The 143,632-nt window shown below is 42.9% G+C and overlaps 5 protein-coding genes across 14 annotated transcripts in view; 3 read left to right on the top strand and 2 right to left on the bottom strand.

The window, feature by feature from the left end:
• Window positions 1-7,148: 7,148 nt before the first annotated feature.
• HHATL (hedgehog acyltransferase like) lies at window positions 7,149-26,449 on the top strand. The gene is made up of 12 exons (XM_026720322.2): window positions 7,149-7,573; window positions 10,571-10,722; window positions 11,372-11,439; window positions 12,079-12,192; window positions 13,509-13,703; window positions 16,476-16,685; window positions 17,540-17,711; window positions 19,949-20,093; window positions 21,122-21,157; window positions 21,311-21,512; window positions 24,960-25,101; window positions 26,197-26,449. The coding sequence occupies exons 2-12, from the start codon at window positions 10,617-10,619 to the stop codon at window positions 26,316-26,318; spliced, it is 1,512 nt and encodes a 503-aa protein (XP_026576107.1). The 5' UTR covers window positions 7,149-7,573; window positions 10,571-10,616; the 3' UTR covers window positions 26,319-26,449.
• A 6,602-nt stretch (window positions 26,450-33,051) lies between these two features.
• Window positions 33,052-42,747, top strand: KLHL40 (kelch like family member 40). The gene is made up of 6 exons (XM_026720318.2): window positions 33,052-34,407; window positions 36,759-36,919; window positions 38,168-38,275; window positions 39,271-39,456; window positions 40,636-40,782; window positions 42,503-42,747. The coding sequence occupies exons 1-6, from the start codon at window positions 33,268-33,270 to the stop codon at window positions 42,612-42,614; spliced, it is 1,854 nt and encodes a 617-aa protein (XP_026576103.1). The 5' UTR covers window positions 33,052-33,267; the 3' UTR covers window positions 42,615-42,747.
• A 2,728-nt stretch (window positions 42,748-45,475) lies between these two features.
• Window positions 45,476-70,332, bottom strand: ZBTB47 (zinc finger and BTB domain containing 47). The gene is given in 7 exon segments (XM_026720313.2): window positions 45,476-48,214; window positions 49,457-49,601; window positions 51,907-52,022; window positions 54,088-54,235; window positions 58,406-58,734; window positions 58,737-59,868; window positions 70,207-70,332. Coding segments are annotated over 7 exon segments (2,292 nt in total). The 5' UTR covers window positions 70,210-70,332; the 3' UTR covers window positions 45,476-47,795.
• A 2,276-nt stretch (window positions 70,333-72,608) lies between these two features.
• NKTR (natural killer cell triggering receptor) lies at window positions 72,609-117,516 on the bottom strand. 9 transcript variants are annotated; one of them, XM_087917823.1, is made up of 19 exons: window positions 117,373-117,516; window positions 115,372-115,465; window positions 112,950-113,024; window positions 110,175-110,282; window positions 105,669-105,713; window positions 105,340-105,367; window positions 103,486-103,573; window positions 98,130-98,157; window positions 94,619-94,648; window positions 92,643-92,788; window positions 91,308-91,548; window positions 88,537-88,734; window positions 85,891-85,975; window positions 84,770-84,915; window positions 80,576-83,440; window positions 79,962-80,057; window positions 78,814-78,873; window positions 77,447-77,551; window positions 72,609-74,048 (listed from the first exon to the last, which is right to left on the bottom strand). In XM_087917823.1, exons 12-19 carry the CDS (start codon window positions 88,641-88,643, stop codon window positions 73,970-73,972), a joined length of 3,543 nt encoding a protein of 1,180 aa, XP_087773949.1. In that variant the 5' UTR covers window positions 88,644-88,734; window positions 91,308-91,548; window positions 92,643-92,788; window positions 94,619-94,648; window positions 98,130-98,157; window positions 103,486-103,573; window positions 105,340-105,367; window positions 105,669-105,713; window positions 110,175-110,282; window positions 112,950-113,024; window positions 115,372-115,465; window positions 117,373-117,516; the 3' UTR covers window positions 72,609-73,969. The 9 variants fall into 9 exon arrangements, with proteins under 9 accessions (XP_087773949.1, XP_087773948.1, XP_087773944.1 ...); XM_087917822.1 differs by lacking the exon at window positions 105,340-105,367; XM_087917818.1 differs by lacking the exons at window positions 98,130-98,157; window positions 105,340-105,367 and having other exon boundaries at window positions 91,338-91,548.
• An 8,833-nt stretch (window positions 117,517-126,349) lies between these two features.
• Window positions 126,350-143,632, top strand: part of SEC22C (SEC22 homolog C, vesicle trafficking protein) — a 19,173-nt gene continuing 1,890 nt past the window's right edge. Inside the window, exons 1-6 of one of the 2 annotated variants that reach the window (XM_026720326.2) lie at window positions 126,350-126,435; window positions 134,899-135,108; window positions 137,182-137,345; window positions 139,333-139,512; window positions 141,364-141,482; window positions 142,750-142,815. In XM_026720326.2, coding sequence (XP_026576111.1) covers window positions 134,927-135,108; window positions 137,182-137,345; window positions 139,333-139,512; window positions 141,364-141,482; window positions 142,750-142,815 — 711 coding nt within the window. In that variant the 5' untranslated portion in view covers window positions 126,350-126,435; window positions 134,899-134,926. Of the gene's footprint in view, window positions 126,436-127,327; window positions 127,453-134,898; window positions 135,109-137,181; window positions 137,346-139,332; window positions 139,513-141,363; window positions 141,483-142,749; window positions 142,816-143,632 lie in introns of those variants that run through there. The other variant, XM_026720327.2, reaches the window with a different exon arrangement.

Below are 143,632 nucleotides of genomic sequence, written 5' to 3' on the forward strand. Positions count from 1 at the left end.
ACTTTGGGCCAAACACTGGGTGATAATGAATTCTAGTTCCACCTTAGGCATGACAGCGGACTAGGTGACTTTAAGCCAATCACCATGAGCTAGTGAGTGCTAGTCCTGCCTTAGGCATGAAAGCTGTCTGGGTGACTTTGGGCCATATGGGACATTGAATTCTAGTTCATTTGGGACAATGAATTCTAGTTTTGCTTTAGACATGAAAGACTGAGTAATCTTGAGCCAATCATTGGGAAACTGAGAGTTCTAGTTCCACCTTAGGCATGACAGCAGACTAGGTGACTTCACCAAGAGATAATGAATTCTAGTCCTGCCTTAGGCATGAAAGCTGTCTGGGTGACTTTGGGCCAAACACTGGGTGATAATGAATTCTAGTTCCACCTTAGGCATGACAGCAGACTAGGTGACTTTAAGCCAACCACCAAGAGATAATGAATTCTAGTCCTGCCTTTGTTACGAAAGCTTGGGTGACTTTGGGCCTATTACCAGGAAATGGAGAGTTCTAATCCCACCTTATCTGGGTGACATTGTGCTACTCCTCCCTCTCAGCCCAACCCACCTCACAGGGTAGTTGTTGTGCAAGAAATAGGAGGAGGAAAGAAAACTAGGTATGTTATCACCTTGAGATGTTTGTAAAACAAATAACAACGGTGGGATTAAAAATAAATAAAACACTCTTCCAAACTCAAATTATGGAAGAGTAGTTTAAGAAAGTAGACCAAAAATTTGGAATGACAAGTAATACATGCATAAATATGCACTGGGTAATTCTAAGATTGAAAGTCCACTTTGAAGATTCAAAGGGAAGTGTGAAATAGCTCAGTATTTTCCACAGATCAACACACACAAAATATTTTACTAATCCAGATGTAGATTACCAGATGACCTTATTAGATATCAACTAGCGTAGCTAATCATTAGGTCAATAAATATTCCAATTCCTTTTTATTTTCAATGCTGAGTAGGAAGCCAAACCAGAAAACTTTTTCAAGTTCCCTTTAAAATAGTTTTGATTTGATACTCTTTTTAAAATTACCAAGGCTAAGAGATTCAGGGAGTTGAAGTCCATGCATCTTATAGAAATCAAAGTTAAACGCTTTACTAAAATGAAGTTAGCAATATACAAAAACATTGCCAAGGCTGGGGGATTCTGGGAGTTGAAATCCAGAAATCTAAAATTTGGCGAGGTTAAGAAACTTACTTTAGCTTAAATTTTATCTAGCCCTGTATGCATTTTTTCGCAAACTGGAAAGAAATGGGAATTTCTGAGCCAAAAAAATCATTTTACTGCTGGAAATGTCAAATTCTTTTGCAGGATTTCTGTGTGGCCTCCACTCCGTCTGCCTGTTTTTCCTTAGGCACCCCAATCCCTGAATCCGGTTCTTTCTTTCGCAAAAACAGATGGGAAATTACATACTGGGTCACTTCAAAATTCTTAAGAGTTTAGTAAGTAAAGATGCCCTTTAGTTAACCCCAAAGAACGGAAGATTTAATTTCATAAATAATTGCAAAATGGGTCACTTTATAGATGCTGAGACAATCTTACCTTATGCTGAACCAAAAATAAAATAAAATAAAGAAATCCCAGAAGAATACGGTTTCATAAGGCTGTCAACATGGATCTCATCTGCAGAAACGAATTTTGATAACGTTTCCGCATCACTTAAATTAGAGTGGCTTTATTTATTTATGAACTCGCCATCACATTAAGTGCAGAGATGGAATACTTCCCATTCATGCAATTATTTGTTGGAATCCCATCTTTATTATTTTTTATGAATAATTTAAGGTGGCAAACGTACGTAATGTTCCTTTCCCCTCCTATTTTCCCCACAACAACAATCCTATAAGGTAGGCGTAACTGAGAAACAGGAGCTGCTCCGAAGTCTCCCAGCTAGCTTTCACATCTAAGGAAGGACTAGAACTCTCTGTCTCCTGGTGATTGGCCCAAAGTCATCTAGATTAGGGGTTTCCAGCCTTGGCAACTTGTGGAGTCCAAGTCTTAAACCCCTGAGCTAGATAGCTTTCATGCCTAAGCAGAATTCGAACTCACCGTTGCCTGGTAATTGACCTAAAGTCACACAGATAGCTTTCATTCTTTAGACTAGAACTCATCGGCACCAAGTGATTGGCCCAAGGTTACACAGTTGACTTTCAGGCTTAAGGTGGAAATTAGAATTCACTCCCAAAACGGCTCTCTCTCTCTATTGAATTATAAACTTAATTAATAAAAATCATAAGCAATAAAATAAGCAATGCTGCTTTTCCAAATTAAACCTGATTCAGCAAATATCCACCAATATCTACAAAAACTGATGGTTCCCAAAAAAACCAGAGGGTGGCTAATTTTATGATGTGAAGCAAAAACAGTACAGTTAGTTCTCAACTTATAACCGCAAAACATACCAGAAAATATGTTTGCTAAGCAAGGCGGTCTTTAAGTGAGTCACTCCCATTTTTATGATTTTTGTTGTCATGGGGTGTTAAGCGAATCACTGCAGTTGTTAAGTGAGTCAAGGGGTTGTTAGGGGAATCTGATTCTTCCAACTATAGACCCTCTTCATAAGAAAGGAGTCCCAAACTTGGCAACTTTGTGGACTTCAAGATCCAGAATTCCTCAGCCAGCTATGGCTGCCTAGAATCGTACACTCATAGGGCTAGAAGGGACCTTGGAGATTTTATAATCCAATCCACGCCCAAAACAGGAGTCCTTATCCTTGGGATTCTACAGGTTCAGACCAGTTTGGGAGAACCAGATGTTGAAGTTACATCCGGTTCGCTGAACCGGTATTTCAACTGAGCGGCTGGCCCCGCCCATCCCTCCCCTCCCAGAAATCTCCACGCGGATGCAAATAAATGCAGGGTCTGCGTGGAGGCTCTGGGAGGGGGAAAAAAACGGGCCTTCCGGAAGTCCAAAGGGCCTCCGGAGCCCAGGGGAGGCCATTTTCACGCTCCCAGAGGTCCGGGGAAGGCCTCCAGACCCTTGGGAGTGGAAAATGGTCGCCCCCAGGTTCTGGAGGCCCACCGGAAGCTGGAAATAGGAAGTTCCGGTAGGCCATGCCCACCTAGCAATCGGGCCGCGAACTGGTTGCTGGGATTTTTGAATGCCACCCCTGGTCCTTATGCCATCTTGCTGTTTACGAATTGTAAGTTGGCTAATTCTTACTTCTCGAACCATGGGACTTTAGCGATCATCCAGTCCCACCCTACAGTCGCAAGAATTTGGGTGTACCACCTCCTTGGTAGATAGCCTTCAAGCTTTGGTTTCACACTGCCAGCATTTGCCCACATTGCACAATTACGCAAGTGATTCTCTGATTGAGTCATTTCGCCATCAGCAAAACCTTCATGATGTCCAGTCAAGGTTTAATCCTTCTCATGATGTCAACCCATTCTCTCTTGCCTTGGCTTCTGAGATGACACCAAACATCATCCATGCAACAGGCCTTCAAATCCTTGAAGACAATGACTCTATTTCCTGCTTGCTGTCTTCCCCGGGTTAAAGAAACTCAATACTTTGAACTGCTACCTCCTACAGGTTTCCTCCGAGGACCCTTAACACGTTGACTCCTCTCTCCTGGAAATGTTCCCACTTCTCCACGTCCTTGCAAGTCACCTTCTGCTGTTCTTCCCGGTCAGCAGCCAAGACAGCCTTGCCATAGAGCAAGAGGCTAAAATAAGGAGGCACGCACCACACAATATAATATTCACGCAGCTTCCCACCAGGCCTGCATTCTCACCTTGATCTGAACGGACAAGACACACGAAAAAAAGCAAATGCCCGAGTTATAGAATAGGTCAGTGGGGGCCAACTTTTCATGCCAGCACCCAGAAGGCAAGGTGTGCAGCCCCCGCCCCAAAGCCCCCTGTGCATGAGCACACGACCCCTCCCCACATGCCAGGGGTGGGATTCAAAAAGTTTTACCACCAGTTCGGTGGGCGTGGCTTGGCGGTCATGCTTTGCGTGCATGCACACATTTTGCATGCGTGCGTGTGCCAAACGCGCACTTTGCACAGGCACACAGGCGTTCCAGCTCACCTCCTGCAAGCCTGCACTCTCCTGGTCGCTTCAGCAGCTGCCGTGCAGCCAGCGGTGGGATTCAAATTTTTTAACAACCGGTTCTGTGGGTGTGGCTTAGTTGGTAGGTGTGGCTTGGTGGTCATGTGACTGGCTGGGCATGGCCAACTCAACATCACTCCCATCAAGGCACGCATCTCCTCACCTGGCCTCTCGTGACTGTGGGGATGCTGCAACAGTCGTTAAGTGTGAAAAACGGTCATAAGTCACTTTCCCACCAAGATTGTTAATCAATTAATCATTAATTAATTTATTATTAATAATAATAATTAATAATTAATTAATTAATAATTAATCATGTTAATCAAGGTTAACCGCACCAATCTTGATTGCAGGAAATACAACTTCAGCAACAGAGTGGTCAATGTCTGGAATACTCTACCTGACTCTGTGGTCTCTTCCCCAAACCCCAAAAACTTTAACCTTAGATTGTCTACTTTTGACCTCACCCCTTTCCTAAGAGGCCTGTAGGGGGCGTGCATAAGCGCACCAACCTGCCTACCGTCCCTGTCCTATTGTTTCTTTTATTTTTCTTATATGTACCCATTTCATATATTCATAACTATGTTTATACTTATACCTATTATCTTGTAAGCAATTGACATAAATAAATAAATAAATGAAATGTAATAAGTGTTAACGGAGAGGCAGTTTCTATAAGCAACACCAGAATGTTTCCTTCCTGCCTTGCTTACAGGATTAGCCCAGTAATTTCTTCTAACAACCGGTTCTTTGAACTGTTTAGAATGTTAACAACCGGTTCTAGCGAACTGGTAGAATCCCACCCCTGCGTGCAGCACTCTGTTATGCTCAGGGAGATCTATGGCTGAGTTGACTCCATCATCTGAGCTGATCTTTCATTTGGCCGTCTCCTCTGCTGTGCCGCGCAAAGCAGCTGAGCTTCAAAAGCAGAGGATAAAGGTGAGTATGGGAGCCTGGACAGGCAGGTGGGCCCAACAGCAGAATGGCGGAGAGAAGCGATTCCATCACAGCGGCTCATGCCGCTACTGGCTTGGCAAAACTGGGCCAAACCAGTAGAACCAGGGGTGGGATTCTACCAGTTTGTACCTATTCGCTAGAACCGATTGTTAACATTCTAAGCAGTTCGGAGAACCAATTGTTAGAAGAAATTACTGGCCTAATCCTGTAAGGAAGGCAGGAAGGAAACATTCTGGTGTTGCTTACAGAAACTGCCTCTCTGTTAACCCTTATTACATTCTTGGCAGGACTGGACTTCCTGTCTCAGGAACGTCTCTGCAGTTTTCCCCCCTCCTTTGCTTGTGTGGAGTGACCATTCAAAGTTACAATGGCACTGAAAAAATTGACTTATGACCATTTTTCACACCTACGACTGTTGCAGCATCCCCACAGTCATGACTGGCAGGCGAGGATATGCGTGCCTTGATGTGAGTGATGTTGAGTTGGCCACGCTCGGCCAGTCACATGACCATCAAGCCATGACCACCCAGTCACATGACCACCGAGCCACCACCACCACCTAAGCCACGCCCATAGAACCAGTTGTTAAAATTTTTGAATCCCACCCCTGAGTAGAACACCACCACGGCCGCATGCCCCGCATGTCTCTGCTCATGCGTGTGCATCTCCTGTGCACCCCGCCCACTGTGCATGTGTGCCAGATACCCAACAGCATGGGCGATGTGCACGCATGAGCAGTGGGGCTCTTCCAGGTGACCTCTTGTGTGCCAGTAGAAGTGGCATCCAGAGCCAACACCCGTGCCACAGGTTCACCATCATGGGAATATGTGATACCTGGCTCAATAGCAGTAACTCTGAGAAGGATCTTGGAGCCCTAGTGGACAATCATTTAAACATGAGCCAGCCATGTGCTGCAGCCGCCAAAAGAACCAATGTGCAGTCCTGGGCTGCATAAATAGAGGGATAGAATCAAGATCACGTGAAGTATTATTAATACCACTTATAATGCCTTGATAAGATCGCACTTGGAATGCCACATCCAGTTTTGGTTGCCATGATGTAAAAAAAAAAAATGTTATAAAACAATCATAGAACAAATTGGACCACTGATGTTGGAAGTATTTAATGAGGTACTCTTAGCAGCTAGGATGCTGGACTCGTGGAGGAGAGCCTTAATTTTGCTGGTCCCGAAGGAGGATCTAGACCATAGATTCATTAATAATTACAGACCGATTTCACTCCTGAATGCAGATTACAAACTATTCTCTTCTATTATAGCTAATAGATTAAAACAGGTTTTAAACACACATATCCATGAAGACCAAAATGGATTTCTCCCACTTTGACAAATCAAGAATAATTTAAGAACGGTGATAGACATTTCAGAATTCTATGAAGCCCATCCGGAAAAACAATTTGCATTTATGTTTTTGGACACTGAAAAAGCATTCAATAATTTAAATTGGCATTTCTTAATACAAAAAAATATACAATATGAACCTGGGCACTAGATTCGAAAACAATCATAACTACAATTTAGGAAAGAGTGCAGAGTAGAACAACAAAAAGGATTTAGGAGACTGGAGGCTAAAACGCATGCATGTTGCAGGAATTGTACATCTAATCTAATGAAAAGAAGGACTGGGGGCAGGGTGACGTCATAGCAGTCTTCCAATACTTGAGGGGCTGCCCCAAAGAAGAGGGAGTCAAGCTATCCCCCAAAGCACCTGCAGGCATGACAAGAATCCATGGGTGGAAACTAATCAAGGAGAGAACTAAGGAGACAGTGAGAACAATTACTGAGTGAAACGACTTTGCCCCCAGAAGCTGTGCATGCTCCAACACCGGAAGTTTTTAAGAAGAGATTGGACAGCCAACTGTCTGAAATGGTATAGGGTATCCTGCTTGAGCAGGGGTTAGACTAGATGACCTCCAAGGTCCCTTCCAACTCTATTATTCTGTTCAGATAGTGGTGTGTGTCCTGCTCCATTGTTGGATGTTCTTCCATTGACACTACTGAAACATGGCGCAGAAATAGTCTGGTTCTCTTAAGGATCCGGACTACCCCAAGAGATCCTTCCAGGTGCGTGTTTGGACCATAATTTTGGGAAGGAGGCGTGCTCTTCCCCGTTGCACGTTACGGTCTTTGTGCCAAGGAGCCTTCCATGTTCTGAACTGACCCTTCCTCTCGAAAAAGTGACCGTCTCAGGTGTCCCGCCAGCCATTTAATACAACTGACCCAGAAACAGCAGCCAGAAACTGCAGCAATGGTGTGATGGAAGGGATCACCTGGTGATCAACTATCTCCTTTTCCCCCTCCCTGGGCTAACTTTTGCCAAGTAGATTCCTGTTCTGGGTTGTCCTCAGCTGCTACTCTGATGGACAGCTACAGGAACAACCCTCCCTTCTGCAGTTCTGCTCCAAAATAAAAATATCTCCAGCCAGATACCTTCCACCCTCATTCCAACCAGGGAACTCCAACAGCCCAGCAAAACTCCTCTTAGGACCTTCCAGCAAGACTTTAATGGCTTCCTAAACTTCAACTTGAAAGAGGTGAGCCCCCTACCCCACCCCCACAAACCTGCTCCCTTCTGTACCCCCAACTCTGCCCACCCACCCACCTACCTCCTGATGCCTTAGGTTGCAACTTTCTCAAGGTCAGTGAACGGGGGCAGCGGGGGGGGGGGACGGTGTGGGGGGGTGTCGGAGACTTGGTGCAATAAATGCTTTAGTGGGAACAGAAGAGGGTGTTCATGGTTTGCTGGCCAGGGAGGGCTTAAACGGGCGGGGGAGATGGGAATTTATGGGAAGGGGGGTTGCTGAAAGGAGTGAGCAAGTTGCAATTTATAGTAAAGGGCTTTGTAGCCTGCGTGAGCTGGGATAATAAACAGAGTTGGAAGGAACCTTGTAGGTCTTCTAGTCCAACGTAGTTGTCCAATTCTTAAAAAAACTCCGGGGTTGTTTTTTTTTAACTGTTTAAAAACTCCATTTTTTTAAAAAAAATAATAATGTCTTTAAACACTTAAAAACCTCCAGGTTCTTAAAGCAGAGGTGTATTCTGCATTTTTGTGTGTGATGCCAAACAGCAATGCCCCAGCAATGCAGCAAAACCAATGCCAAAATAGGCACTTCACCGACCAAGAGAGAAGTACAAGAAATAACTTTTGCCAAAAAAAACCAACAACAACACACAAAAAACAACAATTTGGCATGTTTCTCCTTGTGGATGGCTCTCTCCAGCCGGTGTCTCTGCAAGATACGAGCTGAAAAGCAACGCAGCCCGTTTTGATATCACGTTGTCGCAGCACAGCAGGCTGCAGATAAGGTGGTCCGGGAAGCTAAAATAAGAAACTGAGGCTAGGCTGGTTGTGGGTGGTCTGTCTTGTGAAGTTTGCATCCTCTTGGATCATTTGGACTGAAAACAGTTAACCTGCTGCAAAAAAAGGAGGAAGGGAATTGAATGGAGGGGTTGGGGGAAATCACACACACACGCACACACATACACAAACACACACCGAAGCACAAAGAGACAATTCTTTCCTCTGGGCTGCTCTTCAATGGCTTCTGTTTATTAGTCCCGGAGTTGAAACGAACCACTCGGATGCCAAAATGGGGACAAGCGATTATTCCAGAGCGTTTCTGGCATCTTTAGGCTCGGAATCTTTTTTTGGAGGTCCAGAATAATGCTGGAGGCATTTTTTGGCGGGTGAGATGGGGGAGGGGAGGGGGGGTTAAGTGAGGTATGTCAGGGAGCAAGATTGCAAAGAATCGGGCTCCAATACGGAATGGAAGATTCTGAATTCTAGTCTAGTTTAGTTCTACTGCTGTCTGAGGCATGGAAGCCAGCTGAGTGACTTTGGGGCAGTTACCAGGAGACGGGGAGTTCTAGATTCATTTTAGGTATGGAAGATGGCTGGGAGACTTTGGGCCAGTCACCAGGAGACGGGAACTCCAGTCTCATTTTAGATACGAAAGATGGCTGAGTGACTTTGGGGCAGTTACCAGGAGATGGTGAGTTCCAGTCACACTTTAGGTATGGAAGATGGCTGGGTGACTTTGGGCCAATCGCTAGGAGACAGGGAGTTCTAGTTTCATTTTAGGTATGAAAGACAGCTAGGTGATTTTGGGCCAAATGCCAGGAGACAGGGAGTTCTAGCTTCATTTTAGGTATGAAAGACAGCTAGGTGATTTGGGGCCAATTGCCAGGAGACAGGGAGTTCTAGTTTCATTTTAGGTATGAAAGACAGCTGGGTGATTTGGGGCCAATTGCCAGGAGACAGGGAGTTCTAGCTTCATTTTAGGTATGAAAGACAGCTAGGTGATTTGGGGCCAATTGCCAGGAGACAGGGAGTTCTAGTTTCATTTTAGGTATGAAAGACAGCTAGTTGATTTGGGGCCAATTGCCAGGAGACAGGGAGTTCTAGCTTCATTTTAGGTATGAAAGACAGCTAGTTGATTTGGGGCCAATTGCCAGGAGACAGGGAGTTCTAGCTTCATTTTAGGTACGAAAGACAGCTGGGTGATTTGGGGCCAATTGCCAGGAGACAGGGAGTTCTAGCTTCATTTTAGGTATGAAAGACAGCTAGGTGATTTGGGGCCAATCGCTAGGAGACAGGGAGTTCTAGTTTCATTTTAGGTAAAAAAGGTGGCTGGGTGACTTTCGGTGAACCATCAGGAAAAAAAGAGCGTTAGTCCCACCTTAGGCATCAGATATCTGGGTGCTTTGCCCCAATCACTAGTGGTCTCCAAGTTCTAGTATGGAACTAGAAGAGAATATTTCTGGGTCAGGGTTCAACTGGGGAATCCTTGTTGCACTCTAAGCTTGATTTTTCTCTAGCAAATGTTTCATTACCCAGCTAGGTAACGTCATCAGTGCTAGAAGGGAGGGAGGTTTAGTCTCTATTTGTATATAAGTTATTAGTAAACAACAACCTAATCAAGGAACCACCAAGAGTGACATGATAAACTATTGGTCTATGAAGAGAGGAAGCCCCACTCCCTTCCAGCACTGATGATGGATCGTGAAACATCTGCAAGAAAGCAACTAAGATCAGAGAGCACCATGGACCCCCAATCCTTTTCCTCCTCCTCCTCCTCTTCCTCTCCACAACCCACTGCCCCAATCCCCTCCTAGCACTGATGATGTTATCTAGTTGAGTCAGGAAATGTCTGCGAGAAACCCACCAAGCTCAGAGAGTACCGGGGACTCCACAATTGTTATTGTTGTTGTTCTCCTCCTTCCCCTCTTCCTCCTCTCCTCCTCCTCCTCCTCCTTCTGTCACTGATGATGTTACCTAGTCTGTCTGCAAGAAACCAACCAAGCTCAAACGGTGCCAAGGCTCCCAGGGCCGTCATCTCCTTCTTTGGATGTCTTCGTGCACCGAATGGGGTCCTCTAATTTCAAATTGAATTGGCCTTCTGCACCGAGCATGGGAGAGGTCTAGGTGTCCTCAAAGGTCCCCGCTGATTCCAGAATTCGGTGATTCAGTGACCCTCTTCCATCAGTTTCTCACCTCTACCTCTCTCTCTCTTTCTCTTTCTCCTCCACAGGTCTGGAAGACTCTCAGGGCGTGGCCTTCAAGGGCTTCTGTCCAAGATGGGAATTAAGGCGGCATTGCCCACCTATGAGTTGGGCCTTTATGCCCTGATTGTGTCCTGTGCCATCGCTTACAGTGGCCAGGAGATTTTTGAGACCTCCCGAGGTAATCCTTGAAAAAACCCCTCAGAGGTAGCGGGGAGAATCACCTCTTTATTTGTCAACCTACTGCCTTATTATTCATTTATGCGTGACTGCAGAAAATACGACTTCAGCCACAGAGTGGTCAATGTTCGGAATACTCTACCTGACTCTGTGGTTTCTTCCCCAAACCCCAAAAACTTTAACCTTATAGACTGTCTATTGTTGACCTCACCCCTTTCCTAAGAGGTCTTGTAAGGGGCGTGCATAAGCGCCCCAACGTTCCTACCGTCCCTGTCCTATTGATTCTTTTATTTTTCTTATATGTATCCATGTACTCCTAACTATGTTTTTACTTATGCTTATTATCTTGTAAGCAATTGACAAATCAAATAAATACTAAATACTAAAATACTTATTCAGCTGCTCACTTATTTTTTTATTCATTTTATATCCTGCCTTTATGATTTCCACAAGGAAGTCCAGGTTGCAAATGTATCCAACACCCTTTCCTTTTTCTATTTTATCCACAACAACCACCCTGCGAGGTGGCTGGACTGAGGGCCCAAAGTTACCCCATCTGACTTAGGCAGAATTAGAACTCCCCGTCTTCTGGGAAGCCTTCCCCACTTATTCTTTCTCTCTCCCTCTCTCCCTTTTTTTGCTTCTTTCAGATAGCATGAATCGAAAAGCCTTCCGAGAAAACATAAAACCAGGATGGCATTATTTTGGCAGGAAAATGGTAAGTGCAGGACTTTGAGAAGGAAGACAAAAAAGATTTGTGTTTAACTCCCTTCCTTCCTTCCTTCCTTCCTTCCTTCCTTCCTTCCTTCCTTCCTTCCTTCCTTCCTTCCTTCCTTCCTTCCTTCCTTCCTTCCTTCCTTCCTTTTCTTGATCCCTCCCTCCTTTCCTCTTTTTCTTTATTCTTCCTTCCTTCTCCCCCTTTTCTCTTTCTCCCTTCCTCCCTCCATTTTCTTGATTCCTCCTCCTTTCCTCTTGTTCTTTTCTTTCTTCCTTCTCTCTCCCTCTTTTCTTCCTCCCTCCCTTAATCCATTCTCTTGATTCTTCCCTCCTTTCCTCTTATTCTTTTCTTCCTTTCTTCTGCCTCCCCTCTTTTCCTGCCTTCCTTTCTCCCCGTTTTTCCCTTCTTCCTCCCTCCCTCCCTCCCTTCTTCCTCCTTTCTTCCTCCCTCCCTCTGTCCTTCTATCCTCCCTTCTTCCATCCTCCCTACTTTCATTCCCCCTCTCCCTCCTCCCTGTATTTTAAGTTCAAGCAGCCTCCAAGAAGTTCTGGATTTGCTCCATAAAGTCCAGGTTGCAGAAGTCAAGTCCACTCAAACTACACATAAACCAAGAACTAGCTGTCTGCTTCTCTGTTCCAGGATGTGGCCGACTTTGAGTGGGCCATGTGGTTCACCTCCTTCAGGAATATGATCCTCTTCGCTCTTTCGGGCCATGTCCTGTTTGCCAAAATCTGCTCCTTGGCAGCCCCTCAGGTAGGTCCATGCTCACCCCTTGCTTTCACCCAACGCCTGCCCCAGAGGTGGGATTCAAATAACTTAACAACCGGTTCTCTGCCCTAATGATTTCCTCCAATAACTGGTTCACCAAACGGCTCAGGACGTTAACAACCGGTTCACCTGAAGTGGTGCAAACTGGCTGAATTCCACCCCTGGCCTGCCCCCGCTGGTTCTTCTTGGAACTACACAACATTAGCAACCAACCTCAGTGATTCCCCTACAGGCAGTCCTCGGCATAACGACTGTGACTGAGCCCAATGTTTCTCTTGCTAAACGAGACGGTTGCTAAGTGAGTTTCGCCCTATTCCACCCACCTTCCTTGCCACCGTTGTTAAGCAAATCCCTGCAGCAAAAAGTGGACCTGCTTCTCCATAGTCAGAAGGTCACAAAATCATTTGAACCTGGGACACCGTGACCGTTATAAATATGAGTCAGTTGCCTAGCATCTAAATTTTGATCACGTGACCGTGGGGATGCCTCAACAGTCATCTTTTTTCAGTGCCGTTGTGATTACAAACAATCACATGGAATGGAAGGAAGGGAAGGGAAGGGAAGATACTGAAAATAGAATAGAATAGAAATAGGATAGAACAAAATTAATAGAACAGAATAGAGAATGTACTACAAAATAGAGAATAGAATAAAACAAAATTAATAGAATAAAATAGAACAGAGTCGAATAAAGAATAGAATAAAATAGAATACATACTACAAAATAAATATAATAGAATAAATGTACTGCAAAATAGAGAATAGAATAGAACCATATAAAATAGAAAAAAATAGAGAATAGAATAAAATTAGAATAGAATAGAATGGAGAATAGAATAGAATATATACTACAAAATAAATAGAGAATAGAGAATGTATTGCAAAATAGAGACTAGAATAGAACAAAATTAATAGAATAAAATAGAACAGAATAGAATAAAATAAAATTAGAATAGAATAAAATAGAATAGAATAGAGAATGTACTACAAAATAGAGAATAGAATAGAATAGAATAGGATAGGATAGAATAGAATAGAATAGATAACTTTATTTGGCCAAGTGTGGTTAGACACACAAGCAATTTGTGGTTACACTATGCAAATTAATATATATTAATTTGGGAGTCGGAAGGCGGAGAATTGATGGGGGCGGGGCCAGTCAGAGGCGGCATTTGCCAGTTCTCCGAACTCCTCAAAATTTCCAGTACCAGTTCTCCAGAACCGGTCAGAACTGGCTGAATACCCACCTCTGCTTGAGACCAGAGGAACAAACTTTTTTTTTTCCATTCATTTCCTTGCAGCACAGATCTGTCATGTACATGGTTTACGGCATTCTGACTGTGCTGGGTACCATGGGAATCAATTACCTGATGGTTGTTCTATGCCACTGCTTGGTGCTCTACACGGTGGGCCTGGCTAAGCAGAAATGGCTGTGTTTCATTGCTGGCCTCTGCAGCCTAGCTTCGTTCAAGTTCGAACCCTTCAACTCCTGGCAGGTGAGTTAGTCTTCCAGGTCCTGTTCCTGGCTTGCCACAAACCTGGTTAATGTCAGCGTTCCAGCAACCCTCCATTCCAATCAATAACTCCGAGGCAGACATCTGTCAAAGGTACCTTTATTTGGATAGCAACTGGTACATCTGTGGAATCCTGAATCTGAAAGGGCTTCCTTGCAAAAGTCAAAACTACAAATCCATCCCCCGCTTGGCCATCACCAGATAACAGATAATCAGAGTTGGAAGGGACCTTGTAGGTCATCTAGTCCAACCCCCCCACCCAAACGGGAGACCCTACACCATTTCTGACCAATGGCAGTCCAATCTCTTCTTGAAAGCCTCCAGTGATGGCGCTCCCACAACTTCCGAGGGCAACTTCTGTTCCATGGGTTGATTGTCAGAAAATTCCTCCTTATTTCCAGGTTGAATCTCTCCTTGTTCAGTTCCCATCCATTATTCCTTGTCTGGCCTTTGGGGGCTTTGGAAAATACCGTAGCTTGAGCCCTTCCCCCTCCCTGTGGCAGCCCCTCAAATATTGGAAGATGCTCTCCTGTCTCCCCTGGTCCTTCTCTTTACTAGACTAGCCAAGTCCAGTTCCTGTAACCGTTCTTCATATGTTTTAGTCTCCAGTCCCCTGTCTTCCAGTCCCCGCATCACATGGTCCAATCACCATCTGTCCTAAAGTAAGATTCCCATTTCATTATGCGCCACACTCAGTGACCTTGAATCAGAAAAAGGATTTTATTACGTCTAACTAGATATACTCCAATGAATTCCCCCCCCTCCCACTTTCCCAGGCTCAATTGTGGCAGCGTGGGAGCATCGAATCTCGACATGACTTCCAAAGCTGACAGTTAATATAGCTAAGAAAGAAATATTTCAATAGAAGCGGATATATGTAGCTCAGGGATAAACTGGGAGGGGGCCTTGTGGGGTTGTCTCTGAGCTTGGTGGTTTTCTTGAAGATGTTTCATTGTTCAACTAGGTAATGTCGTCAGTGCTATTGTTGTGTGGAATTTGCTCCCAGTTTATATACAGGAGCCTGGTGGGATATGACTTTCTCCTTAGTAATTCCTTGACCGAAGTTCTCTTCTCTGCTTGTTTGTCTGGGATTAATTCACGCTTATCTGGGTTTCTCTTTCTGTAGAGTCCTTGGTGGTCTCTGAGCTTGGGTGTTTGTGGGCAGATGTTTCATTACTAATCCTGGTGATGTTATCTATGCTAGAAGGGAGTGGGGTCTGCAGAAAGGAGGAGGAGGAGGAGGAGGAGGAGGAGGAGGAGGAGGAGGAGGAGGAGGAGGAGGAGGAGGAGGAAGGAGGACGAGGAGGAGGAAGAAGAAGAAGAAGACGAGGAGGAGGAGGAGGAGGAGGAGGAGGAGGAGGAGGAGGAGGAGGAGGAGGAGGAGGAGGAGGAGGAGAAGAAGGAGAAGGAGAAGGAGAAGGAGAAGGAGAAAGAGAACTGTAGGATGGTTGGTGCTACCTGAGCTTGATGGTTTTCTTACAGGCATTTCATGACCCAACTAGGGAACATCATCAGTGCTAGAGGGAATAGGGATTTACAGTGTTGTGAATTACGATGCTAATGCTCCCAACTTGGGTAATGAACCATTTGCAAGCAAACGATCAACCTCAGACAGCACCGAGGACTCCGCAGAAAGAGAGATCCAGATCAGCACGGATTAACCCCAGACAAACAATCAAGCGGAAAACAATACCCTAATCAAGAAACTACCAAAGGGGGTGGAAATCCCTATATACTCACCAACATTGCCAGGGTCAAGTAACTGTTAAAAAAAAAAAAGAGCAAACCCTGCTCTCTCTCACACACACTGATGATGTAACCTAACTGGGTCATGAAACGTCTGCAACAAATCCATTAAGCTTAGAGGGTCAGCAAGGACTCCAAACTACATATTCACTCTAATGATGGAACTCATCTATAAAAGAACAGGAGACTTAGCAGAAAAAATTTATCCCCTACAAGGATGGGAGGATTGAATGAAGGGTTGAGCAAAAAGTATTGCCTCTTCTTCCAGGACATCAGATGTAAATGAGGACATTTTAATATATGAGAGAGAAAAATAATCCTTGAATTGACCTGCCAATAGACCCGCCTGATCTCCAGCTCTCTGTGGATTCTTTGGAATTTTATTCACCCGTTAAGTCCAAGAAGGATCTCTAAAAACACCCAGCTTAGTTGTACTGATCCAAGAGGGAATCCTGGGCTTCAGGAGGACTGGAGGGGTGTTATTTCTTGAGGATCAAGGAAAAATTGTGTGGAAAGGGAGGGAGGGAGGAAGGAAGGAAGGGGAAGGGAAGGAAGGGAGAGAGAGAGGAAGAAAAGAAAGAAAGAAAATGGAAAGAAAGGAAGGAAGGAAAGAGAAGGGAGGGAGGGGGGAAGATGGATGGAAGAAATGGAGGAGGGAAGGAAGAGAAAGGGAGGGAGGAGGGAGGAAGAAAGGGAAGGAAGGAAGGAAGGAGAAGGGAAGGAAGGAGAGAGAGAGGAAGAAAAGAAAGAAAGAAAATGGAAGGAAGGAAGGAAGGAAAGAGAGGAGGGAGGGAGGGAAGATGGATGGAAGAAAGGGAGGAGGAAGGAAGAGAAAGGGAGGGAGGGAGGGAGGGAAGGGGGAGAGAGGGAGGAGAGATAGATCCGGTGGAAGGAAGGAAAAGGTGGGAGAAGAGGTAAATGGTTTGGCTCACCTTGGGATTGGGTTTTGTTTTTTTTTGCAAAGTTCTCTTTTCTTTAGTCCATGTATGATCACTTTTCTTTGTCCAGAACGGCTTTGTCCCGGGAACCTTTGACCTCCAAGATATTCTCTTTTACGGTGGAACCGGATTCAGTATCATGCGCTGCATGAGTTTCGCCCTGGAGAACTGTGAGAGGAAAGAGGGAAATTATTCCATCTTTGCCCTGATGAAATACAATTTCTACCTCCCTTTCTTCTTCTTCGGACCCATCATGACCTTTGACCAATTTCATGTCCAGGTAAGAATTACCCACCATCCACGCCATTCTTTAGCCAATCAAGGAGCAGAAGCAAAGGAGGAGGTGGAAGCAACGTGTATGTTACTAACGGTGAACCTTTGGGTGTCAAAAATTTAGAAAATGCCTAGTTAGCCTTTTCTGGTACGTCACCCCAAACGTTATGGTTTGACACATGTGTCCTAGGTTCACCATCGTGCGGGTAAGCCCCACCTGTTTTTGCTTGCTGAACTGTATATCTGACCCATGAATGATTCGAATACTTTGCTGTTGTAAAGGAAGGTAGACAAGAAGTAAGGAAGTAAGGAAGGGAGGGAGGAAAATAAGAATGTGAATCCTTCCACTCTCTTTCTCTCCCTCCCCCTCTCTTTCCTCCTTCCCTCCCTCCCATCTCCTTTCTCTCCCTCCCTCCCTTCCTCCCTCTCTCCTTCCTTTCTTCCTTTCCTTCCTTCTTTCTTTCCTTCCTTCCTTTCATCCATCTATCCATCCATGTTCCCTCCTAATCTTCTCTCCCTCCCTTATTTTCTTCTTCCTTTCCATCATCCCTTTCTCCTTCCTTCCTTCCTTCCTTCCTTCCTTCCTTCCTTCCTTCCTTCCTTCCTTCCTTCCATCTATCCATCCATGTTCCCTCCTAACATTCTCTCCCTCCCTTATTTTTTTCTTCCTTTCCATCATCCCTTTCTCCTTCCTTCCTTCCTTCCTTCCTTCCTTCCTTTCCTTCCTTCCTTCCTTCCTTCCTTCCTTCCTTCCTTCCTTCCTTCCTCCCTCTCCCTCCCTCCCTCCCTTTTCCGTCTGCATTCTACAAGGCCAGATGTTTTGGGAACTGCTTTTAGTTCCTTATTTTCCCTCGGCCACAGGCACACAACAGCCAGCTGCGGCGTAAAGATCGCGAGATGAGGCAAATCATCATCCATGCTGTCGTCCAACTCACGGCCATTGTTGCTGTGGATGTTTTCTTCCACTTTTTCTACATCCTGACCATTCCTTCAGACCTGAAGTTTGTGAACCGTCTCTCCGACTGGGCGCTGGGTAAATATAGTATGCACACTTGGTTGGAGAGTTCTGGGCGTTGAAGTCCACGCCTGATAGACTGGATGGAGAATTCTGGGCGTTGAAATCCACACGTCTTTAAAAGGTTGGGGGGACGTTGAGTAGAGCTAGCTAAAAAGATTGTATTGGAAACTCGAGTGAAGCCACACTACCCCGTCATTTGCCTTCTCTGAATGAAAGGATGCAGTGTTCCTTGTTTCTATGGAAGTTTAAACTTCTCCCCATTTTTCCAGGGCTTCAGTAGCTCCTTTGCCCTATGTATCCTGGCTTTGATGCTGAGCAATTGTTGGTTGCTGACATAACTAAATATCTCTGGCTGAGAACCATAACCCTCAATTCTATGTAGAACAAATGTTATATTTGTTCTGAAATTATATTCAACTGCTAGCTAGTCTGGCTTCTCTGCCTGACATGACTGAGGAAACATCTCCTGATCTGCTGAGTGTCCCATCTATGAATTGCAAAAACCTCAAGCAATTCTACCACCTTAACACATCCAGGGGTGAATTCTGGTTCTCTTGGATTGAATGGTGAACTCCAGGGAATGCTATCCATGATGTACCAAATTTGGAGCACAAAAGTCTTGACGACCGATAAGTTGAAATAAAATGACTTATGACTGTTTTCCCACACTTAGGACCATTGCAGCATCCCTTTGGTCACATAATCAAAATCCAGATGCTTGGCAACTGGTTCAAACTTATGACAGTTGCAGTGGCCACGTGATCCCCTTTTGCGACCTTCTGGCAAACAAGGTCAATGGGGAAGCCCAGATTCACATAACAATCGTGTGACACTGCAGTGATTCAGTTAACAACGGCGGCAAGAAAGATAATAAATTGGGCCAAAATTCACTTAACAACTGTCTTGCTTAGCAACATAAATGTTGGGCTTGATTCCGGTTGCAAGTCGAGGACTACCTGTACAAACTAAGTCTGATAGCATAGAAACAAGATTCCCTTGAATCAAATATTCGGAAACTGGGAAGAGAGATAGATATATTAAGAAGGCACCTAGGTTTGGTTTTCCCCTTCAGGTGGTCCTCAACTTACAATCCTCATTTAGCTACTTTTCTAATGGCACTGTAAAAAGCCACCTCTGAGTGGTCCTTGCACTTATGACAGCTACAGCATCCCAGGAGTCATGAGATCAACATTTGTGAGCTTGTAACCAGCATTACAATAGTTGCAGTGTCCCAAGTTCACATGATGGCCATTTCTGATCTCCCCAGTTGGCTCCCAACCAGCAAAGTCAATGGGAAGAACCAGATTTGCTTAATGACTGTGAGATTTGCATAATGACTCTGGCAAAAGTTCCCTTAATGGCTGTCTCACCTAGTGATGGATGTTCCGGTCCAAACTGTCATAAGTCGAGGACTTAGCCTAATCTTCCTGTGGAAGCGTGTTTCCTAGTCTGGTCTACCATGTAGAGCTGACAGATGGCTACACTGCACATTACTCTTCACAGAATCACAGGCTTAATGGCAGTAATTGTGAGAGGGATCTTGGACAACTAGCTAAATATGAGCCAGCAGTATGCAGCGGTAGCAGCAGCCAAAAAAGCCATTGCAATCCTAAATTGCATTAACAGAGGGATACAATTGAGATCAAGTGGGGTACTAATACCACTCTATAAAGCCTTAGTAAGACCACACTGCATCCAGTTTTGTTCATGACACTACAAAAAAGATGTTGAGACTCTAGAAAAAGTGCAGAGAAGAGCAACTAGGATGATGAGGGGCCTGGAGGTTCAAACATACGATGAACGGTTGGTTGCAGGAACTGGGCCTGGCTAGTCTAGGGAAGAGAAGGACCAGGGGAGACAGGATAGCATCTTCCAATATTTCTGGGGCTGCCACAGAGAGGAGGTGGGGGTCAAGCTATTCTCCAAAGCACCCAAAGGCCAGACAAGGAATAATGGATGGAAACTGGACAAGGAGAGATTCAACCTGCAAATAAGGAGAAACTTTCTGACAGTGAGAACAATCAACCCATGGAACAGAAGTTGCCCTCGGAAGTTGTAGGAGCTTCATTACTGGAGGCTTTCAAGAAGAAGCTGGACTGCAATTGGTCAGAAATGGTGCAGGGTCTCCTGCTTGGGCCAGGGGTTGGACTAGATGACCTACAAGGTCCTTTCCAACTCTGTGAATCTGTTACAAAAAGTATCTCGCTATTCTCCTGTCCTTCTCTTTCTCCTCCTTCCATTCTGCTCCACAGCTGGCCTGGCCTACTCCAACTTGGTGTACGACTGGGTGAAAGCCGCCGTGATGTTTGGGGTCATCAACACCATCGCCAGGTTGGATCACCTGGACCCACCTCAACCCCCCAAGTGCATCACGATGCTCTATGTCTTTGCGGAAACGTGAGTTGCTTCAGGTTGCTGTGTGAGCAAAGCTTTCCTCCCTTGCTGAACTGCAGGAAGGGAACTTCCCATCACGGAGAAATGTTGGGATAGCAACATACAACTTTGGAGACCAGGCTGGTACAATATTTTGACCACCTCTATTGATTGAGTTATCTAGCCGCCTCCCAAAGTAAAAATCTACTTTTGCTTATTGCCAGCAGCCTGTAATTTGACATTTCAAATCCCACCAGGCTCCAGGTGGACTCAGCCTTCCATCCTTCTGAGGTGGGTAAAAGGACAACCCAAATTGCTGGGGGCAAGAGGCTGACTTTGTAAACCGCTTAGAGAGGGAGCACTGTAAAGCGGTATATACTGCAGGAGTCAAAAAGAGGGCTGTGAAAATATCTACAGACCCCTCACACCCTGGACATAAACTGTTTCAACTCCTTCCCTCAAAACGACACTATAGAGCCCTGCACACCAGAACAACTAGACACGAGGAGAGTTTTTTCCCAAACGCCATCACTCTGCTAAACAAATACTTCCCTCAACACTATCAACTATTTACAAAGTCTGCAATATTATTGCTATTAACCTTCTCATCCCTTCTTATCACCCAGCCCCTCCCACTTGTGATTGTATGATTGTAACTTTGTCGCTTGTATCCTTACGATTTATATGGACTGTTTCCTAGTATGATTTGATTGCTTATTGTACCCTATGACTATCATTAAGTGTGCTACCTGATGATTCTTGACGAATGTATCCTTTCTTTCTATGCACACTGAGAGCATTTGCATCAAGACAAATTCCTTGTGTGTCTAATCACACTTGGCCAATAAAGAATTCTATTCCACAGTATTCTATATAAGTCTAAGCATGATTGCTATTTAGGCAAGAAAAAGCAAACGAACAGGTACAGACTATTTGGCACCTGGCTCAAAAATAGTAATTGGGAAACTGGCCACATAGGTGGGTGAATTTATGTCACATAATAAGGACAATTAATAAACTAATTTTTTTAAATTGTTTGCATCTGTTTCTAGGCATTTTGACAGAGGGATTAACGATTGGCTGTGCAAGTAAGTGGTTTTGGGTCGCAATTCATTATATGGTGCTTCACAAGTATGGGAGATGTTGTGGTCTCGCAACATATGTGGGATGGATCCTTCACTGACAAGAGAACCGATCCACCAGCCAGTCTCCTGAACCTCACCTGTTGTGTTAATTTCCAGATACGTCTATGATTACATTGGGAAGGATCACGACAACATCTTGAAGGAGCTCATGGCCACCATCTCCACATTTCTCATTACCACCCTCTGGCTGGGGCCTTGTGAAATTGTCTACATATGGTCCATTTGCAACTGCTTCGGCCTCAATTTTGAGTTGTGGGTGCAACAATTCTTCCAGCTGAAGCCGTTTGCAGATAAAGAGGTGCTAAGTTCATCCCTCCTGCATTTGTTAAGATCTTCCAAACCAGAAGTCAAATATTAGAAGAAATCTCCAAACTAGCTACCAGAATTGTGACCTCTTCTTTCACAATATTTTCAAGAAATGAATAATTTTGGACCGTGGTGTAGAGGGATGGCTGGCTACTCATGAACAAATGGGCGATTCCTAGACCCGTGATGGCAAACCTATGGCACGTGTGCCACAGGTGGCACGCACAGCCATTTGTGCCGGCACACAAACTGCAGGCAAACTTATCTCACTGTGCATATGCATGCTTCACAGCTGATTTTCGGTGGGTTTGAGGCCTTTTTCGGCCTCCCAGAGGTTTCAGGAAGGCTTCTGCAGGCTTTGCAGGCCGAAAACTAGCCCGTTTCATCACTTCCTGTTTTTCCAGAAATACCGGAAGTGATGAAACAGGCCTAGTTTTTGGCCTGCAAAGCCTGCAGAAGCCTTCCTGAAGCCTCTGGGAGACCAAAAAACACCTCAAACTGCGCAAAAATCAGCTGTGAGGCACAGTGCAGGTAAGGGGGCAGTGAGGGGTGGGGGTGGGGGATTGTGCGTGCATGCGTGGGGACATGGGGGCACGCACATTGCCTTCTGGGTCTGGCACGCGAGTGCAAGCGTGCAAGCACACAAGCGCACACACAATTTTTGGCACAGAAGCCCAAAAGTTTAGACATCCAGATGTCTGAATATCTGTTTCATTGATATTTTAGTGAGTTGCATCTACAGGTAGCTCTCAACTTACAATCATTCATTTAATCACTGTTCACAGCACTGAAAAAGTGACTTATAACTGTTTTTCACAGTTTGGACCGTTGCAGCATTCCCATGGCCACGTGATCAAAATTTGGGCACTTGGCAACTAGTTCATATTTATTTTATTTTATTTTTTTGTAAATTTTATTTGAGTTTTCACAAAGAGAAAAAAAAATACAAATAAAACATCTTTTTTGAAAGTAGCGTAATCCTGGGTTACATTTCTTCATACAGACACAAGTTCAGGTTCATGCTCATTTTTATATTCTATTCCATATTTTATTACTATTTTACATTTTCTGCATAGCTTCTCCCCTCTTTTAATTTTCTCAATTTTATTTTAATTATCTCATCTCAGTTCAAATCATTGTCTTTATATTTTTTTGTCTGTCCTGTTTCAATTATCTATTATCTTTTCTCATTAAACAAAATTTCTCCTGTAGTTACTGATTGTAATATGACGCCTTTATATCTTTTCCCTAAAGTTGTAACATTCAATATAATACATAACTTCCATTCGGATTCTGCTTGGTACATTCTTAAAATACACACTGTACTCTTAAAAAAAATAAATTATAAATGTATATAATCAAAACAACATTCCATTCCAATTCAATTCTATCATTAATATTAATATTCATTAAAGTCTTAACATCTTTAACATTACTTTTCAATTAAATATCATACTTCTATGGGAACAATTATAAGCTTTCCATAGTTAATTCCCCCCCCGTCTTCAAAATACTAGAAGTATTTTATAAAACATTAACTAATTAAAATGTTCCTGTTCCTTCCTAATTCAATTTTCTCATTTATTTTATTTCACTTATTTTATTAACAAACATTTCACTAAATTACACTATTTTATCCCTCATTTTAATCCTATGTTGTTTCCAATTTTCTAAAGCTATTTCTATTACTAATATAACAAGACAATCTTATGTACTTTTACAGAATCCCTTTTTCAGTTAGTTTTTCACCCATTATCTCTAAATAGGTCCTGTTTCTCTATATCTTGCTCCGGTCCTTTGTAATTTCTTTTCCTTTCCTTCTTCCCTCTCTTCTTCTCTCTCCCTTTTTACCCCTTGTCTCTCTACCTCTATTTCTCTCTTCTGTATTCCCCTCTTCTGTTGCTTTCCAGTATTATACTTATTTTTCAATTATTTTTCTTTTCTTTGGTTGTTTTTTAAGTCTTAAATTCTCCATTCTCTTTCCCCACTTTCCTTTTTCTTCACCGCATAAAATTGCTTGTTCATTAAAGATGGCTTCTTCTTTGTCCCAGTCTTCTTGTTTTGTAGTCGTTTCTTGTTGTTTCTCATAGTTCCAAATCTCCATTTCTAAGAATTGAAAAACGAAGCCAAAAGAACTTCTCCCTTCTTGTGCATCTTCTTTGTACTTTTAAGTTCCATTTTCAATTCATCCAGAAGTGGTGCCATTGTATAAATTTTTAAACAACTACCCGATTGATTTTAGTCATTCAAATATAATAACCAAGAATCCAAAGATCACCAAATAATCCAAATACATGCAAGCTGTTTCTTTTTTGCTCTTTTTTTTCACTTTCTCTTCCTGGGGTTACTATTTAGTTGCAAAGTTTCAGTTAAAATGTATCTTTTAGAAGTCTTGTTGAAGTTTTACTGTAGATTCTTTTTAATTCCAGGCAGTCTCCTCTTTCTTTCCAGATCCTGCCCTTTTATTCTTTTCCTCTCCTTTCCTCCTTATGAAAAATTTTTTAGTGTCCAGAAATCTTTATTATCCCTTTGACATTTTGTTTTATTTTCAGCTTAATTGCCTGTTGATGTCAAAGCGGATTTTTCCAATTTCTTATTTAAGTCTCTTAGTTGTCAGTATAGGGAAGGAGAGAGAAGAAGAAAAAAGCCAAACCTTTCCCTTTTCACTTTCCTTCGCTGCTTCAGACTCTTCTTTGGGAACGATGTTATTTTTTGGTAAGTTTAAATTCCAGGGTACCTTAGTTGTTGCTTTTGCAATTTAACCAAGTCAGCCAAAACTTTCACTTCTTATCTTCCTCCTGCACATTCTTTTCCAGTTCTTCTTTGAGGTGGCCATTTCTGACCACCACTGCAACCGCCTTCGGGAAAGGGAGTAATGGCCAGCTGAGGAGGAGAGATGCGGCTCTCCTCAACCCAGCTGGCGGTCTCCCCGCTCTTCACCACCTCTACGGGGTGGCTTAGCCCCGAAACCAGCTGGCTCGAGGCGCTCCAGTGGCGAGCCCAGACCGAAACCGTGCACAATCGCGGATTTCTGTCTGTCACCGAAGGAACTCAAACCGGAAGTTCCAGACCGGCAACTAGTTCATATTAATGATGATCACAAATGTCCTGTGGTCAAGTGATCCCCCTCTGTGACCTTTTGACAAGCAAAGTCAATGGAGAATCCAGATTCACTTAATGACCATGTCACTAACTTAACCACTGCAGTGATTCACTTAACATCTCTGGCAAGAAAAGTCATAAAATCGGATAAAACTCACTTCACATCATTTAGCAACAGAAATGTTGGGATCAATTGTGGTTGTAAATTGAGGAGTACCTATATTTTGAAGAGGTCTTATTTCCACATGCTGCACACCAGGATTAAATATGGGCAGGAAAACAAGGTGAGAAATATTCCCATCCTCCTTGTCTCACTGATGTCTCTTCTTCTTGGCAGGCCAACATGTCCGAGGCAACTTCTCGGCGAATCAGAAGCATTTTTGGGGCAGCCAATTTCTGGGCAATTGTCTTCTACAACATCCTTGCCCTCAATAGTCTGGAGTTTGCCCTTCTTGTGGCCAAGAGGATCTTCCTAACTGGTATAGTAATCTTCTTCTGGCTCAAAAGGTCTAACGTAATCAGTTTCACTATCTTCTGTGTCAATTTCGCTATGTTTAGTCAATTTCACTCTGCAACTGTCAATTTCACTCTCCACCTGTCAATTTCACTTTCTACCTTTCAATTTCACTTTCTACCTTTCAATTTCAATCTCCACCTCTCAATTTCACTCCTCAGCTGTCAGTTTCACTCTCAACCTGTTAATTTCTCTCTGATGAAATTGACAGATCACATCTAGGAATTACTAGGAACATGCCTCTTAAGGCTGGGCCAACTTTTTGAGGACACCTCTATGCTTAGGGTGGAAAAGGACTCATCCCCTGATCCAGGAGAAGAGAGTCTGCTATACTTCTGATTAATTGCTACGCAACTCCTGAAGTTTCCCCAGAAGTTCAGGGATGCCGTTTCTACTCAAAACATCCCTCATTAGTTTCTCTCATAGAACCCAAATTCCCCCTCAGTTGAAATTCTTACAAAATGGGTTTGATTTTCTCCAGTGTGATATGAATAACATCCATCTTCCATCCAGCTTTGTGTTGTTCAAGAGATATGACAACTCAGCCCAACTAACTCCGTGTTAATGGCCTCTCTCTCCTTCTGTCACCCTTTCCCTCCATCTCTCTCCCTCCCTTCCTCTTTCCCTCTCACCCTTCCTCTCCCTCTTTTTCCCACCCAACCTCTTCTTCTCTCTCCCACTCTGTGCCTCTTTCCCTCCTTCCCTCTCCCCTTCCTTTCTCCCCCTCTTACCTTCCCTTCTTTTCCTTTTTCCTACTCTCCCTCCTTCTGTTCTCTCTCCCAATCTCTCTTTTCCTTTTTGCCTTTCTCTCCCTCCCCTCTCTTGTCCCCTCCCTCTTTCCTCTCCTCCCCCTCTTTCTCCCTTTGTCCTCCTCCTTCCAACTCCCTTCCTTAACCTCTCTCTCCTTCCCTCCCTTTCCTCCTTTTTCTTTCCCTGCTTCCATCATTCCCTCTCCCTCAATTAATCTCTCCCTCCATCTTCTTCTCTCTCTCTTTCTTCCTCTCTCTTCCTTTCCCTTCCGTCCCTCAACCTCTTTTCCCCTCATTCTCTCCCATTTCAGGTTTTCCTCTTAGCACCTTCTCCATCTGGTTCATCACATACTGCGGCGTGCAGCTGATCAAAGAAAGGGAGCGGATCCTGGCTATCAGAGATGAGGAGAAAGACAAGGAAAAAGCAGAATAATGGAGAAAGGGAAAAACAAGATGCAACTCATCTGAGCTTTGTTTAATCCGGGTGCCTCAAAGCTGCAGAAGAGCCACGAAGCTCTCCTGCAATTGCTCAGTTTTCCAAATAAAGAATTTATTTATGCAAAATTGGGAAAAAATTCTTTCTTCCCCCACTTCCTTCCTTCCTTCTTTCCTTCTTTCTCTCTCCTTCTCCCTCTTTCTTTCTTTTCATCCATCCTTTCTTTCTCCTTCCTTTCTTTTTCTTTCCTCTTTCTTTCCCCCTCTTTCCTTTTCATCAATTCTCTTTCTCCTTCCTTCCTTCCTTTTTCTTTTTTCTTCTCTTTTTCCCTCTCTCCTTTTCATCCCTTCATTTTTTCCTCCTTCCTTCTTCCTTCTTTCACTTCCTCCATCCTTCCGTATCGCCCTCTCTTATTCCCCTTCTCCCTCTCCTCCCTCCCTCCCTCCTTCTCCATTCTTCCTTTCAATTTCCTCCCTCCCTCCCCCCTAGCTTGAGTGTCCGTGTGGACATGAAGATTTCTCCAAAGAGCTGGGGAAGTATCCAGCATGCAGTCCAAAAAGTTGAAATGGCAGCCATGCCCGTAACCAATGTCTTTATGGCCCTTGTGCAGGGAACCTTCCTAGCCGCCATTTTAACTCCTTTGACCCAGAAGCAGAATTCATCTATAATGATATCTCCTGGAAAGTCCTGAAGTGAAGTCCACCAACAACAAAACTCAAGATTAAGGTGAAGGTTGGTTCTCCGAGCTTGTGGGTTTGGTTTCCAAATGTTTTCATGACTAGGCATGGTCAACATCTTCAGGGAAATTTAGAGGATTCGAGTCACAAGAACTGTCAAAACACTCTCACCGGACACACCTACGGAACAATACTGACACTGACATCCCTTAAACTTCACTGAAAATGTAACCTAGCCCAGTAATAAAATGTTTGGAAACCAACCAGAGGTGGTATTCAGCCGGTTTGGACTGGTTGTGGTGTACCGGTAGCAAAAATTTTGAGTAGCGCTCTATGCAATAGAACCGGTAGGAAAAAAATGTGGAATCCCACCACTGAAACCAACCCACAAGCTCAAAGAACCAACTTCCCCTCTCCTCCTACATTTTTTATTTTATTTATTTGTCATGCAAGTGTTAAATAACAGGCATAAGTTTAACACGGTTATGAATACATGAAATGGATATGAATAAAAAGAAACATTGAGAGAGGGATGATAGGCACATTAGTGCACTTATGCACGCCCCTTACAAGACCTCTTAGGAAAGGGGTGAGGTCAATAGGAGACAAAGGTTAAAGTTTTTGGGGTTTGGGGAAGAAACCACAGAGTCAGGTAGAGTATTCCAGACATTGACCACTCTGTTGCTGAAGTTGTGTTTCCTGCAATCAAGTTTGGTGTGGTTTACCTTGAGTTTATATGTATTGTGTGCTCTTGGGTTGTTACGGTTGAAGCTGAAATATTCATTGACAGGTAGGACATTGCAATGTATGATTTTATATACTATATTTAGATCGGACCGAAGGCGGCATAGTTCTAGGCTGTCTAGGTCTAAAATTTCAAGTCTGGAGGCATAAGGTATTCTGCAACGAGTAGAGGAGTGGAGAACTCTTCTTGTGAAATATTTCTGGACTTTCTCGACTGTATTAATATCAGATACGTAAAGACTGATGAGCTGTATTCAAGTATTAGTCTAGCAAATGTTTTGTATGCTCTAGTTAGTAGTGTGATATTACCAGAGAAAAAGCGATGCAGGATTAGGTTAACAACTCTTAATGCCTTTTTGGCTATTGTGTTGTCCCAGCCAGTCTACGGGAATTGGATAGTTACTTAGGAATTATGAGCTGTCCCATAACCCTAAATGTAGTTATCCTGGGAAATGTAGTTCATGTCACGTGACCACATCTGTAATCCTGATTGGTCACTGGATTGACCCTCGGTGGGTTGGGGGAGGTTTTCCTCATTTTTTGTCTGAACTCTCTTACTCATGGCACCTTCTTTCCATCACTACGAGATGGGATAGGAGATAATCATCTTTTACTACAAGGCAGATATACAAAGGGATTGGTCATTAAAGAAGAACTTCATCACAAATGTGATGTTATGAGGATACCCGATGAACCAAAAAATGTTCTTTGTTATGGACGTCTTGTTGAGTTATCTACCTGCATCTGTACAGTTTATGGATCCACCTCTGTACAAGATACAGAAAAGCTATACATCTGGCCTACAGATATTCACCACTATTTAACAGATTTAACAGATAATCAGAGTTGGAAGGGATCTTGTAGGTCATCTAGTCTAATCCCCCACCCAAGCGGGAGACCCTGCACCATTTTCGACAGAGGGCAGTCCAGCCTCTTCTTGAAAGTCTCAAGGGATGAAGCTCCCACAACTTCCGAGGGCAACTTCTGTTCCATGGGTTGATTGTTCTCACTGTCAGAAAGTTTCTCCTTATTTCCAGGTTAAATCTCTCCTTGTTCAGTTTCCATCCATTATTTCTTGTCTGGCCTACAGGCGCTTTTGAAAATAGCTTGACCCCTTCCTCCTCTCTGTGGCAGCCCCTCAAATATCGGAAGACCGCTGTCATGTCTCCCCTGGTCCTTCTCTTCACAAGACTAGCCAGGCCCAGTTCCTGCAATTGTTTGCTGTATGTTTTAGCCTCCAGTCCCCTAATCATCCTGGTTGCTCTTCTCTGTACTTTTTCTACAGTCTTAACATCTTTTTTATAATGTGGTGACCAAAACTGGATGCAATACTCTAGGTGGGGTCTTACTAAGGCTTTATAGAGTGATATTTGTACTTCCCTTGATCATGATTTTCCCAAACCCCAAAAACTTTAACCTTAGACTGTCTACTATTGACCTCACCCCTTTCCTAAGAGGTCTGTAGGGGGCGTGCATAAGCGCACCAACGTGCCTACCGTCCCTGTCCTATTGTTTCTTTTATTTTTATTTTATTTTTCTTATATGTACCCATTTCATGTATTCATAACTATGTATACACTTATACTTATTATCTTGTAAACAATTGACAAATAAAATAAAATAAATAAAAATAAATAAATGATCGTATCCCTCTGTTAATACAATTTAGGATTGCATTAGCTTTTTTTGCGGCTGCTGCACACGGCTGGCTCATATTTAGCTGGTTGCTCACTAAGACTCCAAGATCCCTCTCACAGCTCCTGCTATTGAGGCTGGTTTCACCCAGTCTATATGTGTACTTTTGGTTTTTCTTGCCTAAGTGTAGGACTTTACTCTTCTCTACATTGAATTTAATTTTGTTAGATATGGCCCAGTGTTCTAGTCGGTCAAGATCCCTCTGGATCTTGAGCCTATCTTCTTGGGTGTTAGCTATTCCTGCCAGCTTAGTATCATCTGCAAATTTGGTAAGTTCCCCTTCTATTCCCTCATCTAAGTCGTTAATGAAGATATTGAAGAGTCCTGGGCCTAAGACAGAACCTTGTAACCACCCACTGCTTACTTTCCCTCCATGGAGACTTAGACCCATTAAGGTCTACTCGTTGAGTACGGTTTGCCAGCCAGTTGCGAGTCCATCTAGTGGTGGTGCTATCTATTCCACTTTTTTCTAGCTTACTAAGAAGTAGATTGTGGTCTACTTTGTCAAATGCCCTGCTGAAATCTAAATATATTATGTCCACAGTATTTCGTTGGTCTACTAATTTAGTTACTTTGTTGAAGAATGAAATGAGATTGGTTTGGCATGATCTGTTTTTAACAAACCCGTGCTGACTGCTAGTTATTATTTTACTTGTTTCTAGATGTTGGCAGATCTGTTTTTTTATTATCTTTTCCAGTATCTTCCCAGGTATTGATGTTAGGCCGATTGGTCTATAGTTTCCTGGGTCTGTTTTTTCTCTCCCTTTTTTGAAGATGGGAACCACATCAGCTCTTTTCCAGTCTCTGGTAGTTCCCCGGTGCTCCAGGATTTTTGAAAGATTTGGTGCAGTGGTTCTGAGATGACCTCTGCCAGCTCCTTTAAATTCTGGGATGTAATCCATCAGGCCCCGGTGATTTGTTTTCACCAAAAACAGACAGATGTTCTCTTACTATTTTTTTGCTTATTTTAACTTTTATTTCTGGTCTGTCTTTTACAGTTATGCACAGTATTGCAAAACTCAAAATTGCACTCCTAACTAGCTTACACGTTTACATGCACCAATTGCGACCATGTGACAGGTCCATACTGCCGTATAATACAGCTTGTCTTCAACTTACAACTCTTCAAAGTTATGACGGCACTGAAAAAAGTGACTTAGAATCCTTTTTTTCACACGCAGCCTCCCCAGGTCAAGTGATCAAAATTCAGAGGCTTGGCAACTGACTCCTAATTATGACGGTTGCATTGTCCCAGGGTCAAATTATCCCCTTTTGTGACTTTCTGACAAGCAATGTCCATGGGGATTCACTTAACAACCGTGTGACTAACTTAACAACTGCAGTGATTCGATTAACAACAGCGGCAAGAAAGATGGTAAATGGAGGCCAAACTCACTTTAAAACTCTCTTGGTTAGCTATGGAAATGTTGAGCTTAATTGTGGTCATAAGTCGAGGACAGTTAGTCCTCCAGTTATGATCACAAGTGAGCCTGAAATTTCCACTGCTAAATGAGACAGTTGGGCTCCATTTTACGATCTTTTTGCCATCGTTGTTAAGTAAATCACTGTCGTTGTTAACACAGGTAGCCAGAGATCCTGATCAGAGAAAGTGAGTCAGCTGGGTTTTGATGGAACAGGGTCAGATAGCATCGGTGGTCAGTCAAGGATGGGCTGACCATACTCAAGACGCTGTTCCTACCAGCCGAGTCAGAATCTAAATGAAACTCTGGACCTTCTGGAATTTTCCAGAAGGATCTATAATTAGATGTCACCCAAAAAAAATGAGTCATCTGTGGGGATGGTACAGAGAAGGGGCGGGTTCATGACAAAATCCCACCTCACATGTTGAAATGAGTCCTCTTCTTGACTATATGACATTGACTAATATTACTCGCGTCGTTGAGTTAAGAGCTGGCTTGTGTTATCTCATACATGATTCAGTCAAAATAGAGCTGGAAGGGACCTTAGAGGTCTTCTAGTCCAGCCCCTGCTCAATCAGGAGAACCACCGTGAGTTCTAGTGCCAGGTTAGGTACGAAGGTCAGCTAGGCAATCTTGGGCCAGTTACCAGACGACAGTGAGTTCTAGTCCTGCCTTAGGCATGAAAGGCAGCTGGGTGACTTTGGACCAATCACCAGGAGACGGTGAGTTCTAGTCCTCCCGTAATCATGAAAGCCGGCTGGATGAACTTCTGCCAATCCCTCTCTCTCTCAGACCTTATCACCTCACAGGGTTGTTGTTATGGGGAAAGAAGGAGGAAGGTATATTGAATATGTTCTCCGCCTTGAGTTATTTGTATAAATAATAAAGGTGGGATACAAACAAACAAACAAATAAATATATTTTCTATTCTATTCTATTCTATTCTATTTTCTGTTCTGTTCTGTTCCCTTCCCTTCTCTTCCATTCTGTTCGGTACTTTCTATTCTATTCTATTCTATTCTATTCTATTCTATTCTATTCTATTCTATTCTATTCTATTCTATTCTATTCTCTATTCTATTCTATTCTCTATCCTATTCTATTCTACTATTCTATATTCTATTCTATTCCATTCCATTCCATCCCATTCCGTATTTTCTCTTCTCTTCTCTTTCTCTCTTCTCTTCTCTTCTCTTCTCTTCTCTTCTCTTCTCTTTCTCTTCTCTTCTCTTCTCTTCTCTTCCATTCTCTTCCATTCCATTCTGTATTTTCTATTCTATTCTATTCTATTCTATTCTATTCTATTCTATTCTATTCTATTCTATTCTATTCTCTATTCTGTTCGGTTCCCTTCTCTTCCATTCTGTTCAGTATTTTCTATTCTATTCTATTCTATTCTATTCTATTCTATTCTATTCTATTCTATTCTATTCTATTCTATTCCATCCCATCCCATCCCATCTCATCTCATCTCATCCCATCCCATCCCATTCCATTCTGTATTTTCTATTCTATTCTGTTCTGTTTTATTCTGTTTTGTTCCATTCTAATAATATAATGTAGTGTCATAGTATAGTATAACATAATGTTATATTTCTATCACGCTATTAGTATATTAAATATTATATTACAGTGAATAAGTAAAATACAAATCTAATTTATTCACTTCATCCGTTTTCCCCTCTTAAACAAAGTCGAAAGAAGAAAAACCGATGGTCCTTCCTCACAAACCTTTGACGAAAAGTGAGATCCTACTTGACTCTGAGCGGTTTTCTTTCAGTCACCCCAGAGATCAAATGTCTTCCTTCCTAGTTTATTCTGCTCTGGATATTTTTAGCCTATGAAGCTGAGCTCGGGGGATTTAGAAGAAGAGAAGGGAACACACACTCTGTGTGTGTGTGTGTGTGTGTGTGTGTGTGTGTGTGCTTGTGTGTCCATATTTGCACGAAGCTTTTGTGAAGAAGGGATCAAACTGTTCTTCTTGATTCCTGAATTTGGAGCTAGTTTTGGTATCAATTCTCAATTTTGCAGCCTTAATGTCATTTTTCACCCCCCTTACACTTATTTTTCTCACTGGGGATTCTTCGGAAGTATGTCCATTGGTGTGAAACACACTCAGCTCACAGGCTAAAGTTACACACCCAGCTGTTAGTCAGCCTTCTGTGTCATCCTCTTCCCCCACCCCCAAACCCAGCCCTCCAGTTTCTACTATTAAAAGATGATCAGCTTACACCTCATATATATATATATATATAAATATGCATATATTTATGCTTCTCTATATAAACCCCTCTGGCTATCTGAAGCCAAGCAGATAGCATCAGCAGCCGAGCAAGTGAACCTCCGGCGTTCTTCCAGGAAGACAACGTGGTCTACTCAGGTTCAAGGGATTCTTGAGAGGTTTCCACCATGGCTACGTCTTCCCCGATGGAACAAGCGGAGGAGATGCGCCTTTATCAGCAAACGCTTCTCCAAGATGGGTTGAAGGACATGCTGGACCACCAGAAATTCCTTGACTGTGTCTTGAAAGTGAAAGGGAAGGAGTTCCCATGCCACCGGTTGGTCTTGGCAGCTTGCAGCCCTTATTTCAGGGCCATGTTTCTCTCCGACATAGAAGAGAGCCAGAAGAAGGAAGTCAACTTAGAAGATGTGGATCCAGAGGTCATGAGTAAGATCCTCCATTACATCTACACCTCGGAGTTGGAGATTACCGAGCAGAATGTTCAGGACATCTTCTCGGTAGCCAACATGTTTCAGATCCCTTCTATTTTCACGGTCTGCGTCTCGTTTCTTCAGAAGAGGCTCTGCCTAAGCAACTGTCTAGCCATCTTCAGACTGGGGTTGATGCTGGATTGTGCCCGCTTGGCGGTAGCTGCCCGGGATTTCATCTGTGACCGTTTCTCGCTTGTCTCCCGCGATGAGGAGTTTTGCCAGCTCTCTCCCGACGAGCTGATAGCGATCATCTCCAGCGATTCCCTCAACATTGAGAAGGAAGAGTTGGTCTTTGAGGTAGTCATGAAATGGGCCACAGCCAAGGACCGGGACAGCCGTGTCAAGGCACTTCCGGTGGTCTTTGAAAGCATCCGCTTCCGTCTGTTGGACAAGTCTTATTTTAGGGACAAGGTGGAGAAGAACGCTGTGATCAAATCCAACCCGGACCTTCTCAAGAAGATCCAGATAGTGAAGGACGCTCACGAAGGGCGTCTTACAATGGTGAAGCAGAAGAAAGAGAAGAAGCCCGAAGACCAGGTGGTCAATGGACAGTTGGATGAAGAAGAGACTGAGAAAGACGAGGAGGTTTTAGCAGGGATATTGAACGATACGCTGCGTTTTGGGATGTTCCTTCAAGATCTAATCTTCATGGTTAGTGACTCAGGAGCTGTGGCTTATGACCCAGTGGCCAACGAGTGTTACTTTGCCTCCCTTTCTGCTCAGATTCCAAAGAACCATGTTAGCCTGGTCACACAAGAAAACCAGATTTTTATAGCTGGTGGACTTTACTACAACGAAGACGACAAAGAGGATCCGATGAATTCGTATTTCTTGCAGGTACTAAGTCTCTCTTCGCTTTGGCATGGATCTGGGGGTGGGGGGGGTGTCTCACTCAGCGTTTGGGGTCTCCTAAGCTTGCTTTGGAAGGGGATTCAGCTAGGATGTTTCTCGGTTTCACTCAGGCCCAGCTTCCACCCAGTCCGGGTTCAAACCGGTTTCATCTTTAGTTCCAACCGATGTGTCCTGTGGAGGCTGGGAGAGAGACCCTTGACTAATTGTAACACATGCCAACTTTCCCTTGCATGGAATATTATTAATTTGTCAGGAATGCAACAACTGCCTTTCCAGATCAGACAAAAGATCCATCTGTCCCACTGGGTGCTGTTTCCAACAGGTGACAGCCAAATGCCTCTGGAAACTGAGGGTCACAATCTTCTCTTGCTGTGTCTCATCAGCATTTCATGTTCACAAGTAACTCTGGTGGTCTTGAAAATAAAAAAATAAATAGAACAAGGTTGCTCCAGCCAAGAACAACCTCTCTCCCTCTCATCGATCTATCTCTATGTATCATATTTATATCTATCTGTAATCTATATCTACCATCATATCTATCATCTTTTATCTGTTATCTATCAGTTTTTATCTCTATCTATCTATCCTATTATCTATCATCTATCTACCTTTCTATCTATATCTATCATCTGTGTATCTATCATCTACCTGTCTGTCTGTCTATCTATCTCTCTATCATCTATCTCTCTATCTCGATACCTATCTACCTACCTATCTACCTACCTACCTATCATCTATCTGTCTCTGTATATCAGTTTGTCTGTCTGTCTGTCTATCTATCTATCTATCTATCTATCTATCTATCTATCTATCTATCTATCCATTTATCCATCTATCTATCTATATATCTATCCATTTATCCATCTATCAATCACATCTATCTATCTATCTATCTATCTATCATCTATCTATCTATTATCTATCTATCTATCTATCTATCTATCTATCTATCTATCTATCTATCTATCTATCTATCTATCTATCCATTTATCCATCTATCAATCACATCTATCTATCTATCTATCTATCTATCTATCTATCTATCTATCTATCTATCTATCTATCATCTATCTATCTATCATCTATCTACCTTGGTTAGGACAATATAATTCTATTTTACCTTTTTATTTTATATATGTATATGAATCTTGTGGGATCTGAGTGAAAAGCTCTGATACCCTAGTATTTTGAGTTTTTCAGGGCAACCAGAGATGGTGGGATTGGAAAGCACAGTTTATATAAACACGTAACTGGGGTGCTGTGGATAATTCAGGCAATTTTATGGTTTTATTCAAAACTTGCTGGGGCATATTTTATTAAGAAGCGGATCCATCTTTGGGAAAGCAAGTATGAAGGTTACTGGCAACATGATCAAAACATTCAAGATGGCAGCCACAAATGGGGGCCTTCAAAGCTTTGATCGCATCATTGCAACCGCCATAATGTTTTGACCAGACCCTTCAGGGAGATTTAGTTAGCAACCAAGAAAGGTGTGGAGCAAAATTATCAATTTACCTTCCAAAATAGACGTTCTGAGATGACCATGCCCACCTGGGCTGCAGGAAGGAGGCGAAAAAGTCAAAATGGCTTTCATGAATGTATGATCAAAACCGTATCATTTTTACTTTACGCAATGCACATGAGCAGGGTCTGTGGCCACCATCTTGAATTTTTTTACTTCCTCCCTGTGGCTGCCCTCACCACAGCCCTTGGGACAGAAAACAAGCCCCCCCTGGTCAGCCATTTTGTGAAGAAGCCCATGGCATACTTTCCCCATCTTAATCTATTCCCTGGCCCCCAATAAAGGCTTCCCCCAACAAGCTAGAATTAAACTGCCATTGATTACAGATAGTCCTCGACTTACAACCATTCCTTTAGCGACTGTTCAAAGTTACCACAGCACTGAAAAAACAGACTTACGACCATTTTTCACGCTTACGGCCATCACAATGATCACGTGATCAAAATTCAGACACTTAGCAACCGACTCACAGATGTGACGGTTGCAGTGTCCCGAGGTCCTGTGATTCCCCTTTGGCGTCCTTCTGACAAGCAAAGTCAATAGGGAAGGCAGATTCGATTAACAACGGTGTTCCTCACTTAACAACTGCAGCAATTTGCTTAACGATGGTGGCAAGAATGGTTGTAAAATGGGGCAAAACTCACTTAACAACTGCCCTGCTTAGCACAAAGGACATTTTGGGCTCCATTGTGGTCGTAAGTTGAAGACCACCTAGTCAGAAATACGGTCTAATAACCGGGTGGCTTTCCAAGAAGGATGAGGCTGCGTTCATAGGACGGAGATGTCCCATAGCTGTCTTCCCTTTGCTCGGTAGTACGACCACCTCGATTCGGACTGGCTGGGGATGCCCCCGGTTCCGTCCCCACGTTGCCTGTTTGGACTTGGAGAAGCGGAGAACTCCATCTTTGTGGTCGGCGGGAAAGAATTAAAGGAAGGAGAACAGACCCTGGACTCCGTTCTGTGTTACGACCGGCTGTGAGTGCCCCATCTTTGGACTGGCGGGGGGGTGTCTTTATAGGAGGAGGAATAAATGATGAGAATGAATGGGAAGGCATGAACCGGAAGGAACCGGGAGGGAAACTGAGGCTGACTTGTATCTCCTGCGTGGAGAAGACCTTCACCCACACTTTCTACCAGCCAAATTTTAGTTTCCTCCCCGTGTTTAAAAAAAATGCCAGAAATTATCTTTTGGTCTGTTTATTTTCTCCTAATATTTATTTTTTTATTTAATATACATTTTTAATAATTTGTATTTATTATAGTTTGGATTATTTAGTCAAACACTCCACATGCAAATCCCAATATATCCCCTGACTCCCAGTGACAATAATCAAACAAGCCACTTCATTTATGTGGGGCCCTTGGTGAGTCTCTGAGCTTAGCTGTTTTCCTGCAGATGTTTCATCACCAAACATTACCAACCAGTGCACTGATGGTGTTACCTAGTTCGGTCATGAAATGTCTGCAAGAAAACCCCCAAACTCAGAAAGCATCAAGGACCCCCAATCCTTCTCCTTTTCCTCCTTCTTCTCTTCCTCACAAACCACCACCTCAATCCCCTCCTAGCACTGATGATGTTACCTAGTTTAGTCAGGAAATGTCTGTGAGAAAACCACCAAGCTCAGACAGCATCAGGGACCCCATAATTGTCCTCCCCCTCCCCTCCCTCTTCCTCCTCCTCTCTACAAACTTCACTCTCTACTAGCACTGATAATGTTCCCCAGTTGGGTCATGAAACGTCTGCTTGGAAAGCTCAGAGGTCACAAAGGACCCCAATAGTTCAACCCTGAGCTACAAATGTTGTCTTCTATTGAATCCACTTGATGGACTACATATCCCAGGCTCCCCTGGCCAAACCATGTCTTTAGGGGCCTTTGAAAGCCTATCACAGGATGGAAACCAGTCTTACCTCGGCAGGGACGATGTTCCGCAGGGAGGGAGCCACCACGGATTAGGCCCTTCTCCACGATCCCACCAAACAGACCTCCTTAATATGTGTATATGTCTATCTTGGTCATCCAGAATTGGAAGGAAATTTTTTGTAAAAAGTCAACGGTCACTTGGGCGATGATGGTTGCACATTGGGACACGTCAGGACAGGAAAATACATTTATTTATGTATACGTCATAATTTATTTATAAAATACATTGCGGGGGGGTGATGCACAGGCAGGCTGCTAGTTTTTTTCTGAGCTTCCACATCCAGCCTCTCTTTTCTTTCAGGTCCTTTAAATGGGGGGAAGCAGACCCCCTCCCATATGCTGTCTACGGCCACGGGGTGGTGTCTCACAACGGCCTGGTCTATTCCATCGGAGGCAAAGGGACGGACAGGTAAGTTTGGGCTTGTTGATTAGTGACATTCATAAATCAACGAAACAGCTTCCCTCCCAGAGTTGTCACTGTTCCAATGCTGGAGGTTTTTGAGACGAGATTGGATAACCATTTGTCTAGGATGGTATAAGGATTCCTGCTATGGATTGGGGGAGGGATGGGGTGGGTTTGGAAGACCTCCAAGGTGCCTTTCATCTCTGTGGTTCAATGAGGTTATAAGGGGGGGGGAGAGGGAGGGAGGAGGGGAAAGAGAGAAGAGAGAGAGAGAAAGAGAGAAGTGAAGAGAGAAAAGGAGGAGGCAAAGTGGGAGGGAGGAAGAGAAGGAAGGAACAACAAAGAAAAAAAGAGAAAGAATGAAGGAAAAAGAAAGGGAGAGAGGGAAAGAAGGAAGAAGAGAGAGAGAAAGAGGAAGTTAATAAGAGGGAAATAGAGAAAGAAGGATGAAGTGAAAGAAGGAAAAGGAAAGAGAACTAATGAATGAGTAGGAGAGAGAAAAAGAGAAAAAAGACGAAGGAAGGAAGGAAGGAAGGAAGGAAGGAAGGAAGGAAGGAAGGAAGGAAATGACCGTTGCAGCATCCCCATGGTCATGTGATCCAAATTCAGCCGCTTGGAAACTGACTTGTATTTATGACAGTCGCAATGTCCCGGAATCACATGGTCCCTTTCTTTCTTTCTTTCTTTCTTTCTTTCTTTCTTTCTTTTCTTTCTTTCTTTTCTTTTTTTCTTTCTTCTGACAAGCTGTCAGTGAGGAAGGCAGGTTCATTTAACAACTATGTTACTAATTTAACAACTGCAGTGATTTACATAACAACTGTGGCAAGCAAGGTCATAAAATGAGGCAAAATTCACTTAATGTTTTGCCCACCCACAGAACTATTAGGATAAATTGCAGTCCTAAGTCAGGAACTATGTGTATAATAAGAATAGTAATAATAATAAAATTTGGTTCATGGTTTGTTTGCAAACCTGTTTTACGTCCTCCTTTTCTGCTGCAGAAAATGTCTGAACTATTTGACCGTGTACAACCCCAAGAAGTTTGAATGGAAGGAACTGTCGCCCATGAAAATCCACCGTTCTCTCTTTGGGGCCACGGTCCACAATGGTAAAATTTACGTGGCGGCAGGAGTGACCGATTCTGGTTTGACCAACTCAGTGGAAGTTTACGATATTGCGACGGATAAGTAAGTGGAACCTCCGGCTGCACAGTGTCCCATAGGCAACTTGCAGGGCCTTTCAATCAATTTGCAATTTGTTTTTGTTTTTTTTCAGGCAATCACGTTGTTTATGGTTCATTAATTTTATTTCTCTATAACCTGCCTTTTATTATTTATTTTTACAAATAACTCTAGGCAAGGAACAGATTCAACATACCTCCTCCTATTTCCCCCACAATAACTCTGTGGGCTGGGCTGGGCTGGGCTGGGCTGAGAGAAAGAGTCTGGCCCAAAGTCATCCAACCGGCTTTCATGCTTAAGCTGGGACTAGAACTCCCCATCTCCTGGTGATTGGCCCAAAGTCACCCAGCTGACTTTCAAGCCTGAGGTGGGACTAGAACTCACCACCTGCTGGTGATTGGCCCAAAGTCATCCAACTGGCTTTCATGCCTAAGGTGGGACTAGAACTCCCTGTCTCCTGGTGATTGGCCCAAAGTCATCCAACTGGCTTTCATGCCTAAGGTGGGACTAGAACTCACCGTCTCCTGGTGATTGGCCCAAAGACACCCAGCTGGCTTTCATGCCTAAGGCGGGACTAGAACTCACTGTCTCCTGGTGATTGGCCCAAAGTCATCCAGCCAGCTTTCATGCCTAAGGCGGGACTAGAACTCACCGTCTCCTGGTGATTGGCCCAAAGTCACCTAGCTGACTTTCATGCCTAGGAGAGAACTAGAACTCACCATCCCCTCCTTTCTAGCTGCCAAGAAAGGAAGCACTTTCCTCTTGTAGGAAAGTATATGTTAGATAAGCAAGTCAGGAGTCCTTAGTCGCTTAACAGTCAATTGGGGAAAAAAATTCAGGAAAGAGCTGCCCAAATACATCCCGCAGTCAAAAGGAGCGGTGGGAGATTCGGCTCCAGACAGGCAAGATCATGTTAATGTCTCCTTAGAATAAAACAGAATTAGTTCCTTGGGACTGACACACGATTCCTAGTTAATTTTTACAGGGCAGGGTCTTCTGGATAATCGCTGATCTTCCTACAGCAATAACATTTTGACTCGTGTCAACAAGATGAAATGGTGTGAGTGTTATTGCACGCAGCCTAAGGGACTAGTCCTCATGAAGCCTTCAGAATGATGTGAGATGGAAGTCCGTCCCCCCCCCCCTTTTTTTAAAGGGTCTGTTTTCTCTTTTGCTTCTCAATAGGTGGGAATCTTTTGTTGACTTCCCCCAAGAACGCAGTTCGGTCAGCCTGGTCAGCCTGGGGGGCACGCTCTATTTAATTGGCGGTTTTGCCACCATCGAGAGCGAATCTGGAGAACTGGTTCCCACCGAGATGAATGATGTCTGGAGGTGAGAAGCCCTGAATATTAGCGTCCCTTTCCTTCCTTCCTTCCTTCCTTCCTTCTTTCCTTCCTTCCTCTTCCTTCCTTCCTTCCTTCCTTCCTTCCTTCCTTCTTTCCTTCCTTCCTTCCTCTTCCTTCCTTCCTTCTTTCCTTCCTTCCTTCCTTCCTATTTTCTGGTAATCATTTTATTACTGTTTACAAGTGCAAAGATAAATTTAGAAGGCAAGCAAAAAAAAATTGAAAGGTGCCTACAGTCACTGAAAGAAAGAAAGAAAGAAAGAGAGAAAGAAAGAAAGAAAGAAAGAAAGAAAGAAAGAAAGAAAGAAAGAAAGAATGAATATGAAAAGGGAGAAAGGACAATGCAAAAATGGTGTGTGTGTGTATGTGTGTAAATAACCCCACCAGACAACTACAAGTAGTCCTCAACCTACAACTGCTCGCTTAGTGACCAAAATTAGAAATACCTGAAAAAAGGGAACTTAAACCCAGACCTGAAGTTCCGAAGGTCGCTGCGGCCCGGAGCTCAGCAATATGGCTGCATCGATGCTGTTTTGCAGCATCTCGGGGTCGTGTGACTGCATTTGCTATGTTTTGCCAGAAACCAGGACTTGTTTCCAGATTGGTGCCATAGCAAACACTGAGTTCACTTAACAGCCGTGGTGTTCATTTAACGACCGTATTTGTTTTATGATCACATATTTGCTTAAATGACCACCCCCAAAACCATAATAAAGTACGTCTTATGACTAAAGGGAGCAGTCTCCCTTGCGGTCACAACATGAGACTACTTGCATAAACAACTTCAGTAGGGAATCTCGATGCTCTCTGAGCTGGGTGGTTTTCCTGCAGATGTTTCATGGCCCAACTAGGGAACCTCATCAGTGCTAGAAGGAAGGAGGGTTCTAGCTTCTAGAAATGATAATGTTCCCTAGTTGGGTCGTGAAATGTCTGCCAGAAAATCACTAAGCTCGGAAAGTACCAAGGATCCCACAGTCCTTTCTTCCTCCTGCACAAACTCCACTCTTAACCTGTGAGGATGCCATCTAGTTGGGACATGAAATGTCTGCTAGAAAAGCCACCATGCCCAGAGAGCACTAAGAACTTCACAGCCTTCTCTTGTCTACCTCCTGATGATGTTACCTAGTTGGGTCCTGAAACGTCTCAAAGAAAAACCCCAAGCTCAGAGACCACCAAAGAATCCCCAGTTTAACCCTGAGCTACAAATACGACCTGCTATCGCTACAACCTCAGTACTTTAACACTTTCCCTACTACAGGTGGTCCTCAACTTACAACCACAACTAAGCCCAAAAGTTCTGTTGCTCAGTGAAACGTTTGTTTGGCGAATTTTTGACTTGTTTTACGACCTTTCTTGTCACAGTCGTTAAGTTAATCACTGCAGTTGTTGACTTAGTCACACGGTTGTTAAGTGAATCTGGCTTCCCCATTGACTTGGCTTGTCAGGTCGCAAAAGGGGATCACATGACCCCCAGACACTGGAACCGTCATAAATAGGAGTCAGTTGCCAAGTGATCACATGACCATGGGGGGTGGGACTTCAATGGTTGTGTGAAAAACAGTCATAAATCATGTTTTTCAGTGCCGTGGTGACTTTCAGCAGTCGCTAAACTGTCCTAAGTCGAGGACTGCCTGTATCTTCTCATATCACAATTGACTCAACAGAGATTCATTCATCCCTTGATAAAGATTTATGTGCATCCTTTCCAGGTACGACGAAGAAGGGAAGAAGTGGGAAGGGGTTCTCCGAGAGATCCAATACGCCTCCGGTGCCACGTTTATTCCGGTGCGCCTCAATGTCTTGCGGCTGACGAAGATGTGACCCAGTGCCGGAACCCCTTCCAATCTGGGCTGCCTTCCTCACGTCCCTCGTTGCCTAGCTTCGAAAAGTCTCCATCATGGCGCCTCGATTTGGCTTCGTTAGGTCGAAAATACAAGATTCTGGTTTTGCAAAACCTTGCGCCGTTGCCTCTGTCGATAAACCAGGATGAGGGCAGGGAGGGTTTGTGTCCACGTTCCGGTTTGGGGTGCGGCGTGATAATCCGGGCAACTAGATTTTAACATAAGAGTCCACTCGAATCTGATTATTATCCTGATTGAACAGTGTTGGGAGGGGCCTTGTAGGTCATCTAGTCCAACCCTCCACCCAAGCAGGAGATCCTATACCATTTCTGACAGCTGGCTGTCCAGTCTCTTCTTGAAAGCCTCCATTGTTGAAGCATCCACAACCTCTGGTGGCAAGTTGTTCCACTGGTTAATTGTGCTCACTGTCAGGAAATTCCCCCTTAAATTCCAGGTTGCTTCTCTCCTTAGTTAGTTTCCACCTGTTGCTTCTCGTCCTGCCTTCGGTTGCTTCGGAAAATAAGTTGACCCCGCTTTCTTCTTTGTGGCAGCCTCTCCACTCCTGGAATATTGCTACCATGTTGACCCACCACCACCAATGCTTCTTTTCATTAAACTAAACATACCCAAATCCTGCAGCCGTTCTTCACATGTTTTTGTCTTCAGGCCTTTAATCATCTTAGCTGCTCTTCTCTGGACTTGTAAATTATAAATTGAGGATATTTCTGGGATGAAAAGGTCATTATTATTATTTTTTTTAACAAAAACCCTTCACCTTTTTAACGATAACCTTTCGCGAAAAAGCTGTGGGGCAGAAGCTGTGGAGGCAAGATTTTTGACTGACTGTAAAACACAGCAGGAAGGAGTTAAAGAGAAGCAAGAGAGAAAAAAAAATCCCCACCCTTTTTAATATGAAAACTTTTTTTTTATTATTGAAAGCAATCTCAGGTATAGTTCTGGCTAAAGGAGAGATTTTTCCCAACTCGATCCCCTCCAGGCATGATGAAAGAATTCCTAAATTCTTAAAAAAAATGCTTACTGTAATGTGAACACATCTGGAGACAGGCACTCAGATGGTTTTCACACAATAATTTTAAGAGGCATGGACTTCAACTCCCAGAATTCCTCAGCTGGCGTATTTGGACTTCAACTCCCAGAATTCCTCAGCTGGCATACTTGGACTTCAACTCCCAGAATTCCTCAGCTGGCGTATTTGGACTTCAACTCCCAGAATTCTCTAGGCAGCATGGTTGACTGGGGAATTCTGGGAGTTGAAGTCCACACGTCTTCATGTTGCCAAGGTTGAGAAATGCTGCAGTTCAGGCAACCCTCGACTTAGGACTGGTCATTTAATGACCAAAGTTACAACTTAACCGGAAAAAGGGAGTTATGAACCAATTCCAAAATTATGAGTCATGCCCACCCCGCCGGTCACCTGACTGTGCTTCAAATGCTTGGCAACATGGCCGCATTTATTAGCATCCTGCAATCATGCGACCCCACAGTCGGTTTTACGACCACCGCATTCACTTAACAACTGCAAATAAGGAAAACCACCGTTTTATTCTAGATTTAAAAGGTGAGATTCCGAGTTTAGTGTAAGCTTTGGGCTACTTACATTTAGCTTTGTAATGACCTGAGGTCCTTAATCCCATTCCCAATCAGGAATCAGGGTGAGGGTGTCAGTTGCTGAGCCCATTTCCAGGAAGGGAGTGTTGAGTTTCACTCTTGTGAAATCTTTATCACTAGTGCAAAAAAAACAACCACCCTCCCTTCAGCAGGTGCAGGCAGCCCACAAAACACATGAATCACACCGAGTGGTAACACAGATCAGATCTCCTCCAAAACTCGGCTAGCAAGAGAGCCCTCCAGAGGACTAGCAGCTTGGCAGGAATTTCAAACGCTTCATTTCATCCATTCGGAGAAGGGCATTGGGAACCACGGGCTGTGGGAACGAGAAGCACCCTGAAATACATCTAAATGAGCGACTGTCCCGTTCCCCACCCACCCCTTTTCCCGTTAAGGGGGTTCGGGTGCGAATCTAGCACGTTTAGATGGAAGGATTTTTGCGTAAGAGCAATCAATGATCCCACTCTAAGCATATCGATTCAGATCCATTCCTGAACCTTTCTCCTGGCGCTGCTTGCTTCTGAAAAGCCCTCGAAAGCACAGGTAATCCTGGGGTTATGGCCGATCACTTACTGACGACCTGAAGTTACGACAGAACCGCCCCCCACTCCAAAAACGGGGATCAGGACCCAGTTTCTAACAGTCAAGACCTCTCTAAGGTCATGTGACTGGATTTCAGGCACTCAACGATGTCCGGCAGACACAGGAACTACGTTTTACCACGGTTTTGTAAAGCAGCAACTTACTACCATTTTCAGCAAAGCCGTATCTATAGGGGAACCATAATCTGCTCGACCGTGGCAACGTTTAGGGAACGACACCGCAGTAAAGCTTAAAAGATGTCCTATATTGGGACAGCTCCTTTCTGGTCTTAACTAAAGGATTACCTGTGTGTTCTCTACCTGTTTGAAACATGTCCATCCGCTTCAGCATTGAAAGAGGACCAGGATTGTGGAAAAACTTTTCCCTAGAAGCTAGAATAGGAATATGAATATATATATATATATATGTATATATTTCTTTTAAGATGCTTAAAAGAAACACCTCGGTGTTTTTTTCTCCAACAGGAATTCTTAAGATGCATTTTTAAAAAGGGTCTCAGATTTTCCCCTTCTAAAGATCTGTACAGAATAAAGTGCTTTGTTATAAAGTATTTTTTATTTCCAATACTAAGAGTTATTGGTGAATGTTATTTTTTCCTTTTCTGGATAATTGGGCAGTAGATACCAAATGCCATAAAAATATTATTAGGTGGCCAAATGGCAGGCATTTATAAAATTAGTTTTCCTTCCTTCCTTCCTTCCTTCCTTCCTCCTTCCTTCCTTCCTTCCTTCCTTAATATACTATGGATCAAGGGTCTTCAAACTTGGCAAGTTTAAGACTTGTGGACTTCAATTCCCAGAATTCCTGAGCTAACATGACTAGAGAAGGAATTCTGGGAGTTGAAGTCCCACAAGTCTTAAAGCTGTCAAGTTTGAAGATCCCTGCTACAGATAGTCCTCAACTTACGACCATTGATTACCATTCAACAATGCTTTAAAAAAGTTACAATTGGTCCTCGCACTTATGACTGTCGCTGCGTTCAAAATTCATGCACTTGGCAACCGACATGTACTCGTGACAGCTGCAGATCCCGGGATCACGTGATTGCTATATGCAACCTTCCCCGCTGGATACGGACAGCAAAGTCCATGGAGCAAACCAGATTCGCTTAACGATCGTGGCATTCATTTAAAAGACCAGCTGATTTGTGACAAAAAAAATTTATGTCAATTTGGACGCGACTGAACAACAGCATCGCTCAGTGATGGAAGTTCCTGTTCCAATTGTGGCCATAAGTTGAGGACTACCTGTAGCGAAGTTCTCTTTCCCAAATTAAACACCACTTTTAAGAGTTTGATCAGGAAGGACCGGATGAGACAATCAACAACAATCAATGTGTGTCTTTTGTCCACCAGTTCACTGTTATTGCACATTGGTTGACGCCACAGCCTTTCCAAAGCGTTTCCCTTGTCGGTTCATGCATTGTGGCGGTTGTGCCAGGGGCCAGCCCTGCTCACATGGACATACACACCAACAAACCAAAGTCCTGGATCTTATTGTCAAAGAAACTTAGCCAAAGAAGTGAACGTTGGCTCAAGGGACACCTGTGGAACACCTAGGGTGTGCATCTCGACAGCAGAATGAATGGGCAATCTTTGAAACGTGGCCCGTTTTGACTCGAGGGAAGGAGTTCTTTGCCTTAGAAATGAAAGACGACGTAGCCAATGACGCTCCCAAGTTCTACTCCTTCAGAACAACTCAGCGAGGTCCTACTGCAAAAGAGCTCTTAGGATTATTAGATAATAAAGTGCAGAAAAGTTAAAAGAACCAATGCTTCGTGTTAAAAAATGTCTCAAGGTCTTCCTCCAAAGAGCTTGCGGAGAAGATCGTCTTGGTTTTAGAAGAAGTTCCTCAGGAACTGCATTCTCCTCAGGAATAGTAGGTGAAGAGTAGAAATCAAAGGAATTGTAGACCAAGTTATGATGTCTAGGGTGCATGAGGATTCCATAATATATCTAAAGATGCTGGATTTAAGCCTTGATGGTGATCAAGGAAAAAGGTCCTACCATTCTACTGTTTTCAAGGGACTGTTAGTGAGGGGAGAGCGTCATCTCTAGTGTTATCGCCTTCAGTGGTGGCCACCTGAGCTTCAAGCTACGGAAGCTGAGAACCGGACAGTTGTACCAAAGGATAGGCAAGAACGGCGGAGAGTGAATGAGTGAGAAGCTGTCCTTGGAAGAAGGCGCTACAAGGCCACACCCTCAAGGATCCACTTTCTCACACCAAGGGTAATTTTACCGTCCACACCTTGCTGTTTCCTTTCAGTTCCATGGAGCAAAGGGAATACAAATCCTTCCATTCCCCACCATCCATCCAGTCAGAGCTGAAGAATCTTCTTGGGGGGAAAAGCGAAACATAAAATAAGAAAAGTCCAGTTGCCTCCTGAAAAAGTACCTTTGGGACTTCCATGGAGCAAGGTTTCCATATTTCTATTCAGAGGACCATGAAAAACTGGAGTGCTCCCTTCACAACCTTCTTGCCTCGAGTGAAGGCGCCTTCCATTTCAACCTCCAAGAGAAACCCAAACCTATTATCTGACCAGACAGGTTCGGAAAGTCCTTGGCTGTGTCTTTCCACCTTGCAAGCTCTATCATCTTCTCAAGATCTTCAGAGTCAATAAATAACTGTTTCTCCTACACCATCCATACGGATGTAGGAGCCGAAGTCCAAGATATCTCAGAAGACCTGGTCAAAACTGCAGAAGTGGTCGGCCTCCTTCCATGAGCAAATAGATCAACGGTGTCACCTCTGTGGCTTGAGTAGCAACCACAATCTCAAGGTTCTAGATGCTCCTGTTGAAGAACCAAGAACGTCAGGTCCCTCAAACTAAAACCCCAATGTGATGCCCGCTGACCACAAAACCACAACGGCATCAGAGAGACCTACGGAACTATGAGCCAAGTTTGACACACCAGAGGTTGAGTAGGGTCTAGTTGTCCATGTTCACTCTGCTACCAGGGAAAAGACCTGGCGGTGGTGGTGGTAGAAGAGGAGGAGGAGCAGGAGCAGGTACGGGGTGCGCGTGAGGATGTCCGAGAGGCAAAGGAAGTGCATGGGAAGGCGAGGACGAATGGAGAGGGACGCTGGTGGCCAGAAGAATTGAGTTGGTGTTTGGAGAAGCGAGAAGACCAAGAGAGTTCGTATCTCGGTTGGCATCTAAACCGGCGGGGTTGCTGACCTGGAAACACTTCTCCTTGTGAGCCTTGAGCATGTTGGAGAACCGGAAGCGCTGACCGCAGACGTCGCAAGGGTAGGGCTTCTCGCCCGTGTGCGTCCGCCGGTGGCGTTTCATGTTGGGGCGACTGGTGAAGCTCTTCCCACAGATCTCACAGATGTAGGGTTTTTCGCCTGGAGAAACAGGAGGACACAGAGGGAGGAGAGTCAGCGGTGTTTTCTGAAAATGGCCGGCGGCGGTCACCTTTGCCCCAGAACCGATTTTCAAGAGTTAGAGATGATTTAGATTAGGATTCTAGGATTAAGTTGGCATGAGAAGTCTTCCAACATCTCAGGGGCTGCCGCAAAGAAGAGGGATATAATCAGTGGTGGGATTCAAAATTTATTACTACCAGTTCTGTGGGCGTGGCTTGGTGGGCGTGGCAGGGGAAGGATACTGCACAATACTCCCCCTTCCCTCCCCACCCCACTAACCTGCTTTCCAGCTCTGTACTCCTGTGCAGGGCAACCAAAGGAGACCCAGCCAATCAGCTGGGACTTGGGAGGCGGAGAATAGATGGGGGCGGGGCCAGGCAGAGGGGGTATTTGCCAGTTCTACTCAAAATTTCCGCTACCGGTTCTCCAGAACCAGTCAGAACCAGGTGAATACCTACCTCTAGATATAACTTATTCTCCAAAGTACCTGAAGTCAGGACAAGAAGCAACGGATGGAAAGTAACCAAGGAGAGAAGCAACCTAGAACTAAGGAGAAATTTCCTGACAGGGAGAACAATTAACCAGTGGAACAACTTGCCACCAGAAGTTGTGAATGCTTCAACAATGGAGGCTTTCAAAAATAGATTGGACAATGATTTGCCTGGAATAGTATAGTATTTTCTGCTTGAGAGATGGGTTGGATTAGAAAACCTCCAAAGTCCCTTGCAAATCTGTTCCTGAGTGATCAATGCACTGTACGCATAGTCTTCGCCTTATGGCCACAATTGAGCACAAAATTTCTGTTGCTGAGACCGTTGTTAAGTGAGCTTTGCTGCATTTTACGCCCTTTTTTTTGCCACAGTTGTTATCCCTTTCTGTGACCTGACAGTCAATGGGGAAGCCAGATTCACTTAACAATCATGTTAGTAACATAAACAGCTGCAGTGGTTCACTTAACAGCTGTGGCAAAATTCACTCAACGACTGCCTTGCTTAGCAACAGAAATCTGGGGCTCGGTTGTGATTGTAGTCAAGGGCAGTGACTTGGGTTTCTGCGCTGGGTTTGCCTGGAGGCCGGCATCTCTCTTGGCCAGGCTGAATTGTGAGCATTCACAACAGCTGGGAACAACCACCCAGGTTGCACAAACGAGCTGCCGCCTCTTTCAGGTAAACAGGAAAACTGAACTAGGTTAAGGACGCGGGAAAGGCCCACAAATCTCACCTGTGTGTGTTTTCATGTGCTCGTCAAAATACTGCTTCATGTTGAAGTCCTTCCCGCACCACTGGCACATGAACTGTTTGTGGCCGATGTGGATGCTCATGTGCGAACGCAGCTGGTATTTGTACTGGAATCGCTCGTTGCAATTCTGGGTGGATTCACAAGAGAAAGATTAGAAAACAAGTGAAAGAGAGAGGGCGGTGGGAAGGAAAGGAGGAAGGAAAGAATGAAAGAGAGAGAGAGAGAAGAAAAGAAGGAAGGAATGAGAGGGGGGAAATAAGGGAGGGAGGAAAGAAAGCAAGACAGAAAGGGAAAGAGAGAGGAAGGAAGGAAGGAAGGAAGGAAGGAAGGAAGGAAGGAAGGAAGGAAGGAAGGAAGGAAGGAAGGAAGGAAGGAAAGAAAAGGAAGGGAACGGAGGAAGGAATGAGAAAGAGAAGGGAAAGAAGGGAGGAAGGAAAAAAAGTAAGAAAGCAGGACAGAGAGAGAAAAAGAAAGAAAACAAAAGGAAGGAAGGAAATGAATGAAAGAAAGAAAAGGGAGGAAAGGGAGGAAGGGATGAGAAAGAAAGAAAGAAAGAAAGAAAGAAAGAAAGAAAGAAAGAAAGAAAGGGGAGGAAAGGGAGGAAGGGATGAGAAAGAAAAAGGAAAGAAGGAAGGGAGGAAAGAAAGCAAGAAAGCAGGATAGAAAGAAAGAAAAAGAAAGAAAACAAAAGGGAAGGAAGGAAGGAAAAGGGAGGGAAGGATGGAAAGAATGAATGGAAGAAAGAAAGAAAAGGGAGGGAGGAATGAGAAAGAAAAAGGAAAGGAGGGAGAGAGGAAAGAAAGCAAGACAGAAAGAGAGAAAAAGGAAGGAAGGGGAAGGGAAGAGAAGAAAAAAGGAAAGAAATACATCAGTGGATGAATGCAATATATAGGTAATCCTTGACGTACAACCATTTGTTTGGTGACCATTCGAAGTTACAACGATGATAAAAACAGTGACCTATAACCAGGCCCTGCACTTGCGACCATCACAGCACTCCCAGATCAAAACTGTATTTCTGCCAGTTGCAGCATCCTGGGGTCAGCTGTTCACTATTTCTGGCTTTTCCAGCAAAGTCCCAGAGAAGCCGGATTCACTTAACAACAATGCAACTCACTTAACAACCGCAACAATTCATGTTAACAACTGCCTTGCTTACTAACTGAAATTCTGGTTCTATCTGTCTGTCTGTCTGTCTGTCTGTCTAGCCTTCCTTCCTTCCTGCCTACCGATCTAATCTATTTATTTCTTAAATTTATGTGCTACCTCGCAGTCCTGCGGCTGGTTGCAATGTGCAACTGCGTCATGAATCAAGCATTATTTAAGCTTAAGAGAAACTACATTATGGATAGGAAAAGCTCACCTTTTACACCTGAATTTCCAGGTAAGCCGCAAACATATCTTTTTTAATCAAGACTTAAGTACTTTTCATAGGCCATTCTTCTTGAGCCCAACAATTGGCGGTTGTAAAGTGAATCACACCCCATTTTATGACCTTTTGGACATGGTTGTTAAGAGAGTCACCCAGGGGTGGGCTGCTGGGGGAGAGCCCCCTAGCTAAGATTCTGGGCAGTTCAGAGGATCCCCAAACCCCTCCCATTTCTGAATGGTTGTTAAGTCAAGGACTAATTCCTTACAGCCCATTCCTGTCATTTGTGAATACACACAACATTTTAGAAGTGAGATGCCGGAAGGAATGGATAAATGGAAAAAAACACTTCCTACGCCTTATGCTGCAGTTTGACATACAGGTGGTCCTCGACTTACAACCAAAACCGAGCCCCACATTTCTGTTGCTAAGCAAGACCCTTGTTAAGTGAGTTTTGCCCCATTTTACAACTTTTCTTGGGTCGTTGTTAAGCGAATCACTGCAGTTGTTAAATGACTTTGCTTGTCAGAAGGCTGCCAAAGGAGATCACGCATGATCCTGGAAACACCGCGACCGTCATAAATATGAGTCAGTTGCCAAGAGTCTGAATTTTGATCACATAATTCTGGAATGCTGCCATGGTCGTAAGTGTGAAGAGCGGTCCTCAGTCCCCGTTTTCAGTGCCGTCGCTAAATGAATGGTTGTAAATCGAGGACTATCTGCAAAGTTGGGTTTACGAATCATATTAAGAATGTTCTCCCAGATCTCAGAAAATGGGGCCAGGTTTCAAAAGGCGAATGGTCAATGGGATCATCTTCTTTTAACCACCCCATAATCCCTTGCGGGATGGAGTCTGAATTTTTTTACTGGCCGGATGCTCTTCCTGTCACCAATGTGGAGTTTTGTTCAGAGGATATATATTCTCATTGTGCCCAGAGAGAGAAATACCTGTCTCTACCTAGGGATCGAATTCACAGCCTCCTGATTGTGAGGCCAGAACTCCACTTCTAGGCCACCCACACCCCTCCACAAACGGGACGACACCCCAAAAACGGATTCTCACCTCACATTTGAATGGCTTCTCGCCCGAATGCTGGAGGGAATGGACTTTCAGTGACATGCTTCGCTTGAAGGACTTCCCACACGTCTCGCAGGTGAACGGCATGTCCTTCGTGTGAGCTACAAAGTGGAGAAAAACCAGGGTTGCCTTCTAAAGCCTCCCAGGCACGACCGAGGCGCAGCTACATGGTCTTGGCTTAAGACCCACGACCAGAGATCATCTCTGCTGGGAGAGGACATAAAACTATGGAGCCCAGAGATCAGGGGGGGTCAAACTCAAGGCCTGCAGGATGGATCATGGGGTGCTTAAATCTGCCTGTGTTTTGGCAAAAATGCTCTAAAAGACATTGCAAACGGCTGTGTTAAGCATGCCTGACTCAGGAATTCTGGGAGTTGAATTCCTACATGGGTACTCAGGAATTCTGGGAGTTGAAGTCCAACATGGCTGACTCAGAAATTCTTGAAGTGCAACATGGCTGGCTCAGGAATTCTGGGAATTGAAGTGCAACATGGCTGACTCAGGAATTCTGGGAGTTGAAGTATAAAATGGCTGGCTCAGGAATTCTGGGAGTTGAATTCCAACATGGCTATTCAGGAATTCTGGGAGTTGAATTCCAACATGGCTATTCAGGAATTCTGGGAGTTGAATTCCAACATGGCTGACTCAGGAATTCTGGGAGTTGAAGTGCAAAATGGCTGGCTCAGGAATTCTGGGAGTTGAATTCCAACATGGCTATTCAGGAATTCTGGGGTGGAATTCCAACATGGCTCAGGAATTCTGGGAGTTGAATTCCAACATGGGTACTCAGGAATTCTGGGAGTTGAAGTCCAACATGGCTGACTCAGAAATTCTGCGAATTGAAATGCAACATGGCTACTCAGGAATTCTGGGAGTTGAATTCCAACATGGCTATTCAGGAATTCTGGGAGTTGAATTCCAACATGGGTACTCAGGAATTCTGGGAGTTGAATTCCAACATGGCTGACTCAGGAATTCTGGGAGTTGAAGTATAAAATGGCTGGCTCAGGAATTCTGGGAGTTGAATTCCAACATGGCTATTCAGGAATTCTGGGAGTTGAATTCCAACATGGCTATTCAGGAATTCTGGGAGTTGAATTCCAACATGGCTGACTCAGGAATTCTGGGAGTTGAAGTGCAAAATGGCTGGCTCAGGAATTCTGGGAGTTGAATTCCAACATGGCTATTCAGGAATTCTGGGGTGGAATTCCAACATGGCTCAGGAATTCTGGGAGTTGAATTCCAACATGGGTACTCAGGAATTCTGGGAGTTGAAGTCCAACATGGCTGACTCAGAAATTCTGCGAATTGAAATGCAACATGGCTACTCAGGAATTCTGGGAGTTGAATTCCAACATGGCTATTCAGGAATTCTGGGAGTTCCAACATGGCTATTCAGGAATTCTGGGAGTTCCAACATGGCTATTCAGGAATTCTGGGAGTTGAATTCCAACATGGCTGACTCAGGAATTCTGGGAGTTGAAGTGTAAAATGGCTGGCTCAGGAATTCTGGGAGTTGAATTCCAACATGGCTATTCAGGAATTCTGGGAGTTGAATTCCAACATGGCTATTCAGGAATTCTGGGAATTGAAATGCAAAATAGCTGCCTCAGGAATTCTGGGAGTTGAAGTGCAAAATGGCTGGCTCAGGAATTCTGGGAGTTGAATTCCAACATGGCTATTCAGGAATTCTGGGAGTTGAATTCCAACATGGCTGACTCAGGAATTCTGGGAATTGAAATGCAAAATAGCTGGCTCAGGAATTCTGGAAGTTGAATTCCAACATACCTACACAGGAATTTTGAGAGTTGAAGTCCAACATGGCTGACTCAGGACTGGGAGCTGAAGTGCAAAGTGGCTGGCTCAGGAATTCTGGGAGTTAATTATAACATGGCTACTCAGGAATTCTGGGAGTTGAAGCCAACATGGCTGCTCAGGAATTGTGGGAACTGAAGTATAAAATGGCTGGCTCAGAAATTCTGGGAGTTAAATTTTAACATGGCTGCTCAGCAATTCTGGGAGTTGAAGTGCAAAATGGCTGGCTCAGGAATTCTGGGAGTTGAAGTCCACAAGTCATGAAAGGGCCATGATTCCCCACCCGTTCTAGATATGTCCTTAGGTCTCCATTCCTGCCCTTCTTCTCCATGCGTTCCCCACCCTACTCACCAACCATGTGTTTCCGCACGTGCGCCATGGTGTAGAACCTTTTCTCGCAGATCTCGCAGGAGAATTTCTTCTCGGCGTAACTGTGGACAATTTTGTTGTGCTCATGCAGCGACCAGAGCTTCTTAAAAACCTTCCCGCAAGTCATGCACTGCAAAGGAGAAGACCCAGGGGTCACCTCTGGAGCTGTAAATCTATCAACTGAATTCCAGTTTTAATGTAAGAATAGCCTAAAGTGGGTTTTTGCCCCATTTTATGACATTTCTCGACCCGGTTAAATGACTCAATGTAGTTGTTAAGTGAGTAACCTGGTTGTTAAGTGAATCTGGCTTCCCCTTTGAGTTTGGTTGTCAGAAGGTTGCAAAAGAGGATCTGCAACGGTCATAAGTACAAGCCAGTTGTCAAGCATCTGATCATTTGATCACCTGACCAAGGGGATGCTGCAACGGTCATTAAGTGTGAAAAATGGTCATATCACTTTTTTTCAGTGCCACTGTAACTTTGAACAGTCACTAAACAAATGGTTATAAAGCGAGGACTGCTTATACAGGATTAAACCTTCTTGTCCAATCAGACATAGTCTTATCCATGTTGGCCTATCAATTGATTGCCAATATTACTTGGATCAATGACCCTGATTATTTCAGCTTTTTGAACCTTGGCTACTTTAAGAAGAGGTGGATTTCAACTCCCAGAATTCCCCAGCCAGCAAGCAAATTGTCTGGGGAATTCTGGGAGTTGAAATCCACCCTCTTAGAAGTTCTCAAGGTTGAGAATTACTGTTCCAGCTTCTTGACTTACACCATTCCTTTAGTGACCGTAGAACAGTACTGAAAAAAGTGACTTGTAATCTGTCCTCACACTTACAACCGTTGCAGCGTCCCCTGGACATGTGACCAAAATTCAGGAACTTGGCAAGGGGCAGGTATTTTTTATTTATTTGTTTTTTTATTTTAATTATAAGAATACAATACGGTGCAGCCAATCTGGCATTACAATTATTATACATTTTACTCAGGAGTGGGATTCAAATTTTTTAACAACCGGTTCTGTGGGCAGGGCTTAGTTGGTGGGCGTGGCTTGGAGATCATGTTATTGGGTGGGCGTGGCCAACTCAATATCACTCACATCGAGGCACGCATCTCCTCGCCTGGCCTCTCGTGACTGGGGGGATGCTGCAACAGTCGTAAGTGTGAAACATGGTCATAAGTCATTTTTTTCAGTGCCATTGTAACTTTGAATGGTCACTCCACACAAGCAAAGTACCAGCAAAGGAGGGGGAAAAATACTCCAGAGAACTTCCAGAGACAGGAAGTCTAGTCCTGCCAAGAATGTAATAAGGGTTAACGGAGAGGCAGTTTCTGTAAGCAACCCCAGAATGTTTCCTTCCTGCCTTCCTTACAGGATTAGCCCAGTAATTCCTTCTAACAACCGGTTCTCCGAACTGCTTAGAATGTTAACAACCGGTTCTAGCGGGTGGTAGAATCCCACCCTGGTTTTACTTCATCATTTATAATCTCCTTATTTGATATATTATTTATTAATTGTTCTAATCATCATAACCACTTATGTTCCAACCTTGCCTTCTTCTATGCAACCATTGATAGAATTTATTCTATGTTTCATAGTACTTAAGATTTTCCCTTGTTTTTTTTTATTCTGGAGTTAACCTATCTAATTCTGCACATGCCATAATATTTCTTGTTATCTCTGTTTCTGGCAGTATGTTTTCATTCTTCCAATATTGTGCATATATTATTTTGGACACTGTTAATACATGTACTATTAGATACATTAAATCGTGCCTATATCTTTCTGATAACAGATAACAGATAATCACAGTTGGAAGGGACTTTATAGATCATCTAGTCCAACCCCCTGCCCAATATTGTATGATATATGATATAATATATGATATTATTCCTAGGACAAAAAAATTCGGTTTAAATTTTCAGTTGTGATTGCCATTTGTGACCTTCCGACAAGCGAAGAGGGAGAATCCAGATTCACTTAGTGACTGCCAGACTCATGTAGCAAGTGCAGCGATTTGCTTAAAGACTTTGCAAATTTTGCAAATAAAACCATGGGCTTTTCTTATTTACTGATCCAGAGTCAATTTTGTAAAAATCCTTCCCTTTTCTCCTTGCAATTTTGCTTTCAGCCACAGGGTGGCGATGCAGGCTACAAACACACACACAAACACACACAAACACAGGGATGAACACACAAACATACACAAAAACACCCCTTCACAAGAAATTCAGTTTGAAAATTTAAGATTATATAATCGTTGAATTGCACACATTCTGACTCACAACAGGCTTACTGGAAACTGAGAAGCCGCTGCTAAGGTTGATCCCAGATCCTTCATATATGGATCTTTTGTGGCCTGAACCAAAAGTGAAATTTTGCGACATACCACAACTCCCGGTTGGGTATTCAGGGCAAATTAAAGCAGGTACAAGAAAGATAAGACAACAATTGTTCTGAGCAACAAAACACAGTTAGTCCTCGACTTACAACAAAGTTTATTCAGTGACCGTTCGAAGTTACAACATCACTGAAAAAAGGCGTCTTATGATCACTGAAGCGTTCCCGTGGTCACGTGATCAAAATTCAGGTGCTTTACAATTGACTCATATTTATGACGGTCGCAGTGCCCCAGGATCACATGATCCCCTTTTGCGACTTACTGACGAGCAAAGTCGACAGGGGAGTTGGATTCACTTAACAACCGTGTGACTAACTTAACAACTGCAGCAATTCGATGGCGGCAAGAAAGGTTGTAAAATGGGACAAAAGTCACTTAACCAATGTCTCACTTAATGACAGAAATGTTGGGCTCAGTTGTGGTCATAAGTTGAGGACTATCTGTGTTCTTTCCTCTTATACAGATAGTCAACTTAAAACCATTTGTTTAGTGACTGCTCAAAGTGACTTATGACCGTTTTTCACACGATCAAAATTCAGATGCTTGGCAACTGGCATGTACTTATGACTGTTGCAGCATCCCAAGGTCACATGATCCCCTTTTGCGACCTTCTGACAAGCAAAGCCTTTGGGGGAAAACCAGGTTCACTTAACAACTGTGTGACTAACCTAACAACTTCAGTGAGTCACTTAACAACGGTGGCAAGAAAGGTGGTCAAATGGGGCAAAGCTACTTCACTACTGTCTCTCTTAGTGACGGAAATTTGGGGCACAATGGTGGTTGAAAGTTGAAGATGCCTGCTGAGCTGGGTCAGCCTCCATCTTGCCACGTTGAACGGGAGCGTTTGCAACTGTGCTGTTAGCCCTCGACCTAGGACCGTAATTGAGCCCAAAATTTCTGTTGTTAAGTGAGACATTTGTTGAATCAGCTTTGCCTCATTTTACGGCCTTTCTTGCCACCGTTGTTGTTAAGTGAATCACTGCAGCTGTTACTCAGAGGGTTGGTTAAGTGAACATGGCTTTCTCCCATGGACACTGATCGTCCGTAGGTCACAAAAGGGATCACACGACCCCTGGACGGCTGCAACCGTCATATATACGAACCCGTGGCCAAGTGTCTGAGCTTTCATCGCATGGCCATGGGGATGCTGCAACAGTCATAACGGCGAAACGCGGTCATAAGCAGAGGTGGGTTTCAAAAATTTTAGCAAGGGGTTCTCTGCCCGGTTGCTGGGCGGGCGTGGCCATGGTGGGTGCGGCCTAGTCAGCCTCCTGTACCATGACAAGGGAGGGGGGGTTTTTGCCCTCCCCGGGCTCCGGAGGCTCTCTGGAAGCCGGGAAAAGGCCCATTTCCAGCCTTCCCGAACTTCTGGGAGGCCCGTTTTCCACCCTCCCTGAGCCTCCGCGCAAGCCCTGCACTTACCTGCATCCAAAACGGGCCCTGTGGGGACTCCCGGGAGGGGAGGGAGGGGTGGGCGGGGCCAGCCAGGAGTGGAATTTGGGGGTTCCCTGAATTCTCCCGAACCCCTAGGAGGACACCCCCCTCAGTAGCCCATCCCCGAGTCAGTTTTTTCAGGGCTTCCCCATCAATTTTGCTTATCGGACGGTCGCAAAACGTGACCTCAGGACACTTCCAACCGTCATAAATATGAGGAAGTTGCCAAGCGTCCGAATTTTGATCAGGTGACCATGCGGGACAGTAATAGCCAGTTGTGCAAAAAACCGTCCTTACGTCGCCTCGTCCCAGCGCCGTTGTGACTTTTGAACGGCCGCTCAACGAACTGTTGTAAGTCGAGGACTTGCCTCTACAACCAACCTCATTGGAGCTCCCACCCCAAGACCTCCAGGGTGCCCGGTTGAAGGAGAAAGGAAGCCGTTGGGAGTTCCTCACCTGGATGTTCTTCTCGCAGTCCGTCTGGTGGTGCAAGACCAGCTCGCTCTCCAGCAGGAATCTCTTGCCGCACTTCTCGCAAATCTGCATGCGGGTGTGCGTGACGTTCATGTGCTTCTCCAGGTACCAGCGGTTGTTGAACACGCGCGGACACTTCTTGCACGGATAATGTTGCTTCTCCTCCAGCTTGACCTTCTGGCCGGGAGGATCCTGGTCCTTCTTCTGCTTCTTGGCTCTCTGATCCCGCTCGTCCCGCTCAGCGACTTCGTCTTCCGCTTCTCCCTCCTCCTCCTCCTCCTCTCCTTCCATCGTGGCGGGAGCCTCACCCATTTGGGGGACGTGGATGAGTTGGTGGCCTTGGCCAGTGACCTAGTTCTCCGAGGTGCTCCGGTCTTCTCCCCTCTACTCTTGGCCACGTTGTCCCCTCTGTCCTCCTCTTCCTCCTCCTCCTCCTCCTCCTCTTCTTCTTCTTCCTCCTCCTCCTCTTCGTCTTCTTCCTCTTCTGAGGTGTTCTCCTCTTCCAGGTCTTCCTCTTCCGAGCGCCCATCTTCCTCACCCATATCTGCATCGTCCTCTTCATCTTGCTTACCGCCGTCTTCTTGTTCCCGACCCAGCACCGAGGAACCTCCTTCTGGCCGTCCAGCTTCTGCAGCCGCTTGGTTGGCCGCAGTAGGCTGTCCCTCTGCACCCGTAGACACGTTGAGGGTCTGGTTGTTCAGGTTGACCTCCACAATGATCTGCTCGCCGCGGCTGTAGGAGACTTGGCTGCCCAAGGGAGCCTCCGGAGCGTCCCCTTCCATCTTGCAGACAGGGGGAGCTCCGCCTTCCTCTTCCTTGTAGAACGTCTTGTTGGCCGCAGTAGGCTGGTCTCGGTTGCCATCCTCCACCCGCACAGAGTACGGGATGTTGCCTTCTCGGGCGAAGATCTTAGGGCGTGTGGGGTCCATTTCTTGCTTCACGTCGCAGAAGAACTGAGGCAGTGGGGCGGCTTTGCTCGCGTTGTCCGAAGCCAATGCCATGTTGTTGGTCATGGCCAAGCCGAGAGTTCGGGTGGTGAGGAGTTCCTGAACGGAGGAGGCGATGTCGGTCATCTGCAAGACCGAGGCCGCCTTCAGGACATCCTGACCGTTGGTATCGTTGACCAAGAGCTTCGAGGTGTAGATGAAGTTCAAGATCTGCTGAAGGCCCAGGGCGGTCAAAGCCTCCAGAGAAAGCTCCACTTTCTGGAGCTGCTTGTTCTGGGTGAAGAGGGAGTGGAAGAACGGACTGTAGGCTGCCAGGACCCCCTTGTGGGCCGGCAAGACGGACTTCTGATGCACCAGGACGATGTCCACGTCGCACAAGTCGGGCTGGAAGAGGCGCTGCTCGTTCAGCCTGTCCATCAAGTACGTGGCATGGAAGGCAGCATCTTCTACCAGGGAGTATTCGGGAACAGGGTGGTCAGCTGTCTTTTCAACTATCAGCTGGAGGGCGGGAAGAAGGGAGGGAAGAAGGGAGGGAGAGAAAGAAGATGGATAGATGGAAGGAAGGAGAAAGGAATGGTGGAAAGGAAGGAGGAAATAAAGGAAGGAGGGAGGGGAGGGAGGGAAGATGGAAGAGAGGAGAAAGGAAGGAGGGAAAGGAAAAGAAAGGGAGAAAAGGAATGAAAAAGGATGGATGGAAGGGAGAAAGGAAGAAAGGAGAGAAGGGGAGGAAGGGAGGAGAAAAGATGGAAATGAAGGACGTAAACGAGGGAGGGAGGGAAGATGGAAGAGAGGAGAAAGGAAGGAGGGAAAGGAAAAGAAAGGGAGAAAAGGAATGAAAAAGGATGGATGGGAGGGAGGAAGGAAGAAAGAAGGGGAGGAAGGAAGGAGAAAGGAATGATGGAAATGAAGAAGGACGTAAACGAGGAAGGAAGATGGAAGAGAGGAGAAAGGAAGGGAAAGGAAAAGTGAGGGAGAAAGAAAATGAAAAAGGATGGATGGGAGGGAGAAAGGGAAGAAGGAAGGAAGGAGAGAGGGGAGGGAGGAGGAAAAGATGGAAATGAAGACGGACGTAAACGAGGGAGGGAGGGAAGATGGAAAAGGGGAGAAAGGAAGGAGGGAAAGGAAAAGAAAGGAAAAGAGAGGGAGAAAGAGAATGAAAAAGGATGGATGGGAGGGAGAAAGGGAGGAAGGAAGAAAGGAGAGAGAGGGGGAGGAAGGGAGGAGAAAAAGATGGAAATGAAGAAGGACGTAAACGAGGGAGGGAGGGAAGATGGAAGAGAGGAGAAAGGAAGGAGGGAAAGGAAAAGAAAGGAAAAGAGAGGGAGAAAAAGAATGAAAAAGGATGGATGGGAGGGAGGAAGGGAGAAAGGAGAGAGGGGGAGGAAGGGAGGAGAAAGGAATGATGGAAATGAAGAAGGACGTAAACGAGGGAGGGAGGGAAGATGGAAGAGAGAAGAAAGGAAGGGGAAAGGAAAAGAAAGGAAAAGAGAGGGAGAAAAAGAATGAAAAAGGATGGATGGAAGGGAAGGAAAAGAAACAGAGGGGGAAAAGAAAGATGGTTGAAGTGAGGGAGGAAGAGAGGAAAGGAAGAGAGACAGAAAGCAAGTTAAAGCAATACTGGAGATCATCCCAACCCTCCTTGGAAACAGTCTTGAGCTCACCAAAACGTCAGGCGCTGCCTAGTAACCATGCCCATGACCCATCTTGGTAACACAGCTATCTCCATCTGCAGGTAGTCCCCGGCTTGCAACCATTCCCTGACTTACAACAGCACTGGAAAAAAAAAGTTGACTTACAACTGCACTTACAACTGTCGCAGGAATCCCTCAGTCTAGTAATCAAAATTTGGGCAGCCACCTGGTAGTTGCCAACACTGAGAAACACCAACCAAGCCATTTCTAATCTTATTTCAGGTTGTTCTCGACTTACGACCCCAACTGAGCTCCAAGTTTCTGTTGCTAAAAAAGAAAGATGCTTATTGAGTTTTGCCCCATTTTATGACCTTTCTTGTCACGGTTATTAAGTGGATTGCTGCAGTTGTTAAGTTAAGCCAGAGGTCTCAAACTTGGCCACTTTAAGACTCGTGGACTTCAACTCCCAGTACTCCCAAAGCTGGCTGAGGAATTCTGGGAGTTGAAGTCCACAAGTCTTAAAGTTGTCAAGTTTGGGGACCTTAAGCAGCTGTTAAGAGGGGGCATGCATAAGTGCGCTAACGTACCTATCATGCCTGTCATTGTATTTTTATTCTCTTGTTCCCGTTTTTGTTTTGACAAATTCCAATAAATCAATAAAAGAAATGAGTTATACGGTTAAGTGAATCTGGCTTCTCCTTGATTTTGCTGGTCAGGTGCTCACAAAAGTAGATCACAGGAACCCAGGACACTGCGATTGTCATAAATATGGCGCACCAAAGGGGATCTTTTTTTGCATATTATTTACTTCTGATTTCATTCTTCTTTTTGCAAAAAAATATTTTTGATCTCTGCAAAGATTCATTTCCAATTCCTCTTTATGATTTAATTCCTCTTTTTGCAAGCATTTTATTTCTGATCACCTTCTCTTTCTCTCTCTCTCTCTTTCTGATTGCCTTGCCAAAATGTATTTCACAGAGATTTATTATTACTAGTTTCGTTTCTGCTTTTGCAAAGATTTGTTTCTGTCTCTATCCCACCTTCCAATTTTCTGATTTCCTTTTGAAGCGGAGGTTTGTGGGTTGGCTGAAAAACAAGGAAAACTTCAGGGCCTTGGATTGAACAAATAAAATTGTTAAATCTTTTTGGAATTTTTGTTGGAGAAAGGAACTGTGAAAGAAATCTGTTGAAAACATAAATGGCTGCCAACACGCATTATGCAAGCAGACCCATTAATTGCATAAGAGACGACAGCAGATGGCATAAAATATGAAAAAAGAGTAATGTTGAACTGAAAATATAAAGATAAAGCTAATAACAGATAGTCCTCAACTTACAACAGTTGACTTAGTGACAGTTCAAAGTCACGACAGCATTGGAAAAAGTGACATGATCGGTTTTTCTACATATAGCCGTTATGGCATCCCATGATTAAAAATTCAGATGCTTCGTATTTACGACGGTTGCAAATTTCCTGGGGTCACGTGATCCCCTTTTGCAACTTTTTGACAAGCAAAGTCAATAGGGAAGCCGATTCATTTAACAACCTGATTAGGAAGGAAGGAAGGAAGGAAGGAAGGAAGGAAGGAAGGAAGGAAGGAAGGAAGGAAGGAAGGAAGGAAGGGAGGGAGGGAGGGAAGGAAGGAAAGAGAGTGGGGGGAAGGAGGGAGAGAGAGGGAGGAAGTTAGAGGAAGGAAGGAGGGAAGGAAGAAAGAAAGAGAGGGAAGGAAGGAAGAAAAGAGAGTGGGGGAAGAAGGGAGAGAGAGGAAGTTAGGAGGAGGAAGGGAAGGAAGAGAGGGAGGAAAGGAAGGAAGGAAGAAAAGAGAGTGGGGGGAAGGAGGGAGAGAGAGGGAGGAAGTTAGAGGAAGGAAGGAGGGAAGGAAGAAAGAGAGGGAGGGAGAGAAGGAAGGAGGGAAGGGAAAGAAGAAGAAAGAAAGGGAGGGAAGAGAAGGAAGAAAGAGAGGGAGGGAGAGAAGGAAGGAAGGACGGAAGGGAAAGAAGAAAGAGAGGGAGGGAGAGAAGGAAGGAAGGAGGGAGGGAAGGGAAGGAAGAAAGGAAGGATCTAATGGCCTGTGTAGCCGAGCAGGGAGCAGGCAGCATACCAAAACTCCCACCGGCTTGTTGTGCAGCTATGCTAAGAATGTCAACTTGGTCTGAAGCTTGCAAGAAAGATCTGAAATGTGAAATTTCTGCAAAACTGATTTTTTGTTTTTTTTAAAAAATCTGGATAGAAAGCCACCAAATCAACTGTGTGGTTCTGGAAAAAGGCAATACTTCCTCCCTCTCTCTCTTCCTCCTTCCCTCCCACTCTCTTTCCTTCCTTCCCTCTCTTGCTATGAAAACAGAGGTGAGGGCCCACTTTTAGGGTGCCCCCCCCAAATCAATAAAAGCACCATTGAATCCTAAGGCTGGAAAGGTTCCTGGAGGTTATCTAGTCCAACCCTCTGATCAAGGCGAGATGGGCTGATCTCATTCATTGGACACAGGATACAGGCAGTCCTTGATTTATGGCCAGTTCTTTTACAACCGTCTGAAGTAACAATAGCCCCATCAATCCCACCCCCTTGTGGTCATATGGCTGAATATCAGGCAGGTCCGCTTTGCGACCAGAGCTGACATTCCATGGTCCCATGACCACGATCTGCGATATCCATTGCCGGTTTTCCGGGAAAAGATGAACATCGCATACCGATAGTCCTCGGCGTACAACCACAGTGGAGCCCAAAATATTCATTGTTCAGTAAGACAGTTTTGCCCCACTTTACGATCTTTCCGGCCTCAGTGGTTAAGTGAATCACTGAAGTGGTTAAGCGAGTCACACGGGTGTTAAGTGAATCGGGCTTCCCCATTGACTTTCTTGTCAGAAGGTCGTAAAAGGGGATCACGTAACCCTTCGGGAGGCTGCAACTGTCATAAGTACAAGTCAGTTGCCAAGCATCTGAATTTTGATTACGTGACCCTGGGAGTGCAGCAGATAAGCGATAATTAGAGTTGGAAGGGACCTTGTAGGTCATCTAGTCCAACCCCCTGCCCAAGCAGGAGACCCTACACCATTTCTGACAAATGGCAGTCCAGTCTCTTCTTGAAAGTCACAAGTGATGACTTGAGCAATGGTCACAAGTGTGAAAAACAGTCATAAGTCACTTTTTTTCAGTGCTGTTGTAACTTTGAACCATCACTAAATGAGCTGTTGTAAGTCAAGGACTACCTCTATACATTATTCCTCATCCAAAAGTGACTAAGTTTGATCTCAACCATAATTTTGAATTGAGCCTCATCTAAAGTATCACTTTAGGCAGTCCATAAAAATGACACAGCACCTCAGCCCAAAGAAACCCCAACACTATGTAGTCAAGAGGATCCTTGGAGGTCATCTATCCAACCCGAGCTTGAAAAGGCTTCAATTATTCTCTAGTACTGGTATGCATGCTACAGTTGGGATGCAGAGCCATTGGTGCCAGCACGCGAGCCGCAGGTAAACTTACCTCACTGCGCATGCGCGCGCCTCACAGCTGATTTTTTGGCCGGTTTGAGGCCTTTCTCAGCCTCCCAAGGGCTTGAAAAAACCCTCCTCAGGCTTTTCAGGACGAATAATAGGCCCGGTATTACAGGAAGTGAGGAAACAAGCCTATTATTCGTCCTGCAAAGCTTGCAGAGGGTTTTTTTCAAGCCCTTGGGAGGCCAAAAAAAGGCCTCAAACCAGAGGTGCAATGCAGGTAACGGGGTAGAGTGGAGGATTGAGCATGCATGTGCAGGGCGCGCAGGGGAGGGCGCATTGCCTTCTGGGTGCTGGTATGAGAGCATGCGCGCACACACAATTTTTGGCATAGGAGCCCAAAAAGGGTAGCCACTACTGCTCTAGTACAATCAAGCAGATAAATCTAAAATTTAGTATGGAAAATGCATGTATGTATGCTTATCTGATTGGGCAACTATGCAATTTTTCTACCTGGAAGACCCTTTAAGACATGCAGACTTCAACTCCCAAAATTCACCGTCATGCCCAGAATGGCTGGGGAACTCTGGGACTGGAAGTCAACGTATTTTCCTTTTCTAAGTATTTCCAACCTATTTTGTTCCCTTTTCTACGTAACCGAAGATGTTTTATATATAGGCTGTCTTTGCAAAAGGTGAGTGCAAAAATTTTAATTTGTTTTCTGTGAGTTTGGGGGGAGGGGGTGTTTTAAATGAGGAAACAGGAAGGGGAGTGTTAGACCCACTGCTGTGATTACAATTCTAACATTTGAAAAATGTGCTGAAATGGCACTGAAATTGGATTTAGTAACAAAGTACAGCTACTCCTCAACCTACAACCACAACGGAGGCCAAAATTTCCACTGCTAGGCCAGACCGTTGTTAAGCAAGTCTTGCCGCATTTCACCCCCTTTCCTGCTACCGTTGTTAAATGAGTCACTGCAATCCTTAAATTACTTACATGGTTGTTAAGTGAATCTGGCTTCCTACTTCTCAGAAAGTCGCAAAGGGGGAATCCCAAGATGCTGCGACTGTCATAAATACGAGACAGTTGTGCCAAGTGTCTGAATTTTGATCACGTGACCACGAGGAGGCTGTGACGGTTTTAAGTGCGAAAAACGGTCATAAGTCACTTTTTCCAGTGCTCTTGCAACTTCGAATGGTCACTAAACAAAATGGTTGTAAGTCGAGGACCAGCTGTAGCCTATTTCCAGCAATTTTTCACAGAGGAGTTTGCTTCACAATTAAGGCAGGAAAAGCAGCAAGGCAGGTTCATTAAATTAAATTCAGTTTATCATGAAAATCAACTACAGGAAGTCCTTGACTTACAACCGATCACTTACCAATCGTCCAAAATTATGACGGAACCAGAAATGGAGCTGATGGCTCAGTTTCGAAGTTCTGACTATGGCATTCGCTTAAGAACTACCACTTTAAAGTTCATAAAATTGGGTGCAGTAACATGGTGATTTGTTTCACTACCAAATCTTTTTAATGTTGTAAGTCGAGGATTATCTGTAATATTTTTGTCAAATTTTTGAATGGTTCAGACTCAGGCTCCTTTCGGAGGGGGAGGAAAAGAAAGAGATATGCAAATTATCTCTTTGATCAGGATTCCCCAGTCTCAGCGAGTGTGAGTTGTGTAGATTTCAACTCCCAGAGTTCACTCATGTCCACTAGAGAATTCTGGGAATTGAAGTCCAGGCATCTTGAATGGGGAATTCTGGGAACTGAAGTCCAGGCATCTTGAAAGAGGAATTCTGGGAATTGAAGTCCAGTCATGGAGGCTGAAGAATTCTGGGATCTGAAGTCCAGTCATGCTGAATGGGGAATTCTGGGAACTGAAGTCCATTGAATGATGGAGGCTGAAGAATTCTGGGATCTGAAGTCCAGTCGTGCTGAATAGGGAATTCTGGGAACTGAAGTCCATTGAATGATGGAGGCTGAAGAATTCCGGGAACTGAAATCCAGTCAAGCTGAATGGGGAATTCTGGGAACTGAAGTCCACACGTTTTAAGATTGCTGAGTTTGTGTTCCACTATTTTAGACCAACCCAATGATTTATCTTTCTACTTTCACGTCAATTCAACAGAATGTGAGACTATGAAGGATTTTCTGTTCACTGTGGTTATTCGGTCTGCTTTTTTGTTGTTCGGGAGGTTCTGGATTCTAAATCCAGCCGACCTGGTCAAGGATGATGGGAATTGAAGTCCTAAGCTTCCAGAAGCCGAGGAAGGCCATTACGTATCATAATGGCGGACAGGTCCTCCATGGCAGGGTCTCCAACCTTGGCCACTTTAAGACTTGTGGATTTCAATTCCCAGAATTCCTCAGCTAGCTTTGCTGGCTGAGGAATTCTGGGAGTTGAAGTCCACAAGTCTTAAAGTGGCCAAGGTTGGAGACCCCTACTCCATGTTGCCCAGGAATGAGGTGGAATAAAGACAGCGGAAGCAGCTTCATTTGTGAGGGAAAGTACACCACACAGCATTCCACATCTGGATAAAAAGTCTTTGGTTTTTTTCCAGTGCCTCTAAAACTCTGATTTGACCACTAGCCATCGGTCCCAAGGTCGACTACAGGTAGTCCTCGACTTACAATGGTTCATTTAGTGACCGTTCGTAGTAACAGCGGCCATAAAAAACAGTGACTCACAACCGGTTTTTCACTTACGACCTTTGTAGCATCCCCATGGTCACGTGATCAAAATCCAAGCCACTTTGCAACCGGTTCATATTTACGACGGCCATGGCGTCTCCTGGGGTCTCATGTGTCCGTCTGCCAAGCAAAGTCAACGGGAAGCCAGATTCACTTAACGACCGTGTGGGCTGACTTAACAGCGGCAGTGTTTCTTATAACCACAATGAGGTCAAGGCAGGTCGTAAAATGGGCCAAAATTCACTCAACAAACTTCCTCCCTTCACAGAAATTTTAGGCTCAATTGTGGTCGTAAGTCAAGGACTACCTGTAATGGTCAACACGGAGGTTTCAGGCTGTAAGGCCTGCAAGCGAATTTGCTGATCTGTTGTACATTTACACACACACACACACATTCTATTCCTCACGGCTACTAAAGACAGAACAAAACTCCATTGTGTTTGAGGATGACACTGGGAGACACCAACCATCAATGAGAAGAGGATTTGGCCATTAGAAGAACAATCCATCCATCCACAACTCCAAAGTCTGGACAGATTTTTCTCCAAAAGATAAATTCTTTTTTTTTTTTTTACACAGTTGTTAAGTGAATCTGGCTTCCCCACTGACTCTGCTCGTTAGGTCACAAAAGCTCCTGACCCCAGGACACTGCAAACCGTCATAAATGCTGCATGTCTTGGTTGCCAAGCGTCCAAATTTTGATCCTGCGACCGTGGGGATGCAGCGGCCACTAAATGGAATGTCACTAAATCAGTGGTTGTATGTCATGGACTATATCTGTCTGTCTTATTCCTCCATTCATCTAGTTCTAGATTCTTACTGATCTATTATCAATCATCTTTGTTAACAATATTGTTTTATCTGTTGTCTACCTATCTTAATTATCTAAATTGTCCTATCTATCTATCTATCTATCTATCTATCTATCTATCTATCTATCTATCTATCATCTACCTACCTACCTACCTACCTACCCACCCACCCATTTATATGCATCTATGTATCTGTCATTTATCTATCAATCTATTATCTATATCCATCCATCGCTCTGTATTTATGTATGTAGCTATGTGTCTATCTATGTATCTACCTATCTATCATCTATCAATCTATTATCTACCCATTTCTATCTATCTTATCAATCTATATCTATCCATTTCTATGTATCTATCATTTATTTATTGATCTATTATCTATTATCTATCTCCATCCATCCATTCCTCTTTATTTACGTATCTACGTGTCTATGTATTTACCTATCTATCATCTATTGATCTATTATCTATCTGTCAATCGACTGATCTACCTACCTACCTACCTGCCATCTATCCGTCCATCCACCTGTCTGTCTATCGCTTGAACTAGGCTACTATCTGGTGTTACCTGTGTAACAGCTCCCCAGGCAAACATTAATGAATCAGTGAAGAATTTTGTAAATAAGATGTTGGCTAACCATTTGCCTGAAATGGTGTAGGGTTTCCTGCCTAAGCAGGGGGTTGGACTAGAAGACCTCCAAGGTCCCTTCCAACTCTGTTATTCTATTCTATTCTATTCTATTCTATTCTATTCTATTCTATTCTATTCTAAATCTCTGACAAATCTAAACTCTCTCTTGGGAGGCCTTTGCAATTGCCAGCCCCGTCTCCCCACAAGATACATACCAATATTCTGCATTCTGGCTAAGGATGATAGGAGTTGAATGACACCTCTCTAAAAAATAATAATAATAATCTCATTTTACCGATAGGCTTGCATTACAGTCTTTGGGCAGGTAGGAGCCGATCTACTCGTCCAGGTGCTGCATAAGCACTTTAGAAAACCACACACGCAAAACAACAGAGAGTGGTCTTTCAAAGGAGAGGGTCATCCTACTTTCCCAAACCTCAAATGTTTTGTTTTTTTAATGCAAGACATGCATACTTAAGCAGATCACGTGACAGCGCCCCCCAAAAAGAAGCGACAGAATTGAGTGGAGGGGGTGTGTGTCAAACCGAAGCAGCTTTTCTATTACAAAGATGCCACCGGTTCTTTTCCCAACTCCCATTCCCCACTTCCCCCCACCACCACCTCACCCTGTTTGTGTAGCTCAAGCCTCCTTCCTTAGCACACACACACACACACACACACACACACACACACACGCACGCACGCAGAGAATCCGGTTGCCAAGCTGCTTGCAAAGACCTTAAATGCACCGAAATGCAACTGTCACTCAGGCGTGCAAGGAAGCGGATTAAGTCCCTAAAGCCTGGAGGGTTTGCAGCGAGGAAGGAAGATTGGGGGGGAGGAGGGGGGAGGGAGGCGAACAGAAGGGAAGAAATTACAGCGCGAGCCAACTTGTCTGGGTGAGCTCATTTGTCGCAACGGGATCGGGTCTAGCTAGGGAAGGAAGGAAGGAAGGAGGGAGGGAGGGAGGTTAACTCCTTGCAAGCCACGATCTGGCCGGAAGGGAGGGAAGTGGGGGGGATCTCCTGCGCCGTCCCCCTCCCCTCCTTTGCAAAAAGAAAAAAAGGAAAAAAAAGACGGCGAGGGAGGAGGACTTGAACCCCAACAGGCCAATGCGGGATCCAGCTAAATCTCTTCCCCTACCCGCTCCTGTCTATTTCCCCCCGCCCGCCCGTTCCCCCCCCCCGCCTTTGATTGCAACGTGTGCATGGTGCAGGACAAAACCCGGACGTCGGAAGGACCAGAAGAAAAAAGGAAGGAAGGAAGGAAGGAAGGGGAACTAGGGGAGAAGGAAAGGGAGGGGGCGGGGGAAGGAAGGAAGGGAGAAAAAGGAAGGAAGGAAAAAGGCAGAAGGAGGAGAAAACAGGGAGGGAAAGGCGAAGGCATCGCATTGCCTGGCAAACTGCACGCGTTATAAACTGCCTTGCAAATGGCATGGCATTGCACAGCAACTTCCGACCCCCCTTTCCTCTCTCTCCCTCGCACACCCCACACCCCCCCCACGACCACCACCAATACCCCCGTTGGCCTAAGCTTGCCAGCGGCCCCCGGCCTGGGGGAATTTACAAAAAAAAAAAAAAAAAAGGAGGAGGAAACGACGGGGGTGGAAGGGGGGGAGGGCGCGCTCTACCATTTTGCTGCCGGGCTGCCCGATCCAGGGAGCCCCGCTGCTCCTGTGCTCGCGGTGGGGTTGCGCTCTCCATCAAAAGATCCAGGGGTGGAGCGAGGAAGGTGGATTCGGGGGTGGGGGAGGAGAGAGAGAAATCTTCTCGCTTGTTCCGTCTAAAGAAGGGGGTGTATGTGGCTGGTCTGGGTAAGCCCCCACCTCCCCTGCTCCTCTTCCTCCTCCTCTTCCTCTGCAGCGGCCGATGCTCGGCGCTTTGCAAAGGATCCTCGGCCGACGCTCCGCCTCCCCTCTCTCTCCCCCCCCCCCCCCCCTCCGCTCTCCAGCGAGAAGGGAAAAGGCCGGCAGCGCCTGCCGAGCGTTCCAGGAGGGTGACGGAGGCGTTGGGCTTCGCTTCGCCTCAATGCGCCTGCGCGCCCGGGTTCGCCCGCTTTGCCAGCGCTGCGGATGCTAAGAGCCGGACGGGAGGGTTGACTTCTTTGCCGTCTGATAATTTTAGTTGTTTGGTTTTATTTGCTATTCTGCCTTAATTGCTTGATGGGGAGTAAGCCACTTCCTTCCATTTCCCCCCAAACAACGTTCCTGCTGGTGGGATGGGCTGAGAGTCAAAGTCACTCAAACCTACTAGAACTCCCAGCACCCCCCCCCCCGTCATAGGCCCAAAGTCACCCAGCAGGCTTTCGTGCCTAAGGTGAGACTAGAACTCCCCGTGCCCCCAAATTTCTAGGTCAGCACCTTGACCACTGCACCAAACAGGATGTCCCGCTTCCCTGTGTAGAAAGTGAATCCAAGAGGAGGAAGAGGGGGGGGGGATCTGGACGGGGGTCATGTTTTCCTGGAAAGAACAGGCGCCTGGTGGGCTTGAACCTCGGTGCCTCAGTTGAAAACGGAGGGGGGAGGAGCCCAGGGTGCACTGCACCACTTGCTGTGAGCGCTGCCACACTAGCCATCCTTGGAGTGGCACACCCGAAACATACCCTCTGATTCTCAGGACTCAAAAAGGGACGCTTGACCCAGGCGGCTTGAGGGTCCAAGATATATTGGCTTTCGACTACCAAGACCATCTTTTAAAAGGACCACGGCGAAATTCTGGGAATTGAAGATCTTAAAAAGAGCAGTTTTGAGTTTTAGACCTTTGGGCAAACTTCTGTCTTGGCCAGCTTAGGCTAATATCCACCAGTCGGTCCCAACGCTAAATTTTCTGCAATGGATGAGGCTGGGAATCCAGATTATTTTCTATGGACCATTGTTCCCCCCAAGGAAGAGAGTGTCCAACTATTCTCCTAAGCACTTGAAGGCAGGACAGGAAACAATGGAGGGAAACTAATCAAGGAGAGAGAAGCAATTTAGAACTAAGGAGAAATTTCCTGACAGCGAAAGAAAATTATGGCTTCCCTCCAAAAATTGTGGGCTGCTTCATTGGTGGGTTTTTAAGAAGAGACTGGACAGCCGTCTGTCTGGAATGCGTAGGCTCCCCTGCTCGAGCAGGGGGTTGGACTAGATGACCTACAAGGTCCCTTCCAACTATGCTGTTCTGTTATTTTGATTGTCCCGTGCCCCCCCCACACACACACCTACGTTGTGGCTTTTCTGAATGGCTCCATAAAGGTGATTTTATCAGTAGGCCTGGGAACTCCAAATTACTATGGAGCTGAGGAAGCGACTGGTTTGACCGGATAATTGCTGCCATGGGGCGGCATCAGGACTTCCTGTGCTTTGTAAGAAGTTAAAGGCCCTGATTTTTTTAAAAAAATATTGTTCAAAGTCTCTTAAATCAAGATGGGCTCCTTGGGCATGCCTTTTTGTGTGTGTCCGGGTCTTTTTCCATGTGGTTTTTCAGAAGGTCTGCAGACCTTGGATTTCTTGAAGGCTCGCCATCCATGCATTGAAATCGGAAACCCCGACTAGGCATCCATTTAAAAAAAGTTACAGCATTTGAAAAACGTTTTGTTTTAGGATGTATTGCTGGGCATAGGTAGCCCTTGGCTTATGACCACAATCAAGGGCATTTCCACTGCTAAGCGAGACAGTGGTCAAGTGCGTTTTGCCCCGTTTTACGACCTTTCTTGCTAAAGTGAATTGCTGTGGTTGTTAAAGAGAGTAACACAGTTAAGTGACCTTGCTTGCCAGAAGGTCGCAATAAAGGGATCGTGACTCTGGAGACACAGCAAGCAGTCCTAACTACGAGCCGGTTGCCAAGTGTGTGAATTTTGTTCACGTGATCATGGGTCATTAAGTCATTAAGTGTGAAAAGCAGTCATAAGCCACATTTTTTTCAGCGCTGTCGTAACATCAAAATGGATACTGAACGAATGGTTGCAAGTTGAGGACTATTTATAAAAAGGTCCTACCCACAAAAAAAACAATTGCTTTTTAAATGAAGATCAGGCAATTCGTGTCTGAACAACTTGTATTTAAATATTCCTATTTTTAATTGCATTGAAGGAGGGAAAAAAATCATTTCAATAATACATTTTGGTTCCTAACCAAAAGAAAATTATTTAAATTGATGAAGCGGGGAGCGTAGGAAATCCTTCAAACCATTTTGAAAACGAAACGGGCTACTTTGAGAATCTACAAGGGGAGGATCTTGAATTCCCTCTTGAATTCAAAATGGCCACCTCATACTCAAGTCAGAAATTTGGGCGCTGAAGCCGTTCCCCAAAAAAATGCTCTATGCCACCCCGTTACGAAATATGCAGCGATTCGGCATCATAGAAATTTTAACAAATTCAGGACCGGCATTAACAGATAAAGCGTTGCCGTTTGCCTGGAACACTAAATAATAACAGTTATTTCCTCCGTTTTTTTTTTTCTTTAAGTTAACTATCCGATACAAAAATTTGGGTATATCCCGACATTTCCATTTCAAAATGGATTTTTATCTGCTGAATTCAAACCGAAGAATAAAATTCAATTGCTCCTGAAAGTTAGCTTCCTGAAATAAATTTACAGCTTGCTATCTTTGCAGATGCTCACCTTTGCAGATCTGACAGAGATAGTAGAAAATGAGAATGCTAGCACATTCAGACATGATAAAAATCCAGAATCAGAAGACCATGGGAAAAACGCAACAGCTTGATGTCAGACAAGGAGAACATTGTTCTTGCTTCTTCAATGGATAGAGAACAGAGACTCAATGTGGTCTAGCGTCACTATCCACACCTCGATAACGCCTACAAGGGAGCATTAGGCAAAACTGATCAAGAAACTGGATGGTAACCAGCTTTTAACTCATGGGATCCAAATAATACACGACATTTTCCAGACAAGCGATGAATCTAACTCCCAGAATTCATAACTCTGGTAGTGAATGATCTCGTAGCCGGGATCTTCCTGGATCTGTACTATCAAAGTTATTGACCTGTCAAGATATCAACGAACCATTAGTTCGGCACTGAAACGGCAATGTTTGAAGCAGGTAGATCGCAGCTGAGATTCCTATAATATGATTCTTCACAGTTTCATGGTTACCGAGCGAATTTCCTTCGGAGAAACAATTTAAGAGGCTTAACTGAACCATTCGATTGCACGTCAACTGTATCATCTAGTTTGAAATGAAACTGGGCAATACAAAATGACTGCCATAGTAGAGTGTACAAAAAACAAAAAAAAAACACGTTGTGCTGAGTTTAAATAAGGCTACACTTCTGTTGGCAGCAATTAGTTTCACCTAGACATTAAAAAAAACAGAAACAAAACGTTGATCCAAGCTACGGACATAAAAAACTTTCTGTTATGCATAATTGCTATGATCAACCGTCAGCTCTCAGCTGTATCTGCTGCTTTCGCTGGGACTTCGGCAATTAGAATAGCTGCGGTCACTTTCGCTCTCGGACCCGTAAGATCTACAAAGAAAGATAAAATATATGTGAATATAGCACACCGGGCACTCACTTCCACTTTAAATACAGGTAGTCCTTGACTTACAGGAGTTCATTTAGTGACCAAAGTTACAGCAGCACTGAAAAAAATGACTTAGGGCCGTTTTTCACACTTAGAACGAATACAGCGTGCCCAGGGTCATGTGATCAAAATCCAGGCGCTTGGCAACTGATCTGTATTTATGATGTTTGCAATGTCCCGGAGTCACATGATCCCCTTTTGCAATCTTCTGACAAACAAAGTCAAAGCTGGCTTCACTTAACAACCATGTTACTTACTGAACAACTGCAGTGATTCGCTTAATAACTGTGGCAAAAAAAGGTTGCAAAATAGGGAAAAATTCACTTAACAAATGTTTCACTTAAGAACAGAAATTTTGGGCTCAATTATGGTCGTAAGTCAAGGACTACTTGTAGAGATTTTTACATAACCTGAAGAAGAAGTTTTTCTGGGTTGTCTTCTATCATTTGTCCCTTCAGAACCCCCTCCTCAAATATGGCTTGTTAGGCTAGTACAATCTGCGTCATGAAACAAGATTGCACAATTATCCCTCCTTTGGCTCGCAAATTTTCAGGATTTGTACCCAAGACTTCTGTCTGAGATAGTGATGCATTTTGTTGCTAGTTATTCCTTGTACTCCATTGGCCTTGACAAAATCCCCATTAGTCAATTGCAGAAGGCTGCCTGACTTGGGACAGCTGACATCCTGTGAAGAGACCTTTAACCCTATCAAACAGCTACATCTGTCTATTCCAGGTCCTTGGGAAAGATTCCAGAGGTAGACAAAAATGCCAAATCCATCTGGCTGATTGTGTGATTAGCCATAATATACAAAGTGACAGAAAACAAAGCTAAAGCGTTTAGTGATAAACAGACAGGCAATTGTCACATAATACCACAGAGTTCACGAGGATTGATTACGAAAGAGAAAAACGTCTGATTAGTGGATGTGGCAGTGCTTGGAGACAGCAGAAGAGAAGAGAAAGAACTGGAGAAGATCACAAAATACACTGCTCAAAAAAAATGAAGGGAACACAAAAATAAGACCTCCTGGATCTGAATGAATGAAATATTCTTATTAAATACTTTGTTTATTACATAGTTGAATGTGCTGACAACAAAATCACACGAAAATTATCAATGGAAATCAAATTTAGCAACCCATGGAGGTCTGGATTTGGAGTTACACTCAAAATTAAAGTGGAAAAAAACACTACAGGCTGATCCAACTTTGATGTAATGTCCTTAAAACAAGTCAAAATGAGGCTCAGTAGTGTGTGTGTAGCCTCCACATGCCTGTATGACCTCCCTATAATGCCTGGGCATGCTCTTGATTAGGTGGTGGATGGTCTCCTGAGGGATCTCCTCCCACACCTGGACTAAAGCATCCCCCAACTCCTGGACAGTCTGTGGTGCAATGTGGCGTTGCTGGATGGAGCGAGACATGATGTCCCAGATGTGCTCAATTGGATTCAGGTCTGGGGAACGGGTGGGCCAGTCCATAGCATCCATGCCTTCGTCTTGCAGGAACTGCTGACACACTCCAGCCACACGAGGTCCAGCATTGTCTTGCTTTAGGAGGAACCCAGGGCTAACCACACCAGCATATGGTCTCACAGGGGGTCTGAGGATCTCATCTCGGTACCTAATGGCAGTCAGGCTACCTCTGGCGAGCACATGGAGGGCTGTGCGGCCCCCTAAAGAAATGCCACCCTAAACCATTACTGACCCACTGCCAAACCGGTCATGCTGGAGGATGTTGCAGGCAGCAGAACGTTCTCCATGGCATCTCCAGACCCTGTCACGTCTGTCACATGTGCTCAGTGTGAATCTGCTTTCATCTGTGAAGAGCACAGGGCGCCAGAGGCTAATTTGCCAATCTTGGTGTTCTCTGGCAAATGCCAAACGTCCTGCACGGTGTTGGGCTGTAAGCACAACCCCCACCTGTGGACGTCAGGCCCTCATACCACCCTCCTGGAGTCTGTTTCTGACCGTTTGAGCAGCCACATGCGCATTTGTGGCCCGCTGGAGGTCATTTTGCAGGGCTCTGGCAGTGCTCCTCCTGTCCCTCCTTGCATAAAGGTGGAGGTAGTGGTCCTGATGCTGGGTTGTTGCCCTCCTACGGCCTCCTCCACGTCTCTTTATGTACTGGCCTGTCTCCTGGTAGCACCTCCATGCTCTGGACACGACGCTGACAGACACAGCAAACCTTCTTGCCACAGCTCGCATTGATGTGCCATCCTGGATGAGCTGCACTACCTGAGCCACTTGTGTGGGTTGTAGACTCTGTCTCATGCTACCACTAGAGTGAAAGCACCGCCAGCATTCAGAAGTGACCAACTGAGAAGTGGTCTGTGGTCACCACCTGCAGAACCACTCCTTTATTGGAGAGGTCTTGCTTAAAAGTCTATGCTTTCCACCTGTTGTCTATTCCATTTGCACAACAGCATCTGAAATTGATTGTCAATCAGTGTTGCTACCTAAGTGGACAGTTTGATTTCACAGAAGTGTGATTGACTTGGAGTTACATCGTGTTGTTTAAGTGTCCCCTTTATTTTTTTTTTGAGCAGGGTACAAAGAACTGCAAACAGAAGTAGAACGACTGTGGCAAAAGAAAGCAAAGATAGCCTCAACAGTGATAGGCTCCTTGGGTGCAACCCCAAAACAACTGGTGCAACCCTTCAACCCCATCGGCATTGACAAAATCCCCACCAGTCAATTTCAAAATAGTTTCAGTTGGAACAGCTGACATCTTTTGATGAGATCTTTAACACCAACAACACTTTGTCAAACAACAACCTGTTGTATGTTCTTGGGAAGGACTCAAGAGGTGGTACAGATCTGCCAATTCAAGTCTAAACATGTGGATGGCTGTGCGGCCTAGCATAATAATAACTGGAGCACCCCTTGATCCTTATCAGCATTGACAAAAATCCCCATTAGTCAATTGCAAAACGCAGCTTGGCTTGGGCACAGCTTACAATCTTGTGAAGGTTGACAAGAAATGCCAGTTCCAGTTTAAACATCTGGCTGACAGTGTGACTCAGTGTCATGGAGGAAGGTGCATTGGATACATTCACTGCCTTGAGTTATTTGTAAAATAATAAAGGCAGGATACAAATTTTAAAAATGTTAATTTTTAGCATGGTAAGTGAAGACTCTTTAAAATGATATTTAAAAGTGGGCAGGGATCCTGAGAGCGAAAGTATTGAAGAAACACTGGTCTCGAAGCTTTCTATATTTACTCTGCTTTTGCAAAATGCTGGCAAATACACAACAGACTTGAAAATGGAACACAAGAGTTTGCATGCAACGTTTGCCAGCCATTCCAATAATAGTCAAACTACTAGGAAAAAATTACCTGGAACGTCGGTCGTAGCTACGAGACCGGTGGTAACTATCACTTCTTTTACTTCTGCTACGGCTGCGACTCCGGCTATCGTAACTGTCATAGGTGTAGGATCTGCTTTTGTGAAGGAACCAGAAGCAATGGATTATTTGATTTAGAATGACTTCCACTGTTCATAATTAAAACAAGAATTCTGTGAACGTAACAACTGCTTTTAGATTGCCAATCTTTTGTGCTGACAAATCTTCTTGGAAGGAAGGAAAGACACCTAGAAAATCACAACAATTGTGAGCTTTTTATCTTGTGTTCTATCTGTTGTTTATAACCAGAATTGTGTTTATAACTAGAAATACAGGTAGTCCTTAACTGACAGCCACAATTGAGCATACAATTTCTGTTGATAAGTGAGAACCTTGCCCCATTTTATGACCTTTCTTGCCATGTTGTTAAATGAATCACTGCAGTTGTTAAGTTAGTTACATGGTTGTTAAGTGAACCTGGCTTCCCCATTGACTTTGCTCGTCGAAAAGAGATCACAATCATCCTGAATACGAATCTGCTGCCAAGCGTTTGAAATTTGACCACGTGACCCTGGAGATGCTGCAGTAAGTGAGACAGCCAAATAAGTCATTTTTAACTTCGAATGGTCACTAAACGAACTGTTGTAAGTCAAGGACTACTTGTACATCTGAATCCATACATTATTCCTAGGTATTTGCATATTATCCCTAGGGTGTTAAAATTATGAAGGAGGGCTGTTCAAATGTGATTTGGAAGCATGTCAGACCTTGCATAAATACACTCCTTCTCCATTACCTGTTAAAGCAGAATTTTATTTTTCCTCAATTTTTCCATGCTTGCCAGAAAAAAAAATAATCCTTTGATACAAGTAGTCCTCAGCTTACAATCATTCATTTAATGTCACAGCTTGAAGAGACGACACGGAACAAAAACGACCTATGGCCGTTCTTCACTTATGACTGTTGCAGCACCTTCATGGTCACGTGATCAAAATTCGGACCCTTGGCAGCTGGCATGGATATACTACACCAGCAGCACTGTCCCAGGGTCACATGATCCCCTTTTGCAAACTTCTCACAAGAGCAAAGTCGAGGGGGGAAGCCAGATTCACTTAAGAATTGTGTTACTTGCTTAACGACTGCAGTGATTCACTTAACAACTGCAGTGGCAAGAAACGTGGCAAAATGGGCCGAAACTCACTTCATAACTATCTCACTCAGCAACAAGAAATGTTGCATTCAATTGTGGTCATCAAGGTCATCAAGACTACCTATAATTGATTATAAAAGAATGATCATTTTAAGATCGTTTTAAGAAAGAGGATGTTTATAAAAAATGTTTTCATGCGTGTTACATACCTCGACCGACTCCGGTGAGTGTAAGAGTTGCTTCTGGAGGGGCTTCGACTGTAAGTGTGACTGTTAAGACAAGGTGGGGGGGCGGGGGGGGCAGGAGGAGTTGGAATGGAATTTTAAAAAAATTATTTGAATGGACAACTTTCCTAGCATTTAAATGTAGGTATTTTTAAGTCCGAGAATTCAAATTCTTCCCTTGTTGACAGGAAACTGGTCACTAAACAGAGGGGCTCTGGCCCTGAACCAAGCTAGGCTTCAAGTAAAAATACCATCTCTTTTTCAGAATGAGCTGAAGGACGCAGTCGTGAAGGTTTGGGGCCAATACAGGCAGCCCTCCACTGATAACTGGTCACTTACTGACCATTCGAAGTTGTAACTTCCTACCAATCACATGGAAACTGGTCTGCTTTTACAGTTGTCTGCAGCATTCGGTGCTCATGTGACCACGTTTTACAATAGGGTTTTTTTTGGGGGGAGGTTGCCCCAAAAGTGGCACTTATTTCCAGTTTTCAATGAAAGCAGCCCATAATGAATTACCGGTTCACTGAACAACCACGTTTTGTTCACTTTATGACTGCGGTGTTTGTTCAACAACCGCCGCCCAAAAAGGCCATAAAAACCAGACCGGTCACATGGGCAGGCTCCATTACAGTTCTAAGTCAGGGACTAACTGTAATTTGAAAGTTGTTTGCCACTACTATTTTTTTTTCCATTTGTCTTGTTTTTAATTCCCACTCCAGTCTTAAAACGATGTAGATTCTTCCCCACTTCAGCTCAGCTCAGCCCTTGGCGACTGCACATACGTTGTCCACAAAACACAAATATTTCACTACAGCATTGGTCAAAGCTGCTCTCTCAACTTCTCGATACAGCCCTTAACAATAGCACTTAAGATTTATATACTGCTTTATCATGCCTTAGACATTAGAGCACTCTCTAAGCAGTTTACAAATGTCATCATCTTACCCTCAACAATCTGGGTCCTCATTTTACCAATCTCGGAAGGTTGGAAGGCCGAGTCATTGAGCCAGGCAGGATCAAACTCCTGACGGTGGGCAATGAATTTGCCTGCAATACTGCCGTCCAAACGCTTGCGCCATCACGGCTTCTATAAATTTCTCCAGTCCTTTTCCTTTGAAAAAACAACTTACCTGTAACTTCTGCAACTGTTGTAAGAGCTGCTTCGACTTCTTGAGCGGCCACCACTGTGCCACCCTCTGCTTGGGCTTCTTGAGTAACTCCGGGATCTGTGTAAGAAATGGGTTGTGGGGAGGAAAACGTATCTAAAAAAAGACATGCCCTTTAAAAATACATACAATAAAATTCGAGTCCTGACTTAGTCATGAAAGCCATCTAGCACCAAGAGAGTGTTAAGTTCTAGTCCTGACTTAGGCACCAAGGCTGGCTGGAAGACTTCGGACCAATCACTGGGAAATGGTGAGTTGCAGTCTCGCTTTAGCCACAAAAACCTGATGGATAACTTTGGGCCAATCACCAAGGGATGTTCTAGCACCACCTTAGACGCAAAAGGTGGCTGGGCGACTGTGGGTCAATCACCAAGAAAAAGTGAGTTCTAGTCCTACGTAAGTGGTCTTAGGCCTGCCACGTTCTCAGGCAAACACACCTCACAGGGATATTGTTGTGGAAAAAACTGGAGGGGGAAACTGCTGGATACGTTTGCTGTCTTGGGTTTATTCATAAAAATAATCAAGGCAGGACATGAATGAATGAACGAACGAACGAACGAACGAACGAACGTACTCACCTATAGGAGTACGTGGAGCTCCTCGACTGACTTCGTGAATGACTGTAAGACAGTGATCTTGTCCGGTGCCTGGATTTAACATCCGATTTGCTGCGCGAGCAACTCCGACTTCTGGACTGACTGTCCTCTCGTGTCGGAGAATCTTCTTCACTCGAGCTCTCGTGGTTACGGGGTCTCCGATTCAAACGTGCTGTCTTTCTGACTTCATCAAACAGGGAGCCTGGCCTAATCTTGTTTTTACTTTTAATCTCGATCCTTAAACCTGGCAGTTTGGGATCAGAGGAGCTGGAAGCCATGTTTTTCATTTCAAAAAGATTGCTAGCGGGCGCTGGGAGCTGCAGATTTCCGGCACCCTGTAACGGTTTCCACTTCTTGTCCCCGACACTGCTTGATGCATTTTCAGAAACATCCACTTTAAGCATGGTTTCAATGCTGGTGGCAGCTTTCTGTTTTTCCCCGTCTCGTTCTTCACTGCCTTCTTGGAGATTAGTCCGTCCCTTAGTGTCAACGGCTTGTCTTACATTCTGGGTTACAGTGCTAACTGCCGCCTGGGAACTGGTGCTGGCTTTATTAATGTCTTGGAAATTTAACTTTAGGCTCACTGGAGAAAGTTGCAGGTGCACTTTCACAGGCGAATTATGGTCTGGAGTACAAATCTCCATATCATCTATAGCAACCTGTTCGTTTCCATTTTTCTCCTGAGCTGCCGTGGGACTTTTGGAAACAGAGGTATTTTTAATTGGGTATGGAACATGAGTTGAAGAAATAACTTTTTCTTCACTGCTTTTATTCAGTTGGTTAGTGGACGCGGCTTGATCTCCTCCTCTCTTTGAGAGGACCGGCTCTTTGTGGGAGATCCGATCATCCTTCACATGTTCTTTCATCGTCTTATCACTTTTGGAATCTGGATCTTTATTTTTCTCTTTGGTTTCCTTTTTAGCGTGTTTCTCTTGCACTTCTTTTATTCCACATTTTCTGACGCTGACTTTCTCCTCCTCCTCCTCCTCCTCCTCTTCTCCAAATTCTAAGGGTGGCTGCCAATGGAATGTCTCTTTTCGTTTTTCAGCCTTGTGTTTCTTCTCTTTTTTGCTTTTGGGTTTTTCCTTTGCCTTTTTGGCGTGGACTTTTCGGAAGGGTTTTCTGAAACTTCGCTTTGGCTTCCAGGATTTGTCCCTGGAGTCTGCATCGGAATCAGAGGTCACGGTTTCTGAAGAGGAAGGATGTTTGTTCTCTTTTGACATATCTGGGTCAGGTACAGATTTGGACCTGCACTTGACGGTTGGGTGGGGATCCGTATCGGAGTCCGATGAGGCCTCGCCTTCCTCTTTTGCAGACAAGAGTCTCAAGTTCCCTTTGTAATTTTGGGTTTCTTCTATTTCAGAATTTGGTCCGGAATGCAACTCATCGCTCATATAGTTTTTCGTTTTGGCTTTCCGGCCACTTCTAAGAGCCTGAGATTTGTCTTTCAAAACTTTTTGCTTGGAACGGTGGCTGTCCTGCCCAGACCGAGATTTCTCTTCACTCTCATTGCAACTCAAACTTCTTTTGTTTTGCTTCCGGGTCACTTTTTCAGACCTTAATTCTCCTTTTTCTTCAACGGCCTGGGATGGAGTCAATTGTTCACTTTCGGTCGAGGAATCGATGGACGATCTGCTTGCGCTTCGAGGCTTCGACGAGCTCACGCCTTTCACGTAGGGAAGTGTGCTCTCCGAACTGCTCTGCCTTTTCTTGGATAGCTCGGAATTTCTCTCGCGGGATTCCAACTTGGTCCGGCTTTTCTGTCGGTCATCTTCGCTGAGGGAAAAGTAAGAGGAGGATCCGCTGTAGCATGACCGGTCGCTGGGGAACGGATTCCCTGAGCGGGATCTCACGGTGGATCGGGATCTCAAACTGGAACGGCTTCTTGATCTAGAGTAGGACTTGGAGGAGGACCGACTTCGTGAATTCCTGCTTCTAGATTTCCACCAGCTACCTGAGCTTCTGTTGCTCTGGATTTTGGAGTAACGGCTCCGGTCGCTCTCTGAGCTCTTTTGCTGCTTAGGATAGGAAGAGGAAGGTCCGGGGTCTTGGATGCCGATTAAGCTGTAATTCATTTGAGCAGGTGGCAGGTGAGTGGCCTTGGCTTTCATTTCCTGGAGACGCTCGTAAGATGGTTTCCACGGTTTTTGCCCCGGTTTCCATCTGGAAGGTGGAGGACTATCGCTCAGTGGGATAACTGGGAGGCTTTCGGCAACCACGGGCTGAATAGCGAGTTTATCATTTTGGGGTAACGCTGTTCGTACCGGTTCAGTGGAGACCAGCTTACACTTCTTTAAATGAGCTGCCGCATTTTGGGGTGAGTTGGGGACTGCTTTCACCGGCTTCGAGGCAGAACTGGATCTTGACCTGCTCTTTGAACGCGAGGACACGTGAGCGTTTCTCGATTGAGAACTTCGGGAATAAGATCTCGACCTGGACCGAGATCGAGACTTGTAATACGAGCGAGAATCTCTGCTGGAGAAAGAGGCCGAGCTCTGCTTGTCTCGCTCGGATTTGGACCAGCCTCTTCTAGAAGAATCGTCTTTAGATGTCAAGGAGGAAGAATGCGATGCTCTTTCCCGGTCACACAACGATTTTGTCCTTCTGGCAGAAGAAGGGGAGGATTCTACTTCGGTGGAAGGAGACCGTTTCTTCTTCACCTGTTTGTGCTTCTTTAAATGTTTTTGCTTTTTAGCTTTCTTCTTGTGCTTCGCTTTTTTCTCTTTCCGGTGTTTTTTACGATGGCCGACATGTTGAGCACTACTGAGGTCTGAAAAGCCGTTGTGGGACCAAGAACGGGACCGAGGGGACAGACTTCTTTCGTCCCACCTTCCTGGGTCGCTCAGCCTAAGGGTGGGGTGAGAACAAACTTATCTTTGTTTTGGTCTTTGAACAGCTTTTCCAAAAATAAAAAGAATTCACTAAAATAATTTTTAACACACAGAGGATGGCTGGACCGGGGGGAGGGTTTAGGAAAAAGTTAAACCTATGTATCCAATTAAAAGTTTCGTGCAGTTGTACAACCAGGTGAAGATGTTTTAGCCACCTGGTGTGAGAGTTTGGGGGTTAGCATTCCTTTAAAAAAAAAAAGAGCATAAAACTGATAAGCGTGCCTGGCCATTTGTAAACGACTGGGACTATCAGACCCGGCCTTGGGTATGGAGATATGATCAAGATTTGTTTTGTTACCCTCGATTAACAAGAAGAAACGACTCTGCAAATAAGGAGTCCCGTAAAAATCTTCCTCCCAGCAGAGCCAATTGGGGGTAGGTCCCAGAAAAGGCCCATCTAGGTTTGATTTATGGTTAAATTGTACAGATACCCTGTAGGAGAGGACTTGCAGCTGTAACATTTGGCAATAGAATTAGGGGCACTGATGATACTATTTTGGCAATCTATGTCCCCGGTTTGAACAAGGCAATCCAAAGAGAAAGCGACCTCTTTTAACTATGGTGCTTAGCTCCCCTTGGGGATCAAACTCTGCAGCGCTTCTATGTGCCAGTCAGATGGGCTAAACCTACCCAAAATGATTTGAGCAATGCCCAAACTAAGCCTGTTATCTAATTTCAATCGCTGGTTTGAAGCGGCATAAATGGGCGATCCTTCAGAGGGAAGCATTTTTGCAAGTGTCCTCACCCACAATAATCCAGAAATGACTCCGCTTGCATCCCAGAGCACCAGAGTTGTACTTTTGAGTAGGTTTAGGCCTGCACATCTGCTTTATGGAGTGCGGTGGCTCAGCGGTTAAAGGTGCTGAAACTTGTCAGCCAGAAAGATGGCAGCCCGGGTTCGAGACCCGAGTGCCGTGTGACAGGCTGGCCTCCCATCCTTTCCTTGTCCCAGCTCCTGCCCACCTAGTAGTTCAAAAGTCTGCAAATGCGAGTAGATAAACAGGTACCGCTTTGGTTGGAAGCTAACAATTCACCTTGGCATATGATCGTGCTAGCCACATGAACTTGAAGAAATATCTTCAGAATACACTGGCTCCCTCAGTTAAGAAATGGAAAGTCAGACATTTTATCTTTAACTCTGCTTTACGAGTTAGTCCCCAGATTCTTGTCTTGCACAAGCCAAAAGTTGCAAATGTGTTTTTTCTTCTGAACTTTCACATCTAAAACACATTGTTCTCACAAAACATGACATTTCAGGAAGACAAAATTGTCGGCAAATTCTTACTTATCTCCTTTACTCCACTTTTCTCCACTGGGGGCCCTATAAGCTCTCAATCTCTGCATTTCCTCTTTCCAGTGGGGTGGTGTTTCGCTACTTCCATTGTTATCTGATTCTGTGCATGAACGAGAATGAGGCGGCGTATGGTATCTCTAGAAAAAAAATGCAATAGGATAACAAATCTACATCAAATCCACAGACTAGGTGAAACCTGGCTTGATAGCAGTAACTATGAGAGGGGTCTTGGGAGGCCTAGTGGACAAGCACTTCAATATGAGCCAGAAGGGTGCAGCAGCAGCCCCCTCCCCCAAAAAGCCCTAACGCAATCCTAGGCTGCATTAACAGAAGGATAGAATTAAGATCACATGTGTTAATACCATTTAATTAGTCCCTGGCAAGACCATACTTGGAATATTGCGTCAAGTTTTGATTGCTGCAATTTAAAAAAGAGTGCAGAGAAGAGCAGGAAGGATGATTAGAGATCTGGAGGCTAAACAGTTGCAGGAATTGTGGGCATATCTTGTTTAATGAAAAGGAGGACTAGGAAGTGACATGCTAGCAGTCTTCCAATATTTGAGGGGCTGTCACAGAGAAGAGGGGGTCAACCTATTCTCCACAGCATCAGAAGGCAAAACAAGAAAGAACTCGTCAAGGAAAGAACCAATCTAGAACTAAGGAGGAATTTCCTCACACTGAGAACAATTAAACAGTGGAACAGCTTGACACAAGAAGCTGTGGGTGCTCCCTCACTGGAGGTTTTTAAGAAGAGACTGGTCAGCCATTTGTCTGGAATGACATAGGGTTTTCTGCTTGAGCAGGAGGTTGGACTAGAAGAGCCCCCCTTCCAACTCTGTTACCGTTATTCTGCTGCTTGTACATGTTCAGGAGTAATGAAGATTGCTTGCAGATATGGGGTAAGGCAAGAAAAGGAGCTGCCGTGCAAGAGAATTGTGCTCCAGAACAGAAAATCTACACATAGTCCTCCAGTTGTGACAAATGGTCATCGCTGCTACACAGCCCAAATTTATATATCATGACTTAAGTTAATCGAGCAAGAACAATCTTTCAGTGCTTTTAAAAATAAAAACTCTCAAGATGTAAATCTGAATTTAAGAAGAAAAACATACTATTGTGCCTCTCCCTCTGATTTTTCTTCCAGATTTTGACACCGAAGGCTTCTGGTCACTCAAAACAGCTCCTGAGTCAATATTCCTTAAATATTCAGAAGAAAATAAGCATTAGGAAAAATGGAGAGTTATGAGCTGGTTTCTTGTAATCAAAATATGGCCTGAAGTAAGCAAGTGTGGTCAATAATCATGCAATTAGCTGCTTATCTTTGTTGTTAGCTCAGTCCCACGTGGGACTCTTTTGCAGGCAACCTCATTTTATTTTAATATAATTTATTTTTATTTATTTATGAAGATGCTCATCTCGCCAGGAGTCAATTCCATGTGGCACACAACCAAATAAATACAAGATAAACCATTAAATGTTAAAATATCTATCTATCCATCAATCCATCTTCCTATCCTACCTTTCATTATGACCCACCGTGGCACAGTGGTTAAAGTGCAATACTGCAGGCTCCTTCTGCTATCTGCCAGCAGCCTGCAATTTGGCAGTTCGAATCTCACCAGGCTCCAGGTTGACTCAGCCTTTCATCCTTCTGAGGTGGGTAAAATGAGGACCCAGATTGTTGGGGGCAAGAGGCTGACTGTCAACTGCTTAGAGAGGGCTGTGAAGTACTATTGCTATTTTTTACTTCCTTCCTTCCTTCCTTCCTTCCTTCCTTCCTTCCTTCCTTCCTTCCTTCCTATCCACCCATCCATCCATCCCAGCTCAAGGTTGACTCAGCCTTCCCTCCTTCCAAGGTGGGTAAAATAAGGATCCAGATTGTTGGGGGCAAGAGGCTGACTCTGTAAACTGCTTAGAGGGGACTGTAAAGCACTGTGAAGTGGTATGTAAGTCTAAGCACTATTACTATCATCTATCTTTCTATGTACCTATCATCTTTCTATCCTTTCCTATCCTATCCATCCATTCTATCTTTCCATCCTACCTATCATCTATTCTATTTATTCGTCTATTTTTTCTTCCTATTGTCTTCCTTCCTTCCTTCCCTTCTCTCTATCCCTTTACTGACAGCATACACAGCACACCCCTCCTGATGAACAAGTCAGGAGGGCCAATTCCATTAGGATGAGACAATGCTATATAAAGGGCTTTAAACCAACATATCTTGTGCAACAGCAATGTAACATGACAACTATGGGTCCCTTGGTTATCCCTGAAGGGTGAGGGGGGAGGGGGGGTTGGCAGACATTTCATGATCTAACTAGGTAACATTAACAGTGCTAGAAGTTCAAATCTCACTCCCTTCTATCACTGATGGTGTTACCTAGTTGGGTCACAAAATGTCTACAAGAAAACCACCAAGTTCAGAGAGCACCATGGATCCCACAAAAACTGACATTATGAGAGAATTAATCTTATGGTCCAAGAACTGAGAAGAGACTATGACATTTCAGTCAGTGCTTGAGAGTACCAGAGTTTGTAACATTTCAAACTGGTCCATTTTTAGACAGAACTGGAAATAAAAGACAGTCTTGTCTTCAATGATTTAGTAGAAACTACGCAGGATATTACAGGTAGTCCTCAACTTACAACCATTCATTTAGTGACCGTTCAAAGTTACAAAGGCACTGAAAAAAATGACTTATAACAATTTTTCTCACCTATGGCCATCGCAGCATCCCCAGACATGTGATCGAAATGTGGGTGCTTGGCAACTGTTATCTATTCATGACAGTTGCAGTGTCCTGGGGTCATGGGATCCCTTTTGGGACCTTCTGACAAGCAAAGTCAACGGGGAAACTGAATCCACTTAACACCTGTTACTAACTTAACAGCTGTGGTGATTCAATTAACAACAAAGGAAGGAATAAAACAGGCCAAAATTCACTTAACAACTGTCTTGTTTAGTAACAGAAATTTTGGGTTCAATTGTGGCTGTAAGTTGAGACTACCTGTACCAAAGATAAGAGGCATAGGTAGCTACAACTTCCCTCCCAGCAGGAAAGATTTCAGCTCCTAAAATATACAATATTTTCAGTTAATATCTGAAATGCAGATAATCCTTGGGTTATGACATTTCACTTAGCAACCGTTTGAAGTTACGACATAACCCTCCCAAGTATTTATAACACATTTGCCCTTTCTATCCCCCCTCCCCTCGGGACCAGGTCTCCATAGGCAGTGGGCCTTTGGAGACTCACCTTGTGACAATCTAGCGAGCCGTTAACGGTTCCCTTTCCTGCTTGGGTGCATTTGCGGAGCAAAACAGACCTAAAGTAGTGCAAGATCATGCAAGATCAGTAGTCTGAGATCTTGCACTATTGATCTCACAGTACAGCACTTTAGGCTTCTGTTCTCTGCAAACCGAGGCCTGGACCAGATCTGAGGCAAAAGGCTTTGCCAATGGAGAAACCTTGGGTGCCCTTAGGCAGGTGGCCTGTTCCATCACTAGGCACCCCCACCTCATGTGCACTTAACGACTCGGGCATTGGATTAATGAATGTGTGGGTGAAAGCAGGATGTGATCATGTTTGTTTGATGTGATTCACTCCAACGAATCCTCAGGTTACAAATGTAATTGACAGGCTCCATTACATTTGTAACTTGAGGACTACTTGCATAAATAGGTATATTTTGTTCTGTCACTTAGGTTGCAAATCAAGACGACACAAAAAATTAAAAATAAGTGAAATGCATACAGATCTGGCTCTGTACTTATAATGGGCATATCTCTTCTTAGCAAAAATCTATTTTCCGGCACAGGAGGGATTTCTTCTGGACGGACGACAGGTTTATCCCTTTTCATGTTCAAGTCTATTGATTTTTCGTTTGTTTCACTTCGGTCCGAGTGGCTGGAGGAAAGAGAGCGATTTAGGGCCACCGAGGTTACTTCGCACCTGTTTGAAAAGCCAAGCAAAACGATCAGCAGGGAATGAGTGCCTAAACTAAACTATATGTCAGGTCTGATATAAGTGTAAGTAACAAAGCTACCCCTTGCTGCTAAAAAAATCATCTAATTCAGGGGTCGCCAACCTTTTGGACCTCAGGGACCACCAAACTCATAGTTTTAAATCCCAGGGACCACTTACCGGATCTGTGGGTGTGGCCTAATTTGTGGGTGTGGCTTGATGGTCATGTGACTGGCTGGGCATGGCTTGTATGTAAATATTATATTTATATAAATATTGGGGTTTTTTTAATTAAAAAAGAGCAACTTTTACCCAAAATCAGGCAAGGCAGGCAGGCAGATTGAGTTGCTCACAGAATCATTCAGTGATCTATCTGTCTGCCATCGGCTAGCTCAGTCTGTCACATAAAATTTGTTTGCAAGCAAACTCACAAAATTAACTCACAATACACCATGTATGTAAATATTGGACTTTTTATTTAAAAAAAGAGCAACTTTTACCCAAAATCAGGCAAAGCAGGCAGGCAGATTGAGTTGTTCACAAAATTACTCAGTGATCTATCTATTTGCCATTGGCTAGCTCAGCCTGTCACATAAAATTTGCTTGCCGTGAGTCTGCACTGAATAATAGAACCTTCAGTCCTAAGGGAGGTTCGCTCGCCTGTGCTTAAAAGCAAAGCCGAAGATCTAAAGACTAGCTAGAAAGCAAGAAATCCAACCATTTCCTGCTTCCTAGCTAATCTAAATCTCCAGGCACAGCAGAACAGCTGATGGTCGGGGGGGGAAAAAGGAAAAATAGCAATTTAGCAGGCAAGTTTGCTGGGTAAGGAGTGAGTGGGTGGGGAGGGCTCCCGCGGGCCAGGTGGGCGGCGCAGCCTTGTGTTCCTGCGCAGCCTGGATTAATTGCTTTGGGGGAGTGCTCTGGGGGTGAGATTTCTCTGCGGCCCACCGACTGGCAACTGCTGATCTAATTCACTTCTTTTTTGATAATTAAAGCTGCTTTCTCTGCTGTCCAGTTTTAATTCTTCACTCTTCAGATTCCTTGGAACAGAATTTTATGAACTCTAACAATATCCATGGAAACATACAGGAATTTTCCACTTAACAACCAATCTTTTAATGAGGATGAATATTCCCCCCACAAAAGTTACTCACAACAAAGTTCCGAAGTTATAGCAGCTGCATTCCCCCTCTCACAGTCACATGATCAAATCTGGGCTCTTGGCAACTTGTTTCCTTTTATGACTGCAATGTCCCAGTTGTCTAACCATGACTTTGGGCACTTTTGCAAGTTTCTAACATTTACAGGTAGTCCTCAACTTAGAACCATTCATTTAGGGACTGTTCAAAGTTACAAGGGCACTGAAAAAAGTGACTTGTGACCATTTTTCACATGACCGTTGCAGCATCTCCATGGTCACTTGAATAAAATTCGGGCGCTTGGCAACTAGTTGATATTTACAACTGTTGTGCTATCTTGGGGTCATGAGATTCCCTTTTGTGATATTATTACAAGCAAAGTCAATAGGGAAGCCAGATTCATTTAACAACCACGTTCCTTACTTAATTGCAGTGATTCATTTAACAATGGTGGCAAGAAAAGTGTAAAGTGGATCAAAACTCACTTAACTGTCTCGCATAGTAACAAAATTTGGAGGCTCAATTGTGGTCGTAAGTCAAGGACTACCTGTATTTCTGGTTTCCACCCAAAAGGAGTTGTTTTACTGCAGTATTTAACGACCGCATTGTTTGCTGAACAACCAAGATATTTACATAACAACTGCTGCAAAAACGGTCCTAAACCCAGTTGTAGTCACTTGGTGAGCTACTTAACATGACTTAGAACCCTAACTCTCAGCTCAGTTATGGTCGTATGTTAAGGACTATATCCCTGTCTTTAAATGTAGTTTTAGAACCACAGCTGTATGCTTGCTAGGAATTTGAGGTGTTACATTTTGACATGAGAGACAGATGCAGTGTTGGAGGCTGCTGGGCTCCAAAAGGCTTATTTTTTAAAAAAAATTTAAACGAAGATAAAACACCCAGACATGAACTGTGGTCTATGCAGTACAATGCAGTGAGCCATGTGCAGATCTGTCCACTGGGGAAACAAAACAGCCACTCCACAAACGGATGGCACAACATAGGAGAACAAACCCATCGGGACGAGATTCAGCAACCCGTCTGCATTTGAAAGACAAAGGCGGCTCTTTGGAAGACAGCAAAGTCCACATTTTGGACAGAGAGGGTCGTTGTTTGAAAGAGGGGTCCAAGAGGCCATCTACATTAAGATCGAACAGCCCTCTTTCAACAGAGGGGGATTGGAATACACCACCTATCTCCCGTTTATAACCCAGTCCTTTCAGCGGTTCCAAGAAGGTTCCAAACCCATCTGCACTATTCAGATGACCTTGGGGACACAGATATTCTTCAAGTGTCCTCAACGACTCTGAGAGAGTTTCCTAACAACCGGGTGACTGCAAGGGATATAAATGTGAAGCAAAATGTCATCAAATAAAAACACCAGTTGCCTTTTGAGAAAGCACCTTTGGGACAACTGACCTGGATGTTTGAGACTCTTTATAGACTGACTTGTGTTTGTTTTTTGTTTCCTCTTTCTTCCTCTCTTCCCGTCTCCGTTTCCTAGACTGCTTAGCCTTGTTCCGCCTCTTCCTCTTCCTTCTTCTGCTCCGCTCATTTTCATATTCGCTGTCGGAAGACGATTCCGATGATGTGGAAGTGCTGCTGGAGGAGCTATCGGAAGCTTCTGACTGACTCCATGCTTTCCGCTTCTTCTCCAACACTTAGGGAGGATAAAGTCACATGTTTTTTTTTAATAACCTCTAGAAAACACATGCATTGACAATTGTCAGTAATAGAATTAACAATTACAGTTCATTATATATTTTTTTTGGGGGGGTGTTGTTTCACAATTACATATAGTACATGATACCAATGTAGGAAAATATTTATAGCTCAGGGTTGAAATGAGGGGTCCTTAACGTTCTCCAAGCTTGGTGCTTTTCTTGTAGACCTTTCATTACCAAACTAGGTAACGTTTATCAATGCTAAAGAGAGTGGGGTTTTGGAGGAAACCTGTGGGGTCCTTGGTACTCTACAAGCTTGCTGGTGTTTCTTGCAGATGTTTCATGACACAACTAGGGAACATCATCAGTGCTAGAAGGGAGGGGAGGTTGTAGAGAGAGGGTGGAGGAGTGGACTGTGGGATCCTTGGTGGTCTCTGAGCTTGGTAGTTTCCTTACAGACGTTTCATGACCCAATTGGGTAATATCAACTGTACTAGAAAGGAGTGTGCTTTGTGGAGAGGAGGGAGAAGAGTCCTTGGTCCTGTCTGAGCTTGGTTGCTTCCTTGGAGACATTTCATTATCAAACTAGGCAAAACAATCAGTGGTAGAGGGGAGTGCGGAGGGAGGAAGACTGAGAGCTCCTTGGTGCTCTTTGACCTTGGCGGTTTTCTTACAGATGTTGCATGAACCGACTAGGTAACATCATCGGTCTTAAAAGAGTAATGACTGATGATGTTTTCTAGTTGGGTCATGAAATGTCTGCAAGAAAACCACCAAAGCTCAGATCCCACAGTTCAGCTCTGCACTGCAAATATTCTCCCCAAACAATAATTTCATATAATAGGTATCGAATATATTTACATGGGCCTTTATTTTACAAGTACGTTTTCTTAATTCAGAATTAAGCATCCAATAACGCCTTCCCTAGGATCGCAACAGAATCGGGCCAGAGTGATTGTACATTATCCAAGGTACACATCCTCCAAGAGCTTCAGAAAATGGTTTCCAGGATCCTAATTCAAATTCAATGTTGCATAGATTCTAGGATCCTTTTTGCCATGAGGCATGTCTACATGAAAGAAAGGCTTACCTTCTTTTGCCGGTTTGGTAACCAGCACCCCACAATCAATGACGCGCACGTCGGCATATGGCCTACTGGCAGAATCAGTTTTCAGATTTTCAATTTGTTCTATGACTTCAAAACCAGAAATAACGAGTCCAAAGACGACATGGACGCTACAAAAACAGAAAATGCCAAAGGTATACCAGACTATATAAAAAGAGACAACTTGCCAGCTGTGTTCACGCTAAATTATTCCCTGGGTGTGTTGTATGGGTTTTCTACAACCACCTACAGGTAGTCCTCGACTTATAATCACAGATGAGCCCATCATTTCTGTTCCTCAAGCAAGCTGGTTTGAGCCGCTTTCAGAGACCCAAAATTTCAGATCACAAGTGAACCCCAAATTTCCATTGCTATGCCAGAGAGTTGTTAAGTAAGTTTTGTCCCATTTTACAACCTGTCTTGCCATAGTTATTAAAGGAATCGTGGATATTAAGTTAGTAACACATTTGTTAAGGGAATCTGGCTTCCCCATTAACTTTGCTTGTCAGAATGTGGCCAAAGGGGATCAGATGACCCTGGGACACCACGACCATCATAAATAATGAGTCAGTTGCCAAGCATCTCAATTTTGGTGATGTGACTATGGGGGTGCTGCAACGGTCATAAGAGTGAAAAATGGTCACAAGTCACTTTCTCAGAGCTGTTGTAACTTAAATGAATGTAAGTTGAGAACTACCTTTAATCGTCCAAATGGCCAATTTACATTTAGCCCCCAGCATAACCTACTTTTGCTATGGATGAAATTAACTCCCTCAGGTTAATTTTTCTTTTTTGTGGCACTTAAAATGAAGACTTGCAAAAAAACAGTTTTCTCTGTTGTTGTCAATACACCCAACTGGCTCTTGGAGGAGAGACAAAAAAAGTAACGGTGGTAAAGTCCCCTCTCCCAATCTACCAATAGTGATTCAGGTTTTGTTTTTTCTCTCTTTTTTTAAAAATCTCTTTATTTCCCTTTTAAAGAGAAAACAAATAAGCAAAGCAGAAATCTTTCCACCACCTTTGCTGGAGCTGGGATGACTAAAGCAACGGCTGCTACTTGGTGGATAATTGATTGTAAAGGGTGGGTTGAATAACTGTATCCCTGCAAACTTAGAAACTAAGGACCTGAAATTAGATTAAATGAAGAATGTTTATTTGTATTCAGGCCCATGGATGTCATACTTTGAACTGGAACCTTCATAGTGAGGCAGTTTATAAACCTAATCAATCCCAAACAAAGAATCCAATAATTATCAATATTAGTTTATTTATTTATATCCCACCTTTATCATTTTTACAAAGAACACATCACCCCCAAGGAAGGTTTTATCCACACTAGGGGTTTTATGAATCTTGTGCCTTTCTCATTCTCATTTATTTATTTCTGTCCCATGTTTATTATTTTTATAAATAATTCAAGTTAGCAAATATTCCTAATAAGGCAAACTCCTCCTATTTTCCTCATAATAACAAACCTGTGAGGTGAGTTGGGCTGAGAGAGAGATTAGCCCAGTCTGGCTTTCATGGCTAAGGCAGGACTAGAATTCACCATCTCCTCATGATTGGCCCAAAGTCAACCAACTGGCTTTCATGCCTAAGGCAGGACTAGAACTCACCATCTTCTGGCAATTGGTTTCAAATCATCCAACTGGCTTTCATGCCTAAGGCAGGACCCAATCACTCATGGTGATTGGTCCAAAATCATCAAGCAGCTTTGATGCCTAAGGAGGGACTAAATTAAACAATCTTTTGGCTTCCAGCAAGGTACCTTAACCACCAGACAACCTGCCTCTTCTTGGATAAAAGAGGTTTTTTCAATCTTTTCTGGTTTCAACACCCCCGCCCTCCCAATACTTGCCATAAATTTGTGATAGGATGGCAAAAAACCTCATGTTGAATACAGCCTAGTTTTGTTAAGACTAATGTAAAGTTCCTAACAGGAAGGAATGGGGGGTGCTTACCTATCAAGGTGAGGAGCAGGCTTCGTAGTTCTGCTCAACATCAATATACACAAGACGTTTATTGTTGGAGGGCAAATCAGATTTTCAGTTGAAGAAGCAAAAAGATAGAATGGCAGGTAAAAATAAAATAAAAGTAAGGGAAGAAAAAAACATAGCTGTTAATTTAATAGATAAACTTAGTGGTATTAAACTCAGAAAATGTATCACCTTTTGTCATATACTACAATATAATGCTACACTTGAATTTCATTTTTGATTAAAATTAAATGCTAATAGTGTAGATAGTGTCTCTATTTTACCAACTGAACCATGGATTCACTCGCATTTGAAATACTCACAATTACAGTTTGGATGTTGGCAACAGTACACAATAAATTAGAGGCTGCTAATATGTTTGTTACTGCACAAAACCACAATCTTTAAAGTAAAAATGTATTAGGCATACAATAGTATATAATAGTTTCAAACCAACTTGTCCTCCAATTGTTTTTCTAAGTCAGCAAAGCCACACAGAATCATTCATAGCTTTGGAAAATAGCTGATGACCTGTCAAAGTTTAGAGTAAAGAGGTTTTTATGCCTTTTTTGCAGCCTGTGTTTCAAGAATAAAAAAGCCACTGCTCGTTCTACGAGTGAGTGGGTAGGGGATGATAATGTTAAATTACAATCCCAAACAAAGTCAGAATGTTAAGCTTATGGCATGGCAAAGCCTCCAATCATATACTTATCTACTGAAAAATAAATTCAATCACATTGACTGCAAATGTGAAATATCATGTATGGTTGTTGTGGCTTTAAGTATATCTCTCTGTGATTTTATCTTCTAGGCTAAAATACATGGAACCTTTGAAACAATAATCTATTGACAATCTGCAGAGAGGAATCAGTGGGCCGTTTATTTGTTAGGGGAAGGAATTGTTTTTCAAAGACAACATCGTGGCTACCTACTTAATTATCAGAAAGTGTCTATTGAAGTTACCACAGAAAATGCCTCTGTATTAATTAGCTATAAAGCAATATACTGTCCTGGTGTGTTTTGGCCAATGTCTATTGAAAATAAGTCCTTTTTTTTTTTTTTTTGCAATGCCTACCTTTGATGGAAGGAAGCAATCCAAAGTACACATTATTATTGAATTTTCATTCTTTCAAGTAGGGTATCAATCATTTACTTTTTTTGAGTCTCAGAACTCAGCAACTGTTCCCTGGATCATTTTAACTAGAGGAAAATCTAATGGTAATAAGGATGGATATTATATCCAAAGCACAGGTAGTCCTCAACTTACGGTCACAATTGAGCCCAAAATTTCGGTTGCTAAGTAAGACAGTCTGAAATGGCCAATTTCTTTTGCCTGAAGGCAATATAAAACACCAGTTTCTGCCAAAAAAAATGTAAATCATGGTCATGTGAGCATGGGACCCAATAAATGGGAGTTGGTTGCCAGATGCCCAAAATATGATCATGTGATTGGGGGTGGGGTGGGGGTGGTAGCTGTCAGAACTTTCAATCTGGGCCATAAATGCTTTTTCGGAATCTGCCACAACTTTGAAGAGCGGCTAAGCAACCAGCCATAAGTAGAAGAGTACCTGTTGCTGTATTGATATGTGCTTGCTCAAAATACCACAGAACGTATCTTACTAGCAGATCCCCTCTAGATACAATCACAATGTGAGTCTCATCAGCCGCAAACATGACCTTGTTGTTTTGAAGATTTTACAAATATTGTTGGTCAGGTCTCATTTTTCGACTGGGGCTCTCACCCTGCCCATACAGGGGATGATTATTTCAGGGCCCGTGGTCAGTAAGGCAACTTACCTACTATTCCTTTCTGCAAAGCTAGAAAAATTAACAGAATTATTTGCTGATCAAGTCAACACGGGCAGGGCGGTCTCTACAGACATTTGCCTCAAACGTTACAGGGCTTCCTGCTTGAGCAGAGGGTTGGACTAGAAGACCTCCAGGGTCTTTTTTCTAGCTCTGTTATTCTGTTTGACCCGTCTGCTCTCAAGCCCTGAGGGACACGAAAACAGGCAAGGATCAACATGCAGCTGCCTGGCTCTTTGAGCTCTTAAAATGAATAAAGAACACGGGGCCCATTAGGGCATTTGATTCAGGAAGCAGAAATGCGAGTTCTTATTATTATCATTCCTTTTTGCAAAGAGAAAAGAAGCAAAATCTGTCGGGAATGAAATGAGGACTGGGAGGCAAGCGGGGTCTTTCTTAAGTCAACTAAAAGATTAAGCAGTGTTACTCTGTTGGAATAGCCTTGTGCCTTCAGAGAAACGAACAGACAGAAGAAGAATCATTTTATGTGCTCCAAACGCTAAAGAATATTCAAAAATGTGGAGTAGAAATATTAAGCATTAGCTTGCCGGCACGTGGCTGTTAAATGTGTTACTGCTATGGCTAAGCCTAATTGCATAGACTATGTATGCAGTGAATTTCATATGTATGAACTAAATAGGGGAATTAAAGATATAGATACGTATTAGATACTTGTAATTGAGGCCCATAAACTGAAATGTTATTTCTGGCCCAAGTATGGGGGAGGCGGGAGATCTCAGCAGGTTCACTCAGCCTCAGTTCCCCTTTCTATAAAACAACCCGAATCTAGTGAGGACATGAACAGAATTGTGTAATTTAAATACAACCAAAGTGACTGAACTGAAATCCAGAATTAGAAAAAATTACCAAGAGGCTAATAAGATTGAGAATCACTGTAACACCCCCCAGTTCTAAATTAAAGTATCCATCAGTTTTGAAGTATTTTTACTAGTTTTCATCATAAAGATACTTTGGATCATTGCCTTTAATTCAAACACAAAGCATTTTCAGAAAAACAGGGAGAAAGAAAAAAAAAAACGTTTGAACAGCATTAATAGCAAGAATTCTTAACTATACCTTACCTATTGTCTTCCTCCAAAATAGAAGTGTGTTATAAGCTCAGAACTTTTCATGTAATATTACTGAAATACTTGTTTCAAAATATGTTATTTAAACTGGTGGGTGTAAAACAGCTTACTCAAACCTTTGCGTTTAATATTATTGAAATACCAATTTCAAAGTATGGTTATTTAAACTGGTGGGTATAAACCAACTACGAACATTTTAACTATTTAACTATTTTTTTCCCCTTGATAATAGTTTGCAGGAACATATCAACTACTGATCTAGGTATTCTTTGTTTTTTCAAAGCCATCCCCCACTTAAACCCCACCACCCCACCACCCAACCCCCACTTATAGAAAAATGACTGAAAAAATTGTATTTCAAAACTGAAAAAAGTTACTTCTATAATTAGTAAGAATTTTTGCATGGTTTATCCTGAATTGGGGCTATAAAGAAGTCTCTCTCTTTCTCAACCCCAGGGAGAACACCACAAGATTCAATTCACATATGATCAGAAAAAAGACAAGAAAGACAGAAAGGAGAAAATGAAAAGGAGGGGAAGGAAGAGGGAGAAAGAGGGAAAGCGAGAAAGAAAGAACACAGCCTTAGAGGAATGAGACATTACCTTTGGAGCGCACGATGTAACACTGTTTCTGTAAATTTTACACAAAAATGGCAAGAAATAAATTGTAGTACAATTCCAAACAAACTTGAGACTATGTTTAATACAGCTTTTAAGTACTTTTTTTTTCTGCGTTTCAGCTGAATGCAATTTTCTATGTGTATGCAAAACCAAGGTCACTTTAAAAAAAAAATAGAGCTCTAATTTTTCTTTATGTTCACCTTTGTTTGTTTAGGGTTCAGGGTTTATACCAGTAGAAATAGGATTAGTTTAGGCACTGAAGAGTCACTACAAAAAAAAAAGACTCAATTAAAATTCTCTGTCCAGCAAATCATTGGTCGTTTGCCTAGACTTGTTGCATGCAAGTTATGATGACATGTGTAAAGTTACTAGAGCGATTTGTTTGTGTTACAAAAAGGATTACAGGTAGCCCTCGACCTATGACCACAACTGAGCCCAACATTTACGTTGCTAAGCAAGGCAGTTCTTAAGTGAATTTTGCCCCATTTTACAACTTTCTTGCCACAACTGGTAAGCAAATCACTGCAGTTGTTAAATTAAGTCACAAGATTGTTAAGCGAATCTGGCTTCCCCATTGACTTTGCTTGTCCGAAAGTTGCAAAAGGGGGATCACATGACACACACACACACACCCAGGGACATTGCGACCGTCACAAATATGAGTTGGTTGCCAAGTGTCTGAATTCTGGTCACATGACCACGAGGATGCTGCAACGGTCGTAAATGTGAAAAAGGCCCGTAAGTCCCTTTTTTTCAACTTCAACAGCCACTAAATGATCAGTTGTTACATCGAGGGCTAACTGTACTGAAAAGACTTATACTCAGAAAAGGGTTGGAGAGAGGCATAGGGAGGGACACTCATTTTAAAAAGGTCCTTCCACAAATCAAAGCACTACATAAATATCAATAAAGGCAGGAATTATCTGGGTTTCCAGCACGGTCAGGAATAAGCCCTGCATTGCAGGCAGGATTAATCTTGGTGATGCTTTGGGTTGTTAACAGGCCAGAAAAAAATCAGTAACGTAAAGCTTTCGACCCACTTGTAAATGCTAGTGAGATCGGAAATCATACGGTTATAATAAATGTGGGTGTGTTATACCATTCTTCTCACAAATCGCGATAATCGCTGGGATTAGTTAAGTGAAAGCTCTCGTTTTAAACAGGCCTCGCGTGGTTTGAATGCTTCAACCACTTGATTCATGTTTCATCTGCACCTATCTGCAGACTCCCACAGGGCTCATATACTTATTTAAGGAACAATTTATGACACCAAAAAAAATTCAGGTTAAAGGTGTAAGAAAATTATGCAAAGGGATACTTTTTTTTTTGCAGCAACTTTTCAATTGAAATAATCCCAAGCATGTGCAGTTCAATAACCTTTGAATTCCATCAATTTTTAGAATTCCACCCCACCCCAGAACTTAAAACCGAAAAGTAACAAAGCTGAAGAAAACCTTAAATATCCTAGGTAGAATAATCAGAAACCTCATCTCTCTCTCTCTCTCTCTCTCTGTCTCTGTCTCTGTCTCTCTCTCCCCATCCATCCTTCCTAGTCACATTAGAAAAAGATGAAAAACTGTTCCAAAATATTTACAACTGAAAAAAAGAAAATGTCAACCACATATATATATAATGGGCCATTTCAACCAACCGCAGTTTGCAGTACAAATGTTAATATTTGGGTGTGCCTGAGGGTGGGGGCAGAGAGAAGATACGATCAGCAGCACACACAAAAAAATCACTGTCTTCTAAGCCGTTATCCTCACCTATTTTATCACCAGTTAACTGAGTTTCAACATGCTTGGGATAAACACGTGTCCATCATCCAACAAAAATCAATTAAATAAATAATAATAACAATAAAATAAAAAAGTAAAAGTAAAGATATAAATGAAACTAAAAGCGCAACAAAAACACACAAAAAACTCTCAAACGGATCACTGGGTCTTTTTTCTGCCGTCAGTTTTCTATGAGTTGCTTCCCTGGCTCCAGAAAACCTGTACTGAGCACTGCATTGTACCATAACTTATTTCTTACAATATACCTTGTTTCAAACTCTATTGCTTCTCAACTTGCTTTGTAGATTGGCAGTGGCATCCTAAAAATTCAATCCACGAGCAGAAATATTGTTTTTTTTTGCCCTTGCAATATTGTTTAAGCCCTTCCCTATGAAAAGTCTTGGTGCACCTCAAGATGTTGCTAAGTAGGGTGACCACCTAGGTGGCTCTTTAAATTTCAGCCACTTATAAACACTTATAATAATAAACACTTATGATCACTATGAGCCCCCCTTTTTTTTTTGCTAAGCAAGGCAGCCGTTAATTGTGCCCCATTTTGTAAACTTTCTTGCCACAGTTGCTAAGCAAATCATTGCTATTGTTAAGTTAGTCACACAGTTGTTAAGTGAACCTGGTTTTCTCCATTGGGTTTGCTTGTCAAAAGGTCGCAGAAGGGGATCACGTGACCCTGTGACACTGCAACCATCATAAGTATATGCCAGTTGACAAAAATCCAAATTCTGATGTGACCAGTGAGATGCTGCAACGGTTGTTTAAAAGTTTTAAAATGGTCCCTTTTTATAGTGCCACTGTAACTTTGAATGGTCGCCAAATGAATGATTATAAGTCAAGGACTAACAGTACTTTGCAAGGGACAAAAGCTGTATCCTACTTTTGCACAAAAAGCTGTAAACTTATTGAACCTGTAATATTGCTCTTAGTTGAGTTTGAATACAACTTAAAAGTCTGTCATGGCAGAACATGATTATCTTACATCAGCTGCATTTTCACTTATTTAGTCTTTCTTTCACCAAATAATTATTAATTGTAACAATTATATTATAATTATTAAAGTGGGCATATCTATCTCCCCATAACTACTGTTAAACTTATCTTACACAGGACTGTACAGAATTTAAAGTTATACTACAATATATGATAAGTTGCTGGCACCACCTTTTATTGCTAAAAGTGAGACTGTAAGATATAAGTCTTAATGTGTTTTTCTAAATTGTAAGCAGTATAGTCACCTTGTAAGGGAGATGGAAGCCATAAAAACTTAATAAATAATCAGCTGTATTAATCAAGTGCTCTTGTAAATACTGCCGTAATATTAAATAAACTTTAGAGCCCATTAGCTTCATGATCCATATCAAAGTTGTACTTTGCTAGTTCAGAAAAGTTTGAAAACTAGAAAAAAGTATGGAAGAGTTAACGAATTACTTTTATTTTCTACTATACGTCTAATTCATGCCGATCTCAAGCATAAGGGAAACCATCTGTCTGCCAAATGAGACCACAGAAATCTCTATAAAACCTGCATTACCTTCCTAACGAGGTAAAAGTTATTTCCAATTTTATATTGATTTTCCATTTTGGGGACATTCCTTAGGAAGTAAGCTAAATGTACCTCTTATCTGAACATTATTCAATAATGGCAGAGACCTCTTTTTAATTTAATCTTCTAAAAAAGTGATCCCTTTAAGAAGGTAACGAAGCACCATTCATTCTTATCAAGAAAGATGGCAAACTTGAGGGGGAAAAAGCATCATATATAGCAACCAGGACAGGAGTTCTACTAAACATGCTTGAAATCAGTAACAGCCAAAATTCATCAAATACCAAAAATCCAAGTTGTCTTGTCTTAAACACAAGATGAAATGAATACAGCTTGTGTTTTTTTAAATGCTGATACTGGAATATAGGTGGAGGAATAGGAAAAGAGAGAATGTTGAACCACAGATTCTAATAAAATCCAGCAAAATCACTTGGAGTACAACAGGTTAAATTCACTTTAACAGGTACCTCTTGCTAACAAAATTAAAAATTCGGAATAAGTTTTGTAACCAAATTCCTCAAATACATAACTCTACCACTCTAGTAAGATTTTCAAAGGGATAGAAAATGCGAGCAAAAATTAATATGGAATCTTCATAACAAATGTTAAAATTACATTGTACCTGGCTATCTGTAAATTAACACTGGTCAAAATAAACTTTTATTATACAGGTAGCCCTTGAATTACAACCGTAATTGAATCTGGAATTACAGTCATAAATCATTAGGGTTGTAAGTTCACATTACTAGGTGTGAAGTTGCAAGTTTTTTTTCACAACGGTCATTAAGCAAATGCAGTGGTCATTAAGTGAATCCATTTTCACCTAAGAGGTAATTTTTGCCAGAAACCAGAAGCAGATGCCAGAAACTCGCAAAGATGAGTAGAAAAGTAGTCACATGACTTTGGGATGCTGCAAAGAGCCCTACATAAGTAAGTTGGTTGCAAGCATGCAAATTACAGTCATATAACATGGTGTGTGTTGTGTGTATGTTTGCATGTGTCTGTCATAACTCCAAAAATGGATTTTAAGTAGCTCTGGGAGGCTCCATCATTAAACAGCCAGCTGTAAGCTGAGGGCTGCCTGTAGATGATTATAAAGGTAGTTCTCAACTCATAACTACAACTGAGCCCAAAAGTTGTGTTACTAACCAAGACAGTTAAGTGAATTTTGCTCATTTTATGACCTTTATTGCCACAGTTAAGTGAATCACTGCAGTTATTAAGTTAGTAACGCAGATGTTAAGTGAATCTGGCTTCCCCACTGATGTTGCTGGTCACAAAAGGGATCACATGATCCCAGAACACTGCAACCATCATAAATATGAACCAGTTGTCAAGCATCCAAATTTTAATCATGTGACTGTGGAGATATTGCAACGGCCATAAGTATGAAAAATGGTCGTGTTATTTTTTTCCAGTGCCGTTGTAACTTTGAACTGTCACTAAATGAATGGTTGTTAAGTCAAGGGCCACCTGTATTTTCTATTAGACCAACTTCAAACATATTCAAGAGGTTTTCCTCACTGGAACTGGTGCATGTCTAAAAGATGGCTGTGTCCCACTGCAACATTAAGATGGCAACCATCTTCACCTTTCATGTGTTAAAAGAAAATGTGTGTGATCTCTCTACCCAAACCATCTCTACACCCCTTTGGGGTCTGGGAATTGATGGCAGATAAAAGCTATGAATTCCACTGCTTTCACGAAAGAAAATGCCTGAAATAAGCTTTTCAGAATTTGAGATTCACCTCAAGAGATTTTTGTAAGAGAACATGAATAATAAATAATTTAAGATAATGCCTTTATATTCTGGCAGGGACCATGCAAAGCTAATGAATTTAAAATCAGCACTGAAAACCAAATAATTGCCTTTCATTGGTAAAAAGCAGACATCTGCCTTTCAGTTCCTGTCCTCTGAGTAAATATTTTGGCAATACCATCTTTCTTATGAACAGTGATTGGGCTTTTAAGAAAACACAACTCTCAAATGAAGTTTACTTACATGAAAAACTGGGAACCATTCGTATGTTTCCCTCTGTTTGCCATTGACAAAAGAAAGGCTCGGTCATGTTTCAAAATAAAGTTTTCATCTGTTTCGAAAGAGGAGACAAAGCAGAGATAAATCAGCCTCCCCTGGCAATTAGACCCTTTCCAAGTATCAATCGTGAAGAATTATCCCATTTTTCAGTAAAAACTCAAAAACAATCTATGCCATTAGAAAGACAGTTTGCACGCAAGCAATCGTTGAGCAGCATTTAATTGAGAATATTCGGAAGTTTCGGTATTACAAGCCACTTTACCATTTTGTTCACCGCTTTTGTGGGATCTCTGGCTGTTCTTCAACATTGCAGAGAGTTCTTCAGGCCTGCTGTTGAAATACATTTCCTCTGGTTGCAGAATAAGCAGATCACACATGCAGTTCCACGGAACCAATATATATTCCTTTGGCACAACCATCAACCAACCACAGTTAACTTGCATTTCAGTGAATGTCTCCGTGAAATAAGAGCACTAAGGAAGTTCAATTTTCCTTTGTGAAAAGACAACAAGCCTTGAGATTGTTGTTTTTTTTTAAAAAAAAATCTGTGTAGATGAGTGCTTCTCAATTCTGGCACCTTTTAAGATGTGTGGACTTCAAATCCCAGAATTCCTCAGCCAGCCTTGGTGAATTCTGGCAGTTGAAGCCTGCATATCTTAGCTTTGCCAAAGTTGAGAAACACCAGTGTAGATACTTCCTTAATGTTAATTGACTGGCAATAAGGTAAGAACAATTCCAAAGCATTTTCTCCAGAAATCCATAGGCTAAAAATCACCAGCATGCAAAAAAGTTGGGGTTGGATCAGAAAACACAGAATCCTCTACAACAAAAAGCCTCTTTATTTGATCTGGACAGAGAAACCACTTCGACTCCTTCACAAAAGTAATTGAACTAATTACATGGCATCCTGGGGCTCTCTTGAGCTTGGTAGTTTTCTGGTAGACGTTTCATGACCCAACTCGGTAACATCATGAATGTTAGAAGCTAGAAGCCCACTCCTTTCTAGCACTGATGATGTTACCGAGTTGGGTCACCTAATGTCTCAAGCTGAGAGAGCACCAGGGACCTCGCACCGCAGTTCAACCCTGAGCTACAAATGTTCTATCAGTAACTAAATTATGATTTGTTTCTTAAGCTAATTCTCAACTACAAACAACAGCCATCAACAAAATGAGAACGTCACGTAGATTTCTTTCAGTTTCACTGTGGAAAAATCTCATTTTACAACATGCTGTTTTGACTGATGATTACTGGCAGCTTTACCTGAATTTTATTAAAAGCTGTAACTGTACAATACCAGGACAGCTGTACTTACCCAATTCAAAATCTTAGAAGAACCAAAAACCTTTACAATACAGATTGGCAGAAGAACAGAAGAATAATTGCTGTTGTATTCTATGATTAAGCACTTTTATTTAGAATGCTATTTTGTACAAAGCAACTCATTTAGAAAAGGTTATTCTTTTCTACCTAAGTATGTTCAGGATGTATTTGGAACCAACCTAACAAGAAAAACTGTTTTGTGTCCGATTAAAATCCATCACGTTTAAAACATGCCCAAATAATTGAGAAGACACATACAAACTTCGAAAAGGGCAGGGAAAGGGAAGGAGCACCTGAGTTGAAAAACAAGTAGGTGACATCCCAAGGACATCTTGTTCCAAACCCAAGGCCATCTTGGGCCTCTCAAACTTATTTTTGGGGTTCCTCTCCAAAGCTACATGGACCCAGCCACAAATTCATTAACAGCCGACCAGAGATTTATTAGGAAGGGTGTAGGGGAACAGTTTGAATTTGTGTTGAGCTTTTGTGTCTTACCTTTTCATTTTGCAAAAGATCACATTCTCTATAAACAAAAGAATATGTTGACAGTTTTAGGCAGGAAGACAGGAGTTGGCATGAATCAAGTTGGCTAGCCTCCATGCTGAAGTCAAGTTTTAACCACTACAATTGCCGCCATAAATGTTGACTGTTAACGCTAACATTTACAGTCTTAAGACTTTTAAAACTCTCATGCACACAGAGAATATCCATGCAATATTATACTTTCATGCAAGAGGAACTATATAAACCTGGTTATGAAAAGCTGAAATTGGAATTTGCAAAGCTGAAGCCACGGAGGTTTATAATAACTGCTTGGAGCTTACCTTTAAAGTATCCTCCATAAATAGATTCACCCCCTTTTCCGTTACCTAGTGTGAAGAAGGTACAATGTTAAATCCTGGAAAATGCAGCTAAATAATTTAACTGGTGACATAGTATGTTTACCAATGAAAAATCAGCAGCGGAGCCTGCAAGATTCCTCATTTTAAAATACAGGTAAGTTGCAATTTTAGGTACACCTTGACTTACGAACACAATTGAGTCCAAAGTTTCTGTCACTAAGCAAGACAGAAGTGAGTTTTGCCCCATTTTATAACCTTTCTCGCCATAGTTGTTAAGCTAGTCACTGCAGTTGATAAGTTACCATCAGGGTTGTTAAGTGAATCTGGCTTCTGCAGTGACTCTGCTTGTGAGAAGGTTGCAAAAGGGGATCACGTGACTCCAGGACACTGCAACCGTCATAAATAGGAGTCAGTTGCCAAGCATCTGAATTCTGATCATATGACCATGGGGATACTGCAACAGTCACGTGAAAAATGGTCATAAGTCATTTTTTTTTCAGTGCTGTTGTAACTTTGAACCATCACTAAACAAACTATCATAAGTTGAGGGCTACCTGTAGCACTAAATAATTTCACTTATCGCATAGCATGTCTACCAGAGAGGAATTGAAAATAGTCCCAGTGAAATTCGTAAGTTTAAATTACAAGTAGTTCACAATTAAGGTAACTGAGTGCAGATGGTAACAGGTACATTTTAGATATCAACAGAAGGTACAGAGTCCTCAACAAATGACCGTAACAGAGCCTGTCCATTACCAAAATGGGACAACTTGCCACAGCCAACTCACCAGTTAACTCACTATTCCGGGACAATTCTAATTAACTATTTAAAATAAATAAATGATTTAATTTTTGCCGTTCCCATTTCATTCTGTCCCTCCTTTAGTATCAATACTTTAATTATTTGATTCCACCATTTCTTTGATATTAGAGTAACTCTTGTCCCGCGGTGAGTTGTCCTCTGGCGAACTGCTCATGGTGAGTTGGCTGTAGCAAATGGTCACACACACACCCATTAGGGTCTATCGTTTGTCGTGGCGGTTGTAAGAGAGAATACTGTGGCCATTAAGTGAATGTGGAAGTCATAAGCATGAGAGTTGGCCTGGCTGAAAATTGAAAGCGCTGGTTTTCAGCAAAACTGTTCTAAAATGCTGTGACTGTGGAATGCTGCCTTAAGAGAGGTGTTGCGATCATGTGATTGCTGGACAATTGGAACTTATATGGGCCTTAAGTCCCCCTTTTCAGGTACATTGTAACTGAATGCAATTTATAGGAACCCTGGTGGCACAATGGTTAGAATGCAGTATTGCAGTTAACTCACTGCTGTCTGCCAGGAGTTCAATCCTGACAGGTCTCAAGGTTGACTCAGCCTTCCATTGGTCTGAAGTTGGTAAAATGAGGACTCGGATTGTTGGCAGTAAAAGGCTGACCCTATAAACTTAGAGCAGTGGTCGCCAACTGGTGGGCTGGGGACCGCTAGTGGTCCATGAGAAAATGTTGGTGGTCTGCAGAGAAATGTCCCCCCCTCCCAAAGCAATTAATCCAGGCTGTGCGGGAACACAAAGTTGCACACACATCCATATGGCCCACCCACCTGCTGACCCCCACCCTTCAGCCTGATGTTTGTGGGAAAGTTGGTCCCATATTCCAGAGCTACAGTAGTCACAAGACTGGCCCTTTGGTCACCAACGTCAGCAAGCCACCATCGGTCAAAATTCATATTAGTGGTCCACGGGATTTAAAATTATGTGTTTGGTGGTCCCTGAGATCCAAAACCACTTAGAGTAAAGTGGTTTAAAGCACTGTAAAGAGCTGTGAAGTGGTATATAAGTCTAAGTGCTATTGCCAAATGGGGTTTTGTTGTGATCACGTGACTGTGGGAAGGCTGACCCCTGGTACTTAGGATGTGGGTCGCAAGTCCCCCTTTACAGGTAGGTTGTATCTTTAAAAGTTTGCTAAGTGACCAGTGATAAGGTAAGGACTATATGTATACCTTAAACTCTATTATTGTTCTGCACTATTTCATAACAAACAAACATATACATATTTATGCTTAAAATACTCAATTGCCTATCTTCATCAAGATGGAATAATTACATATATTTTCCATAGAAATGTCACTTTTAACATAGGTAGTCCTCAACTTATGACCACACTTGAGCCAAGCATTTGCTAAGCAAGACAGTTGTTAGGTTTTGCCCCATTTTATGACCTTCGTTGCCACAGTTGTTAAGTGAATCGCTGCAGTTGTTAAGTTAGCAGCATAGTTATTAAGTGAATCTGACTTCCCCATTTACTTGGCTCATCAGAAGGTCGCAAAAGGGAATTACATGACACTGCAACCATCATAAATATGAGACAGCTGCCAAGCGTCATAATTTTAGTCATGTAACCATGGGGATGCTGCAAAGGTTGTGTGAAAAATGGTCATGTCACTTTATTCAGTGCCATTGTAACTTCAAACAGCCACTAAATGAATGGTTTGAAATGTAATCCAAATAATGCAACCATTTTATGGGACTGATTAACCGCACTAATCAAGAGCCATCTGTTGTTTATGAAAGGAATTTCCTCAAGTACATCTTGGCTGCTGTTTATTGAAATTGCACTGTTCATTGTTAACTTTGAGATAAGTCTAACTGAATCCTCCCTAAAAACAACACTATCTTGGCACATGTGCAAAACAACCCATGAAAACTACATCTCCTTCTCATTTTATCTTTAAGAGATTACACAAATAGGGAAACACAAAAGAGTGTCTGTGAAGATGCCAGATTTGGTCCCGAGAGGAAAAAAATTAAGCTGTGGTTTTTGGAACAGGCTGGGAAAGCAACACTTAGTTTCTCTTCTCAAAATCTTTTTCTCTCTCTTTTTATAGCTGCTTCCTATGAGGATTTGATCTCACATTAACTCTTAGCATTAGGGACGTTCTCTTTACATTTAAGTAAGACTTACACAGGGTGTGTGAACATTTTGTAGCAATGACTAAATTAAGCATTCATGATTAATCATGCATGCCAGCTAACAATAGCAACAGCAATAGCACTATATACAGTGCTTTACAGCGCTCTCTAAGCAGTTTACAGAGGCAGCATATTGCCCGCAACAATCTGGACCCTCATTTGGAAGGATGGAAGTCTGAGTCAACCTTGAATCTGGCTTCCCCATTGACTTTACCTGTCAGAAGGTCACAAAAGGGGATCACATGACCCCGGGGACATTGCAGCTGTCATAAACATGAGTCAGTTGGTAAGCACCTGAATTTTGATCACGTGACCATTGGGATGCTTTAACGGTCGTAAGTGTGAAAAATGGACATAGATCACTTTTTTCAGGGCAGATTTAACTTTGAACCAGTCACTAAGCAAACTGTTGCAAGTGAAGGACTACCTGTACAGCTGGCCCTTGACTTACGTCCGGTTGTCTAGTAACTGTTCAAAATACAGTGGACCTGCGCAAAAGCTACTACAATCCAGTCCTGAAGTTGTGGTCGCTGCAGCACTGTTCTAGTTCTTTATCTTACAACCAACTGCAGAGATGCTGCAGTGACACACACCCCCCCCCCCCAAAATTATCACTCCTCTACAAAATCCCCACAGGCCTTGAGGCTGCTTCCTACACACTGTCCTCCTCACTTCCTTCCAACCATCACTGGAACTCAGATCGGGAAAGAAGGACAGACCGCTGTGTTCCTGGGCTATGTGGTGTGATCTTGGAAGCGGACACCATTTTCAGGGAGGTCACACTGAATTGTGGTCGTTCAGAAAATGGGAGTCATTTGTGGGATTGCACTACAGGGTTAATCAACAGAGTGGCTTGCTTTGCCTCCCTGATCTAAGCTCTGGAGATCTTTGGGAGATAAGCGCATGATGGGAGATGCAGGGTGAGGGTATGGGACTCAGTGGGGTAGGAAGGGACCCCAAGGAGCGGAAAGCAGGGCAAGGGGTGTCTCAGGGGCTATGGGAGGTCAAGGCAGGGGCTGCATTGCACCCACACGTTTGTTTCATGACTGGATTGAGGAAAGCAAGGATGGGGCAGTCGCAAGCGAGGCGATCACGTGGGGTGCTCCACTTAATGGCCATCATGACCTGCAACTGTAAAAAGCAGGCTCCATTACAGTAGGTCGATTAACTACTACATATTATAACAACAACGACAATAATAATAATATTCAGGCTAAATTTTAGAATCAGATGGGGATAGGATTTTACCTTATATAAAACTCTAATTAGAATGCCTTTTAAAAAAACTAGTGGTTTAATTCCAGATGTAACCTGCCCTTAAAGTTACCATTCTTATAATGTAATATGAGAGCTAACAACATACCTAATCTATTTATTTTTCCAGAAAAGAAAGAAAGGATCATTTACTCTAGATATAGATTCAAACACCTCATAATACTTTTTGCAGGCAACTGATAAATTTGGGCAACCTTTTAATTACAATGGAAACCTCTCCTCCAATTTGGGGTGAGGTCGTTTCATCTACCTTCGCTAAAGTCTCCGCCTTGAATTATGAAGCTTTTAACCACGCGATGGAAAGTTGAACCTTTGTAGCAAAGCTTTTTTCCAGTTGTTTTCCCAATTCCCTTTTCACCTATAAGGAGGAAATATATGTAAATTTACAAGCCATGATGTCAAAGAGACGAATGAGTCAACAACTTGGTCTCACGTCACTTAAAGCCATAGGTGGTGATAATGCCACAAATGTGTCCAGTTGTATCTCCTGCACATAGCTGGACAAGCATGACTTCTAAATAATCACCTACATTTGGCAGAGCTTCTGTTCCAAATGGAAGACACTACTACAGTATCAGGAGCTAAATACAGAGGGAAGCCATTTTTGACTGCCAATTAAGACTTCATTAAAGTAGCAGGATGAAGGTCTATGAAGATCCTCAGCCATCCGGGTCATCGTTGCCCCAAAGATGCTTTCTTCAAGAGACAACTGGCCTTCCTTTGGTTTTTCCTTGACGATGTTTTGCTTCTCATCCAAGAAGATTCTTCAATTTGACTGGATGGTGGGGAATGGAAGTTTTTATATTCCTTGTAGTCACCTGGTTGTTACAGAGTAGTTGAGGCTACAGTCCTTTCAGCAGTTCCAAGAAGGTTCTACACCCATTTGCACTATTCAGCTGACCCTGAGGGCACAGAGTAATCTCCAAGTAGCCTCAACAGCTTTCTAACGACCAGATGAGTGCAAAGAATACAATTCTTCCATTCCCCACCATTCAGTCAGAACTGAAGAAGCTTCTTGGATGAGAAGTGAAATATCTTCAAGAAAAAACAAAGTTTTTTGAAAAAGCACCTTTGGGATAGCAGGATGAAGTATTGTCCAGAAATACAGATGACGTGTTTCACTGTTATCAAGTCATAGTTGGATGCTTTGACAATGCTTTTTTTTTTCCTGGCATGGGGATGTCACAATATAGAAACGTTCCATCCAGAGAAATGTGCTTGGAGTTGCCTTGAATGGTGAAATGGGCAGCAAATATACTTGATACCATCGGCATTGACAAAAATCACCATCGGTCAATTGCAAAAGCCAACTTTACTTGGACCAGCTGACATCCTGCAACAATACCTTTAACACCATCAAACATCCACGTCTGCCTATGCCAGGTCCTTGGGAAGGACTCGAAAGATGGACAAAAAGGCCCAATCCAGTCTGAACATCTGGCTGACTGTGCGACGAATAACAACAACAATAATAATGTTAAAAAGGATATAGGTAGTCCTTGACTTATGACCACAATTTGGACTGGAATTTCTGTTGCTAAGCAAGACTTAGTGTTAAGTGAGCGGCACGCAATTTTTGCCAAAGTTGTTAAGCAAATCACTGCAGTTGTTATGTGAATCACACATCATTTACCAAGCCTGGCTTCCCCATGGAGTTTGCTTGTCAGAAGCTGGCTAGCAAGGTTGCAAATGGCGATCGTGACCTCAAGATGCTGCAACTATTTTATTTATAGATTATACTATGCTATGCTATGCTATTCTATGCTATGCTATGCTATGCTATGCTATACTATACATATGCCCAAATTCTGATCACGTGATGGGGGCAACATTGTGCAGGTTGTTAAGTGTGAGAATCAATTATTAACTTCAGCTTTTTTTCCAGTGTTATCGTAACTTTGAACAACCACTAAATGTAAGGTTGTAAGTCAAGGACTACCTGTATGGAATCAGGACCCCACAAACAACTTAAGTTTTTTCCTACTCGCTAGCTCTTCCACCGCTTTAATGTTTAATGTCGCTGATAAGATGTTAGTCAAGCTGATTTAGCTGTTATTAATCATATTTTGGCTCACTGCTTCTCTCTAGGATTGGGCTGAAAAAACCCACTACGGATGGGATGTTGAAATTCCTGGGAGCAGATGAAATTCCAGGTTCCCTTGAGCATCAGCAGGGAAAAGGGCTACTAACACCCAATATCGCAGTACAGCTCAACTCTGTAACTTTCAAAGATACTCTGTATCAAATATAACTCTGCAAAAATAACATTTAGTTATAACTAAGTAACACTTAGACATTCCATTTTTATCCTTTTGTTCAAGCTCAATGAAAGAGTATAGGCAGTCCTCAACCTACAACTACAATTGAGCCCAACATTTCTGTTGCTAAGTGAGACAGCTGTTAAGTGGGTTTTGCCCCCTTTTATCATCTTTTTTATAAACTGTTGTTAAATGAATCACTGTAGTTCTTAAGTTCATCACACGGTTCTTAAGTGAATCTGGGCTTCCCCATTGACTTTGCTTGTTGGAAGGTCACAAAAGGGGATCATGTGACCCCAGGACACTGCAACCGTCATAAATATGAGTTAGTTGCCAAGCATTTCAATTTTGATCATGTGACCATGGGGATTGCTGCAAAATGACATAAGTCACATTTTTCAATGACATAGTAACTCCAAATGGTCACTAAACGCACTGTTGTGAGTCAAGGACTATCTGTATACAGTTCACTTTTGTAGCAGGCTTCAGTCCACTCCTAACAGACATTTCCAAAAAAGAGATCCTACGATAAGCATCTGATGCCCTAAAGGAAATGTTACTCTATAGGAACTAATAATTTGAAAAAGACTGTGTGTTACATATTTTTTTATGTAACAAATTATGCTAAGCACAATTTCTGGCATTTAAGAAAGAAACAGGCAGCCATTATGCCTGACCTTGTGTTTCTTTTCCAAGTGGCTTCAAAGATAAAGTCATGGTACATAATTGCGATAAAATTATAGTTCACAACTTTTAACAAGACGTACCTGTGCATAGACAAAGGAAGTTTTTGCAAGTCCTTGGACATACATCAGAGAAAAGCTGAAATATGATACGACCAACTGGAATATAAATTGAAGTTTAATTACATTCCATTTTTAAAATAGCCAAACTCTATCGCAGCTTTTTTATGATTACCTTATCATGAATTTAAACTGTGCTGTGGAAATTAAAACTGTTTTCTCATTTTTCAATTTATATGAACCTTCAATCAGTTTTAACTGCTTGCCCTTTCTCAAACCCACATGTATCTTACAGAAACTGCAATGATCTCACATTCTGTTTTACAGTAAAGAGAGGGAAAACAAGTGAAAGCCACAGCCAGAGAACTTAGAAATGCTTAGTGATGACTTTCATTTTCCACAAATGACCAGGTTAAGTATTTTTATGTGCTCTAATTATAATCCTAGTCCAAAAATAACAATTTTATAACACATCGGAACAAGCAAATTGCAGTGAGAATTTGTAGAACAACAGAAAAGGAATCTTGGTTAGTACCTATTTCCAATCCCTATACCCATGATTAAGTATGTATGTGACTTATACGCATACCTAAACACAAAATATGTACAAGAACTGGTCATAATTCACTTTTTTCAGAGCCATTATAATTTGAAGGATAATTAAATGAATGGTTGTTAAGTCAAGCACTACCTGTAAAGTGACAAGCTTGGTCTTTCCGCAGAAGACATGCAATACAATACAGTATCTTTTTGTCTTTATTATTTTTATAAATAACTCAAGGCAGCAAATATACCTAATATTCCTTCCTCCAACAGCAAACCTAGGAGGTGGGTTTGACAGTGGGAGAGGCCCACAGTAGAAATAGAATTCCCCATCTCCTGGTTATTGGCCCAAAGTCACTCGCTGGGACTATAACGCTCAATCTCCCAGTTTCTAGCCTATGCCTTAGGCACCAGAAATATTGCTTCTATTGTATATTGTTTTGTTTCTGGTTTTATTTTGTATAAGATACCTCAAGTCACTGTGTGAAATGAGAAGCTATGCTTATTTAAGTTATTCCCATACTTTCAGCTAAAAGGAGTAAGGTTTACACGGTTATAGAAAGAAGCATATTTTCATGTCAGTTACCTAAACACAAGTGATACATTTCTGTTTCATATATTAAATAAATACATAAAACACATTTACCAAATAGAAAAAGTATTATTTATGTTTGGATAACTGACATGAGCATAGCTTCTTGCTATAACAATGTAATTACTTTATACCTTTTAGGTGAAAGTATAGGAACCAGAATGTTTAGAATATTAAAAAAAAAACATCTGGACTCATTTTAATTGTTTCTAAGCTGTTTTCCTCCCCTTGAATATTCAAACTAGATTGAAATATGAAAATAAAACACACTTTTATTCCTAAAAACTGATTATAAACCTAAAAGCAACACATCAAGAAATTAGTCAGTGACTGCAGAATAGAAATAGTAAAAGTAGTGTCCTACTTTTACTAAAAAAATTTGACACAGAACTTTCCAAATTTAGAAACACTTGGGGCACATCCCACATTCTACTTATTAAAGTGTTTGGAGTTGGAATAAAGACAGAGAGACAGTTTCATCCTTCCATCCACTTCTAAATTTTTAACAAAGATTTATGATCAGAAAATGTATTTAATCTCACTTTCCCCCCCTACTTATTGGATACAAGGCTGATCTGGCTGCAACAGCTGTCACCTCATTCATTTCCATGCTTCATCTGGCTGATTTCACTCATTTGCACAATAATAATAATCATCAATCATCAGAAATTAAACCAAAATTTTGCTGTACCATGGCAGTATTGTATGGTTTATTTGTCAATACAACAAAAAGCTATGAGACCAAACAAGACATCAGGATGAAAAAGAGAATAAAAGAGTTAAAGGGGACTTTGGAGGTCTTCTAGTCCAATTCTCTTCTCAAGCAGGACACTATACCGTTCTAGACAAGTGGCTGTCCAGTATCTTTTTAAAAACCTCCAGAGATGGAGCACCCTCAATTTCTGAAGGAAAATTATTCTCTTGGTTGATTTTTCTGTTAGGAAATGTCTCCTTAGTTCTAGGACGATTCTCTTCTTTCCAATCACTGTTTTTTGTTTTGCCTTCTGATGCTTTAGGAAAGAGGCTGACCCCTCTTCTCTGTGGCAGCCCTTCAAATATTGAACACTGCTACCATGTCAGCCCTAGTTCTTTTTTTCACTTTGCATTGCTACTCTGAAATACTATTTGACCGTGTATAAAAATAGCATATAATCATTAAAATTCAAGTGCAGCCAGCGACATAAAAGAGGACTGTAAATAAAATCTAATTAATGAGAAGCATTCATTTCCACAAGCATGAATGTGGAGGTATCACGACAGAAATATTCTTTTCATAAAATAAGAGAGACTGATACAGCCGTCAGAACTTACCTGGTTCTCGATTAATTTCAATATCAAAGAAACACTGGGGACGATCCTGTGCCCCCATGGTAGCAAGATGCCGTAATGCCCACTTCTTTACCACCTTCAGGGAAACAGAAGCATATCAAAATTTAAATATTGAATGACTCTTATAGGCACACAGGAGGCTATTTATATGATAAAAAAATGCCCCACCCAGATTATGAAGTAGCCAATAAAATCAAGTACCAAAAGGATGATTCAAAAGGATTCAAAAGGAACTATAATTACTACTGACACTGAGAATTTACTATAGGTAGTCCTTGACGTATATGACTTAAACTTAGACTAACTTTGTCACTTTGAATGTACACTAATCAGCATTCATTAAAATGAAATTTCACTGCGTACAGCTCTCAAAGGGTCTTCACCTCTAATATACACTACATAAACATGACAAAATACAAAGTTATGCATGTATCTATATGTATGACACAGATAAACAACATAGTCTAGTTCAGATGCATACATGTACATGGCGAGAGAAATAAATCTTGCAAGTTTACCCGACGGATGGCCTAGGGAACAAAGCTGTACAGAACCTGGCAGTCCTGCCAGAAATACTTCGAAACCTCCTCCCACAGAGGGGAGCAACAGAAACGAAGACCCTGCAGTGAGTGTGTGAGGTCTCTCACAATGTTTCCAGCTCTAAACACATAGCGCTTGTAAGCAGGATCCTGAATAACAGGGAAACGCACCTCCTACAATCTTCTCGGTTGTCCTCACCACTCTCTCTAGGGACTTTCTTTCTGAGGCACTGCTTCCCTCAAACCAAACAGGGAGGTAGTTTGTTAAAACGCTCTCAATTGTGCCTCTGTAAAGAGTCATCAGGACAGAAGGAGAAAGATGCACAATAGAGTCCAAAATTTCTGCTGCTAAACAAGACCATTGATGACTTTTGCCCCATAACTTTTCTTGCCACAATTGTCAAGTGACTTACTGCAGATTTTAAAGTTAGTAACACAGCTATTAAGTGAATATGGCTTCCATATGGCAGAAGGTTGCAAAAGGGGATAATGTGACCACTGCAACCGTCATGAATAGGAGTCAGTCTGAATTTTGATGTGACCATGGGGATGCTGCAATGGCCATCAAGTGTGGAAAAACAGTCACAAGTCCCTTTTTTCAGTGCCATTGTAACTTGGAACGGTCACTAAATGATCTGCTATAAGTTGAGGATTACCTGTAGTGTCTCTGGGCTGCTTACAATACAAAGCAGAAAAAGGGCCAGGAAACAAAATTTTAAAAATAGATTAGAAAATTACATTTCATATAAACTCCACAGGAACTGAATAGGAAATACATTTATAAAACATATGCCTGTGTCTCTCTGTCTCTGTTTCTGTCTATTTTATATATACACGCACACATTTTATAAATTCAGTATATATTTCTGCACATAATGCATTTGTATGTATCTTTTGTATGCATTATTTGTAATCATAACCAGCGGCTGCACATTCATTATGTCTGCAGCTAAAGTTAAGTATTTCCTCCCCGTTCCAATAGGTTACAAGAAAGAGCATCGGTTCAAATATTGTGCATTTCTGCCCCGTTTCTTACTTTTTAAGTAAAAGGCGGTAATTTAAATATTCATTCAAAAGTATGAAAACGAATGCTTCCTTTGGATTTTACTTAAAGGAAAAAGGAAAAGATTTTCTGCAAGCGAAGGGAGGTGTAAACCGTCCCTTTCCCTCTCTTCTCCGGGCCAAGCAGGGCTGGGAATGATGGGGACTGGAACTCTTTTCCTTGTGAGGAGACGTTAAAGGGAAGCTGAATCTCGTGGGAAAATAGACCTTTTTCGGTAGGAGAGAGGGATTCCATTGAGGCACACGTGAGGAGAAAAACAGCCGCTCGGGCCCCACGAGCATTGGCCTCACTCCTTCGAGAGGACTAGCGCCTTTTGGGTTAATGGGCTAACTGCAGCTCTCGCAGAAGCCCGGCCCGGAGTGAGGAGGGTGGAGTCATTACCTGGCCGCGCCGGAACTACTCGGTCCGTCCTCCGCCCTCGGCCCGCTTCCAGTCAGTCCAGCTCGCGGCCAAGACCCACGGCGCGAAGAAGCCACAAGAGCTTCCCAAAGGTAGCGCCATTAACGGAAATCTTCTGAGGTGAACGACGAAGGGCGGGGCGAGGCGTGGGAATACGCACGCGCACTCCCTCTTAAGGATACGCCCTCGGGATTTCCTCTTCATCCAATTAGCCTTTTCCAACAGACACACCCTCCGCGCGCCAGCTCCGCCGCCCCTTGGCGTTCGTCCCCCTCTCGCTGGGCCACGCCCACCCGCGCTTTCTCCCCCCCCCCCGCCTTTTTTTTCTAGTTTAAATCGCCGAAAAAGGGCGGGCGCCCAACCCGCGCGCCTCGCTCCCTTTTTTCCCTTCCCGTGAGCGAGCGCGGCCCCGCCCCAAAGCTTCGAGGGGTGGAGTCCAAACCGAATCAGCAACAACAACAACAACGAGGGCGGGGGGGGAGAAGGGCTGGTCCGATCTGAAGTCTCGCGAGATCGTCTCGCGGCGGCCCGCCTGCTTTGAGGATGTGGCAGTTGGCTTCTGCCCGTGAGGGAAGGTGTTTGGTGTTGTCTGTCGGGCTCGCCTTTAAAATAACAGTTAAAATATTTAATTTCACCTTTAAAATGCACCTCTCTTCGATCAAAGCCGCAATCAAATTAAGATGTTTACCCTGCAGGCTGTTATTTGCTGCTACTAGTTTTCATTTTTGCCTTCAATAGGTTATTCTTAGTGGTGTATTTCTTCAGAGTCAGCTGCTTCACCCCAGAATTAGATGCGAATTACGCAAAAAGTCATAAAATCAGAATTAAAAACAATCCAAGAATAGGAAGGGGTTTGCTGCCTTACAGAATTTCCTTTTACTTTCTTTTTTGGGGGGGAATATCCTATTTTAATATCCTATTTTTTTTCTGAATATCCTATTTCAACAGGTAGTTCTTGACTTACAAACAACTGATTTATTTAGTGTCCATGCAAAGTTACAGCACCCCTGAAAAAAGTGACTTGCAGCATCCCCATGATCACCTGATCAAAATTCAAGACACTTGGCAACTGATTTATACTTAAAATTGTTGTAATATCCTGAGGTCACATGATTGTTTTTGGGACCTTCTGACTAGCATCAATGAAGAAGCCAGATTCACTTAACAACCTTGTTACTAATTTAGCAATTGCAGTTGTGGGAAACAGCCTATCGTTTTTACAGAAATCACAGAAGACATGTCAGAGACTACATTGTATACACACTGCTCAAAAAAAATAAAGGGAAAACAAAAATAAGACATCCTAGATCTGAATGAATGAAATATTCTTATTAAATACTTAGTTCGTTACATAGTTGAATGTGCTGACAACAAAATCACACAAAAATTATCAATGGAAATCAAATTTAGCAACCCATGAAGGTCTGGATTTGGAGTTATGCTCAAAATTAAAGTGGAAAAAAACACTACAGGCTGATCCAACTTTGATGTAAAACAAGTCAAAATGAGGCTCAGTAGTGTGTGTGGCCTCCACGTGCCTATATGACCTCCCTACAATGCCTGGGCTTGCTCCTGATGAGGTGGTGGATGGTCTCCTGAGGGATCTCCTCCCACACCTGGACTAAAGCATCCCCCAACTCCAGGACAGTCTGTGGTGCAACGTGGCATTGGTGGATGGAGCGAGACATGATGTCCCAGATGTGCTCAATTGGATTCAGGTCTGGGGAACGTGCAGGCCAGTCCATAGCATCAATGCCTTCGTCTTGCAGGAACTGCTGACACACTCCAGCCACATGAGGTCCAGCATTGTCTTGCTTTAGGAGGAACCCAGGGCCAACTGCACCAGCATATGGTCTCACAAGGGGTCTGAGGATCTCATCTCGGTACCTAATGCCAGTCAGGCTACCTCTGGCGAGCACATGGAGGGCTGTGTGGCCCCCTAAAGAAATGCCATCCCACACCATCACTGACCCACTGCCAAACCGGTCATGCTGCAGGATGTTGCAGGCAGCAGAACGTTCTCCACGGCATCTCCAGACCCTGTCACGTCTGTCACATGTGCTCAGTGTGAATCTGCTTTCATCTGTGAAGAGCACAGGGCAGCAGTGGCAAATTTGCCAATCTGGGTGTTCTCTGGCAAATGCCAAACGTCCTGCACGGTGTTGGGCTGTAAGCACAACCCCCACCTGTGGACTTCAGGCCCTCATACCACCCTCATGGAGTCTGTTTCTGACCGTTTGAGCAGCCACATGCACATTTGTGGCCTGCTGGAGGTCATTTTGCAGGGCTCTGGCAGTGCTCCTCCTATCCCTCCTTGCATAAAGGTGGAGGTAGCGGTCCTGATGCTGGGTTGTTGCCCTCCTACAGCCTCCTCCATGTCTCCTGATGTACTGGCCTGTCTCCTGGTAGCGCCTCCATGCTCTGGACGCTACACTGACAGACACAGCAAACCTTCTTGCCACAGCTCGCATTGATGTGCCATCTTGGATGAGCTGTGCTACCTGAGCTACTTGTGTGGGTTGTAGACTCCGTCTCATGCTACCACTAGAGTGAAAGCACCGCCAGCATTCAGAAGTGACCAAACCATCACCCAGAAAGCGTAGGAACTGAGAAGTGGTCTGTGGTCACCACCTGCAGAACTACTCCTTTATTGGAGATGTCTTGCTTAAAAGTCTATGCTTTCCACCTGTTGTCTATTCCATTTGCACAACAGCATGTGAAATTGATTGTCAATCAGTGTTGCTACCTAAGTGGACAGTTTGATTTCACAGAAGTGTGATTGACTTGGAGTTACATTGTGTTGTTTAAGTGTTCCCTCTATGTTTTTGAGCAGTGTATTTCTAATCTCATGAGCTAGGCTTAAACTTGGAAACTATGTAGGAGCTATGATCAGAGGCGCCTGGTATGCTAGAAACCTGTCTTAACAAGAATTTGCTGATATGATAGTTATTCTAAGAGGAACAGAAGTCCTAGGAAGTAATAATCAGCAATTTGTAAATAAGGACAGGGAGCAATAGAACCAGAGTAGCGGGAGATGTAATCAGAGACAGAGATAATGTATTCACTTTAGACATTTCGGACAGGTTGTGACGGTCTGAATACTAAGCCAATGAGGAAAAGGTGGGAGAGAAATTTGGAATGGCAATAGGGAATATAAAGAAAACGTATTGATGATTTAAGGTGTCTCCACTGTACCTGTGTTTGGGTAGTGCACCCTCCTTGCAAAGTACTAAATAAAGCCACAAAGAGACCCACAGGTATGTTACCCTGGATAGTTGAAACTTGGAAAAAGAAAATGACAAACCTATCTATATTATTGCTGAAAAAACTTCAGGGATGAAATTATGTTTTTATGTAATTCAAACTTAGCTTCTTCATGAACCTTTCAATTGATATTATGGAAGTCACGTTCTCATGGTCTCAGATGATGACTGCAATTGGGGCAAGAAGTAAGGCAAGTTGTTGAATGGCTTGCAACCAATTTTATGACTTTTTTGTCAACAGCTTTTTGCTGCAATTGTTAAGTGAATCACACAATCGTTAAGCAAATCTGGCTTCCTCTTTCATTGCTGGACGGTGACTGTGAAGGTCAAAAATGGGATCATTGACCTCAGGATGCTGCAATTATCTTAAATAAATATAAATTGCCAATGCCCAAATTTTGATCATGTTGACAGTAGGGTTGTAAGTGTGAGGAACAGATAACAGATAATCAGAGTTGGAAGGGACCTTGTAGGTCATCTAGTCCAACCCCCTGGCCAAGCGGGAGACCCAACACCATTTCTGAGAGATGGCAGTCCAGTCTCTTCTTGAAGGTCTCAAATGATGGCGCTCCCACAACTTCCGAGGGCAACTTCTGTTCCATTGATTGATTGTTCTCACTGTCAGAAAGTTTCTCCTTATTTCCAGGTTAAATCTCTCCTTGTTCAGTTTCCATCCATTCTACCATTCGTAAGTCATTATTTTCACTGCTGTTATAACTTTGATTGGTTGCTAAATGAATGGGTTGTAAGTTGATGACTGCCTGTATTTCATATCAGGAGAGCCGTGAAGGCCAAACCATAAAAGCTTCATATTCAGATCTCAATAGGTTAAGAAATTTATGTCAATGTCAAAACATAATATTTGTCTTTGGAATGGAATATTTAAGTATTTAAATCAGGTATCAAGAAATACTTGATGCTGTTGTTTAGGAGCTTAGCTGGAAACATATTTGGATTGGGAAATTTTGTATTATGACAGTGACAAACTTCAAGGAATCAGAAAAGAGCAAACCTCACCAGAAAGTGCTTGGAAACAAAAGAAAAGAAAAGAAAAACAATTAGCTTTCCTTTTCATCCAGTGACTGTTTCGTATCTCAGAAAGACATGAAAAAAATAGGGACACAACTGAAGCTCACTTATGATCAAAGGTAATCCTCGACTTACAACAGTTCATTTAGTGACTGTTCAAAGTTAAAACAGCTATGAAAATAGTGATTTATGACAGGCCCTCTCAGTTATTACTGTTGCAGCATCCCCATGGTTACATGATAAAAATACAAATGCTTATCAACTGGCATGTATTTACGACAGTTGCAGCATCCTTGGGATCATGTGATTCCCATTTGTGATCTTCACAGGTACCTTCCAACAAGCAAAATCAATGGGAGAATCTTGATTCACTTAACAACCCTATGATTCACTTAATAACAGCAATGATTGGCTTAACGACTCTAGCAAAACAATGCATAGAATTCTGGTCTACTTTTGTAGTTTGTAAGTTGAGGATTATCTGTACAGGTGGTCCTCAATTTATAACCACAACTGACCCGAAAATTTCTGTTGCTGGGCAAGATAGTTAAGTCAGTCTTGCCCCATTTTGCCACCTTCCTTGCCACCGTTGTTAATTGAATCACTGGCCATCATTATGTAAGTAACACAGTTGTAAAGTGAATCTGGCTTCCCCATTGACTTTGGTTGTCAGAAGGGATCATATGAGCACAGAATACTGCAATGGTCATAAATATGAGTCAGTTGCCCAGTGTCTGAATTTTGATCATGTGATGCTACAACATAAGTAACCTTTTTCAGTGCCACTGTAACTTCAAATGGTCACTAAAAGAACTGTTGTAAGTCGAGGACTACCTGTATGGTGACTATATTTGGGTTGGGGGTGAAATAAAGGGCAAAGCTGAAAGAGAATAACAAGGATAACAAGACATTCATTGTTTATGTTGATAACTTTGCTTGACAAAGGAAGATTCAAAAGCAAACCCAAAACAATCAATCCATGAATTGAAAGGTCCCCTTTCTAAAATAACAAATTGTCCTTTATGATAAAGGATGTATGATCACTGTATTTATGGTAGAGATTTACGTTGGCTGAAATCCAGTCATCATAATGCTTTCCCCTGCGGAGATATGTGCATGCAGTTTTTTAAAATTCATTTTTAATGCATTAACAGAATAACAGAATTGGAAGGGACCTTGGAGGTCTTCTAGTCCAACTCCCCGCTCATACAGGAAACCCTATGCCATTTCAAATGAGAAAGACTATCCAGTGGATAAGAGACTATCCAGTCTCTTCTTAAAAACCTCCAGTGTTGGAGCATTCACAACTTCTGGAGACAAGTCGTTCCACAGATTAACTGTTCTCCCTGTCACCAAATTTCTCCTTCTCTCCTTGATTAGTTTCCATCCATTGCTTCTTCTCCTGCCTTCAGGTGCTTTGGAGAATAGCTGGACTCCCTCTTCTTTGTGGCGGCCCCTCAAATACTGGAATACTGCTTTCATGTCACCCCTTAATCTTTCATCAGACTTCTATGAAGCTGTCCGCTTTTGTCCTGGAAGACATTAGATGGATTTAACAGGGGTTTACAGTTGTACAACTACAGGTACTCCTCGACTTATAACTATTCATTAAGTGACTGTTCGAAGTTACGAAAGCACTGAAAAAAGGGACTTGTGACCATTTTTCTTAGACTTTTGGCCATTGCAACATCCCCATGGTCCTTTTCAAATTTCAAATGCTTGATTAATATTTATGATGGTTGTAGTGTCCCCAGGGTCTTGTGATCAGCTTTTGTGGCCTTCTGACAAGCAAAGTCAATGGGGAAAGCCAGATCCCCTTAACAACCATATGATGTACTTAAAAACAGGTAAAATGTCGCTTAACAGCTGTCTTGCTTAGGAAATTTAGGGCTCAATTGTGTAAGTCGAGAACTTCTGTATAGCCTAGTTAATGCTCCAACTGTGACCTTTTCTGAGCCAGTTACATTTGGCAATGTTTATCCTGCTTCTTATATTCAGAATAAATTGCACTGTCACTTGTACAGGTAGTCTTCAACTTAGAATCATTCTTTTCATGACCGTTTGAACCCTATTTTCCTTCTAACATTGATGTTCTTTAGTTGGCTCATGAAACTGCAAGAAAACAGCCACACAGATAATAAGAGGAAAACGCTACTGAATAGTGTTTGCTCTTCTTATAGTTACTTTTTTCAGTTTTACTGAGCAGGATGAATTTTTATTCCAAGCAAAAGGTAATTTACAATGATGTGCCCTAAACTGGGCATCCATTGAGTTGAATTCAAAGCAACTCCAATGTACTACCGGTAGACCTCACGGCAAGGAAAACAAGATTGATGATGTTACCTAGCTGGATCATGAAATGTCTGCAAGAAACTACCAAGCTCAGGGAGCACTGAGGACCCCACCGTTATTGTCCTTCCCACAAACTTCACTCTCTCTTAGCACTGATGATGTTCGCTAGTTGGGTCATGAAAACCAACAAGTTCACAGAGCACCAAGCACCCTAAAGTTGTTGTCCTCCTCCTCCTCCTCTTCTACTCTGCAAACCTCACTCCCTTCTAGCACTGATGCTATTGCCTAATTGGATCAAAGAAACGTCTGCAAGAAAACCACCCAGCTCAGAGAGCACCAAAGATTCCTCAGTTATGTAAATGCTCATTATTTCTGCCTTGACTTCAGACAGAAGATTCCTGTCTTCTGAAGTGGTCCTGGATAGCAGTCCAAAGTTTGATTTATTTAAGAAGGAAAACAATTTATTTCCAATGAATGCTTTCATAAACGTTATTTAACTGCCCGGCACAAGAACCAGCAAGAGTCATGAAAAACAGCACTGTTTGACAGAGATTAGAAATGCTAAGTTTCCATGGTATTATCAGGTCTGCTCTTCAAGTTTTTACTTGCCTAACCTGAAACAAAGGCCTCTTTTCAACAAGATCAAATGCCAGTACTCTTAATCTGTTGTGAAGAATCTGCTCTAATACTTTCTAATATAAAGGGCACATTGTGAACAAAAAGAGAATACAAGTAGCCCCCAATTGAGCCCAAAGTGTCTGTTGCTAAGTGAGGCAATTGTTCAGTGAATTTTGACCTATTGTACAACCTTTTTTGCCAAAGTTATTGGAATCACTGCAGTTGCTATGCTAGTAACATGTTTATTAGTGAAACTGGCTTCCCCATTGACGTTGCTTGTCAGAAGGTCACAAAACATGACCCTGTGACACTGCAATGGTCATAAATGTGAGTCAGTTGCCGAGTGTCTGAATTTTGATCACCTGACCATGGGGACATTGCAATGGGTGTAAATGTGAAAAAAGGTCATAAGTCATTTTTTCAGTGCTGTTGTAAGTTGGAACGGTCACTAATGTTTCAGAAGCACCTGTACGAATTTCAAACTTATGATGATTTAGGAAAAATAGACCACTCAAGCCAAATCAGAAAATCAAATGAACGATCGGATAATTCTGTTAAAACAGTAGTCTGACATAAAACCGCTATAAAGCTGGGCCTCCAGTCCAATCCTCAATATACAGGAAAAATCTTTCTTGGCTCTTCAGATTCTTCAGAGATTGAGAACTCTCAGCATCAACATGATTTCCCCATATTATATTTAAGTAAAACCTAGATAGCCAAGAACTTTTGTGATTGGATGTAACTATTATTTTAAAGATTTAGAAGCATGAAATGTTTCCAAGATGTGTAATCTTAGACTTCTGAATGGTTTGGGGTTTAAAAGAAAAGAAGCAAGCTGTTAGCAGGGAGGAAAGAAAAAGAAGAACAGGAACGAAGGAAAAGCATAAAATTAGAGGAAGGAGGAAAGGGGAGAGGAGGAAGAAAGGAGGGAGGGAGGAAAAGGTAGAAAGGAAAAACATAAAATTAGAGGGAGGAAGGAAGCAAGGAAGGAGAAAAAAGAGAGAGGAAGGAATGAAAAAGTGGAGGAAGGAAGGAAAGGGAAAAAGAAAAGGAACAAGGAGGAAGAAAGGAAAAATAAATAACATTAGAGCAGGGTCCCCAAACTTGGCAACTTTAAGACTTATGGACTTTTGGAGAATTCTGGGAGTTGAAGTCCACAAGTCTTAAAGTTGCCAAGTTTGGAGACCCCTGCCTTAGAGGAAGGAAGGAAGGAGAAGGCGGGAGGAGACCTAAATCACTACTTTCTATTCTGATAACAAGCTAGGGAATTCTGGGAGTTGAAGTCCACCCTTCTTGAAGCGGCCAAGGTTGAGAAACACTGATTTAAGTACATCCCAATAGGGGAAAGTGCCTGCGAGTTTTGGATTTCCTGGCGAAAAAAACATACCCCCAATTTTCATCTCTCAAGTAGATACACCTAAATGAGGTATACACTTAAAATGAGGAATAATAGATTGATAAAGTTTCTTTTCCAAAGCAGTAATTGTCTTGAATCAAACAGTGCATTTGTGATGTTTGATGATGATGTTATTAATATTAGGTGATTGTGATGTGGTGTTTGGGGCACTGTTGCTGGAGTAGTTTTCAAATTTCATTGTATTCGTGGAATGCACTGACAATAAAGGTATTCTCTATTCTATCTCTCAAGTAGAATCTTTGGCAGTTCTGCAAGTGTCTATGGTGGTCCCCCTTATCAGGGGCCGTCGGCGCCTCTCGATGGTACTCGAAGCCGCTCCGGCCGCCGCCGCCTTCTCCGTGACCGGAAGTAGGCGGGGCGGAGGCGTTTGTTGTGATGGCACCCTCTTCCGATCCGGTGGCGCAGCCAGAAGCGGAGAGAGGCGAGGTGGGAGCGGCGTCGTGGGAAGGGCTAAGGCCTCTCTCTTTTTTTCTTCTTCTTCTTCTTCTTCTACCGACTGGAGCGGGCAGTCTCGGCCCTTGGGGCACAAGCGGGTGGGGAGCCAAAGTCCAGGGGGCTCGCAGAAAGTCTGTGTTGCAGCCTTACCTCGCCCGGTTGTGGGGAGGGCGATTTACCCGTACCTGGCTGCAGCCTAGTACGCATGCGCGGCTTGGCTTGGCTTGGCCCGGCCCTGAGTGCTAGTGTGTTCCCAACATCAAAACTTAGAAAGTGCGCGGCTTGGCTTGGCCCGGCCCTTGGTGCAAGGGGGAGCCCCACCCAGTAGCATAACTGGCAGAAGGTGTGCATGCGCTGCTTGGCATAGCCCTGGGTGCAAGGGAGAGCCCCCGCCTAGTAGCAAAACTTTGCAGAAAGTGCCCCGCCCACTCCAGAAGGGCTGGTCTGCCAATCAGAAAAGGCCTCGAAGTACGACCACAAAAGTCGTTTGTTCCAAGATTATTAATAAAAACAATATTTTAATTAATGGTATTCATAAAAAACACTGAAATTGGGTTGTATTATTGCTTCTTGGGGGGTGGGTTTTTTTTTTCTTTTTAAAATAGTTTATTGTATGGTGGGGCTTTTAAAAATGTTGTCAAATGCTTCCCACCAGTCACTAAATAATTTATATATTTATTCCAACCCAAATTATTTATTTCTTAAACAGATGGTTTAAGAATAGTTCATTGAGTGACCGTTCGAAGTTACAGCGGCACTGAAAAAAAGATGACTTAACGACCGTTTTCTCCCACTTAACAATTCACCTGATCAATATTCAGGACTTTTGGCAGTGGTTGCTCTCCAAGCTTGTTTAAATGGTAAATCGACTTGTATTTATGACAGTCGCAGTGTCCCCAGGGTCACATGATCCCCTTTGGCGATCTGACCAGCAGTAGTTAACGGGGAAAGCCGGATTCACTTAATGACGGTGTGACTAACTTAAACAAGAGCAGTGATTCGCTTAAGGTGAGAATGGCAGTAAAATGGGGCAGATCACCACTTAACCACTGTCTTGTTGAGAAAAAGAAATTTCGGGCTCAATTTTTGATCATGTCGAGGAGATATCTGTAAATCAGAAGTCTCCAAACTTGTCAATTTTAAGGCTTGTGGGCTTCAACTCCCAGAATTCTCCAGCCAGCAAAGTTGAAGTCCACGAGTCTTAAAATTGACAAGTTCGGAGACCCCTGCTGTAAATAATAATAAGAAATAAAAAATAATTTTGTTTCAGAATCATAGGGCTTGATGCAACCATCCGAATGGAGGTCATTGCAGGTCAGGGAGGAAAGCCAACATTTGAAGTGATAGGGCATATTCACGTGGCGTATTCATTATTTTTTTTTAATCTGTAAGATTAGATAAAAGGCATCTATTCTGCTTGATATGCTGTGTGTTTTGGAATCAAATTGGTATCTCTTTTTTTATGGATCTTCCATTCCTTTAAAAAAAAAATTACGGCCACGCTATAGTTACTTAACTGTGTATGCTTATTCATTCGTTTAATTAATTTACCGCCTTTGTTATTTTTACAAACAATTCAAAGCAGCCAACATACCCAATATTCCTCCCTCCTATTTTTCCCACAGTAACAACCCTTAGAGGAGGGCTGGGCTGAGAATGACCTGATTTTAGCTTCCAAAACACAGATGGTCCTCTATTTACAATAATTCATTTAGTGACTACTCGAAGTTCCAATGGCACTGAAAAAAAGGAACCTATGACCATTTTTCACGCTTACAGCCATGGGGAATCCAGATTCACTTAACAACAGTGTTAGTAACCTAACAGCAGTGATTCGCTTAACAAGAATGGCATGAAAGGTTGTAAAATGGGGCAAAGTTCACTTAACAAATTTCTCACTTAGCTAAATAAATTTTGGACTCAATTACGATCATAAGCCGAGGACAAGTTGTACACCCACAGTATGAGCTTCAACTTATCTATGGATAGGCCTATCTGCAGATATACGGGTAGTCCTTGACTGGTCCATTCGTTTAGTGACCAAAGTTACAACATCACTGAAAAAGGTGACTTATAATAATGTTTTACACTTAATGACCATTGCTGCATCCCTGCAGTCACAGGATCAAAATGTGGTTGCTTGGCATCTGGCTCATATTTATAATGGTTGCAGTATCCCGGGGTCATGTGACCACATTCTGGTCCAATCGGCGTAAATCAAGAACTGTACTTTGGATTCCTACATTGGGCAGAGAGTTAAACCTGGTCACTATATGACCTCCTCCTTCCACTGCAGTTCAACAACTTCTGAGCTGTGAGTGTCTCCAGAGATCCTGGCTTAGAGGAATGCATCATTTTAGCATCCAACAAATTTCCCCCCACTTCCTTATCTCCATTTTAAAGTTGTAGTGCTCCGTCTTAGTTTCATGCTGTCATTCTGCATTTATATTGGTGGCTTCTCTTTGTAAGTCTTTACAATACATAGTCCTTGACAGCTGAGCTCAATATTTCTGCTGCTAAGCAAGACAGTTGTTAAGCGAGATTTCCTTCATTTTATGATCTTTTTTTTGCCACTGTTGTTAATTGAATCGCTGCAGTTGTTAGGTTACCAACAAGGTTGTTAAGTGAATCTGGCTTCCCCATTGGCTTTGTTTTGTCAGGAGGTCACAAAGGGGGATTCCTATGACCACCTACTCCCGGGGCACTACGACCATTACAAATACAAGTCAGTTGCCAAGCCTCCTCCATAATTCAATCACGTAACCTCAAAGGTGCTGCCATGGTCTTAAGTGTGAAAACTGGTCATAAGCCCATTTCTCAGTGCTGTTGTAACCGTCAGGGATCCGACAAATCTAGCCCCATTCAAATGATAAGTCTCTAGCCCTTTTCTCAGAGTAAGAAAAAAGATTTATTAGAAGTGACCATGTCTCAATCTTAACACAGAGATTATATCACTGAATTTTAATTTGGGATAATATAATTAATATAGTTCAACAACAGAAACAGATCTTAAAAGAAATGACTTCCATAACTACTACAGCTCTGAAAACTGGAAGGAAGGTCAACCCAACATTAACATTGGCAACAACTTTGCCCATGGCACAAAAATCCATAGAAGAAATATTACCAGTAGAGAAACAAGCTAATATCTCGAATGCCAACATCCAATCAATTTTGCTGACTTTACAGGAATCAATGACGAAGCTGCAAGAAACAATGATGAAAAACCATAACGAGACGAGAGCAGATATCAATGAAGTTAAAGAGGAGATGGGGAAATTAAAAGCAGAAATGAAAGCGGACATCTCTAAAGTAGAGGACAAAGTTGGAATATTACAGCAGGCCTTGGAGAAAATGAAGCAACAATAAAAGAGGTAGAGAAAAGGACTGAATGAACTGAAAGGAAATTAGAAAGGTTAGATGAAGAATTAAAGAATGCAAGTAAAGAAGTGGAGGACTCACTGGTCTACCTAGAGATAGACAAGGCAGCTACATACTTGAGATTCAAAAATGTAGTGGAATCCAAAGAAGACCTGGAACAACTAATGGCAGAAATACTGGCTGGATTATTGGAAAAGGACAAATATGACATCTTAAGGGAATTTGATGAAGTTTATAGGGTTAGCACTAATTATGCGAGACACCACAAATGCCCAAGAGAAGTCCATATACGATTTACGAGAAGGAGTGTCCGGGATATCATTTATAGAATGTCCAGAGATGGAACAATCGCGTACAAAGGTAAAGAAATCTTGATTCTCAAACAAATACCAAGAAGAGTAAGAGAACAAAGGCGAGACTACAAGTTCTTAGCAGCTTACTTAAATCAGAAAAGAATTGCATTTAAATGGCTAATCCCAGAAGGGAAGTTAGTGTCTTGGAAAGAAAGGAAAATTAAAATAGATTCGTCTGGAAGACCAGAGCAGTAAGGAGGAACTGGAAACAAACTCCCAGGAAGATCAAGGTTATTACAAAAATAAAGATGGAACTTTAGGAAATCAAGGAAATACTCATTTACATCAGGAGACAGAAGAAACTACACACCTTCAGGCACAAGGAGAGATCGGAGTCGTTACAAGACAAAGAGCAAAACAAAATTAATTAAATGGAAGAAGAAAAAAAACTACTATCAATTAATATAAATGGTTTAAACTCGACAAAAAGGAAAAGGATATTAGCTAAACTAATCAAACAAAATGCTGATATAATATGCCTACAAGAAACTCATATAAAGAAAACAGATGAAAAACACCTAGAATATCCGAAATTAGGGAAGCTATTTACCGCACCAGCAGACACGGGAAAAAAGAAAGGGATTGCAGTATATGTTAAAGAGGATTTGAAAGCAGAGTTAATATGGTCAGACTCTGAGGGAAGAACTCTGGTTTTGCAGATCTGGATCAATGCCATCCCAATTCTCTTAGTGGTAATCTAGGCCCCGAACGGAGATCAAAAAGAGTTTTTTAAGCATCTTTATGGAAAAATAGTAGGATTGGAAAAAAGAAATATTTGTATCATAGGAGACTTCAATTCTATTGCTGATTATCAAAAAGACCACAGTAATGGGGGGGAAGAATAAAGGGGGAAGAGAGAGGTTCTCAAGATTTGTAGGGAAATGATGGAGTTAAATTTGATTGATATATGGAGAAGATTACACCCCAAGAAAAAACAATTCACATTCTACTCAAATCCCCATCAAATATGGACACGAATTGACATGGCATGGATGAATGGGGAAATAGCAAATGAGATAAAAGAGACTGAAATTTTACCTAATGGGCAGATCATAATCCAATTCAGATAATATGGAAGGGTAGGGAAAAACCAAGAAAAGATGTACGTTAAATACAATTAATAAGAGAAAAAGAATATACTAACAAACTCAAGGAGGAATTAAATTATTTCTTAAAGGAAAATGATAATGGAGTAACCATGAAACAAAACATTTGGGATACAATGAAGGCAGTAATAAGAGGTATAACAATCTCTTATAATGCCAAGAGGAATAAGGAAAAATATGCCCAGCAAAATAAATTACAACAAAAAATTAAGGCAATAGAAACTCAGTTACAGAGTACCCCAAAGGATTCAAAATTGCAAAATCAGATAATGATAGCTAAACATAAATTGAATTTAATTGAACAAGAGAAAATGATTATAAATTTGAATTTGACTAGACAAACTTATTTTGAGCATGCTAATAAGATGGCTATCTTATAAACTAAAAAAAGGAAAGAAAAGAGATTGATATATCAGCTAATAGATGGAAAGGGGGATATACAGCAGGAGATAGAACAGAAAAAAGAAATTGCTCATAAGTATTTTGAAGATTTATATAAAAAGGAAGATGTTAATGAGGATAGAATAAGAAACTATTTAGATGAAGTGAAGGATAAAGCAATTGGGGAAGAAATGGTAGAACTATTAAACAAAGACATCACTTGGTTGGAATTGAAATCAGCAATAGAGAACCAGAAAAACAACAAAACCCCGGGCCCAGATGGGATTCCAGGGGAGCTGTACAAGGCAATTGCAGAACAAATTGGACCTTTTATGGTGGAAGTTTTTAATGATGTTTTATTGGCTGCCAGGATGCCAGACTCATGGAGGGGGGCATTGATTTTGCTGGTCCCGAAGGAGGAATCGGATCCCCGATATATAAACAATTATAGGCCGATTTCACTGTTAAATACTGACTACAAAATACTTACTTCTATTATAGCAAGCAGACTAAAAAGAATGCTAAACGCGCATATACATGAAGACCAAAATGGATTTCTCCCGACCAGACAAATTAGGAACAATTTAAGAATAGTACTAGATGTCTTAGAATTTTATGAAGCTCACCCCGAAAAACAAATTGCACTTATGTTTTTAGATGCAGAGAAGGCCTTCGACAATTTAAATTGGCAATTTTTAATCCAAAAAATTTATAATATGAATTTAGGCATCAAATTTGAAAATATTATAACAACTATTTATGATACACAACAATCTAATATTATAATAAATGGGGAATATACCTGCCCAATAAAAATAGAAAAAGGAGTCAGACAGGTCTGCCCACTCTCACCCCTGCTCTTCATATTATCATTAGAAACATTAATGCGAATTAGACAGAACCCAAATATAAAAGGATTAAAGGTTAAGAAAGAAGAATATAAGCGTTTGCGGACGATATGATTTTTTTCATCGAGGAACCAATAGAAAGAGGACAAAAATTGATGAATGAATTAGAACAATTTGGAGCAGTAGCAGGACTCAAAATTAATAAGAAGAAAACTAAATGACTAAAAATTTAACAGCAAAACAGAAAATAGAGTTAGAAGAAGTTATGGAAATACAAGTGATAAAGAAAGCTAAATACTTAGGAATATGGTTGACAGCACATTGTAAGACACTCAAGGAAAATAATTATAAATTGATGCAACAGGTAAAGAAGGATTTAGAAACATGGGGTAAGCTGCAACTTTCATTATTAGGCAGGATCGCTGCCATTAAAATGAATATTCTTCCAAAATTTCTATATCTATTTCAGACGATCCCAATTAAAGTACACAATTTTCTTTTTTTTAAGAACTCAACAAAATAACTGTTAAATTTATTTGGCAAGGGAAAAAACCTAGAATAAATTTAAAGGCAATGCAGGATATGAAGAGCAGGGGAGGACTGGCATTTCCAAATTGGGAGTTGTATTATATCGCTGCCTCTTTAGTATGGTTGAAGGAATGGGTGAATTTAACTAACAAGAGAATATTATTTTTAGAAGGCCACGATTCGCAGAGGGGGTGGCACGCTTTTTTATGGGATGTAGGGAAGACTAGTCAGAAATATTTCCACAGACATCTAATCAGAGACTCATTATTAACTAATTGGAAGAAAATACGGAAAAAACACTATTAAAAGTACCAATCTTGATTTCAACAATAGAGGTGATAATCCACCCAAATTATCTGGATATCACTAAAATGATTAAATATAAGGACCTATTGGATACACAAGGAAATTTGAAATCGCGGCAAGAACTTCAAGGACAAAAAATTGATCAGTGGGCATACCTTCAGATTCAAAGTAGATATAAACAGGACAAGAAAGAATTCGGACTCAACAATAAACTCCAGCAATTAGATAAAATTTTATTAGGATCAGGCAAAAAACATATAACAAAATTTTATAATTATTTATTAGAAGTCGAATTAGAAGAAGAAATTGTAAAAGGGAACATGATTGCCTGGAGTAGGAATGTAGAACGTAGCATCACCTTAACAGAATGAGAAAAGGTCTGGGGTAGAAACAATAAGATTACAAAGTCGGTAGCATTTAAATAAAATGCCTATAAAATGTTTTATAGATGGCACCTTCCACCTTCGAGATTAGCGAAGATCCACCCCAATATGAGTCCGAATTGCTGGAAATGCAAAAAAAAAAGAGGGAACTTTTTTCCATATGTGGTGATCCTGTACAGAAGCTCAAAAATATTGGCATAAAATTAGAATTTGGCTGGAAGAAATGACAAGAGAGCAGACCGAATACAAACCAGAGTCCTTTTTGTTAGGGATCTTTGACAAACAAATATCAAAAAAAGCGAAATACATAATAATACACATTTTGACAGCGGCCAGATTAGCCTTTGCCCAGTGTTGGAAGCAGCCTCAGGTTCCATCAGAGGAGATGATCATTCAAAAAATTTCAAGTTGTGCAGAAATGGACAAATTAACTTTGGCACTAAAAAATAAAGACACCTCAATATACTACAATAACTGGAACTGCTGGTACAAATGGATTGACCAAAGATAGATTTTACACTATAAGGTAAAAGAGGATAGAATAAATCCATAGTAGTGATATATAGTTATATGTAAGGATTAGGTGTGTGCATATGGCGTAAATTAAGGGTTAAAAAAAAAATCTTACAAACTGTTGAAGAGGAGAATGTTTTTAATTGTTTTCTATTTTTTCTTTCTATTTTCTTCTCCTTTTCTTTCCTTTCCTTTTCTTTCATTTGTGTATGTGTTGTTGGTTTGTTTTAATTGTAAAATCAATAAAATTTATTTAAAAAAAAGTGACCATGTTGGCGTTAGCTGGGTGCAGCCGACACTAAGAGGCATCATTCATTTCCCCCTTGACCCTCGTCTTTCCCCACCCCCGGATGTATATTCTCCAATGGGACACATCCATAGCCAAGAGTCATCAATCGTGCTCTCCAGTAATAATCTTGTGTGCCAACAGCTTTGGCTGCCTAGTAATTATCTGAAGCATTTAAGGAATGCGCTGCTTTCCCCACTCCCTTTCTGCTGGCAACTAAAAAGACCAAAGCAGTACTTTTTTAGTTGACAGTAACTCCAGATAGTCTCACTGAAAGAATCGTTGTAACCTGTATTTTTTTTTTTTATCCGTATCAAACGGGCCGAAGAGCAGTGTGGACCTGGACTGTCCCGAATTCCTTTTTTCCAGGAGGTCCCATGAGTTCTCCCATTGGAGCATGTCCATGATCCTCTTCGCCTGCGTGGTGCGGATAAGGGACGGGCTTCCTCTCTCGGCGTCCAGCGATTTCCACCTCGATCCCCAGTTTTTGGAATGCAGGAAGAGACTCAAGATCCTGTCCTCCGTCCTGACCCAGTATCCGGAACGGGGCACGGCCAGAGAACGTGACCTCAGTATACAGTAAGTCGTGCTCTGTCCTTCGACACCCAGAAACTGGCTAGACCTGTTTTCATTCATTCGTTCACTGTTCTTTTTTTTTTTTGAATTTTTATTTTTAAAACACCCAACAAATAAAAACCATCTTTCAGTTAGTTATGCAGTGTGTCATCTGGGTACGTATATCTTGTGCACATATTACTATTTTTATACATTTCTCATTGAGTTTACATTCAGATTATATTCTAGTCAACGTTATGTATCATATTACGTCATTATTACATCGTCATTATATTTTCTTTTTTAATTGCGGTTTCAAACTATCCCATCTATACTAGATTATATCCATGTTGTAATTTATTCAAAAATAATCAGTTATAAAATATCATTGTTATTATTCTTTAATTTCTTACTCTGCTTTCTAATCATTCATAGAATAAATCCCAAATCTTATAATACTCTTTTTCTTCTTGCTGTCTAATTGCTAATGTTAATCTACTCATTCCTGCACGTTCCATTATTTTCTTAATCACCTCCTCTGCTATCGGAATTTTTTCAATTTTGTGCAAATACAATTCTAGCTGCTGTTAATAGGTTGATAATCAAATATATTATTTCTTCATTCATTGATCTCTCTCTCTCTGTATATGTGTGTGTGTGTGTGTGTGTGTGTGAGACTTCAGTCAGTCATCCTGACTAGCTTATGAAACAGTGGATAAATACAGGTAGTCCTCGACTTACGGCCACAACGGGGCCCAAAAATTAATGTGGCTAAGTGAAACGTTTACTAAGTGAGCTTTGCCCCCATTTTGTGACCTTTTTCTTGCCACAGTTGTTAAGCAAATCACTGCAGTTGTTAAATGAGTGGCACGTTTGCTTAAGCGAATCCGGCTTCCGCCGTTGACTTTGTCTGTCAGGACGTTGCAAAACGGATCACGTGACCCTGGGACACTGCGACCGTCATAAACAGGAATCGGTTGCCAAGCGTCCGAATTTGGATCTCGTGACCCTGCAGATGCTGCATTGGTGTGAAAAATGGCCGTAAGTCAATTTTTTTCAGTGCGGTTGTGACTTTGAATGGTTACTAAATGAACTGTTGTAAGTCAAGGACTACCTATACAGATAGCAATAGCACTTAGACTTATATACTGCTTCACAGTGCTTTTACAGCCCTCTAAGCGGTTTTCAGAGTCAGCCTCCTGCCCCCAACAATCTGGGTCCTCATTTTACCCACCTCTGAAGGACGGAAGGCTGAGTCGACCTTGAGCTGGGATGGATGGGAGGGAGGGAGGGAGGGAGGGGAAGGAAGGAAGGAAGGAAGGAAGGAAGGAAGGAAGGAAGGAAGGAAGGAAAAAATAGCAATAGTACATAGACTTATATATCGCTTTATAGTGCTTTCCAGCCCTCTCTCAGCGGTTTTCAGAGTCGGCCTCTTGCCCCCAACAATCTGGGTCCTCCTTTTACCCACCTCTGAAGGACGGAAGGCTGAGTCAACCTGGAGCCTGGTGGGATTCGAACTGCTGGCAGCCAGCAGTCAGCAGAAGTGGCCTGCAGTCCTGCATTCTAACCACTGCACCACCGCAGCTCATATAATCCAGTGCCACAGTGACATTGTGGTTAAATGCAGCACTGCAAGGGTAACTCACCGCCCGCTGCCAGCAGTTCGATTCTGAGCAGTCAAGGTTGACCCCGATTGTTGGGGGCAATAGGCTGGGCTCTGTAAACCGCTTAGAGAGGGCTGTAAAATCCCCGTGAAGCGGTGTATAAGTCTTACGCTATAGTTCAGAAAGCCACCAATTTATCAAGCAACAGGAACACATTATGCAGATATAACGGTAAAACCGTAGCACCATCTAGCATCGGGCAATAGAAATTCATCTTATACAGGGAGTCCTCGACTCAACAGCCACAACTGAGCCCCCAGATTTCTCTTTTCTGTATCCGCCCCCCTACCTGTAGACAGGTGAGCATTTTCCGTCGGATCTCCCCCTGCTACGAAACGCCTTCCTTTATTTGCACGCGAAATCCGTCCCTCACTTGTGGTTTCCCCCTCCTTGTTACTCTCCGGGGTTAACCTTCGATCCTTTTCTTTCTCAGCTTTCACACCTCTGGAGGCGTCGCCTGCACCTGCATCGCCCTCAGCAGTTACCCAGCCGTGATGGCCTTCTGTTTCCTGGAGGAGCTCCACTCCAAATTCGCCACCTCCTACCATGCCACCAGCGTCAGCCTGGCTTCTAGGCCATACACTTTCCTTGAATTTGGTACGTTGTTGGTTTGGCTTTGTGTCTTTCTGTTTTTTTTTTTGAGGGGTGGTAATTGATCACGTCATACCTGTGAGGGGCTTGGTGTTCTCTGAGCTTGATTATTTTCTTTCGGACATTTCATAGAATCACTTCTGGCCCTGATGATATTAGCTAGTTGGGTGGTGAAATGTCTAAGAAGGTAACCTGGCTCAGAGAGCACCAAAGACCATACAGTCGTCTTCCTCCTCCTCCTCCTCCTCCTCCTCCTCCTCCTCCTCCTCCTCCTCCTCCTCCTCCTCCTCCTCCTCCTCCTCCTCCTCCTCCCCTCTCCTCCTCCTCCTCCTCTTTCCTTCCCTCTTTTTCTTTCTCATTGTAAACCACACTTCCTTCTAGCACTGATGAGGCTCATGAAATGTCTCCAGGAAGGCAACCAAATTCAGCACCAAGGACCCCACAGAAACACAGATAAGCATGGATTAACACCGGACCAAAAAATCGTGCGCAAAACAATACCGTCATCAAGGAACTACCAAGGAAGAAAACACAACCCCCCCGCCAACGCTGGCGGGGAAACTTACGGTATAGAAACAGGGAGAAAACTGCACGCTGCCTCACACTGGTGATGTTATCTAGTTGGGTCATGAAACGTCCCCAAGGAAACCACCCAGCTCAGAGAGCGCTGAGGATCCCGCAATCCTTTCCCACCCCCTCCCTCTCCTCCCCCTGTCTGGAACCTCCCCTCTCTTCTAGCACTGATGATGTCACCTAGTTGGGTCGTGAAACTTCTGCAAGAAAACTACCAAGCTCAGAGAGCGCCGAGGACCCCACAATCCTTTCCTCCTCCGCCACCCCTTCCTCCTGCTCCTCCCCCTTCCATTCTGCAAATCCCACTCCCTTCTGATGATGTCACCTAGTTGGGTCATGAAACATCTGCAGGAAAAACGGCCCAGCTCAGAGAGCACCTGGGAGCCCAGGGTTCAACTCTGAGCTACAAATGTTTTGTTCTAATTAGTCACTGCTGCGTGAAGAACCATCAGTAGCAATGTTGCTACTGGCCATCCCTGGCCTAAACTATCTTTCCTTTAGTTACAACGCCACAGAAAAATAGTTGACTTAAAACAACTGTTGCAATATTCCGACGGTCACTCAAAATCCAGGCCACCTGGCAAATCAGCGGCTAGTTACGATGGTGGCAGGGATTACGCTGGGATTACGCAACTGCCATTTGCCACCTTCTCAGCCAGCTTCTCAGAAGCAAAGTCAGTAGGGGAGGCTGGATTCACTTAACAACCACGTGACCCACTTAACAGCTGCAGTGATTTGCTTTGGTCAAAAGGGTCAAAGAATTGGGTGCAACTGAACCACCTCCTGGCTTGGCAACTGAAATTTCTGATTTCCAATTTTGGTCCTAAGCCGTCAAGTGGTGGTCGAGCCGTAATAATCCCTTAGATCTTCTCCGTGAGGATCTGTCCCTAACCGGATCTTTCAGGTTTTCTGGAAGTAAGATATAGGTAGTTCTCAACTTACAGCAGTTTGTTTAGTGATCGTTCGAAGCTACAACAGCACTGAAAAAAATCGACTTATTTTTTCACACTTATGACCCTTGTGGCATTCCCGTGGTCATGTGATTCAGACACTTGGCAGCTGATTCGTATTTGTGACCGTTTCAGCGTCCTGGGGTCACAGGATCCCCTTTGGCGACCTTCTGACAAGCAAAGTCAGTTCGGAAGCTAGATTCATTTAACAACCACGTTACTAACTTAACAACTGCAGTGATTCTCTTAGCAACCATGGCAACGATGGTCGAAAAACTTGCCAAACAAACGCCTCACTTAGCAACAGAAACTTTGGCCTCCGTTGTGGCCGTAAGTCAAGGACTACCTGTAATCTCCAGATGCAGTTCAACCCTATAAGCTACCAAACTCTGTCGGTGGGTCTTTAGCGGAGCACACACCAATATTTTCTTAGTCTTTAGAGAAAGCGCTTGTTTGTCTCCCCGCCACAGACAATGTCATCCAGAAGACCCAAAGCAAGTTTAATCACACCAACTGCGCTCAGCCAAAAATCGACGTGGCCAAGATGCAGGAAGACTTCCGCTTGCGACCTCCGGCCCTCGTCAGCTGGGAAGACATGGAATTTGTGAACAGGACGGTGAACGGCTGCGCGGAAGTCCACCTTGAGACAGGTGAGTTATCATACATTGCGGTTAGGTTCTTCCTGTTCATCCCATCGCAGGTCGAAGGCAACAGAGATGGGTGGCTTGAAGAAAGTTATGCGGAAAGAAATTATATCATACTAGCCGATAACTTGGCGTCGCCCAGGTATTTATCCCAATCCTTTATTAGACAGGAAAACCCTGTAGTCGGGACTCACGCTGTTGTACTGTCTCTCGCGCAACGTTGCAATTCTTCTATTCCTCCACAAGAGGGAGCCCCCTTGTGGACTACTGTGAAGCCATTACCATGGCAAGTCCACTGTGCTGTACAGTAGAAGCCATTTTCAGACACACAAACACACACACACACACACATACCCTGAGGGGTGCTAGGGGTGTCTTACCCCCACAGTATTTGTTTCCAGAGGGTAAGTCATCTATATATACCAAGTTTGGTTGTAATTGCTCAAGGCATTCCAGGGTTATGCTGGAACACACACACACACACACACACACACACACAGACACACACACAGACACAGACACACACACACACTTTATAGAATAGAAAAAAAAGATTGCAGGACAGTCTGGTTTGGAAGCTTTCCTTCTTTGGATAAGACGGCGGGCCAGAAAGTGGTGAAGATGGCAGAAAGATCACTGGCAGTTCACTCCCTTCTATCCAGGGCGTGGCACAGAAGCGATGCTCGAGCGGGATTGCCTGAGACGCTACACATCGTCCTCGCGACCTGTTTTCCTTGCTACAGTTTTGCAGCATCAACCTTGTGAACTCCCAAACTTCCTCTTTCCGCTATGCGTTCGAGATGGAGAGCGATTAACGTTTATATGTATTTATGTGTTAGGACGTACATATACACCTGGTTATGTTTATAGCATGTTTATAGGCGTGTCATGTATTTTTACACTTTTGACAACAGGCGACGGATTTCATTTTTAATGTGTGCCAGAGTGCCCAAAGGGGAAAAAATGACAATAAAACTTAAAATAAGTTATAAAATAAAACTAAAACTTAAATAAAATAAAACTTAAGAGACAAAAACTCTGCCTCAATCCCTAATTTAATCTAATTTAACAACATTGGAATAAAGCTCAGACTAGCTCTGTCCTAACTCACTGGATGAAGGGAAATAAGGTTTATATGTGTCCTCAAGGTATACCTAAGTGGTGCAAATGGGTGTGGAGCTTTCTTGGAAGGGCTTGTGTTGTAGAGAATGAAGATAGATGATCTTGTATCCCTCCATCTCTGTCGAGAGAGGGCTGTTTAATTTTGACATAGGTGGCCTTTTCGCCCCCTCTTTCAAACCAGCGGTCTTCTCTGTCACTCAGGTGACCCTGAGGACACTGATAAACCTCCAAGTGGCCTCAACAACCCTCTAAAAGGATGCAAATGACCAGCTTTGTCTGCAAGGAATATAAACCCTTCCATTCCCCACCATCCAGTCAGAGCTGAAGAACCTTCTTGGGTGAGAAGTGAAACATCTTCAAAGAAAAACCAGAAAGTCCAGTTGCTTGAAAAAAAAAGCACATTTGGGGCGATTAACTCCAAGGTTAAACATCGGTCCAATAATCAAGTAAACAATACCGCAGTCGAGAAACTGCCAAAAACCCAACAGCAAACAGCCTCAAACCAAAAAAAACCCTCTAAAACCGCCCCAACCAACACTGTAATGAAACATCTGTAAGAAAACAAGCCAGCTCAGAAATCCCTTCCTGTCAACCCTGAGCTAACAATATTCCCCTTTATTAGCACATTGGAGCATGACTGGGGGCCTAAGGAAGAGGAGTTGTAAGTTTCCTAGCAGGACGGACCAAATTTCACCTTTGTTGGATGTCCTTTTTTTAAAAAAAATTCCCCTATAGGTCCTGCTTGCCGGATGCAACCCGTGTCTCCTTTGGGGATCCTCTCCCTCATTCTCAACATCATGTGCGGTGCGCTCAATCTCATTCGAGGGGTTCACCTGGCAGAATATTCGTTGCAGGTAACTGGGCTGCTAATTTGGGGGGGCCAAGAGAGTCAGTTTGGGCTCCTGGTGAAGGTGCTGGCTTGGTTGTGAATTCACCGGCAGCAGGTGCGGATGGCTGAGGTCTCGGAGAGCGAGGCCTCAGGTGAGGGGCCTGCGTGGGATGCAGGGATGGGGCCAGGACCATCGGGGAGTGGAGGGGCTGCCTTCGGAGATGGTGGAGGCTGGCAGCAGTGAGGAAGAGGAGCTTGTGCCCAGTGCAGCTGCAGCAGCACAGGCGACTCGGGAGTAAGGCTCCCTTAAGAGATAAAAGCCAGCTGAGAAACCGCAGTTCTTTGCAGAAGGCAAAGAAGTTTGATACTTGAGCCTGGTGGGGGTTAGAATATCTGAGTTGGTGTTTGGAGACTCTTTGATTTATTGTTTAGGAGATTTGTCTGTTCTTGGCAGCCTTGCAAAAACTTTGCAAGGCTCTTTCTTGTCGGAGATAATTAGTTGGAAGCAGCCTTTTATCTGTGAAGGAACGGGATTTTAAAAGAAACATTAAAAGGTTGTGCTGTTACCTTTGTCTCGTGTTTGCTCTCTTGGAACCAGGTTTGGGTCAGAAGAGGCTTAGAACCCAGGAGAGGGTGAGTTCTAGTTCCTCCTTAGGCGTGAAAGCCGGCTGGGTGACTTAGGGCCAATAACTAGGAGACAGTGAGTTCTAGTTCCGCCTTAGGCGTGAAAGCCGGCTGGGTGACTTAGGGCCAATAACCAGGAGACAGTGAGTTCTAGTTCCGCCTTAGGCGTGAAAGCCAGCTGGGTGACTTAGGGCCAATAACCAGGAGACAGTGAGTTCTAGTTCCGCCTTAGGCGTGAAATCCAGCTGGGTGACTTAGGGCCAATAACCAGGAGACAGTGAGTTCTAGTCCCACCTAGGGCCTCCCTCCAGCCCTGAATTACCCTGTGTTCCACTTAACGACTTATACGCTTGCTTAACTACCGTATCGGGGAGCACAAGGATGGCAGTTGTTAAGTGAGACGATCCACGGTCACCTCAGTTAACAACTTGTCTCAACTTGCGACCCTAACGGGTAGGCTGCATTATGGCCAGAAGGCGAGGACTGCCTGAACTAACTCAGATTCTGCCTTAGGGTGCCAAAGTATCTGCTTTAGAAAAAGAGCGAGAGAGCGAGAAAATGTGCTCGTGTTTCAGTGGGTCTGTTTTTTGTTGCACCAGCTGGCTCAATTCGACCTTGAAGTTCATTTTTGGGGTTTTAATTTGACCCTCGAATTCATTTTCCCCTAGGAAGATCACCAAGGAATTGGAAATATCATAGCATTTCTGCTGCCTTTCCTGTCCTGCTTCGGTTTGGTAAGTAACTTACATATGTACATATATTGTCTGTTTTTCTTGGGATTTAAGTGACTTAAACATGCCTCAACTTGCTGAGATGTTTTCATTGATCTCAAAGGTGGTTATTTTTTTTTCTTTCTTCCTTTCAAAAGGGAAGAGGAGGAAAATAGTTCACTTCTTATGCAGGAAGCTTCATGTGTTTTTTATACATTATATACATATGTAACGTTTTCCTCTTCTTCCTCAAATAAAGAACAATTGAGTTGTCTTTTCAAGGAAAAAAAAAGAATAGAATAGAATTCTTTTATTGGCCAAGTGTGATTGGACACACAAGGAATTTGTCTTCGGTGCAGATGCTCTCAGTGTACATAAAAGAAAAGATATATTCGTCAAGAGTCAAGAATCATCAGGTACAACACTTAATGATAGTCACAGGGTACAATAAGCAATCAAATCATAGCAATAGTGATTTATATACCTCTTTACACTGCTTTACAGCCCTCTCCAAGAGGTTTACAGTGTCAACCTATTTCCCCCAATAATCTGGGCCCTCATTTTACCCACCTCGGAAGGATGGAAGGTTAAGTCAACCTTGAGCCTGGTGGGATTCGAACTGCCCAATTGCAGTAGGAGTAGCTTGGAGTACTGTACCACTGCGCCACTGAGATTCTACTATTATACTAGGAAACAGTCAATATGAATCGTAAGGATACAAGCGACAAAGATACAGTCCTACAGTCACAAGTGGGAGGAGATGGGTGAAAGGAAGGATGGGAAGATTAATACTAATAGTAGTGCAGATTTTGTAAATAGTTGGACAGTGTGGAGGGAATTA

The sequence above is a fragment of the Pseudonaja textilis genome, chromosome Z, assembly GCF_049901715.1.
Source record: "Pseudonaja textilis isolate UNSWEBS1 chromosome Z, rPseTex1.2, whole genome shotgun sequence".
NCBI lineage: Eukaryota > Metazoa > Chordata > Lepidosauria > Squamata > Elapidae > Pseudonaja > Pseudonaja textilis.

Bases quoted from the DNA above. Each gene is read 5' to 3' on its own strand.
- HHATL (XM_026720322.2), top strand. From the start codon at position 10,617: ATGGGAATTAAGGCGGCATTGCCCACCTATGAGTTGGGCCTTTATGCC. The intron at 12,193-13,508 runs GTAGGTCCATGC...ATTTCCTTGCAG, and splicing joins GCTCCTTGGCAGCCCCTCAG to CACAGATCTGTCATGTACAT. The intron at 21,158-21,310 runs GTAAGTGGTTTT...GTTAATTTCCAG, and splicing joins ATTAACGATTGGCTGTGCAA to ATACGTCTATGATTACATTG.
- KLHL40 (XM_026720318.2), top strand. From the start codon at position 33,268: ATGGCTACGTCTTCCCCGATGGAACAAGCGGAGGAGATGCGCCTTTAT. The intron at 34,408-36,758 runs GTACTAAGTCTC...TTTGCTCGGTAG, and splicing joins TGAATTCGTATTTCTTGCAG to TACGACCACCTCGATTCGGA. The intron at 40,783-42,502 runs GTGAGAAGCCCT...CATCCTTTCCAG, and splicing joins GAGATGAATGATGTCTGGAG to GTACGACGAAGAAGGGAAGA.
- NKTR (XM_026720304.2), bottom strand. From the start codon at position 115,429: ATGGGGGCACAGGATCGTCCCCAGTGTTTCTTTGATATTGAAATTAAT. The intron at 91,549-92,642 runs GTAAGCCTTTCT...ATCCTCCCTAAG, and splicing joins TACCAAACCGGCAAAAGAAG to TGTTGGAGAAGAAGCGGAAA. The intron at 80,058-80,575 runs GTGAGTACGTTC...TTTCTTACACAG, and splicing joins AGCTCCACGTACTCCTATAG to ATCCCGGAGTTACTCAAGAA.